The sequence below is a fragment of the Rissa tridactyla genome, chromosome 4, assembly GCF_028500815.1.
Source record: "Rissa tridactyla isolate bRisTri1 chromosome 4, bRisTri1.patW.cur.20221130, whole genome shotgun sequence".
NCBI lineage: Eukaryota > Metazoa > Chordata > Aves > Charadriiformes > Laridae > Rissa > Rissa tridactyla.
In genome coordinates, this window is record NC_071469.1 from 52,791,499 (window position 1) to 52,933,063 (window position 141,565).

The following is a 141,565-nucleotide window of genomic DNA, read 5'->3' on the forward strand; positions in this document are numbered from 1 at the left end:
CGCCTTATGCTGGGATTTTGCGGCAAATTTTGAAGGACTGGAAATTTCTGAGCTGTTCGTTCTCAGCGATATGTTCTCGGCTGAGACCCCTTCTGAGCATGCGGGGAAATTGCCTCCGAGTCCTGGGAAGTGGAGGAAAAGAAAAATCTTCTGGATTTCCACGCTCTGCTCTTCCATTCGTGCTTAGCTCCTGGCAGGAGGGGCAGCCCTGTCCCTCCTTCCCTGGCTCTTGGCCCCAGGTTTTCTCTCCCCATTGGCAGGAGCCCCCCATCCCCTATCTGTGGGGTGGCAAATCTGCTCCTGCTCCTGGGAAACAGCAATTTGGTTCTGATGCCAGCTGGAAAACTCTGCTGTGGACAAAAAGCAATTAAATGTGGGCAAAATGTGCTGCTGCTGAGCCCTGCCACAACCACTGCAGCTACCTCAGTGATTAATGTAAGTAAGATTTGGCCTTAAATTTGCACTTTGCAAGCGCAGGATGCGGATGCTGCCTTTGGCCGGCTCACGTGCTGCTCTCGGCAGCGCTCCTGAAAGAGCGGAGTCACTGGCCGGGAGATGCTGAGCAAGGGAAGCTCCGGAATGAAGCAGCAAAACACCACCTCGCCAGCTGATGGCCGGTCCCCGCGTCCAAAGTGGCCACCTCCTACACATCTCCGTGGCCTTGCCTGCGGGCTTGCTCAGCCTGGCGTGCAAGGCACAGCTCCCACCAGCACCCACCTTGCTCCGCTGCCTTTGTTTGCTCCAGAGAGTTTGGAAAGGTGGTGGTGGCCTGGAGCAGGGTGACACACGTGGCTGGCGAAGAGGGTGATGATGAGCCCTTAGCGCAGCTCGATGCAAATCCATCTTTGATACCAAACGCTGCGGAGCGGTTGATCTCTCAAAGGTGCTTTGGGACAAATAAATGGTTGGCTCTGAGCTCTGGTGCTTGGAGACACTCGGAGGCTGTAGAAATGCCGGGAGGGTGCGTGAAAAGCCCTGGGGTGATGCCAACCTCCCCACTTTGCTGGGATAACTCCCTTTTTCCAGCTGTTTCCCCGTTGCAGAGTCCTGGGGATGCTGGTCCTGATGGGCGCTGGCACTGACGCGCAGCTGCCGCTGGCTCAGCTGTCCTTGTCACTGCTCCTGCTGCCAAAAAAAAGGTTGCATTTTCTTGCGCACAGGAGTTTGCTTTTTCCCATCAATGTTTGGGACTCTGGGAAGCTGAGAGTTAATGTCAGTCCCCCAGTGATGGAGCCGGACGGGTGCCCTTGGTGGCTTCTTGTGCTGTTTGGCTGTCCCCGAGGAACTGTGTGACAGAGCATCACTTTCCACCCCCGTGGGCACCCGCAGATCCATGGCTGCCCGCTGATCTCATGCGCAAACTGTTTGAGGTGAAAGAAATTTGCCCCGCCAGCACTTCGGGAAGGGTCCATGTCAGAGGGAAGAAAGAGTCAGAGCTTTAAGAAGTTAGAGCTGAAAAATCCAGTTAAGCTCCCCCCGTTGCAGACTGGGGACGTTCCATGCTGCAGATCCGGGCAGTTTTAAGGCAATTAAGGGAAATTTAGTGGCAACAACCCCTGTTTCTTGTCGTGCAGGGTATCCTTCATGTCCTGGGGGAGGCAGTGGGATCCCCACAGCTGCCCGCCAGCTTCTGGAAGGGAGATGGAGAAGGATGAGGTGGGAGTTGGATGGCACTGGGGGGTTAATTAGGGAGTGGGGGGGGGTCCCCATGTGTGGGTGGGGGGATCCCTATGCATGGAAGTCTGGGTAGCGGGATCGATTCCTGGGGGAGGTGGTACCCATGCAGGGATGGGGAGATCCCTGGGGATTCCTGCATGGGGAGGTCCTTGGTAGGGGGTTGGGGGGGAATTCCCATGCATGCATGGGATCTGGGTGGGTGATCCATGGGTGGGGAGATCCCTGGGGATACCTGGGTGGGTTCGTGAGACTCCCAAATAGGTGAGGGGGCCCTGCGCGGGGGGTGGGTGTCTGGGATCCCTGCGGGGGGTGTGGGGGTCTGGGGGGTGGGATCCCTGCTTGTGGGGGGGTCTGAGTGGGTGATCCCTGTCCATGGGTGGGGAGATCCCAGGGGATACCCGTGTGGGTGGGTGAGCCTCATGAATAGGTGAGGGGTCCCTGTGTATGTGTGTGTGTGGGTGTTGGGGATCTCTGCGTGGGGGCGGTCAGCGGGGTGGGATCCCCAAAGGGAGGGATATCGGGGAGGTGGGATCCTGGCGTGGAGGGGATCTGGGGGGTGAGATACCCCAGTGGGGGGAGTCTGGGAGGTCGAATCCCTGCGTGAGAAGGGGTCTGGGAGGTGCGATTCCCGCGTGGGGGGTGTGTGTGTCTGTGGGGCGATCCCCCGTGCACAAGGGAAGGCTCCGGACGGATGTCCTCACACGCGTGGGACACCCGGGTGGGAGGAGGCGCGGGTGGGCCATACCCCGCCTCCAGGGCTGGGCTCCCCCGGCCCGGGTGGGCTCGGGACCGCCGCGGAAGGGGGGGATCCTCACGGGGAAGGGCGTCGGCATCGGCGGCGTCGCGCCTTTAACGGGGCGGGGGGGCCGGCAGACGCGGCGGACGTGCGGTGCCGCCTCCTCCCGCCCTCCCTTCTCTTCCTGCCCGCCAGCGCCGCGCAGGCACCGGCTCGCTGCCGCCGCTCCTCCGTCCCCTTCGTCCCGCTCCGCCCGGCCCGGCCCGGCCCGCCTCGGCCCGCCGCGCCTGACGGTGAGTGAGTCCCGCCCGGGGAAGCCCCCGGTCCGGCGGCGCGGAGAGAGGAGGCCGGGGCCTCCCCGCGGCCTGCCCGGCGAGGGCCGGCGGGACTAGGCCTCGGCGTGGTCGGGGCGCAGGTGGGCGGCGGGGCGGGCCCCGGGGCTGCGGCCCGGCTGGCGGGTTGTGGCTGGGCGGCCCCCGCCGGCTCTCCCGGGGCCAGCCTGAGGGGGGAAGGCCTAGGGAGTCTGAGGGGGAGGAAGCCGGTCCCACCCGCGGCCGTGGGGCGGGGGGCGGCCGCTGCTGTGGGGCCGTCGGTGCCTCCCCAGCGCATCTCCCGGTCACCTTCCCGAAGCCAGGTTAACCGTTAAAAACGGGGAAAAAACCCAAGACAGCCCGATGTATCGGTCGTTTTCTGCGGGGCTGTGTCGCAACCTGCCCCCTGCCAGAGGAACCCACCTGTGCGGGGCGCCTTAGTCAAAATTTACCCCCAAAATCTGATTTTTATAAGAATTCCCTGTGGGTGTCAGCGTGGACTGAATGCTGCAGTGCCCGGGCGGCCTTGCCAACTTCAGTGAAACGTTGCTTTTTGCCAGGTATAAAATAGCCGGGCCCGTTTTGTGTTCCTCCGGTGGTGGTATCTGCGCATAGGAGGGTATACTGCTTTTTTCCCCGTGTTCATAGGCTGCATTTGGCAGGGGGATTTTATTTTTGAAAGTCGCCTGTGCCCTCCGATACAGGGGAAAAAACAAGAAAGGGGGGGAAGAATAGTGGGGGAGGAAAAGTTAAGGTGGCAAAACTACATCTTTTGTACCCGACCAATTCCAATTGATGAAGCATTTTAATTAAGTAGGTGGTTATTAAGAGTAATGTAGCATAGCATCTTTTCTGCATTAGGCAGTGCTAAATGCTGATTTCTAGTAAATGTGTGTGCTTAAGGCTTATCAGTTCATAACCTTTTTTTCCCAAAGGCTCTTCTGTGTGTTTTGATAGCTGTTAGAAAAACTCGAAGGTGGTGATTTCTTGCTGTGTGGAAGTGAGTTGTGGAAGAAGAGCTGGGCTGATGCTCTGCTGTAGTCCTGTTTAAAATTCTTTCTCTCTTCTTTAGTGTTTCTATTGCCGCCTCTGTCCAACAACACACATGCCGTATTTAGCAGATGTAACTGACAAGTTCTATTTAACATCTCTTTACATATGACAAGGCAGAAATCCCTCGCAGGAAAGTTGGAATTGATGGCTGTGAAAGTTAAAAGGGGATTCAGTTCCCACGTTCCACTTTCTTTCACGTATTTTTCTTGACCGTTCTCTTGGTGGATCATTCATGTCCTCCTCTTTGGTTTGGGCTGGAAGCGTTTCTCTGCCTCGTGGACCTCTTCCCTATAACTGCACTGTAATTTCTGTCTGCGAACAGGCTATGCAACTCGCTTTACCACATATTTTTTCTCTTGCCTCATATGCTGATGCTGCTTTCTGCATACTGTGATTAAAATAACTTTTGTGTGTAACTGCAGCAGGGAAAGGTTGGGGTTTGGATGGAAACACTAATTCTCTGTTAGAGTTATTACCAAATGGCTTTTTTGTTAGATTTGTGTTTTTTTTTTCACCCCCTTTATCTAGGTAGTCTCAAGAAGGTGCTTTCTGCTCTCAGGAACAGCAGCAGTAGAATAGGAGGAACACAACTGGTTTTTAATTTGATCCTTTATCCCTCGCTGCCATAAAACCCCTATTACAGATAACTTAGTTGGCCGACTACTGTGTTTTTGAAACCCCTTGAAGAAAAGGGAGAGGCTTGCTCGAGGCTGTATAAAACTGTGGTGTTTGTTATTGAAGTAAGCCATGTACCAGCTTTCCTTTGCATCATCCGCTCTTACTGCTGGGGATTAGATGGTTATGGCTCAAAAGTGTCTAATCATTGCTTGGTCGTTGGCACTGTGAACCCAGGGTTAACAAAATCCTTCAGAAACTGAAATTCCCCTGTGAATTTCAGGGGGTGATGGGTATAGATTAAATATGTTTTTGGCCAAGACCCTTAAGCATAAGGACACGGGTGGAGAGGACATGTGTTTTATTTTAAGCATCGAACTTCGTTGCTCCTAATCCCTTCCCTCGCGGCTGCCAAGACACCCACCTCTCACCATTGACTTCTCGAGAGCTTCAGCTCCCAAGTTTAGTTCCCTGATCATACCCCAGTGACGTGTCTGAGTAAATAGCGTGAATACCGCCCGTGCCGTCGCGGAGGGGTGGGAAGAAGCAGAAGACAGGAGGGTAATTCTTCATTCCCATTCCCACTGTCTGCTCCAAAAGCTGTGGCAGCAAGCGGGCCCATAAGAACCCGAGAGCAGAAGAGGGCCCCCAATCAAGTTTAGTTTTCCCCGTTTATAGCACCCATCCGTGCCATGGGTGCCTTTCTTAACATAACTGCTTTTAAGGTAAAACTTGATTGGTTTATTCTTCATCCCCATCCCTGTGGGAAAGCTGTTGGAGACCCTCCTCTAAGTCTCTGAGCATTTGCTGAATTTCCATCCTCACGGTGTTTATGGCTGGTTCGTATAATTTGTTTTTCTTCTAGTGTTGCTGTTTGGTTTAAATAGTTCTTTTCCCTCCCTGATGTAATTAGAGGGAGCAATCAGATCCCCTCTTGACCACTTGTTTTGATAGGTTAAACAAGTCAGAGTGTTTAAGTCTCCTCCTGTTGGTCTCTTGTCAATATTCTCCGGGTTTCCTTGTCAGTAAAAACCTCTTGCCGTTACCCATCAAAACCTTTTTAATATAAAGGGAATTTTATGCATCTGTGTTTAGCTCTTAAACTTCCTGCTCTGTGTTGGCAAAACAGTAGGATTGGACTGTTAAAGAAAAAAAAAAAAAAGAATATTTTTGGGGGGGCCTACCCACTGCACTGAGCTCTCAAACTTTTTGACGTTCCTTGGGTGATCACTTTAGGCTAATGAGACAGGGAGTTGCTGGGCTAAATCTGTCCCAGACAAATCACTTCTTGTTAATGACTGTGCATAAACTACAGAGATGATAGATTGGAGAACTACCAGCTCATGACTCTTAGGAATCTGTTTCTCCTCTCATCATTATACAAGATGTCCAAGCAAAGAAAACACATAATGCCTTTTAAAAAATAGTATTTATTTATATTTTGAGAAACGTAAAAGCTTCTTCCTGTTCGCATGCCTGAACTACAGCTGGTTGCAGGAGAGGGGGTACTTCTGAGCTTTGAAATCTTCACATTTCCTGCCAGAATGGAGCCTTTAAAGTAATTTCTTGCAATATGGACTTGTTGGCGCTTTTTCCAGGCTGATGCCTGTGGTCCTGTGGTCTGTAGTTTGGGAATGCATCTGTGCCCACTGGTGTGGGCGCTGCCCGAGAGACTCGGGTTCCTGCCTTTTTCGCCCCTGCGGCGTGTAATGGTGGTTGTTAACTTCCAATGAGTTTGGAGCAGGAGCAGCAGCCCTTGCATCGATAAGCACCGTATGTTGATCTGGACTCTGCTGCTTCTTCCCATTGAAGAATTGGTGTGTAACTGGTTGGAGGGAGAAGCAGAGTGGATCCAGGTGCTGCACCGAGCAGTGAGACAGTACGCAGGCATCCGCAATTCCTGCCATTCCTCTGCGAGGGCTTTTTCCCCCCCTGCCTCCATGTGAGAACTAAAGTAGCATCTGGGCCAGGTTCCCTGCGTTTGAACTCGTCCCCTCTTGGTCACTGCCATGCCTGAGTGCAGGACCGCTGCAGTCTAATTAGATTATATTAGAATGAATAAGTGAATCTTAATAAATGAGCTTATGGGGGCACTGTCAGGTCAGCTTGGTCCCTAAATATAGGTCGTGGGCAGAGCGCAGGCTTGGTGCGTTATCTATCAATGCAGCAAAATTAAACGGAGATCTCCTGGGAATGCACAAATTCTGCTGCCTTGCCATCTTGTCGGCCTGGATGCTCCAGTGTCTTGGTATGAGAAATGCCAAAATCCACTCGAATGTGAGTATTCTTTAAGCTTGGTGGGGAGCTGGAAGGGGGAAGTCACGGCTGTGGAAATTGTAGTAATCTGAGGTGCTAAAGAATGCAAATCTCATGATCCTTTTTAATGCTTCCCATTTAGCTAAAGGTGATTTTTATTTATTTTTTTTTTTTAAACGAAGTCTCTTGGAGACTGTGGAAAACAGGGAAAAAGATAAATGGTTTGTGTTGCACATATGCACGTGAAAACTCTGGAAAGCTCTGACTCTTCCAAACACAACTAAAGAATGTTGTCTCCTTGCAACTCTATTATGCAAATAAGTAGTTTAGGACCTTCAAGCCTTGATTTTTGCTGTGCAATGGGTGGGGGATGGGAAGGTGAGGAGAGGGACAGGAACTGGAAGGTTTGTGTGTTAATCAGAATTAAAATAGTTACTCTCATGCAGCTCTCCTTGTTTTCTGCCACGTTCTTTGGTTTTTGTTAGCGCTTTGTGGCTACGCTGCTTATCAAGATTCACAGCTCTAAATTCCTGTTACTGAAGAGAAGAAGTAGATGAAGTTCCTTCCCCTTTTGTTCCCAAGAAGATGTATTTTAAAGGATAGCATTTTTTCTTTTTCAAATGAAACCTCATCTTTTGCTTGTAGATCACTGAGGCTGCATTATAACTTGGAGAAAGTGTTTGTAAATGTGAGCAAGCTACTAATTTTCTCACACTAATAATCCCTATTATAAATAGCATGGTCCTTCGCTGGCATTAACAGCTCCCTGCTGCTGTCGCTGCCGGATGCGCAGGATTTTTAGTGGTAGTAAGTTATAGAAAGCAGCATTTCTTGCAGGTTTTTGCTCTTTTCCGTTGGGCACCCTTCCTCCTGGCTGATCCCGCTACCCGGGCTGGATCTGCTTGCAGCCAGGCAGTCCTGCAAATCCCTGCTCTGCTCGAGAACAGCCAGTACATCACTATGCTCTGCTGCAGGAAACATCTTTAATCCCTTTTATGCTGTAAAGTTGAGGAAATAGAGCAAAACTCCTGTTTTCCTTCAAGTTGTAGTTGAATGACTAATTGAGCATCGGGGAGGGCTTTTTCCGTCTCAGAAGAGGTGTGTTGATGTTGTATTAATTGAATAGCTAACCTTCTCAGCCCGCCTGACTGGTGTCCAGCTCGTCGAGCATGTGTTGAATGACCCAGGGAACATAAAGCTGGAGTTCAGAATTACGTGGGTGTTGAAGGCTTTTAAAGCCTGATATATTTATGCCTGTGATTCATGGCGCTTCCAAAAACAATCCAGCTCTCATCCTGCGGAGGGGAAGTACCTCGGTCCGGTGTTATCATCTTTCGTTTAGCTGTGTCACCTGCCAGAGTAATATAAACTCAACCTGTGTTATTTCGGGCTCCTTATTCTTTTGCTTCCAAATCCCACCCTGCAAAGGTTTCTTGTAGAGGAAACGGTGGCTTAATTCTGCTTTACGCTCTTCTGTATAGGCTGAAAATGGTAAGCAGGGTATTTTATTTCAGGGATATGACAAGTTTCAGTACATCTCGTTCCTGTCTGTGATGTGAAAAGGTGTCTTTTGTCTGTCTGCAACCACGCAGGAAGGAAGTTGTTGAGTCCAGGAGATAAAAAGTGCTATCTCCTCCTCTGTGCGGGGGCAAGTTGCCTGCTCAAGCTGCCTGCTCCTCGGCTCCACAGTGCTCCGCTCCCGTCCTGCTTGTAGTAGGGTGGAGGGGAGAATTTTCATGGGAAAATGTGAGTGGACTCATAATCTATTTGCAAGTGTGTAGCTGTCAAGGAAGATGACTAAGCTATTGCACAAGGTGCAGCTCTTTGGGGAGCGCACCAGGATTGGACCGGATTGTGACTGACTGATAAGAGAGCTTATAATATCAGTCAGCTGATAAATTTATTATTACTTGTTTGATCTGACCACTGGCTACAACTACTTTTTCTTTTTTTTTTTTTTTTCCTCTTTTTCTTCTGCCTGTTTGCTGTTAGGTTTTAAGTTGAAAAGTCTGTACTCAGTGAGTACAAAGGAAAAAAGCCCAATTTATTGGAGGAAGTGGATGGTTCCCAAGCTTCTGGTGGGGAGTGCTGTCTGGCAGGAGTGCTTAAAGCCAGTGACTTGCATTTCACTTGCATGGATGTCTCTCTGCCCTGCACTGCTGCCAGGCTCTGGCACAGTGTTCTCCACCTGCCCTGGCGCACAGGCAGCATGGAGGCTGCTTACTCTCCCATTTATCAGAAGGGAAAACTGAGGCCAGGTACTTGTGGTTGAAGATGCCAAGAGCGCCTGCTGATGCTGTTCTCTTGGTCCCATTTGTGACCCGGCCACTGGGGCATGCTGCCCTGGCTCTCCTGGGCTGGCAGTTAGCTGTTGAGTGAGTGGGAAACCACTCTTCTGAGGCTGTTCCCATATGTCTTCCTTTCAGGGTCTCCACTGCAGTGTGGCTGGGAAGCCAAGTCTGGTCTCAGAAAGCGCTGTTTCTTCCTGCCTCCTGAACCAGTTTGAAAGGCTGCTGTGATAATTAGCACTGCTTTGTCCTCTAAGTCATTATGTTGCGTGGGGACATCCCAGCTTGGCTTTTCATGTAGGCATTACCTTTTTCTTAATGCTATATGCTGTGCATGGACCTAAAAACAGGTACATGAAACCACTTGCAGCATCTTGTCTGCCCTTGTCTGTTTCAGCTCCAGGTATACCCGAGAGCAGCAGCAGGGCAGATCATACCCAACTGGTCTTTCAGAGGGCATTTCCAAATCTGAGCAATGATTGGAGTGTAGCAGTGCTGTGCCAGGAAGGGCTCTTTCCCCTGGGGCTGGGTGGGGATTTTTCTGCCTCCTTTATCTTGCTGGTCGCTGGGGAGACTTGGCCTGGACCAGGCAGTGTCTGTGGCTCTCAGTGGGGTGCGGTGCTAGGAAACTGGCAGAAAATGGAGTTTATGAGTGAATGCTGTATCCCATGTCACACCTGCTAACCTTTGCTTGTGTAAATACCTGTTGGCAGTGTGTGCGGCTTCAGCTGTGGTGGGCTGATAAAGGACTGTGCTGCTTTTTCTCTTTACACTGCCTCGGTTTGTATTTACAGCAGTGGTGGTGGAGGTCCATCAAAGCCTCACTTCTCCAGGTTCAAACTCTGACCAAGGACGAATTGTTTGCCCCACTGTTTGCCGAGAAGGTGTCCTCACCAAGCCTGTCCTAGCGTGGACAACGAAAAGCATTGTCCAGAAGAGAGGCGGAGGTAGCATCTCAAAACTTTGGAAACCACCAAGCTGCAGGGAGGATTTATGGAGGTTGTCTTCGGATTTTACTGGGTGCCCTGGGCTTTCCCATGGCAGCTCAGTGGGGAGTACCACCAGCCCTCTCTCATTACCTTCACCTAAAGTCACTTCCATATCTACAGCCCGTGCTACCCTACCACTAGGATTGGGTTGCGTGCTAAATTTAGTAAACCTCTTTACAGCTTAGCCTGCGCATGTGTTTGTAAAAACAGATATTTTTTTTTAAGTAGCTTTTAATGGGTTAGAGCCTAGCTCAAGATGCATGACAAAGGTAGGCTTTCTCTCCAGAGGTGGTGGTACACCAGGCCAGTTGTGGAACAGGTAGGCTGTTTCTCCACCTCGATGTACCTCAACGCATGGATTCAGCGAGGTGCAGAGTGCCGTGGGTGGGAGGGAAGGTTGCTGAGGCACAATTACGACTTGCGTAACGTGGTCTGCAGTCTGAGGCATGTGAAAAGTGCTAGCGAAGGGGTTGGGTTTCAGAAGTTTTAAAGGCTTGTGAAAATTCTTCCTCAGATGTTTCCATTACAAGCCTGCCTTTTCACCTCTCCTGCCCCTCAGTCTCCCAGTTTCTACCTTTTTTCCACGCCGCTTGTGTGCCAAAAGAAGAATTTCTTGGCTTCAAATCCAGTGTGCCTATTTCTAAGTAGATTTCTTAATCCCTGTTCCCCATTAGAGGCTACTGGAGTAATCGTTTGAGGTGTAACCAAAGTTGGAGGCAAGTAAGTTGATGCGGAGAAGTGTTAGTTCACTCCTTGCATGCGGAAGGAGGAGCAGATTGTGGGACAGCAAAGCAAGGGGAGTGAGAACCCAGAGAAGCGTGAGAGAAATGACCTCAATTACTCTGCTTTTCTGTTGCTGAGTGTTTTTAGGCCTTTTTAACAACCTGGCCTGTTCTTGAGTTCAGATCAGAACTGTGCTGATCAGTAAAGCTGAGTGCATTGAAGGTGTGTGTGCGCGTGGGTTATGAGGCTGTTTTTAGGGGAGAACTCTGAGATGTTGGGGTGTTGACTTGAACTCAATGTTCTGAAAACAGTGAAATGCATATTTGAAGTCTCTTTAGGAAACTTTTAACAAGCTTGGTCTTTATGGTCACAAGGGAAGACAACCAGGAAACCCTTAGAGATGCACTTTGAACACATCTTTTGGGGAGTTTCTTCTGTGTTGTCATCCAGCTCCCAACATTGTGCTGTATCTGGACTTAAACAGTGAACTGGATTGCGTAACTGGGACCAGTATGGTGAAGGAGTTTTGCAGGGGCTGCTGCTGCTCAGAGAAACATCAGCGAGCCTCAACATCGCTCACCTGCGGAATCAACAGCCACACAAGGAAGGTGGGAAAAGAAGGTTCCTTCACTGCGTGGCCCAGCTGTAATTCAGGTGTGTTAAGCAAGTCTGTGGAGGAGCTGGAGCCTTTTCCCTGATGCTGGAGGGGAGCTTAGTCTCCTACTCAGGGTGTTTAAGACAAGATGCAAATATTGCCTTGGAGTCTGTTGAAATACTGCAACGGTTCCTGGGTGTGTGTGACCTTCTTAAGCTGCCTGCCAGATCCCAAAGGGTCTGGGCACTGAGGTGACATTGACTGTGTATCATTTCTTAATGCTTAATTTGCGGGTACCTTCAGCAGACTGTTAAATGAAGCACAGAGAGGTTAACAAGGTGAAAAGAAATGTTATGGAGAGGAATGTGTGGTGCTACTTTTTAGGCGCACGTATCCTTGGTGTGGGAGTTGAAAGGATGGTATCTTGGTGGAGTTACAGCCAGCAAGGTCCCTGTCGTAGTGCAGGAGGTGTTTTGGGTAGATGAGGAGCTCTTAGTTCTGCCCTTGATAAATGGGCTACAGGCAGTGTCTCAAAGGAGAGTGGAGAGGGACCTTAACACTTCATCTGTCCCAGTAGGGAAATGACGACAGCTGTATCTTAAGCTTCATGTTGTGCTTTTAAATCGAGTTAGAAGTTCCAGCTCATAATGCAATTTATACTTTGAAATACACTGGGGTAACTTGTACGGTGCCAATGCTCTAGGGATCACTTCTAAAACCTCTCCAGTTCCTTAACCATTTTGAAACTTGACTTCTAGGAGTATCAACAGCACCGTGTTCTGCAGCATAAGGGATCTAGTTTGGATATAGAAGTGCTATCTTTGTGCCTGTGTGATAACATACTTCAGGGTAAATGTTGAAGGACAGCTTTGCTATGGAGCAGTCAGACTATCTCATATCTGCTGGGGAGGTCTTGGCGATGGGAGTCTGCTCAGCCTGCGTGCTGGAGCAGAAAGTCAAAATATCAGTGTTGTAGGAAGCCCGCTATCTGCAGAAGCTTCTGTGGCTCAAATCCAGCCCTGAACGTACCTCTACGCATTCTCTGTGTTCAAAGGGTTTTATAAATACAGCATGAACAATGTTTTAATCTGGCAAATGATTTTAAACTTGATGCACAGCTGTAATAACATCCAACCCGCTTTTGCAGGTGTTGTTCCTAAGGTGACTATGGATTAAAACGCCCTGATTGCTACTAGCAAAAGAGTGGTAGGTGCCTCTTGTATCAGTTGAAGCATGTTCCCTGTAGTCCTAGGGCTCTGGTTCGCCTCTGTAGTGAAGTGGCAGGAGCGGTGAGAAGGAGTCTTCTGCTGCTTTATGGCCAGGTGAAATAAAACACGGCACCCACGCTCTATCCGGAAGCTGCGGCTTCACCATTGCAGCACTGAGCACCTCCTTGGATTGATGACTGAGAGCGTTTTTCCGACTTGCGGTCAAAATGCATTCATGGCCCGTTACTACCCATTTGTTCCCATGCCAGCATTGTCCTCTGGCTTGAACCCTGCCCTGCAAGGTGGGAGCTGGAGGAAGCAGCTCTGCTGGGCACGGCCCCCTTCGCTTGGGTGTAGTTCCGAGCAGTGTAGCTCTATGTGCATGGGGGGAAGCAAGGGGAGCAAGAAATGTCTGCTCAAGCCTGGCTGTTTGGATTTTCCGATGTTTTCGTGTCTTTCTGAATCACAACTGTGGTATACGGTATTAAAAGCAAAAACAGGCATGCTGATGCAGTGCCTGCACAGCTGGGCAGGCTGAAGAGGAGGCAATTCCAGCCTGGGGAGGCTTGTAGTATTCCCCCAGTCCTAGTTTGGAAGTTCTGCTGCTCATGTTGATGATAACTCTATTTATGATGCCTCTTGTCAACTTCTAGGAACTTTGACTTCTATATGTTGAGTCTGCGTTCCTCCTATCATGTAGCCTAAAATGAAGTCGCCCTTTTAAAATCTCAGGGTTGAGAACTAGCTGCATACCCCTGAGTTTTAAACTCTTGGCATATTTGAAAATTTATTACCACTCTGAACTTTGGTTGTTTAACTGATGGATACTTTTTTTTTCCCCTCTGTATTGTATGTGGTGAGAAGAGAGAAAAGTCTTGCCTGTTGATTTCATCTCCCTTTCCAGCTGAAGAATTATCAAGATTTAGCCTAATAATGGAGTACAGCAATCTAGTTTCAAATGCTGCTTTCTGATGCTCTCATTTAGCTAGGTCTGTGCCACATTTCCAGTAATTTACCACACTTTCTTTCCCTTTAGAGAAAACTGAAATCACTCAACCGCTTAGACATAATGTGTGCAGTAAATAGTATCTTAAAACTTCAGGTAGTTAGAAGAAACCACATGAAAGCATCTAGATCTGATACGATTCACAATCACTTACGAGTTTTGATTTCCCTCTATGAGTTAACAACTCTCCTTTAACTTACAGCCTTTCCAACGCAGGTCAATCTCGTTTTCCTCTAGGCATTCATATAGAGGAGAGCATCTGTCTGCTGTCGGCTTCTCCTGTTGTCCATTGCTGTTTAACAATAGGATCGTTGAGTCACCGAGAGGTTAATGAAGCGCCTTTTTTTTTTTTTTGTCAGTGGTCCAATCTCTTTGTATAGTTGTGTGGAACAGCACACTGAACAGAAATAATGGGAAAATCTTGTTGGTGGAATGACCGGGATTGTTATTTTGCAATACCAGGGTAAAGACCTGCTTAAGCTTCAGGCTTCTAACTGTGTACGGGGTGGCTGATTACAAATCCCTCTGCAAGAACATTAAATGTGAGTTTCTCTGCATCTTTTGCGCTTAATGGTGTTGGAGCTCGGGGGATCTGAACAATTACAGTTGGTTCAGCGGTAGCTTCCCATATAGTGTTTAAAACAGTTTTGTTATGATGAGTCTTTAGGGGTTTGGCATTAGAAGAAGGGTGAATTGTAGCCCTTAATTATGAAGTGCAGGAACAATTGCAGCCGGACAGGCAGGCAGTGGTCCAGCTCCTCTCTTACTGGGCGAGCGATGCTTTTGTGCTGTGCCATCCCACTGCACAAATGACTGGAGCAGGCTGTCACTAGATTGATTTGGTTTGATCCCTTTTAGGAAAGGCTCTAATTTTGGATTTCTGACAGTAGTCCTTCAGGCTTCTGCCCTGTTGCTCTGAGCAAATGTGTTACTGTGGCTTCCCGTGTGGGATTAAAAACCAGCTATTAAATCCAGTTGTACTGGGACACCACTGGGAAAGTAATTGCGAGGAAAGACTTGAAGGCGCAGTGTTTTGCTGGCAGCCTGGTTCCTTTGCGTGTACAGGTGATGGAGAGCTTTGAGGAGTCTGCGGGAATTAAGCTTGGGAAGGTGCGGGATGGGGTTGTGCTCTGTGGCACGTGGGTGAGCTGTGACTTGCCAGATGGCACCCGGGGCAGGGAGAGACTTCTTTCCCCCCTATCTCTTATCCTGTGGGTGAGGGCATCACGTGCTCAGTAGAGCTGGGTGATGGTGGGACTTGCAGGAGTTCTTGCCAGCGGCACGGCTCCAAGAAATTCACCTTTTCCCTCCGACACACCTCTCCAGGCTGGGTTTCACCTATGGTTTGAGTCAAAGTACGCCCGATATCGCTGAGACATCACTCAGCCCCAGCCCTGCCTCCTTTCCAAGTGTGTTGTTTGGCGAAGACATCGTCAGGCGACTCACCAACCAGACTTGCACTGCGGTGTGCTTCCAGCAGAGCTTGTGCTGGGAAATGGAAAACACAGGACTCCTCCCCGGGACACAGCTCCACTTTTTTTTTTTTTTCCCCCCTCCCGGGAGCTGCTGAGCCTCCGTGGCAGCTGGTGTACGTATGGTAGTGCCTTCTCCTGTGGGGAATGTTAAAAATACACGCTACATTTTCCCTTTCCACATACCAAAATATATTAATGTGCTGCTGCTCTGATTAGTCATTTCCTCTTCCTTTGTTCCTTTCGCAACAGGGTGAAGGACTGTGGGCACATGCTTCAGTAAAATCTTGTATGGTTAAGAAGTCTGGTGCTAGATAGATCCTCCTGGTTTAATACCTGTCTTTGTTGGCAGAAGATGACTTCTGTTCTCAATCCATTAAATACACGCTTAAAAATAAGTCTGGATTAAGTCACTTTTATGGTATTCATACTAAGAATATCTTTGCCGGATTTATTTTTGTAGGGGAAAGAAATTCTAATATGAACGAAGTTAATACTCCTACCATGAATTTAATATATTCTTGCAGGAAAACTTCAGTGATACATTGCTGTAGGAAAATTTCCAAATTCTCTTGTTTATTTCAAGGCATCTTATCTTCCCCCTGTGCCATTACCTCTGTGCACCCCGAGTTCCTGCAAGACCTTGTTCAGCGTGGGTGGAAAACTTGGTGAAAGCCCCAGTGTGACACTGTTGGGCTGTATGTGGCTCAATTATGGGATAGCTTTGGCAGCCTCCACGCCGTCAGGGTGTGGAGGTACGAAGGTTAGTAAATTCAGCTATACGGACCTGCTTAAACATTGCTCCAAATGACTTGCCAGCCCTTCAAGGTTGGATTTTTTTTTTTTTTCTTCTCCATTGCTGCTGCTGCTTTGGTGAGAAATTTGGAGAAAAGCTTTAGTATTGGGTGGTCTGGAGACCTGCAGGACAAGTGGCAGGTTTAAAACTTTCTTGTGTGTCTGAAGAAATTCAAGTGAGTAGGCCAAAATGTGGTCTGACCAATATGGTTAAGGGAAAAATTGAATAGGAATTTGGAGAATCGAGCAATAAATTAAGACAGACCTTTTTGTAGGTATGTGCAAACTTCAGAAATATGTCCCCTAAACAAAATGCCATCCTCGTTAGCAATCTGTCATGGTTTTCCCATCGTTCTGGCACTGAGGACATCTGCTTTGCCCTGGATTCGAAGCGGAGGACAGCTTGTGCCTGCCCGGGGAGGTGAGACCCAGGCAACAGCACTGCTCCTGCCTGGCAGCCTGGGAAGAAACGGCGTTGGTGGGGTCGTGCGAGGCTCGCGGGGAGGTAAAATTACCTCTTCTGGGATACACAGGCAGATAATACACTTGGGTCTTTTCCTTGGCTATTTGCAGCTCTTTTATATAAAAACCTGGACTGTTTTTTTTAAAAATGAGCATTAGCCTCCCAGTACTCAGATGCCATTCATACTTTCACAGCAATCTGCTAAGGCAAAAAAAAAAAAAAAAAGCTGGACTGAAGGCATTTTCTTCCTTTGTTTCTGTCTCCTCTTATTCTACATTTATTTTTTTTAAATATAAACAAGAATACATAATACAGGAATGTATATTTAGGTAGTTATATTTACTATATACACTAGGAAAGGAAAAAGGTTTCTTTCCAGCTGTTTTTTATTTGCAGACTGCTGTGAAAGTATGAGAGGAATTTGAGTATTGAGAAGCTACTGCTTGTACCTGCTTTCCTCTGTCCTTCCATGCTTGCAGCGACTGAATTGGGTGTAAATAGATGAAAAGGCTGTAGCAGCCTCAAATTTCTCAAGAGATGATCTTCAAATCTTTTTACTTGGAATTTGAGGCTCTGCCTCATTTGTGGCCAGAGGGGGATCAATTGTGTAATTGCTGTGGGTGCTGTAGAGCTTGTTTTAATCAAGTTAGAGTATGGCAAAGGTAGGTGCAGAAGTCTCAGAATAAATATACTTATGCTGGTGCAACTTATTCCTGTGTCAGAAAAGGATTAAGCCGTGTTGGAGGAAGAAATCCTGGTACCCCCACAGCTGAGACTCTTCACCTGCCTTGTTTTGGCAGAGCCAACTTTGGGAATGACACTGCCTGCAGTTATGTCAGCAGATGGTGCAGGGGATGAGATGGGTGACCCAGCTTTGTCACCCAGCTGAAGGACAGTTGTGCTGGTAATGCAAAAACCCTGTGCCCTCGGAAAGGGTGTTGTGACGGCTGAAAGAGCCCTGGCAAAACCCTGAGAGAGCCTATCCGGGCTGTGCCGTGCTCTGCACCAGAGCTGCCGTGTCCTGTCTGCCCCCGGCTTTGGGAGATGATAGCTGTGCTCTGATGGATCCAAGGTGAAGATTATACTGTGAATGTATATTTATACAGTAGACTACAACAGATGTGAAAAGGCCTTTGTGGAAGCGCATAGTGGCTTTAAAGTTGTGTAAGTGGCTTGTGTGTGGTAAACCCGAGCTGCTGTGGACTGGCACGTCAGCTTGGCATCTGCAAACCTCTGTGAACTTTCCGGGCAGCTCATCAGGATAACAAAATAGGCATGGCTGATCCCTTCCTCCTGTCCAGGCGCTGGGCACAAACACATTTCAGGTGCGGCTGTGCGTGTTTAATGCGTCTGCCTGGCTGACCCAAGAGTCCTGGCTTAAATTCTCACCCTGTTCCTGCTGCTGGATGGGTTTGTGTTGCAGGAGACCCCTTGATGCTCAAAAACTACAGGACTTGCAGAACTGCTTCTCAGACTAGTGATCTAAACTCAGCCTTGGCTATTAATCTGCTAGCTTTGTCTCTTATTTTTAGTATGTAATCCTGCATTAATATGGCCTGGGCAAAACCCCAAGTTCTAGCATTGCCTGCAAAGCCAGAATGAAGGAGTTAATCAATGTTGGGTTTACGGCAAGGTGTTGTCACACCTTGAGCAAACCTGCCAAAGCCATGCATAGCAATGCAGCTGGGCAGTGTCGTGGTGAGAACAGCGGAGGTTGGTTTTAATCAAGTGGATATGTTGAGACTACTAGAAATGTAAACTTAATTCTTTTCTAAGTTGTGGCTAAAAGGTGCAGCTGGCTGGGTTTGTTGGCTTTGGAGAAGTGAGCCTTGACTGCTGCCCGGCTTCTACTGACGTCTTTCCTTGCCTTAGCATCAGCAGAATTGTTCATGCTGTTGGATTCCTATGGCTGCTTGTGCAGCCTCTTTTGCTGTTGAACTGTGCCCTTTGATAAAATGCCCACCATGGGGAAACAACAGATGTAGCTGGGGATCTTCTGGCTGGAGCCACTGCGGGAGCGAGCAAGTGACCTTGGCTGCCATCACCACCCGCTTGGGATGCGAGAAAAGCCACAAGCTGAGAAAATCAGTGTCTGTGTTGAACCTTTAGTTTAGAATTTACTGCTCTTTGGTCCTTTGTGAGAAAATGTAGTTAGCGTGTTTTTTTTTTCCTTCGTATTTTGAGAAGTGTAATTTCCCAGTTCTCCACGCACAGAAGTGAGCGGTGATTTGAAGAACAAATGTCAGATCTGCTCTCCGGGTGTTTAAATGCCTCTCAAATAGTTCATGGTGTTGTGGGCAGAGCACGTCTGTACACGAGTGTGTGATGGAAGGATCTGGGGAAGCCTCAGGAGCTCCCTGGAAATAGCGATGGGAAGATGCACGCTTGCAGCCTAACGCTGGGAGCCCTCTCTGGGCGTGGTCCTCCCCCAGCACCCTCCTGTTGGAAGAAAGAAGCCTTTGATCCTTTACAGGCACTTTGGAAGAAGGTAGTGTAAAGATAACTTGTTATCTTTTGACTTTGGAGATAATAGACGTGTGTTAGAAGTTAGTGATTTTAATGGAAAACTTGAAGTTTCTGGTGTCTGGTAGAGCCGAGGGTGCTTGCTTCTAGCCTTGATGGGTGCCAGTTTTTATTCGAAATAACTTGCTCTCGCGAATGTGAGAAATGTTTTGGTCTCCTGAACAATATCAGTGTCTTCATGCACATGTTTTGGTGAACCCCGCGGGTTGCTGGAGGGAAGGATCTGTGCAGTTTTGGGGTATTGGGGCAAGCTGCTGGGCAGCAGAGCAGAGCGTGGTTTTCCAGCCCGTTTCTCGCTCCGTGCCAACTGCATATACATGCATGCTTTTATCCCCGGATAAATTTGAGGTTGCTCATTCTGCTTTCACTGACGCTAATTCCAACTCTGGGCTTTATCCCGCAGCCCAGGTGGTTTCAGGGTGTCAGCTGCCTCCCGGAGAATCCCTGCCCTGCCTTAGCTTGTCTGAGCTCGCCTGGAGGGCTGGGCTGTGCTGGAAACCTCCTGCCTTCTCCCGGCAAACCCTTGTGGGAGGCACTGGGGTGCTCACTGCTTGGACAAGAGCAAGGTCATCTGCCAGACAGTGGTGGCAACCTCCTGTAGCCATATTGCGCTCTCGGCTTGCTCTTGGCATCGCTGCTGCAATTTGTCAGGTGTTGGCTCTAAAGATGTATTAAAAAAAACCAAACAAACCAAAACCTAAAAGTAAAGGCTTTTGTTGAAGCGAAGCTGCTCTTCTCTGGAATTTAATAAATAGTGAGTCTGTGTTAACTAACATCAAGCAACTGAGAGCAGACAGAGCCCAACAGATGGTACAAACAGTGGCATGTTTGGAATGGAAAATATTTACCTAGAGGGTATTTGAGAAGCACTGAGATTGTGCACTGCAAATGGCTTAATTGTATCAGTGTAATCAAGTGAAGGAGAGCAAGATTTATTGACAAGTCTCATTCTCCTCTTGCTGTTAGCAGTTTGTAGGGGGTGTCAAGCACTGCTGAGCTTCACTTGAACAGGACTCCCTCCCAGAGAGGAGAACTTTAATACGTGAATGGCTCAGTCTGTAATTTCGAGTGTCTACAGCTTTCTGCTGCTGCTGCATAAATCATGCTGTCAGGGCAAGTATTTAAATGAAAGAGACTCTGAGCTTGAACTGCTGTTTGTTATGCTTCCCCCCGGTCTTAGTTTTGAAAGGACTTCTGTAAACAGAGCATGGAAATAGAGCTATACAAGTAGAGTTTAGAAAGAATACAAAAAAAAAAAGCAGGTTAAATCTTGCCATCCAGGTCAAAACTGGCAGGGCCACTTAGCCCTTTAGCTGTTCTAGGTGGTGGGTGCTTCACATGCACCTCTTAGTTGTGCAAATTTAATGACTTGTGAGAAGACTGTGTGTGATTTTTTTTTTTTTTTTTTTTTTTTTTTTTTTTACTGGAAGCTGTGCCTTTTTCCTTACATAGGTGGCAGATGAGATTTATATGTGATATCTTATTTTCCTGTCTTAAAAATGGTGTTCAGGGGTAGCCGGCTCCTCACTGGTGTTCACTGGGCAGTGTGGTTTTTGGGAATGGGTAACCCTTGAATGGGAAGGTTGAGGAGGATGCTGAGTCATTGCCAGGGCTCCCTTTGTTCCCAGCGTTGCTCACCTGCTGAAATTAGCCAGGTGTTAATGAACTTGAAGCAAGTTTGATGGCCTGAAATCCCTGCCTGCTCTGACAGCTCGGCTTTCACTCGCTGCCTCCTGATGTCACCGTGCAGAAGCTCTGCTGTCCTCTGTCTTGTCTTGGGGCGTGAAGAACATGTCTTGTTTCTTCAGTGACATACAGGACGGCTTAAAAAAACCAAACCAACCAAAGCTCTCAACCTGCAGATTTTTCTCGTACTGTAGCAATGCTGATGTTAAGTGAACTGCCTTTAAGTTTTTCTGGCAGCCCTCCTTCCTAGGGAGCCCAAGAGTGCTTTAATTAGTTAATGCTCATGAACCAGCTCACAGAGAGCTGGTTGCTCCCACCGTGGCTAAACATCTTATTTAATTTTATATTTTACGTGTGGCAGATCTGGGTTTAGTTGCCTTGTCCAGCTCAAGCTGCTGGGCTTCCTCTCCCAAAGAGCTCTGGGGGAAGATGAGTTTGGGAGTGAAGCTGTTCCCAAGAGGATCCTCTTTGCAGCTGGCTGATACGGAGTGTGTTGCTTCCTGTGTGCAGGTTAAGGAAAAAATATTGTTATCTATTTGAGGAATTTATTGAATACAGATACTCCTTTGGGACTTCTTGCTGTATTCCTCGCGACTGTTGAAAGTGAGGGCTTTCTTTTAGTCAGCTAGCCAGCTTAAGAAAATCTCAGGGAAATACCCCAAATAAGGAAACTGTTGCCTTAGCTAAATCATATGTGGTATCTCTTAAACTGCTTAGTATTTTTTTTTTTTTTTTTAAATTACCTTGGTACCTATATTTTCCCCCCTTAATGTCAGTTTTTCAGAGAGACATAAATCCCTGGAGATTATGTGCATCTCAGGACCCAAGTGTTTCTAGAAGCTGTGCCTCTGATGTGCTGGGGCTGGGCTACGAGTGACTCATTAGCCAGATGCAGCTATAATTTATTTCTGTCTCCTCAAGTAAGCTAATCCCCTGGACCCGAACTGGATGAATATCCCATGAAATGTGGTATCTGTGCAGGGTGAAACTTGAGATTTAAATGCAAAAAGCGAAGGGTGTGTTACGAAATGCAGGGCAGTGTTAACTAGCAGAGGAAGTCAGGTGCAAGCAATAATACTGGAGCTCAGAAATAGTTATTTTCTGTGGCACGGGCTCTGTTTCGGGGAACAAAAGTGCGATTCTTTTGTTAAACGCAGGATGGGAACAGTGACCGAGTCTGCGCGCAGACTGGGACAGATGCGGTTTGTTCCCCTTTCTCAGAATGACTGAAGGGATGTTGTGAGTTCCTGACTTAACGAAGGAGACAGGAGCGTGTCTGCAAGTGGGGAGCCTGGCACGGGCCCTGGGCAGCCCGGCTCTGAGAAACGTGCCCAATAAATATCAGGTTAAATATCAATAAATATCATATATGGATGAAAGGTGAGTATTTAACCAAATACCTTGAACTTTAAACGTAGCTGAAGTCGCTGGGCCTGTTGTTGGCAGCAATGAGGAGGTGTGTACGTGCAGTTTCTCCCGGGTGTGCCTTGCTGGGGAGAGCTGTTGCAGCCGCCACCAGAAGTTGTCCAAGAGAGGGCTGTGAGTGAGAGAAGTCCCCTTGCAGCACTTCCAGGGGGGAGAATTAATATTTTTGTGAGGGTATCTCACGTTTCAATAGCTAAAAAGAATGGAAGGAATGGCAAAACTAAATCCTGAGCAGCAGTTAAGCTGGTATGCGTAATGTAGCATTCACTTTTTTCTGGTTTAATAAAAGGAACTTCTCTGTCCTGTTTCTTTTTGTATGGTGTAGGATTTTCCCCCCCCCGCCCAGATTGCTTCTGTTTTTTTTCTAGATGGCTTGTCAGTGTAATACAGAGGTATAAATGGGAACAGAGAAACTTTTTAAATAATTGTAGGTTGTCGGAGGGCAACTGGGAACCGTGTGTGAGCCAAAACACTGTCTCTTTACCCCCATGGCAAGGATGCCACTTCATAAAGATGTCTTGACAAGGGCCAGATGGTGAAGGATGTCATCTTGTCATTCTGCATGAAGGATACCAGCAGCAATGTATCCTTCTAGAAGTGATTTTTAAATGCCCTTGCTCATGCTGGGCTGAGATAGAAAACTAGTGTATAACTGTCAGAGTAGAGCGCTTGTTCGCCATTCCCAGGTGTTCTTAATCAATTCTAGTTACATTCTCAGGCTTTTACTTCATTTTTTTGAACTCTGCTTCCCTGGATTTGTGCGTTTGTAATTCCCCATTGGACTTTGGAGATCAAATCTGCATGCCTCTGATGAGTGTTTGGGGTGGAAGCCTTCATCTGCCTCACGCTCTGCTTCACCCTGATGAGCGAGAGGAGGACGGGAGCAGTGACTGAGTCTGATGCTCTGAAACTCAACATTGCCAGGCTGCAGGGTGCAAGCGATGCCATTCCACAAGTGGAGTTGAGTCGGGAGGGGAGAGCAGGGCGGTGGACGGAGGTTCGGCAGGGCTTTGGTACTCGGCCAGCTCTGAGATAAGACCTCATCTTGTCCAGTCCCTCTTCCCCACTCAGCCTAGCAGTTACAACTTTGTAGTTACAGCTCCTCTTGAAAGCAGATGAAGCTTTTACACACGTCTAGCCTCTGTGGTCTCAAAGCAACAGTCATTTTCTGCTTGTAACTTCGTCCTGCCTTGTCCATCACACCTCCTGACACTTGATGTCTCAAACTTCTACAACATGTGTTTTGCTAAGCGCATGATTCGAGCTGAGCATCTGGCCTCGGGCACTAGGAAAAGCATAGGGACGGCTGCAGGGTGGGATCCTCCCAGCGTGGCTGAAGCAATGGGATGAATTCCCAGCCAGCTGCGTGCTTCTGTATCGGCAAGGCAGAGGTGGACTTCTCCGGGATCTTTGTGGTTAGGTATTGTAAATTGTTGTGGTGATATATTGTAATGATCAACTTAATTACACTTCTGAAAATTCTGCTTTAATTACATATTTACTTTGGGGATTATCTTCTCCCGTAAGCATTCAATATTGACTTTGGCTGAGACAACTTTTCAAGATCTGCTTCCTTCAAGAGGTGACTAATATTAGATCACTTAGTGCAGGAAGCTGGTTTTATCAGGTAGCTGCAACTAATCATTTTGAAAGCTCCAGCTTAGTTGTGAGCATCTGTGCTTTTTCTTCCTAAAAGACAAGCTTTTCCTCCCATCCCTCTCAGCCCTTCTGAAACTTTCTGTGCTGGACGTAACTCTAGACCCAAGCCTTTTCAGTGAGCTGCACGTACGCAGAAAATAATTACAAACTGGGAGGAGACTTACGGTTAAGACAACTGATGAATAATTAGTGTATTGAAATGTTAATCTTCTGTTTGGATAACTTAATAGCCAAATTAGAGTTCCCACTCCCTGCTTTCTGTGCTGCTCAATGCACTGTACAAATATATTATCACAGTAACTCCTCTCTGTTACAACATACTATACTAAGAAATTATTACATATAACAACTCTTCCCTCTTGAGCTAGAGCCAGGCTCCAAACCAAGCTCTCACCAACGTGGCAGGATGGCAAGCCAGTTTGAGAGCAGCTTCCAGCACAGCCAGGAGTTGAGGTAAAGCAACCTTAAATGTAAGACTATCAGGTATTTAAAGAGCAATCCTCTGCCCAGAAGAAAGGAAAGCCTGTCCTCTCCCTGTACCATGCAACTTCATGCAACTACATGAATTTTATTCCCTGTTCTACATGAATTTTATTCCCTGTGCCATCAGTAGCCACATCTATTTTCTTTTTCTAAGCAGCAGTGGAAATACTCCAAGCAGTATTGTTTAAGATGTAGAGCAGTTCCCCCTCCAACTCTGTTGGGGTCATCTTGCTTGTGTCTAAGCCTATGTGAAGCTCTCGTCCTCAGCTTGGTTGAGGAGAAGCAGAAGGACATACTGATGTATAACTGTGCCTAGGGTCACTAGCGGTACAAGCTTCTCCGAGTGTTTTTTGGGGACCATCGCACGTCTTGGCTGTGTTGGGAGATGCTGCAGTTGGGCAGTGGCTGCAGAGAAGGTGATGAAGACAAGAATGGGTCTCCCCAGGGACAGTTGAGTTGAAGAGTCGTCTTTTCTTGTGTAGAGGGAAATGTAGTTGAAGCACGTGCTTTCCATGGTGGTTTTTTAAACTGAGTTGTTGAATTGGGAGTTGCACTTGCTTAATTACAGTTTTGATTGTTGTTTTTCAATAGTTGGTGCTTTTTTTTTGTTTTTGTGGTGTGTGGTTTTTTTTTTTTTCCCCCTGGAACAAACAGTCTGGAGAAGACTTGAATTCTGTTGTTGAGTTGTTGTTGAGACCCCATCCCTGGAGGTGTTCAAGGCCAGGCTGGATGTAGCTTTGAGCAGCCTGGACTGGTGGGAGGCGTCCCTGCCCAGGGCAGGGGGTGGGACTGGGTGATCTTTAAGGTCCCTTCAATCGAAACCATTCTGTGATTCTGTCTGCAAAAATCCAGCTCTGTTTGTAGTGATCAGTTGTTAAATAGGAAAATCTGGCTTGTCTTGTCCCCAAAGATAGGTTTTTAGCTTCATTCTGACTTCTTTAACTCTGTGGTTCCTGCTTTTTTTTTTTTAAAAAAAAAGAAAAAAAAAAAGAATGCTTGGGGCATAAGTTGTGTTTTCAGCAAATTATCATGGAGTCATTTGATTTATTAGTGCCCTGGAAGTTGTATGCTGTTACATGCACCAAATAAGTAACAGATCCCCCTGCTTTCCTATAAATGTGTGTAATTTTCATGAGTTTAAAACTGGGTTTTAGACTTCAAAAAGCAGTTTCGAAAATAGCTGATTCTTTATGGTTGACTTTATGGGCTCTCTCTCCCTCCTTCCCTCATTCCACTTCTGAAGCTGTCATAAATCTGGGAACAAAAGGAAGTTGAAATGTAACTCCCACTTGCCAAGATAAAAATCTTAATTCGTTATATTTGATTTACGACAAAAAAAAAAGTGTTGCTCTGCATATACTGGTCCTTATTTCACGGCCTCTGAAAGTGCTGTCTCATGTATTTCTGAAATCAAAAACTTTAATGTTATGGAATTCACTTAGAAAGGAAGAGTGAGGAAGCTGAAGAAAAGTAAGGAAAGAGGAGAACTACTCTCTTCCAAGATCAGCAGTCTTGGAAACTGCACTTCCTTCTTATCCTAGTTAACAATTTTGAAGCAAATGCTAAATGACTCCAGAAGTTGTTCCATCACTGATGCAGTTCGGTAACTTTATCAAAAGCTATTTTAAGGCTTCTTTAAAACATGGAGGAAGCTTTTTTTATTATTAAAATTGGTGGGGTAAATAATATCGAAGAAAACACGTTCAAAACCTAATTTTTCTTCTTTTTCTTTTTTCCCCTATAGGTTTTTTAAATATAGCTAAGAAAAAGCACAATGGAGTTTTATGAGTCTACCTACTTTATCATCCTCATTCCTTCTGTGGTTATTACAGTCATCTTCCTCTTCTTCTGGCTTTTCATGAAAGAAACTTTATATGATGAAGTCCTTGCAAAACAGAGAAGGGACCTAAAATTTCCACCTACCAAGACTGATAAAAAGAAAATGGAGAAGAAGAAGAACAAGAAGAAAGAAGCTCAGAATGGGAACATCCACGAGTCTGACTCTGAAAGTGCACCTCGGGACTTTAAGCTCGCTGATGCCCTGGGAACGGATGAAGAGCATGTTGCTCCTGTTCCCTTGAGCGTGACCGAAGCATCTACTGGCATTAGAGAACGGAAGAAGAAGGAGAAGAAGCATAAGGCTGTTCAAGATGATCATGTAACTAAGGAGTCGGAAGGATCCAAGTCTTCAGGCAAGAAAGTAGAACCAGTCCCTGTTACAAAACAGCCCACTCCACCATCTGAATCAGCAGCATCTAAGAAGAAGCCTGGGCAGAAGAAGCAGAAAAATGGAATGGGTATCTGATGTTGCATACGCTTCTTGCACAGAACGCCAAAATCGTGTTCTGCTTTTTGCAAGGCCACAGAGTGTCTCTCTCACAACTGTTCTGGCTGATCTCTATGGGGCAAAGCTCACTTCTAACCTTTTCCTTTTAATGAGCTGTTCACTTTTTCTCCCTGTTTTCATCTGGCAGCAATGCTCTGGTTTTCCTCCTCCCATCCTTGCTTTCCTTCCACTAAGGAGTGTTGAGTGAACAGAGTAGCTCGTATCTCTGCTTTGCTCTATGGTTTGGCTGCATTGCTCTCAAGCTGTCAACGTTTTGATTACCTGAAAGAAGATTTAGGTGTTTGCTGTGTGCATTCTGATGTCAAGCTATGAAAAAGTGGAGTCCTAAGAGCAGTTGGTCTGATAAGGAAGGGCATCCAGGGAAACTTTGTAGCAGCCTGTGCAAAACAAATCACTGTTTAAGTGCGGACTTCATGTACAAAGAGGTGTTTGGTGGCTGATTCATGGAAAGTAGCACTTAGAGCTGCTTCCCACCTCCTACACCTCTATAATTGAATTGAATTGATGCTAAAAGAATGGTCTAGTCATTGTAATGGAAACATCCAACCTAGAACGGACCAAAAACTGTAGTCAGAATCACCTGTCACTGTCTTGACTGTATCCTCAGCAGAAGTAGACATGTCTCAGTGTATTGACTCCGTGTTCTGACTATGAATAGAAGTTAAAAAAGAATAGGAATAAGTGAAAACCAAAGCATTTGCAGATCACCCTTTTGAGATGCGGGCATAACAGGTTTGCTACAGGGAGCGAGGAAAAAGAATGACATTGCTGCTTGATGTGGTGGATTTTTTTCTTTTTCTGAAAAAAGGGAGAAAAAAGACTCACCCACTATTAAAAAAAAAAAAAAAAATCTTGTTTGTGGGTGTTCTCCAAAAATCTCTGTGGCATGGTTAAAATGTGGTCTGCAAGCACTGTTCTGAGGGCAGCCACAACTAACTCTTATCCTTGATTACAGGAGCTAACACCATAACCCCGTATTGTGTGTGTTGGCTCTGACAAGAATATTATATAGCAGGGGCTGTCCAAAAAGATAAAAAATTTCTCACTAGAAACAACTTTTTAAAAGAACAGTTCCCTAATGTGAAAGACTTATTTTCTGCTTCTCACAGTCCCAGTAGCTATTGGGGGTGTGTGTGTAAAATACCCAGGTGGGTTCATGGAGGGGAATAAAATACTTCCTGCAAATGAGAAACTGATATGGGTAATGTGTGCTGTCTGCTCTGTCGCAGTAAAACCTGGATTGGGTTTATTAAACTGTTCCTTGCGTTGCTGTACGTTCTGCTTGCAGATAAGATTCCTGTCTGTCAAAACACTAGGTGCTGTGGCTCTTGACTCCTAAACCTTTCTGTTGCTTTGGGGTCTCGTCTGATATGGGAAGCATATGTGTTTGTGAGCGTGTGTGTACATATATATGGATGACTTTGTTCTGATTTAAAATACGTGGGTTTCTCTCTTCTGGGGGTGGACTTCGGTAGTTATTACAGATTGACTCACTTAAAAGTGATGATGAGAGTGTACAGAAGAGCATATTGTCTTAATTGTCTGTTACAGATGATCAAGATAGTAAGATTGATTCTGTTGTATCTCCTGCCAAAAAGCAAGACCCGGTCCTGCTCCACCAAGAGATAAAGCAAGAAAATGTATCAGGAAAGAAGAAAGTCTCTGCAAAGAAGCAGAAAGTTGATAACGGTGAGAATACAGTCTGTGACATAGGTCAGATAATCCTGATAAAACCTTTTTTCTATCCGTACTTTAATTTCCAGGTAGGAAAGATTGTTTAGCCTGAGATGCTGTGATTTTATGAACATCCGGTACCACTGCACACGGGATGATGTGCACCTTTCCGTGAGCTCTTTTGGATCCAAACATCCACCCTTGAATTGAGGAGTAATATGTTAGCTTAGAGTATAAGCTGAGCAGGCTCTAAGTTGCTCTGAGCGAGGCATGTCTAGAACTGCTGCAGTTGTCTGCCCCAAACAAGACTGCAATTTTTTTAGCCAGTTGCTTTGACCACGTTCCTCTCTTATTGTCCTTTTGTTAGCTAGCCATTGCTCCAACACAAACTGCTCATCTTTGCTGTCAAGGCTCTTACTGTTTGTCATCCCTCATTCTCTGCCAAGATGCTGTTTCTTGTCTTCTGTTGGCGCAGTCTGCCTCTGTGATTGTTTTTTCACAATGAGTGCCGTTGTGTCTGGGCCTTTGGGAAGAGCGTGACCATGAAGTTCTGTGAGGCCACCTTGTTAGCTTCTCAAAACTCTTCTTTACTGGGACAGCTATGGAGAAGTTGGCAGCTGGTGGACTGCTCCTGGAGTAGACAGTGTTGGTCACTGTTTCCATTATGCTTTCATCAGGTCATTAGGGTCCAGATCAGTTGTTGGCCCTGGTCAGACCAGGTTCTTGGAACCCTGGTGGGGTTCCAAGTAGCGTATGGTTCCTGTGTCTTATAAAAACTGAAAAACTTTCAGATTATTCCTGAAAGAAAACTACTGATGAGGAACCTGCTGTGTGATTTGTCTTTTACGGATGTTTTTGTGCTCTTCCTGATGCATCCAGTGCCCTTTCTGAGGGACCACTTCATGGACCACAAGCTTGTCTGTATGTGGCTAATACTCAAATAAGCGTCGATACCAGCTCAGCCAGCATTAAAGCTAAGCTGTCAGTGCTACACAGAAATAGCTCAGGCATTATTTGAATGCAAGCTCTTTTCTTTTAAAGCCACCTCTTCAAAATGACAGAGCAAACATTAGCTGTAGTGGGCATCCGGATTAGCCAAGACAGTACTATGGGGATTTCGGATGTTACTGACGCTGCAAGATGTCTCATTGATATTAAATAGACTTTTGAAAGGTGGGTAATAAAATGAGGAGGGAAAGTTAATAAGGAGAAGAAGGGGAAAGGTGAAGATGGTAAGCGGATTAGATGGTGGATAGTTCTGCTAGAGGAGAGCTCTCCTCACTTCTGAGTTTGCAGTGTACCTGCAGGTGTTTGCAGGCTGCTTAAGTGGAAAGACTCCCAACAGGTGACACAAATGGTCCATAAGCCTATTTTGCTTCTTAACAGCAGCCAGAATATAAAGTGTTTTCTAACCAGCTCTCTGGCAGCCAGGAGTGCGTGTTCGTCTGGCCTGAAACCTTGCATCCCACCCAGTTCCTCTTCTCTCTGGTCTGCTGTGTGGCATCTGTTGTCCATCAGCCTTGGGTCAATGAGCTTTCCTGCTGTGGCACAGCTCCACGGGTAGTGTCTCGTCCTGCAGGCAAAGTGGACCAGCAGCTCAGGCGCTGGACAAGCAGCAGATCCAGCTTTGTTGCTGGCTGTACGTTGTCCCTGGTCTGTCGCTCTTCCTCTCCCCTCCCCTGCTTTTGTCTCAGCAGCGCAGGCTGAAAAGCTCTTTGGGCAGAGGCTGATCATCAACCGCATTTATGCAGTGCTGTGTGAATGGAGGCCCGAGGTCGGTCAGTACCTCTGGGTACCTCTCTGAATATTAATGATGCCTAAAGCCTGCTTTGACAGATGAGATATCTTCATTAAGTGCAGTTGAGTCTGCATGTGAAATAAGCTTGATTGCTATCCCTACTGCGCAATCTGCCTAAACGGTTTAGTTCACTGGTGATGTAATCTGGGTGAGAATGCTGGTGGTAAGGTACCGGTTTTTAACAGAATAGGGGCAAAAGGCTTTACTATACTTGTGCTTCAGAGATGCTGAATGACTTCATATGCAGCCACAAGTAAACCGATCTCATTTGATGCCATGTTTGCAACTTTCTCATTAAAGTGAAATGAAAGTCAAAATCTAAAGGTTCTTCTCTGCTACTTGTTAAAATGCTAAAAGGCAGCTTTGGAAATAGAAATTTAATTGAAGCTATTAAATTACTATGCATTAGAGACCTTTATTTAATGAACTTACCTGAAGAGCTTTAATGAGTTAAGCTCTGAAGGATAATAGAAACAGAGAGTGTAACTAACTAGCTCTAGAGATGCTTTAATCCAACTCTCTTGTATGTTATGTACCTTTTCTAAAAACGTTGATGTTAATTATTACAAAGCTTTAACACATCCTGTGGACTTCTGATTACAGTTTTGGTGGATGAACCTCTTATTCAAGCAACTACATATATTCCTTTGATGGATAATTCTGACACTGGCACTTTGGAAAAGCGAGAAGTGGTTGAAGTAGCAAAACAAAACGTGAATGAGGGGATCCAGAAGAGCAGTGGCAAGAAACTGAAGAATGAAACAGATAAAGGTAAGGAACCAATAATGCGGTCTGTCTTAGGTCTGTCTTTCCTTTCCTTCAGCCTGGAAACCTGAACAGGGGAGGCATGCTGTGTATGTGGGGAGGGGTATGCTCTCTTATTTGCTTGGAAAAAGTGATTTGAGGAAAAGATTTGTGGTTGCAGGACACTGGTTCTTGTCTGTGCCTGTTTCTCCCCTGTCTTTGGCACTGTTGAAAGGGCGCTGCGCCATCTGAATCCTTTTAACGCTGACTGTAGGCTTTTGTATCCTCATAGCGAGCAAACGGGTGATCACAGACCACACAGATGCATGTGAGCTAGTTTTACAGTAGATAGTTCAGGCATCACTAACAGTGATGGACTCTGGAGCTTTCAACATGAGCTGTTGGAGTCTGTGTGAGACTGGGAGCGCAGCTCTAGGGCCGTTCGCGGAGCTAGTTTGGGCTGATGAGCCAGTGTGTATTTCTGAGTGCAGAACAGAGTTACCCAAAGCAAATCACTGGTGGAGATTGAGTCTGGCACTTCCCAGCAAGACTTCGGATTTTCCTTTTAATGCAGTTGGACTTGATTGGGACAGAGGAGCTTCCTTCATCCTCTCCTGTGGAGGCCTGGAGTGATTCATGAGCGGTGTGTCCCACCCTGTAATGCTAAATAGGCCACTGACCTGCTCAAAGCATGCCAAACTTAGTGAGCCATGAGGTGAGACCCTCAAATTTGTGCGCAGCCAGAGAGGAGAAACTAAGTGACTGACCGAGCAGTGGCTTCCTGCTCAGGTTTGTACAGAAGGTTGGCTTGCCAACACTGCCTGGTCACTGACTGCACTCTTTGAAACCTCTTTTTGGACTTGTCTTCTAAAATGCTCACTTGAAAGCTTCCTGGCGACTCTTTGTGGTATCTAGATTGGATTCCCACTTGCCTGAGGCTCCCCTTGTGCTTCTAGTTCAATGGCTGCATATTACTGCCCTGCAGCGTCAAAGCCTCTCATGTGCACCCGTCCCTTCTCATTTCCTTTGCAAGCTGTAACCTTCTATACAAGCTCCTAATTCTCCTGTGTCAGCTGGGATTTGCCCTCCCAATATAGAAATCTTCCCCCATTCTAACTGTAAGCTTCTTGGGTGCAAGGGCAAGATCTTCCTGCCTCGAGGGAGCACAGGGCTCAGGCTGGTCCAGGCCAAGCTGCGGTAGACTCCTGGCTAACCAGCCTCTGCTCCCAGGATTTTGACACATTCCTGGTAACAGCATCACATCATTCATGATGTCAGTGCAGCAGTGATGTGATCTGAAGCCTGTGGCCAAGACTCAGTTGGATTTAGGATGAGGAGAAAGCATGCTGGAAGTTCTCAGTGCTTCCCCCACACCTCCCTGGACGCTGTTATTCAGTGATTTGTTTCAATGCTCGGTAGTTTCTCTTAAGGGCTTAGTATCACCAGCACTTTATCGTTCTTCATTCATTTTTCAAACTTTGGAGAGGTTTGGGTTTGTGTGGCACATTTTTAGTACCTGTGATGGGAAACCTGGACGCTTCTCCATGAGCTTTGGGATGCTTTTTCTGAACCAAACACCACTTTTAAGATTTCTTTTTTTTTCCCCCTTCAATCCCTTCACGAACTTTTGCGCACTGGTGAATATTTGGCAGAGATACTGGATGCCTCGGTTTTGTGCTTCCACTTACTTAAGTTAGGGGGCCACCTAATGACCTGTGTGTGTGCAGCCTGTTTTTTTTATGCACAAGTTTTCCTGCAAGAGCATAGTTAGGTTGAATCCTGTTTCCTTGTTTATGTCTTTTTAAACACTTACTGATTTATTTTCCTACTGCTGAACTCCTCCTGCAGCAGTTCATTTCCAAACTTAAAATGATGGAATATTTTTCTGATTCCCGTATATTCTAATCAGAAATGTGCCAGTTCTTAAATTTGTTACCTTGTCTTTTGCATATTACTTGTGGAGCCAGGCTGTCCTTTAAACTGAGAGCTCACTTTGAATTACTATCACAATACACTAGAAAGGACTCTTCAAGTTTTCACGTTCATGCTATTTTTTCCCCACAAAATCTGTGTTATGCTTTTGTCGTCTTGCTAGCAACACTATAAATGTTACCAACTGCACAAACAAAGTGGTGGGATTTTTTTTTTCCTAAAACTGTCAGCTGGCAGATTGTTATCAGATTTAAATTGGAGATAAGTTGTTTTTATTGAATGTTCGTGACCTCTTGCTTCTTGGCATTTCAGACTGAAATTAAACGTAATGCATAATGATACCCTATCGCATGCTGTTTCGAGGCAAAATAAATAATTCTGTACGGAGTCCAAAGTAAATATATCCCCCCTTCTGTGTTGCAGAGAATGCTGAAGTAAAATTTAAAGACTTTGTAATGGCCATGAAGAACATGATCTTCAGTGAAGATGAGGCCCGTTGCATAGTGGAGGTGTTAAAGGAAAAATCCAGTGCAATTCATGATGTCTTGCAGAAGGTGAATGACTCTGGGCTGGGGGGAGAGAAGGCTGTTAAATAAGCAGAAGTTGCAAGAGATGCTGTCAAATTAGTGATATCAATGTTCTGTTGTGATTTCTGCATTCTGTTTTTGGGAGACTTTTTCCAGCTGGTCGGTGCTTGCTTTGCATGCAGAAAGCGATTGTCAGATGTCTTGTGTGCTGCCATCTGCCATCCCATGGGCTGGCTAGACAGGCTTTTGACCGCTCGTAAAGAGCAGACATAACCACGGAGAGTTGGGTATATAAGGCAGGGCTGCAGCTGCCACCTGTGTGTTGGCACAGGGGAAGGCTATCTGGTGACTTTCAGGAGTGATGTGTAAATGGGATAAGCTATAGTAGAAATTAAGAAAAACCTACTGTAGCTGTGCACTCGATCAACTATTTCTGTGTTTAAGTCTATAAATTCTAGCCTGCTGACTACTATGGATATTTTTCATAGGATTGTACGGCAGTTTGGATATGGAAAGGACCTCGGGGGGTTTGTAGTCCACCCTCTTACTTACAGGGCCAGCTCTGAGGTCAGCCCAGGCTGCTCAAGGCTTTAGCCAGTCTGGGTTGAAACCTTCAGGGACTGACTGCACCTGTGCCAGTGCTCAGCAGTCTTTATTTTCTTATTTTTAAATGTTTGTATTAAGACAGAAGAGAGTGGGTGACCACCAATGTCTTACAAATACCTGCTCCTCCCTCCCATGGCTCATTGCGATTGTCACTTTGTGCTTGTAACATCCTGTTTGTCACATTTGAAGTCTTGCAATTCTGTATTCTTCTGCAGATATGGTACCAGAACAGAAATGGGGAACTGGATGTGTGTCAATTCAAGTAACGCAATAGAGTAGCACGTCATATAATGTGGGCTGGAAGGGACTTCAGGAGGTCATGCGGTCCAACTGCCCAAAATGGGGTCAATGTTGAATTTGGAGCAAGTTGCTCAGGGATTTTTCCATCTGTGTCTTGAAAACCTCCAAGGACAGGGACTTCATGTTCTTTCTGGGCCCCTGTTTCAGTGCTTGACTGACAACCCAACAGTGGTACCCTTGCAATGGTATTACGTGTTTTATTTGGAATAGCAGCCAGCTTGCTTGCTGTACTTTTTTTCTTCTAAAGGAAGGTTTGGAGTTAAAGCTAAACCTGTAGGATCAAAGTGGATTCCTGGGTTTGTATACAACCAAGAAATGTAATTTTCTGTAGAGGGAAATGTATTTTCCCGGCTGTAGCTCATGCAAGACACTGATAGTGTGTTGCACTGCGTACGTACACAATACCACTAAACTTCCAAACCAAATTCAGAGTGCTTTTGTGGGGCTGATGCTTCTTTGCTTCTTCAGTTATCAGGCGTCACGGAGTGAAGTCTGAGCACAAGGCTTTAGAAGGTTTGCCCCTTCCCACAGTTACTTCGTTCTAGGGCCAGTATACAAGTGGCAGGGTTGTGGGGATCGTTCCTGTCCAGTTCTGTTCCCTGTAGGATCTCTGAAACTTTGTGTGTCAGTGTGCCAGCAAAAACGTAATTATGACAACTGGAGGCTCTCCTGTTGTCCATGAGTGTGGGTTGGACCAGGTGATCTTGGAAGTCCCTTCCAACTTCAATTATTGAATGATTCAGCATCTCTGTGTCTTTTTCCTTTATTTCTCTTAATGGCTGTTCTTTGTTTTCCCCAGTGCCACCACAGCAGCTCTCTTCCAACGCGGAAGCACCTTAAGAGCCCATTTATTCTCTTAATTGGTTTCAGTATGTTTGAAAATGCATTTCCTTCTCTAATGAAATCGGCGCTGCAGGGTCCATTAGAGCAGAATTGGGTACTGGTGGTGCCATGTACACCGTGCAGACGTGCAATTCGGGGGCAGGCGGGGCTGTTTCTTCCTCTCAAGTTTGCTCTGCCGCCTGCTAGCATGTTCTGCAAGTACCTCTGGTGTGTATCATCATTTTTGTGTACTTTTGCTGCAGGCTAGCAAGGCTGAGTCCGCTGCAGCTGTACATCAGCTACAAGACAAAGAGAAAATGCTCGCTGCGATGAAGGAGGAGGCAGCCGTTGCAAAGGAGCAGTGCAAGCAGCTAACCCAGGTAAATCTAAAGAGGTTTGTGGCTATAGAGGGCTGTGGGAGAGGAGCAGGGGTGTGTAGGACTTGCAGGCAGCAAACGCTGGTTTGCTGAGCTTAGTATAAATTGAAAGGTGGAGGTTTTTACATTGGGAAAGCTTACCAAGACACTATGTTTCATTTTATGATGCTATTAATGCATTTATGCAGAGCTATTTCCCAGTAGTTTTTCCAGAGAGTTCATTTACTGAAATTTTCAAGCTGAGACTCTCTTTCTTTTCAGAAGGCTACTGTAAGAACATTTCCTTCATGAGTGTTGTACGGTTTTGTGGATGCAAATATTAAACAACTTTTCTGCATCGCATTTTTAATTTGGTATGTCTTCCAGCCTTAACATGCTTGTGTGCTGTTTGGCACAACAATTATCAGTTCTCTTCAAGAAGGTAGCCGCAGAAAGTGCAGGCTGCCTGCCTAGCCCCTTGAGTTGCTGCTCTGATTGCTTTAGACTTACAGGGTTGCTGATGCACCACTGTCAAGGCTAGTTTTTGAAACTTGACTTCTTTTCATTTAGTGAAGATTTCAGAGGAAAGTAGTTACGGTAGAGCAAATAATTAGGCAGATATGGAGTAAATTGGAGCCTTTTGGGGGGAGGATTCTTGTGTTTTGGCTAGTTTGGAAGCACACGGGCATTAGGCACGGGAAGGTCATGTTGTGGGACAAAAGTTAGGCACAGAAAGCCCTAAAGATGGTAGCAGAGTGGCCAGAGGACACGGGAGATGGGAGCCTTGGCAGATGAGAAGAAGAGAGTGGATATTGTGTGAGCTCCTGGCAGGGCACAGGTAGGTGTTTATGTGATTGAGAGGTTTGTGATAGTCAATATATAGAGAAAGGACTTGTGATGTTCTGAGGGGCAAGAAGCAGCTCTGTTTCAGGATTGCAGGATGAAGGGGGGGAGGTTTCTGCTGGTGGAGAAGCAGAGGGAATGTAGGAAGGAGCCTGGTGTGGGGGAAGCTGATGCAGCTGGGGAGAAGAACATTTGCAAAGTGGTGCCTGTGAAGGCAAGGCAGGTTCTGCAGAGGAATAGGGGTCACTGGGGGTTTTGCCATCTTGACTTGGGGAGGGAAGGGAGAAAGAGAAATTAATGGGCATTCCTGAAAGCTGGGAGAAGATGGGCAAAAACAAAGTTGCTGCCGTGCTAGAATATCAGGGGGAAAAGCTCAGCTTGACAGAAAGCTCTTACCTTCTAATTAATATGTTTCTCTGAAAAGACTGCCAAAAGCCATAGAGGGACTTCAAGGTGCAGAAATGTCTCTGCAGGGGTGTTGATAAAAATGATAACTGGAGAGGATAAATGAGAGCACGAGGTGCGTGACTTCAGAGGTATTTGGCAAAGCATGAGTGAGGTGAAAGTTAATCTTCCCAGGATCTCCGCACAGCTCTGACAGGGTCACTGGGGGCTGCAGGTGGATGGTGGAACTGATGGAGGGGTAGGAGGAAGCTGCAATACGTCCTGGTGCCCTTATATTTGTTGCATCTCATCAGATGCAAATATAACACGGAGAAGGCTTTGTGCCGAGCTGTTTGCACTGTATTTGCAAAAGTGACTTAAAACTTGGGCTGTGACTTGGGTTCCTAAATGCCTCTGTGAACATGGGCTTGGGAACTCGGGTCCCTTATTTCATTCGGGGGGAGCAGCCTCCTGAAGCTAGTAAGTTGGACCTAAAAGAGAGAATAGCTTTTATTTAAATTAAAATGGGGAAGAAGCTATCATGACTCTGAAGAGATGGAGGGTATTCAGGCTAATAATTTAGAGCACTTAAATTATGTGTCAAGGCTCTCTGGCACGGTGAGGAGCTGCGTGCTGTGTTGTGTAGATGGAGACACCTGAAACTTGGATGCTACAAATACTTCGTTCTGCCACAGGAGCTTGCTGAAAGCTGCACTTAATGTTTTTGCTTACTACACCAAGTGCATTTATATTGCAGAGGAGCAGCTCTATGGATTTCCCAGGTGTCTGGGTTGAATTACAGGCTAACAAATGATTAATCTAAATAGCAATGTGTATTTTCATTTGAAAGCTATAATACGGCATCATGCTGGTGGGATTCAGGGTGTCTCTGGCTGTTGCTGGGTACTAATAGCCCATCTCCTCTGGCAAAACTGTTGGCTTTGCAACGTGCTACAAAGCAATTACTTGCTTTCAAATGCCCTCTTCTTTTGCTACAGTTCTTTACCTACGTTATTGTGTTTTGCAAAACTTGGGGTTGTCGCAGTTCTTTAGCAAAACAGAAGAATGCAGGTAAATTTGGGATGAAAATCTAAGCTCTGCCCTGTGTGATATCCATGGTTTTAATTGTTAGCACTGTGTAATTTGGCCAAACTCGATAGAAATAAGTCTCCAGCTCTTCTAAGACAACAGAAGATCAGTGTTGAAATTGGAAAACCTCTTTTTAATAAATGTGAAATCATGCTAAATCCTCATAAAGATGCTGGAATTTTGGTCAGGTCTAATGCTGTAATTTCTCTGAGCGAAGACTGATGCTGAATTTGGTTTGGTGCACTCTTGCTATATTTTTAGTTATCCTAAAAGGCTGGCTATTAGACTTTAGAAAGGAGCAGTAGATGACTTCTTTTCCCTTTTTCCTTTCCCTTCCCACCCAAGGAGCTGGTTGCAGAAAAGGAGAGAAACAGCTTGCTTACAGCGAAAATGCGAGAGCGCATCAACACGCTAGAAAAGGAGCACGGCACTTTTCAGAGTAAAATACACGTTAGCTACCAAGAATCTCAGCAGATGAAGATAAAGGTAAAACCTTTACCAAAACTGTTGGAGTTGATGTTCATGCACAAGCAGATCAGCCTCTGCTTTAGCCAGGGTACAGCATTTGGTGTTTGCTTCCACAGAAATTGGCTTCACTAATTACCATGAGCGTTGAATACGATGTGCTGGTAGCTGGTGTAACGCATCTGCATGAGGATGGGAAACTGCGTGTTAAAGTCAGTTTCCTGACTTAAAGGAGAGACAAAATGTTCTCATAAGTGACTTTTGTAGCCTGTAAAAGATCAGTGCTAGCTGGGCAGCCGGTCTTTGATCTAGTTACTCTTGCTTTGTGGTATGCTGTTGAAATGTTATTCAATTAAAGTGTAAAATCTAATTGAAATACTCAACTTCAGAGAGCCACAAGTTCTGTTGACCCTTACCAGCTGATAAATCTAATTTTTTTAAATTTATAGTACAGAGTGACAACAGCGTAATATATAAGAAATATCATTGCCTGGGGGAGTGTTTTGCTGAGACTATTTGAAGGGCAAGCACTTGCACTTTTTTAAGACCCTTGTTACTGTCTCCTGATGTTGCGCTGAAATGGAGTGACTTCAGACGAGTTTGTTTCATCAGATTAAAAGGTTTGACTTAAAGTTTTCTAAGACAAATGGACCCTCTTATACCAACTTGACTGCTGTCGCAGGCGAAGCTGGAGAAAGGATGCGCAGAGGAGCCAAGGCTCTGGGTCTGCTCCCCCTGCCGGTGTGCTGCAGCATTGCAGGGAAGCTGAAATTTTATTGTCAAAGCTGCTAGTTGTATGGGGCTTGTGGCCCTGCTTCTGTTGTATATCTGTTAGCATTAAAAATAAATAATAAAAAACCAAAACCACAAAGGAGAAGGGTAATCAAGAGAAGCCAAGCTAGAGGTGGTTGCCCTGCAAGGCATGGCTGTCTCCTCCTGTGGTTGTTATGCAAACCTTTGTTTGGATTTTTTTTATATAAAAAAATCCTCACTGGTGAGTCAGCCATTTGATGAAACTGGGTGTTGGAAATGGTGTCAACCATATCTACAAACTGGCACCAGTAGGAGGAAGAAGATATTACAGGTGTAGGGCTGGAGGGTTTCCAAAGTAGGCTGTTGGGCTGTAAGACCAGCTATAACATTGTCTGCGTATGCAGAGTCCATTTTTTTTTTTTCCTTTGAATCCTGTCTTTTGTTTTTGTTCGCACTATTCTGAAGCAGCCTTGGGTTATCAGGGCTTCTTTCTGCCTCAGTTTGGAACCATGTTGCAAATGCGATCAAAGCATATTATTGCCTAAATAAAGGATATATTTCATAATCTTGACTTCAGGGTGTTAGATGAGGACTAGCCTTTTGCAGTTTACATGCTATAATCAGTGTATTGTTAGTTATCTTATACTTTTTCTGCTTTATTTAAAGGCTTTGTAAACTTGTAATATTAATTTGTGGTGCATTTAATTTATTACCTTTTGGAAACGTTATTTATTGATAACCAGTTATTGACAAGTATCTAAAGTTATACAGCTGAGCATTTGGTATTCAAAGAACTACTTGTATTTAAAAATTAAAAGTTGCCTTGATGCACAGTTGGTACACTGGTATAAAAAGAAATCAGTGCTTTTATTTGAGCAAGAGGGTCTGAGTTGCCTAATTTAACTGAAGAGTGGGGGTGTGAGGAAGGAAGTGCCCCCTTCCAAAAAATCCACTTAGTTTTGTTTAATTAAACTATGGTGATATCTTACCTACTATTACTGGTCTTTTACTTCTCCTTAGTTTAATCTGTTTTAGAATTGATCTTTTTTCCCCCCCATCAGTTCCAGCAACTCCGTGAGCAGATGGAGGCAGAAATAAGCCACCTGAAGCAGGAAAACGGTATCCTGAGAGATGCTGTCAGTACTTCTACCAATCAAATGGAGAGCAAGTATGTTAGCAGCTACTCGAAGCTCTGTGTGTTTTTAAGCTTTCCCTGAGGAGTTGTTTTGGCTTCTGCTTCTTTTGTTTCCATCTCCTTGGCTGTCTCTGAATTTGTGGTTACAGTAGGAACACGGTTATTTTGGGCTGGGGAGGCAGCTATTTGTATTTGCATCGAGTCAAGGCTTTCAAAACAGATTACTGTCTTCTATCAGTTTGAAGCCTGAGCTTTTAAGAGTGTGGGTGCTGAGGCTCGAATGGAAAAGTGCAGAAGTGCTCAGCCACAGTTGGTGTTTTTGGCAGGGTATGTATCCATTCCCCTGGGGCTTTAGGAGAGGCGCTGATACTGGCCTCTTGGGAGAACAACAGCTCTGAACTTATAAATCAGTCTTGCAATAAGAAAAAAAAAATCTCAGCACCCTGCAGTTAATGGTACTGCTAGGGTGGCACTTGGATTTATCTGCTGGTGTCGCAAATATTTGGAGAAACAAAAAGGCATCTCAAGGTTTTTGTCTTTTGTGAGTTATGACTTGAGCTGCCCCTGAGCTGGCAGAGAGGGTTGTATTTATTGTGGTGAAAGCTGAGTGCCCCAGAAAGGTGCGGAGTCAGATGAGTAAATTGCTGACAGCGAGCTTCAGCCTATAGAAAGCAAAACTGGCACTTTATATGCCCTCAGATATTTGATTTGTTACTGCTGGGGACTAGAACATTAAAACCATTGTCAGGAGTTAAAAAGGGTTCCATATCTTGCTTTTCTGGCTATGCTGTTCTTGCAGAGATGCTGCTTCTGTGTGGGGTGGTCTGTTAACAGCTTCTGCGCGGCCAAGCACAGCTCAGCGGAGGTGCCTTCTGCTCACATACGTATATTGCACATATATAGGCAGGTCACTATATCGAGCACTAGAAGAAGGGAACGGGTACTCTGATTTTAGGGGTGCCCTCTTTGTAGCAATAACTCATCGTTATCTCTCAGTTACCTTGAAAAATCCTTCATTCAGGCAAACTTAAAGATAAAAATAAAATGCTTTTTGTTCAGTTAGAGACAAAAGGGAGCCTTTTAGAATTCTTCCCTTGAGCTCTACAAATGCATCTTCTCTCCCTAAGTGAGAGAGCGCATCAGATACCTTCATAAATTAATAGATAAGGCCAGGAGGCAATGTATAGTCCAAAGAGATGTGTGCAGTTAGTAGTCCAGGAGGAATAAGCTTGAGTAAGTTTGAGATCAATAATCCTTTATGGGAAGAGGAAAGGAATGCGAATTTCCATGTGAGACCTTTCCTTATGCTCAGCCTCTTTTGTTTATATAAGCCTGTCCAAATTACGCCCATCGGCTTGCAAACGTTTTAAAGGAACTGATGCTTGTGGCTTATTGCTGACCTTTTGTTTCTGACTCAGGGGGTTGTATTGCTGTGCTGATGGCCAAGAGTACCTGACCCTCATCCCTTTCCTAGGATGAAGCAGTGGAGGGGGGGGGAAAAACCCTGCCCAAATATAGGACTTGGTGTTGATATTTGAGTAGCTGTTGTTATGGCCTGTGCTTCTTGTAAGAAAAGCTGTGAAAATGTTTTATTTTTAGGCAGTCGGCTGAGCTGAACAAGCTGCGCCAGGATTACGCCAGGCTGATGAATGAGCTGGGAGAGAAGAGCAATAAGCTGCAGCAAGAGGAGCTCCAGAAGAAGAACGCAGAGCAGGCGGTTGCACAGCTAAAGGTGACTTGGGTTTTTTGTGCCTCTCGAGTTGCGCTCGAGGCTTTGTCTGAGCCAAGTTCTGAATCAGGCGGGATGTGAGGGGTGCGAGAATTGCTGTAGCTGTTTCCCTGGCCACTAAATCTCTCTGTCATCTTTGTATGTGCAAGTATCTATTTTCAGATAGGCTGAGCCAGCCTATGGGATTATTTAATGTTTTTATGCAATACTCTGGGTTTTGAGTGATTACAAACCTCCCTGTGAAGTGAAACTTACCTTTCCAGGTAAATATCTTTAAAAAGCCTAACTGGGGGTGTTGAACTCTGCTTTCTATGGGTGTAAAATTCCAGCAAGATTTGGTACTTTGGAGTAGTTCATCCAGATGGCATTGTCCTTGCATGGTTTTTATTTATTTGAAACTACATGCTTTTGCTTAAATGTATATTTAAATTTTTAAATATACTTTTTTAAGTGTTAAGATGTAAATGGACTGGCGTCTGGATGCATTTCTCTCCTCTTCTTTGGAAGAAAAGGACTTTTGTATTAATTATTTTTTTTCAGAAGGCAAACCTAGTTGTTTTGAGTGAGTAAGCCAATCCAGAGCTCATTACTTTTTTCATATTTGCAATTAAGTCTTAGTTACCAGAAGTTGTCCCTGCCTCTAGCCCTTGCAGGTGGAGAGTTGGTATCTAGAGTTGAGACGTGTTTTAATTACTAGATGCAGATTCATGTGATGCATGGCTAGTCTGGCTTCTGGTGTTAATTCTGAGCTTACAGGGCAAAGATGCTACACTTCCATATTACAGAAACCATCCTGTTAAGAGCCTATAATAAAATCCTGTTCACAATTTGCCTTTCAAATTAATAGGCTAAACTACTCTGGGAGAAGGATTACAGGGCACTCTGTCTCTCTGATGTGCCCTAATGGAAACAAGAAACAATTCTACTTCATTGCCATATGTTTTGGGAATAGCACCAAAGAGAGAGGCACTCTGCATGTTTCAAAAAATAAATTAAAGGTTAGACTTCTTTTCATCAACTCTTTCTTCAATGTGAAGGTCCAGCAGCAGGATGCAGAGAGAAGATGGGAAGAAATCCAGGCTTATCTCAGGAAAAGAACAGCAGAACATGAAGCAGCACAGCAAGGCACGTATCACAGAATTCCCTAATAACACTTACTGCAGTGATTTGGCTGTTGCCATTTGTAAAAAAGGGGCATTTTGGAGTAAATGGCTTAAATAAAGCTCAGGTGAAGTCAGTATTGCTTTGGCACCCTGGGGAAATAGTGTGTTGCGATACCAGTGAGTTTGAATGCTGATGAGGGAGCTGAACCTTGGCTTGATGGAATGAGGCTTCTAATCAGCCTCCCTGTTTACACTGAAAGTTATTTCCCCCCAAAGTTAAATATTTTACTTCTGAATTAAAATCCTGATGTTTCTGCTACAGATGTGCAGAATAAGCTTGTGGCCAAAGACAATGAAATCCAGAGCTTGCACAGTAAACTTACTGATACGATGGTGTCAAAACAGCAGCTGGAGCAGAGGATGCTGCAGTTAATGGAGGCTGAGCAAAAGAGAGCTACTGCGGAGGACTCCATGCAAATGCAGGTGCAGGTAATATTGCTCAAGTATCTTAAGGGTTTGTATTTTTCCTCCCACTTTGTGCCTATGGAAATGCAGGAGTAGCCTTGAAATCTGGCTTTAGTAAAGCTTTCCCACTGAATAAAGAATGAGTAAACTGCGTGCCAGTCTATATCATCACTTATGGATTGAGACCGTGCGTGTGGTGCTGTGAGGAGGTCTGGGGCTATCTCGGACCTGAGAAACGCTCTGGGAAAGTCAGGAAAATGTGCTGACCCAGGCAATTTCCCAAACTGTGAAGTGATGCTATGGTCTGGGGAACACCCTGGAAGAGCAGCCATGTACTTTTGATGTTTGAGCTCTTCTGGAGTGATCTCTCTTCTCCTGGCATCAGGTGGTGACAGGCAGCGTGGACAGTGCTCTTGAGGGCTTCAGGGAAACCAAATGATGTGTGGTGGGGCAGGGAGTATTTTTCTCTTGATACAGAACAGGTTCTTATGCTTCCACTCAAATGGGTTGATCTTAGTGGGGAGAAAAATAGCATTTTTGGCAAGTGTCTGACATATAAATACTGAACTGTTCTTACTAACGTAATCATGGCTAAGAGCTAATCCTAGGAAAAGTTGTCTAGCTGCAGATCTCAGCCTGCTTTTCTTTCTGTGCTCTCTTACAAGGAGCTGATAGAGCAGAATGATGCTTTGAATGCTCAGCTTCAGAAGTTTCATTCACAAATGGCAGCCCAGGTACAGCATGTTCTCAGACTTTCTTTCGTAGCCTTGGATTGTGAAGTTTCATTAAAAATCAGATTTTTTTTTTTTTTTGTAGCTGGGTATGATATATGTAATGCTGAAAGCAAAGACTTGTTAGCATTCTCTTGTCTAATGTTTCTCAAACTGGTTTAAAACTTAAGCTTCTGCTGTTCTTTTGGGGGGAAAAAAGTCCAATTATTTCCTCCTGTAGCAGCTGTTGTTTATAACCAAAGGATAGAATACCTTTTTGAATGTTTGTTTTCTGTAGCTTTGCATGTGTACAATTCTGTCTTGTGGTTCTTGGGTCTTTGCAGTCCTCCTGTGAACCTCCTGATCGTACTTTTCCCTTGTGCATTGAGTTGAGAAACACTGTCTTATGGTAGCTCCCATATAAAGCTGCTTGTTCATTCCAGTGGTGATTTCTGTGCAGAAAAAAGAAAAACCCAAAACCCAACCAAACAATATGCCAAACCTGCACAGTGCCTTTCCCAATTCTTTTAATATCTGAAATTTTGACTAGTTTCTTTGAGAAATGATTTCTGTTGTCAACACTACATAAAACCTCAAAGTTGCTGAAGTTGCCTCCCTGTAGAGCTAGGTCACAGAAATGGGCTCAGCAAGGCCCTAACTTCCATGGGCACAAGTGGAGATTGTTCCTCTGCTGTGTTTTTTAGTCATGGATGTGCTTGATGTGGTTTGATTAAGTTCAACGTCAGACTGAAAATGTGTCATTGGGCTTTGCTTGAAGAGCTTGGTGTTTTAACCCTTTGTGTGGGGAGAGCAGCGAAGAGGGAGACACTCTGGATTTACAGCATCTTCATGACCTGCTCCTTCCATCCCAGTCCTTTAAAAGGGCTTTGAAAATAAATCCCTAGGGAGACTTTACTTTTTTGGTCTGAGTTACACAAGGAGGCTGTTTAAAGGAGGGTTGGGCTTTCTGCATGTAGCCCCACCAGCCATGAAAATGCAGGACCCTTTTTCCACCATGGAAATTGTGTGTGAAAACAACACTTTGGGGAGGTGAGCTTGGACTGGATACTGCTCAGGACATCAGGGTTGATGAAACTGTTTTGGTTATTAAGGAGACCCTCTGGGACTAGAACTGTTTGTTCCCTTTGATTATTTTTTTTTCTCTCTGATGCTGTTCTCTATGGTATGACCTGGATAAGGCAGTACAGGAATTGCTGTAGGGTCCTATGGGCACAAGCTCTGTGAGATCCAGGATTTTGGGGGAGGTTAAGGCCGGATAAGGAGAACCATGTATCTGAAGCACAAGTGAACATGGAAGTTCTGCCACAGCTGCTACCAAACTGGATGTGGAAGAGTCTGCAGAGGTCCCTTAATAACCGGTGTGATGGGTGTCTCCTGCCCCGTTGTGGGTGGCCACATAGGAACAGGCTTTTTCCAGGAGGAGGGGAACCCGCTTGCTGGTTTTATGCAGCTGTTTCTGTTCCTAACCCAAGTCCTGATGCACTGTGCAAGGTTTTCTTTTCTAAATTCTTTGAGTGGTTTGTCAGCAGAATGTCCCGTAAAGCACTTAATCCTTGGGAAACAAGTGCTGGTGATCCCCATGGCTTGTTTGAATCTGGTAAAGGGCAAATAAGATGGTTCATTTTTTGCCTTCGTATCGCTTTAGGACAAAGCAGAAGGGACATTAGTATGTGCTGGTATTCCTTCAACATTCCTTAGCCAGGAAATAGTTGGAATTGTCCTGTGCCAGTTTAAAATAACTAGACAAATCTTACAAATGCTGTTCCTGGCTCACTGTAGATAATGATTCTTTGACTTGCTTTACTTTCAGCTATTTATATATATTTTTTTTTTTTCCTTTTGCAGACCTCAGCTTCAGTGCTGGCAGAAGAACTACACAAAGTGTGAGTGTTCATTTTCCTTTGGTATTTCAGAGGTGTTACTGGCTTTTAATGCTTGCTGTCTTTCCTCCACGCACGTGCAGCGCGTATGGGAGGGACTGGTGAAAGATGTTGCTGTCTGTGCTTTTAACTTCTCACGAGACTGACTTAAGAGCTCGGAAACTGCTTCCTGCGGATTTCCCTTCCGTGTCTGGCCTCAGGTTTGGAGTCCATTGTACGTGGCTCTCTGCTACACAGAAAGCAACATCTCCTCTCTTATTTACCGCTGCCTGTGTGCAGGGTTCAGTGCAGCGTGCAGGAATGTGCGTGACCATGAGAACTGTTAGTATTTGGGCTGTATGGCTGTGCCAGGAGATTTCTCCCTTTGGGAGATGGCGTAGTTGTTGTGTTGAGTCAGAGCTAGAGAATGTCCTATATGTTTTTGGCAAGCAAACAGCATGTAAAATGGATGGAAAAGCTTTTCCACCCAAAGCGTGTTGTCAGCAGGATTCAGAATAGGAGCTGTATTAAGGGCCAGCATGTATCTTGTATTTAGCCTGATGCTTAGTGTACCGCTTGCATCCAAGACCTTTTAGTACTGATATCTCATCATTTCTCATCTGTGCAGGATTGCGGAAAAGGACAAACAGATAAAGCAGATGGAGGACTCATTAGGCAATGAACATGCCAACTTAACCAGCAAGGAGGAAGAGCTCAAGGTATAATAAAAGCATGTGTAAATGCCAGCTTGTACAGGGAGAGGCTCATTGGCTGCACGTACGAAATGAAGCCCACAAGGTGGCTGCCTTTAGATCTAGAACCACCTCCTTTGGCTACAAGTCTCCTGATTTTGTTCTTCCTGGGCAAAGCCAGTGCTTGATGCTGGGCAGCCGTTGATAAGAAACTTTTAGTTTTTTTCCTTGCTGTAACCTCTAGACTCCTTCAAAAAGTGACCTGAAATGCTTTGCACTGAAGAGTGAACTTACCAATGCAAAGTGCAAATGTATTTCTCTTTCCCCTTCCTTCAGGTCTTACAGAATATGAACCTATCACTGAAATCAGAAGTACAGAAGTTACAGGCTCTGACAAATGAACAGGTAAAATAAATGTCCATTTAATATTTAAATATACTCTCTTCCTTCTACCTATTTTGGCATAAATGCAAATGCAGATCTGTTGGTTTGAGCTGTGCTTAAGCATGTTAAAGGTGTGAGATTAGAGAATCAGGCTAATACGTGATTCCCTAGCGTTCTTGTAGCTGGTGGTGGACTTACTGATTACCCCCCCTTCTCCACCAGTGAAATCTGTTTCCTACTTAGATATCCAAGCAATTTGCTTGCTAGCTTTAGATTTGCAGGTGTGCCGAGTGCAGGACACTTCACAGGAGTGAACACAACTGTGCCTGAATATGCAGTCATGGCACTTGCGTACAAGGGTCATAGGAATCCCTCTAAAAAATCCAAAAGCACACAAAAACCCCCACCTCACCACAATCATCTTTTTAGAACCAAACAAAGTGCTGCCCTTCTGTTACTGCGATGTGGTTTGTTCATTATAGAGGTGGAAATGAAGTGTTTAACTAAAGATAAGCCTGCTTGTCAAAGGAATCTCTTGGAGAGCTTCTTCCCTTTGCGTAATTGCATGCTTGCCTGGTATATATTGGTGTTTTAGAAGTGCACGAAGACAAGCTTACCCCTTTCACTCTTGCTGGTGAGTCATGTGCTGAGAGGCCAAATGACTTGTTCTAGCTTTTTAATATCGTGGAATGAAAGGTTGATTGAATCATGTGATGTATCCTAAGTCTGTGTTAATCCTCTTTATATCTAGGCTGCTGCTGCACATGAGCTGGAAAGGATGCAGAAAAGGTAAATAGCTCTGGGATGTGATAAACAATATTTGTCAGTCTCTTATGTTCTTTTGAATAGATGCTTTTTGTAAGACTTGGGTGAGGAAACATGTTTAACTGTTCTTCTGTATCTCAGCATTCACATCAAAGATGACAAGATAAGAGCTCTTGAAGATCAGCTTCGAGAAGAGCTTGCTCAGATTTCAAACACAAAAGAAGAATTCAAGGTAAGATACAGAATAGCTATCCTTGTGCTTATTTACAGGAAGTTTTCCAGGCTTTGGAGGTTGTGGAGCAGTTTATGCAATTGAATGTTGATTTGTAAAATAGAACTGATTTTTGGGTGTTAAGGTAAATTGCAGTATTCTGTTTGCAAGGCAAAAGCAACGTGGGATGTCACAGTAGTAGCAACAGACTTGCAGCAAAGTAAGAGATGGGGTAACACAAGTTACGTGTGGTGTCTGCAGTTTTGAAGAGTGAGGTCTTTCAAATCTGGAAGAGGAGGTGTTTCAGTAAAAGCAATTGAGGTTTCCCTGCATTCTGCCTTCTGATATGACTTCCAAGGCGTTGGTGTGAGTCTTTGTTGCTTGGGTTATTGTGCTGTCAGGTCTTTTTTTTTTTTTTTTTTTTTTCCCCTCCCTGTCAAGGTAGATGTAAAAATGCTTATTTTTCTCCTGCTGTCTTCCAAATTGTTTCTCGTAAGGCTGCAGCTAAATTGCTGGAGCTTTTTGTTCTGACATCTGGGGCCTGCACAGCAAAGCTGGTACTTGTTTCTAGATGGAGTATGCAGAGAGCAGCTTAACTCCTCCTTGCCCTCTGCCACCTTGGGCTTTTTTTTTTTTCTGAACTTTACCTGTTAGAAATAGACCTGTTGCTCCAGAAAGGTGGTGACTCCATCTTTTTAACCCCTTTAAAGCCCCTGTTGGGTATTGTGGTTCTTCTGATGCTTTTGGTGGAAGGTCACTCACTCTGAATCTCATCATGTCAAGGTGGTAGGTTTGCTAGCGAGGAACTGAGAGGGTGGGTATGGGGGAGGCAGTGTGCTTTTGTAGGGGAAGCCATGCCTCATGAGTCTTCTGGAGCTCTTTGAAGGTGTTAGCAAGCAGGTGGTAAACTTAGATCAGATATTAAAGTGGCACTTTCAAAGAGACTTTGATGAGAGTCCCTTGCAAGGCTCTGTAGTTTCTCTTAAGCTGTCAGAGAACAAGAGGGAAGAAGTTTGCTCAATTAATAGAATAGGAAACAGAGTACAGCTTTAGTGGATTTTCATAATAAAGCTATCAACTGACTTTTCAGTGAAGCATGCGCTGGGTAATGGGTGCATAAGCAGTCTGGAGAGCAGAGTGGGAAGAAGTGGTAGGCTTGAGTAAGTTGGCAGCTTTTAGTGATGCTCTCAGGGCTTTCTGGGTGGTGAAACACTTTAAAATGGGAGATGAAGTGGTGAAAATGAGTACAAGGAAGAATAATCTGAACTTCCTTTAGAGTGATGGTTTCTGTAGCAACTGTTACGCAGGAAAAAGGCCTTGGAGGTGTTGTGGATGGTTATGTGCTGAAATCAACTCAGTGGCAAAAATCATCTGGAGGCAATCCTGGCAGTTCTTGGAAGGTGAACAGGGAACTGAACACAGACTGTCATCATCATGGTACTGTGGAAATCCATAGCCTGCTCTCAGCATGAATATTGTGTGCCCTTCTAGTCTCTTTTTCCTCCTGTCTTTGATCCCAAATGTAAGCCAGACCAGCTCTGTACTAAATGCTTCCACCTGAGGAAGTGCTCCTTTTTTTCCCATGCACATGAAAAAGAGAACAGGCAGGTTCAGAACAGAGTAATTCTTTTAATTCTTACCGTTGCTGTCCCTTCCTGCTTGTGTCGTCCCTGTAAAGCTTTGGCTCTGAAGCATAGATCACGTGTCGTGCTCTTTACTTTTGTAAAGCACCTAGCAAGTCTTTAAAAAGACTTTGTAAAACAAAAAAGCAGTAATAGAGGAGGATTTAAAAATATATATGAGAAATACAGACAGGTGGCCTGTCTGTTAAGGGCTGCTGTGGACTGCTGGAGGGAAGGCAAGGTCTGCAGTATGGCTGTTTGTCTTCCTGATTCGCCTCTTTCCAGCCTGCAGTTGGACCAAAGTGTGGGAGCTGTGCCAGCCCATCTCCCGCTTCCTTGCTGCGCATCCTCAGCATTAAGGCAGCTGAAGAGAACGGGAGAGGTGATCCTAGACCATTTGCTTCGCCAGATGAGTGTTTTGTAAGAGGCAGCTATCAAACCTTGACATGATGCCGATACTGTTTTAGGAGGAAAATGTAGTTTCTCTTGCCTCTCACACTTGGTCTGATCCTCTGCCAGGGAATAAAGATGGTAACAGCTGAATTTCTCATGGGAACATAAGGACTAAAGTATTAATCTAGAAAAGCAAGGAAGAAGGGGAAAGGATTCTTTGTAGTCTTGTAGCTTCCAAAGAACTCTCTGTAATGACTTCTGTGCTGTTTAATTACTCACTGCCAAAATGAAAATGCTGTAGTTCGGGTTTGCCATTCTGAACTGATAACAGCATTTAAATTTCCTTACAGGTTCTCAAGGATCAAAACGCAACTCTGCAAGCTGAAGTTCAGAAGCTGCAGACTCTCCTGTCTGAGCAGGTATAGCCAGTGTTCACTGAGGTTGTATCAAACATCTTCTGTTCTTTTTAACTTAAGTATTTTTTTTTTTTTTTAAGCTGGCCCTAGGCTGAGCTGGTTGGTGCCAAAACCTGTTGCTTTTTGGGTATTTACTGTTCCACGGAGGGTTGAAGGCTGTCTTCTAGACCTAGTCAAGAGTGTCCAAACAAAATGTTGGGTTTCCCCACCCACCAAAGAATGCCAGCTTAACACAAGCAAAGACTTATTTCTGTGACTCCTTCCAGTTTTAATGGCAATTTTGGGGAATAAAAAAATCGAATGAGCAACTGGCCCTTGCAGGGGAGAGGGCTCTTACTGGGCTTTCGGGAGACCAGAGTAAGATCTTTACCTTGCCTGTTTTATTCCATCCTGGAATGAATCCTCAAACCAGTAGTAACCAAAAAACAGACCCATGGAATGGGAAAACTATTTACATCATGATGTTTTTTTGTCCCTCGTCTTTGGTGTTTTTGCCCATGGCACCCCTGCTGCCACCAGTCTGACTGGTACTCGTGCAGGATGCTGCAGGTTCAAAGCTCTTCTGTCGCTCGGCCCCATCTCCTTTGTGAGTGTTGCCTGGGAGAGCTCTTGTGAACACCCCTGACTTTGTACTATTGTGGAATGAGAAAACTTCCTGAAACACTGGAAAAAGACTTGCAGTACAGGAAACTTATTTCCTTTTCTGCACTGGTGTCTGCTAGCCAGCAGCTCCCTGTCTGGAGCAGCTCCCTTTCTTCTGGCGGAGAACCAGATTTGCAGCCTTATTCCCCTGGGTCTGGCTGATTTGCTGTCCTCTTGGAAATAGTGGGGCTGATTTTTTTTTTTTTTTTTTTTTTTTTTTTCTTGGTAGCTGGCTTATGTTCCTCGTGTGGTCTCTCGCAGTGTGGTGTTGTGGAGAAATAATAAATGTTCTACTGAGTGAGCCTCAGGTGGAGCTTGTGGTTTCAATAAATGCTCGAAAGAGGCAGATTTTTCAGGTACTGAGCTGGCTGCTAGGGATTAGATGCCGCATAGGGCTCGGCATGCTTGACACTCCTTAGGTTCACTGGGATTCTGTGTCCCGCAGCATCTTGTCGACAGAACTCCTGTAGTCCATCAGTGTAAAATCATCAAGGCGTTTGGGCTGGATCTGTACCTCCCCTGAAAGGGTGACATCTTTTCAGCATTGGTATTAATCATGCACCATGAGAACATTCTGCCCCTATTTTCTTTTCCCTTCCGGATTAGTGTGGTAACTAAGGTTCTGCTTAAGTTGATGCACTCCAGTTATTTATGTTTTTAAAATCCCAAATCATTATTGATTGAATTAATGATTACCCTATTGTGTTTTTCATAGGCAAACAAAGACTTGTTAGAACAGATGGAGAGAAGGTGAGAAACTTTTTTCTTTTGAATCAGAGGCTAAAAAAAAATAATCCGGTTTTGTTGGCAGCATGGTTATTGTTGGTAGCTACTAAACTGCCTTCAAAAGTTAACTCTGTTTTTCCTAATACTTTTGATTTCTCAGCATGAGAGAGAGGGATGATAAAATCAAGACCGTTGAAGAGCTGCTTGAGGCAGGACTCATACAGGTGGCTAATAAAGAGGAGGAACTGAAGGTAAAACCTCTCATACGATCTTTTTATGGGGAAGTAGGGATTAAGTGCTCTTGAGCAAAGTGTATGTTTGAGTGCTTATAGTGCAGTCTGAGATCATTCCCATTGAATAGGAAAAGCATCTCGTGGAGACAAGGTTAAAATCTTCTTGGTGAGATGGGCTAAGCATGAGCATTGATGGTGTGCAGTAAGTGCTTCTCTCTGCTTAGTCTAGAGCAGATTTTGCTAGGATGTTTGTCTGGTGTCTTGGAATAAAGTGAATACGTCTCCAGAGCTGTATGTTTCGCCCAATCTGCAACAAATCTGTCTTTAGGAACGGGTGTTTTTACAAAACTTGGCAGTATGGGGCTCTTGCATCTTTTCGCTTAGTTGGTAATCCGAAGGGTTAAATGGATTATAAACCAGTGACACTTCTGGGGCGATGCTAAAGGCGTTTTCTTCCTGTCCTGTTTGTTAAGGAGCTAATGATGAGAAATCTGGAAAGCCAGTAAAAAAATCCCTGTCTGTTTTCAACTGGATTTTGCTGGAAAGCTGTGTCCTGTCTACCTGAGCATAGCCAAGATACTGCTCACTTTCTTAGTGTCCCTAAATTCCAGGTGTATCACCGTGACCCCTGTACCGGGGAGGGCTGGCACGCTAGCAAACTGTCAGGTTACTAAACAGCCAAAGATGTGAGCACATCTTTGTTTCCCTGGATTCTAGCTTCCTATAGATTGCAGTCCACTTTGAGTTGTCCGCAATGAATAATTAGTCCATTGAATACTTTGGCTCCAGCTGCTGCAGAGGGGGGGGTCTCTTTCAGGCTTTCAAAGTCTTTCATTTGTTCTAAAAAAAAAAAAAAAAAAAAAGACTTTGCCGTCAAGCTTAACACTTTTTCCCCAGCAAATGAGTCTTTCATTATCTGTGTGTCTGCTTTCAAAGGCACTGCGAACGGAAAACTCATCCTTGAGAAAAGAACTTCAAAGTCTGCAAATTCAGCAATCGGAGCAGGTAGTACTTTTCATCTAAAACTTCTATTACACCTAAACTAAATCTAAAATAATCTTGCTGTGGTTGCAAAAGTCAAGGGAAAAAGGTGAAGATGTCTTTGAAGCCCATTGGCAAAGCATCCTGTTTTCTTCCAGCGTTGGTCTGGAAGCTGATACGTCTGTGAAAGACCTCCTTTGCATAAGTGTCAGAAACGTGGCAGATATAAAGGTTCCAATTCAGTGGCGGTTCTGGGTTGGTTTAAGTTTGCCACGTACTGAAATGGCTGTGGGTTGCTTTTTTGCCAGAAGCCAAGTGCAGCAAGCATGGTTGGTAGGCAGCTTACAAAGCATCAGCTTCGTTATGCATATTTGAGCTTTCTAATGTTAATCCACGCTTACCCAAGTGTGATTTAGCCCCCTTCTGTTTATGTCTGTGTTCAGTGGCACTGTCACAGTATTATCATTTTTGATGTGCACTCAGTGCCATTGGGAAGTGCCTCTCCTTGACACCCAGCTCTGCTCAGACAGCTCAGGAGAGCACTTAATTTCTAGAAAATCCTTTATGGGAGAGGAGAAGCGGAATAACTGTGGCGGGGGGTGCGGTAGTGACAGTACAAAAGGTTAACTGATCGGACACTGGTCCTGAACCTCGGCCTCTCCCGGTAAGGATGGAGTGGGCCTGCTTTTGTTTTCCTGGAACTTGCAGCAGACTTGGTATTATTGGTTTGCCAGGAATTGGAGAGCAACGGCTAATTTTATCAGGAGCAGCCAGATAGATAAAATCATTAGGCTGCTTCATAGTTTATCCAGTGCCAGAGGGGTGAAGCTCCCTATTCCTTACCCCTCAACTCTTCCGATTGTTTTGCTCTCTTCTGTTTTTCTAAGCTGCAACTCTGTTTCCGAACAGGTTTCCTTCCAATCCCTGGTGGAAGAACTCCAGAAAGTGTAAGTTACTGCACAGTTTTCATTTCTGATTGTTACTTCTGTCTGTCCTTATTCCATGACTACAAGTGTTTTGCTTCCTTGAAGTGATTTGCTTTTAACTGGGTGAAGTGTGTGTGGCAGGAAGCATTAGCACTTTGGAAACACGTCACGTCAGATCAATACCTTCTGAAAATCCAGTTGCTTCTCTGCTAAGCAATTAAATTCATAAGCCTAACTTTGACTAGACGAGGAATTGCACTGAATTGTCAGGTAATTATTCTTTAGTAGGAGCTCTAAAAGGAGTGCGCTTGTTTGCTCTGTGTGTGGTGTCTGTTTGAAGTTGATAAATACTTTGCTGGAACGTCCAGGGAAGGCTGAAGTTGTGTCGTGTCATTTTGGGGACTATTGATACCTTAATTTGCATTTTTAGACAGTAATTGTATCTATTTGGCATAACCAGCGAACTACTGGTTATATAAAGCCAGCTTGTTCTGCGCTATTCCCAGTCTTTTTCCTCCTGTTTCTTTCTCCTGCTTGTTGTATCTGGATTTGGGATTGCAGTGAGAGATGGCACCTGCAGTAGTGGGAGGTCCCATTGGGGATTCCAGAGGCTGGAATGTGATGTGATAGCAGAACCAAAGCTTGTGTATTTGCTCAACTGGCGCATTTGTTCAGCCAGCTAATGTTGTTCCTCTCCTCTTTTTAAGGATCCATGAGAAGGATGGAAAAATAAAATCAGTGGAAGAACTCCTACAAGCTGAAATCCTTAAAGTAGCGAGCAAGGAGAAGACTGTCCAGGTATGTGTCTCTGCAATACCTACCTTCTTCTCTGTGTCGATGCCACTGACTACCATTTATTCGTTACTGCATGGCGTTCTATAGTGATGAACTTGTAGCATCCATTTTTGTGGCGTTTTTGTGTTTCCATTGTCCAATCCTGTCTGTTTTGTCATTGAAAAGGCTTTGACACAGGAAATAGAGGCTCTGAAAGAAGAAGTAGGAAATTCCCAGCTTGAGATGGAAAAACAGGTAAAATACCTTAGTCCCAGAAGTGTGAAACAGCCTTGCCTTGGATGCGCTGCTCACTCATTTCTGTTGTAGTGTGTGTTCCTTTCACTGGTGAATGTCATTGGGTAAGGGAACTTTTTAATGGTGGAGCTTACACTATTCTTGGCTATAAAGCCGTAAATACGTAGTATAACTACTGCTGTCCTTCAGAAACCACATTCCTCTGGATGCCCCAGCTTTTTGGACTTTTAGTATGAAATTTGGTGAGAATTGCTGTAACTTAAAGCATTGTAGCATTAGCTCTGGCTGGGCACATTGTATGCTGTCCCTGTAGTAAGCACGAAACCCTAGGACGTTTGGAGGCTGGCACCTCAGAAATTTCAAGTGCTGAAGGTGCTTCTCCTTTTGGCCTTTCTGCGTTGCTAGAACAATACTACTGGCCCAAATAGGATTTGGTTTCCAGGTAAACCTAAGACTATTTTCTTTCCAGTGTCCAAAGAAAGCCTGTCTTTTGGCAGGTTAAGTTTTACTCTAGCTGTCAGGAATGCAGAAATGGAGGAGTATTGGCTTTTCTGGCATGCTCGCTGTTTAGCATCCAAAACAACGGGAACCCACGTTTCCTTAGGGAGCCCGTTCTGCAGGCAGCTTAATCCATTGTGCTGGCAGGAAGTTTGCTTGCTTGTTTGTGTGGAGTGTGGGGGTTGGTTTTTTTGGTCTGCACTTTTTTTTTCAGTCTTTCTAGCTACATTCCGACATGTCACCCCCTTTTCTTCTTTCCTTAGCGTTAAAGTTTTGTCCTTTTTAGGCAGAGCTTCATAGAATGTGTTTCCGTCTTGGGCTTTTCCTCCAAAGCAAATTCCCAGGAACTGGAGGAATTATCTGTGTGAGTTTCCTTCCCTGGAGCTGACACAGAGCCCAGAACAAAATGCAGTTTAGAGTTGCTGTCTCTGGAAAGCTGCCTATGAGGGATGCTTGCTCCAAAGGTGGTGTATATGCAGCTTTTGGTATCCTGCAAGCAAAAAGAGGTTTTTGGGAATGTGGAAACTCCTGCCGTGTTGTGGTAGAGGACTAACTAATCTGTTTGGACAGCCAGTATCTACACAGATAGCCACTGTCAGGCTTTTATACAAAATTCAAAGGGAATATTCCCACTAAATCTTGTTTCTTCAATCCACGTTCAACCTTAAAATGGGAATTTAAGGGAGTGCTGACGTTGCAGAGAGCATCTAAAAAGCACTTGCTTGTGCAAAGACCAGGGATGATCTCTCTGATTTGCGCCATGTTTGCTAGTGAGATGGTTGTCATCGTCGGTGTCTGCTCCTTCCTTTGTGTCTCATGGTGCTCCGGTGGGCCTGCTTGTGTTCCCGTTTGCACTGTTTTCTTTTCTGCTCTGAAAGTCACATTTTAAATGTGGAGAAAGTAAATAGTAGAGACACTTGTCTTCTCATAATATATTTTCCCACCAAAAAAACATGTTTATGCTTACATAACTGTGACAAATAGTGCCTATTTTAATAACGTCTAATGGCTTTTTCCCCTGTTTCTCCCTAGAGCAGTTTATAGCATTTATGTCTCTTCCGTGTGCATTGAACTGAAGTACTGATTGTTTTCTCTAGGTGTCGATTACATCACAAGTCAAAGAACTTCAGACTCTGTAAGTACGGTTGTGAACGCGTCTGATCTGCCCTGTGCACCCCTCACTTCCCTGCTCCAGTCTAATTTAAGTTAAAATGTTCTTGCCTGGTGTCTGCACTCCGTGTGAAGTGATCCAGGCCATTAGCGCTGGTCTTAGTAGACATGTGGCCTTACTAGAAATACCTGGTCCTGTCTGACAACAGCAAACAAGGTGAAGAGCTGCATGGCTTCATGAGCCCCAATTAAAGTACAAGGGATTAAACTCAAGTCAGGATGGAAGGACGTAGGCAGGGCACTATGGCAAACTTAATTTGGTGTAATATCTGTGCTGTAGCTGGGTGGATACATGAGAATTGAGCCACCACAGTCGTCGGTCCCTCGTGTCCCCAACTGGGGAGGGAGAAGGAAATATTTTTAGATGAGGAGAGCACATGTGTGCGAAACCCCTGCAATATATGTCAGCGCAGAATTTGTCTGCTTTCACTTAATGAGCAGTACCATTGATCAAGGACATCTCCTGCTAACCCAGACTGAAGTGGAAGTGTTCACACATTGATTTTTAGCAGATGAATTGTGTTTATGCCTTTGATCACATATGCTGCTTTTGTTACGTGCTGCAAAGCACAGGATGTCTTTTATCCATCCAAAAAAAAAAAAAGAGCAAGGGTTTATGCTGTGTGTCTGTATGTTTAATGGTACAGGTTGAAGGGGAAGGAAAAGCAGGTGAAAACCATGGAGGCCTTATTGGAAGAGAAGGAGAAAGAGATTGTTAAGAAAGGAGAATGGCTGCAGGTAAGCTTCCTTTGTATTCTAAAGGGAAATAAGTTCTATTGTGGTGTTTCTGGCTGTGGAATAGTTACACTTACACTTGCAAACTTACTTTTTTTTTTTTTGTCTGAAGGGTCAGAAGGATACAATTGCACAATTAACCAGTAAAGTTCAGGAGTTAGAACAACAGAACCTGCAACAGCTCCAACAGGTATGGCCTGCAGAGTGGATGCTCAGTTGAACTGGAAGGTGTTTTTTGTCCTCTGCCTCTCTCAAAGGGTTTGCATTGGCTTCAACCTACAGAGCTATTTTAAATCCTGCTTGACTGAACTGGCAGTCTACAGTGCAGAGAGCCCACTAGTCCAACTGTGTTCATCCGAAATGGGCTTTACATGGATGACAAGTTCTGAGAGCTTTTCTTTAACCTGGATGATACTACGCATAATGAGTAGCTTTGTCGGTCTGAAAACTTCAAAGCTGATGGACAGAATTGCAGCTGTGTCGTAGGTCCCTCCTTGTCAGACTGAAGTAGCATCTCTGTAGGCCTGTGGTCATGGAGGAACTCTTGCTGTAACTAAGCATAGCAGCTCCTTGAAGTGGTCAGGCTTTGCTGTGATTCCTTTCTGCGTTTACCTTTTGAAGAAGTTGCAACTGACTGGAATATTTTGGCTTTTGGTTTCCTGCACTAGACTTGAGAACCGGGAACTGGACATCCTTGAAGCCAGGTGTTACTTAATGGGAGAATTTTTCCAATCAGATGGTATTCTAGCTCAGTTTGGATTTTTGCCAACGATAAAGGGGAGAAACTGAGTTGCACTCTTATTTTGGGTGGGTGTCTAGACAGGCATTTGTCCCAGGGGAATGGTGGAATGGAGAGAAATTGGCTGGTGTGAAGTTCGGGATGCTTAGTATAAGCTGTGCTTCTAAAATCCAGTATGTGTTTAGATATTCTTGGAGCGATGTCTGATGCAAAATTCCTGGTATTTCTTTGGCAAGTATCTTGCAAGCTGTGTGGTGGCTCTGCTCATGCAAAGAGTTGCTGTTAATTTGAAAGCTTTACTGTGCTATAAAAATGAGCTTGGGAATTGCTTTGTTTTTCAGGTACCTGCTGCATCCCAAGTCCAGAACCTGGAGAGCCTGTGAGTACGCTTAGTAGCAGTTTCTCAAGCGCCTGCTGATAATAAGCATTCAGTGCTGGCATTTGTCTTAAATTGGAATGTATGAATTGGTTCAAGAATTTTATGGGCTTTGCTAAAATAAGCTGTTAGTGCCGATGGACGTACACCAGCCAGCGCGTCTGCTGCTGTGTATAATAGCAAGCGTCTGGCGTCCCTGCCTGGCGTGCCGAAGTACTGGTGCTCATACACTCTGCAAAAGTGAATGATCACCCAGGGCTCTACTAACTGGTGAAATCGCTGCCGCTTCTTGTCTCTAGTGATAATTTCTCCTTCTGTTTAGTGTGTTTAAAAGAGTGTGGATTTAAGTGCCTGTGGCTGAGTCGGTAAATGCAATGAACAAATACAGTTTGCCATTTTCAGTCTGAGACGCAGTAGCCAATTCTCCAGCTCCTGTTTTATGGAGAAAAGCTGCCAGACTTCCTTCTGTTTTGACTCTGCTTTGTCTGGCTGCTCTAAGTTAGAGGAAGGTTGTACGAGACCGTGCCAAAAAAGGCTCTGTCTTTAATGCAGCTCTTGTTATGTGCTGCCCTCCCAGCACAGCTCCTGTATAGCCAGTACGTGGTACCTAAAGCAGCTGCACCTTTAGTGGACTGCCCCTGGCACCTTCAGAGCCAGCTGGCTGGCAGGATTTGCTCAGGTGATCAATGGATTCTCTCCCACTTTGGCTCTCAACGCTGTTGAGATGAGCTGTGACTGGTGTTTGTGGATTGGCACGTGGAATGACTAGCTAGCTTCAGGCCAGTTCTTAGCAGGTAAAGTGGTTGCAATGCATGTTGTTGCAGCTGGCATGTATTTTTGTTAGTTTCCTTGGTTTAAAGCCATAGTGCAATAGTTTCTTCTCCATATGTGTGTGTGCTCTCCTTTTGGCTTCTTATTATATACAGCATACAAAATTTATTTATCTTCTGCTGCTGCAAACTGTCCCAGCTAGAGTTTCTCTCCCTTTTTAGCATAAATTCTTACTTTAACCCTTTTTTCTTACTTTCTGAACCATCTCTGCAGGTTGAAAGGGGAAGAAGAACAAATGAAGAAGTTGAAAGCTGCAGTGGAAGAAAAAGAGAGAGAAATTGCAAGCCAAGTAAAACAGTTGCAGGTAAAGTTTTGATACAAGCGTCTTGTGTTTTAAGGAGCGTATGTATTTTTGAGTGTACATCTATATGTATATATATTGCTTCTTTTCTTTCAACAGGACATGCAAAAGGAGAACGAATCTTTCAAAGCTCAAATTCAAGAATTAAAGCAGGAGAACTGCAAACAGGTACAGCTTCCAATTGCAGTGTTACTGGGTGAAGTCAAAGTGGGTGGTGGTAGCTTGTATGGATGGTGTGGAAAACCAGCTGTTGCACTGACCGTGCAAATCCAGGGACAGCTTCAGGGTTGGGTTGCACTAAACCAGCTTTTCTGGCTGTTGCCTCTCTGTTCCTGCTTCCCTTTTTTGTGTAAGTTTGCAGCCTTGTGCTCTTTCTTACGCCTCCTGTGTTCCTGCCTAGCTTTCCACCCCTGTCTTTACACGCTGTGTCACAGCCAGGGATCTTCTGGCCAAAGGAGGCTGGATGGGACTCCCTTGAAGGCCAAGAGAGCCGCTTAGTGTCACAGTGGTGCCTGCTTAACGAGGCACATCACACCCTTTGCCTCACTCTTTGCTGATCTGCTCCTAATGAGTTTCTCATCTGTTTGTAGGCATCTCTGGCTGTCCAAAGCGAGGAGCTTCTGCAAGCGTGAGTACTGCCAGAAGTTGAATGCGAGAGATAAGCGCTTCATTTCACTTACTGCTTGGGAAACTTAAAAGATGAAATAAATGCCAAATGTACAATATCAGCATGTGAGAAGTGGCGAGTAAAAAAAAAAATCTTTACTGTCTAATAAAGCTTAAACATAGAGATTCTACTCGCATTAATAATCCTCAGCTGCAGTCTTCTGCAGACAGTGCTTGCAGTATGTTGTGCCCATAATGCAAGCAAGCCATGAGTGATTTAATTTTAAACGCATGCCAGCCCAGCTGTATGTCTGAAGAGTTAAATGCTGGTGTTTCAAGCAAAAGTGACAGGCTTTTTTCTTGGAACTTCAGCTTAGTAGAGGGTTGTTCATATTATAAAATCGTTTGGTGGAAATCTCGTCCCAGGGAAAAATCTCAGGGGTAAAAAGTGTGTTACAATGTAGAGCTAAAGCGCACTAAAGAACTATGTAGAAGCTAATGCCATGCCAGCTTATACTGCGCTACACAAATTGCCACTGTCATGCACTTTTGGCTGGCTGAATTATTTTTCTTTTAAGTTAAATGACTTATAAATTGTGGACTGGGTGCTTGAAAAAGAATGCTCTTATCCAGCAGGCAGTGCCCATTTTGCCGTGTTGTACTAGCGTGGGCTGGCTGATTTATCCTCGTCTAATGCCTTGCCTTTCCGTGGCCTCGATAAATGTGTGCAGATGCCTGTCGTAGGCAAACAACAGCTTTACAATGGGCTTTGCTCTGGCAGCCTGCAGTTCACAGAGCAGTAGGAAGCAAGCGATACTGCCAAGTCAGTGAGAGCAGCTTTTTCAAAGAGAATGTGTTGCTGGAAGGGAAGGAAAGTTAGTGTGTATATGAGAGGGTGTCAGGGCTTCATTTGAAATTTCGTAAATGTCTTCTGACTTGTCTGTGATTCTTTTTGCTAACTCAGGGTTGCAGGGAAAGAGAAGGAAATCGCCAGTCTCCAAAATGAGCTCGCCTCTCAGAGAAATGCTTTTGAGCAACAGAGGAAAAAGAACAACGTAAGGAAATTCTTCCCCCGCTGCCCCCCCACAAAAAAAACAACCCCAAAGAACAGCCAAACCTGTGTGCACAGCACTCCCCAATGCCTAGGGCGTTCTGCTTAGAAAATGTTTCTGGCGGTTTTCTGCCGTATTGCCTCCCCTGGACACTCCTCTCTTTTCTTGGGAGTGACTAAACATACCTTGCTTTACTGCTCCAAGTTTTCGTCAGCTTTTTGACAAGCTGCTGATTTGATGAGAGGGAGGAGACTTGCTGGGGGACACATCCCGCAGCAGGTTCTCCAACTTGGATGCAAGCCTGGTTAGTCCTGTTCAGAAACACGTCCTCTGCCAAGAGAAGAAGAGGGGGTTTGGGGGGAGAGGGTGGGAGGATGAAGAGAGCTGTGCTCGGACTGAGTTGTGGTCCTTGTGCGGGGATGTGGGAGGAGACATTACCTTCAGGGGTCTCAGTTCTGGCTCTTCCTGTTCCTGAGAGTATCTAATCCCGATCTTCTGAAGGAGGTGAGGGACAATGAGCCTTCCTTTACAGCAGCCTCTGATGATGCAGTATGGGCTGTTTGTGGTGGAAGTAAAGATTGTATTTTCCATCACAGAGCTGTGAAGTTACCTCCTCGTAATACATTATCTGTGCAGGGCAAGAGAATGGCATCTTTTGAGTTACGTAGAAGAAAGTTGTTAATGTACAGGGGTTTCAGCTCACCTGTCTCTTCTTGATGGCGTATAAAATCCAATGAATACCATGCAATAAGCTTTATTTTTAACTGAAGTAGTGTTGCTTAAGAGCTGAAATAAAGCATAGAGGGGAAAATGGCTGGGTATTTTCAGAAGATGGATGAGCTGGAAGGGTAGAACATATGTGTGCCTGTTTCCTGGGGAATTGCAAGGTCTAAGTACCCTTCGTGGTGCAGGCAGAAATCTGGCTACTGCTAAGGGCAGACCATGCCTTTCCACATCGCAGTTTTATCCAGTCTTGACTTTATGTCCTGTGAAACAGCCCTTTGGATAGTGGGCAAATGGAAGTGGTAAAGCAAAACTAGGTACACGCTAGGATTTGGATGCCACTTTGTGTGGTGAATTAAAAACACACAGCCTTTCAAAAATAGCCCTTTTCTAAAGCAGGTTGCTCTAAGGGCCTGGGAAAAAAAATCTAAATCCCAAGCACCGTAATCTCTTCCCCGCAAGTCCCATCATCCTTCCTAGATAAGAGCTGTGAGGCTCCTCTTATAAGAGCTCTCAGCCTTCTGACTGAGCTTGCATGTTGACGTCTTGTGGAGTACACGTTTGATGACCTCGCCAAGAAAGATGCAGGAGCGCAGCACGGCACGGTGGTATTTCCTCACGGTGCTGGGGTGCTGGGCTGTGCCCACCACTGGTGAAATCTGAAAAACCTCCGAGGAGGGCACTGGTGAGCAAACTAGTTTTCTTTGGGCACAGTGGAGAGAGCTGCATGGGGTCAGTGCTGCCAACCGAGGCCCTGAGCTTTGTGTTTCTAAAAAAAAAAAAAAAATATCCGTGCTGGCGTAGTAGGTTTGGGCTGAGGCATAAGGATCGATGCCGCTAGATCTGGTTGCAAGATCAGGGGCATAAATGTGTCCACCTCCATGTATACTGGGGGCCATGCTGGGTTCTGCAACGCGACATGCCTAACACTCTGTTGTGTAATCTGTGATTTGGTGTCTGTGTTCCTCACTACTTTTGAAAACTTCCCTCTTTTCTTCTTACAAGTGCAGTCAAAGTGTGGGGTTGCTGGAGCGATACGCTCGGCAGTAACACTTGGATCAGTTTTGGATATTGGGGGCAGGTTGGGCAGAAATTGGCATTTTTCCCCCCCCGTTTTTCATTCAAACACTTTGAACATCACACTTGTTTTTGCTAGTGTATGTCATCTTCCCCGGCAAAATCATCTTGCAGTGACCAGCATTTAAATGCAAATGGTGGAATGTAATGCAAAATATATCTCTGAAGTAAAAGCGGAAACAGTTTTGAATATTGGCTGAACTGAAATCATTCTTTCTAAAAATGATTAGGACCTTCGGGAGAAAAACTGGAAAGCAATGGAAGCATTGGCATCAACTGAAAAATTGCTGCAGGACAAAGTGAACAAGACTGCCAAGGTTGTAATGTTAACTGCTAGAAACGATGCATTAAGCTAGAAGCAGATCTGCAGCTGGTTTTTTAATTGAAATGGAGGCGTTTAACTTTTACTGCAATTTAAATATAGTCTGTTCTGGGTGATCATTCATATACTCTCACCTCTGCTTCTTCCTGTTGTCTTTAGGTTTCTTTTATTATTATTATTATTTTTTTTAATCCTTAATTTGTGGGCATGCTGATTTTTGATTTCTGTTTGCATAATTGTTAGAGCTGTCGTGAATCGTTTTTTCTTTGTGGGGAGCTCTAGAACAAAAACTGTGCTGGTGAGCGACCTGCTTTCATCTACTGGGCTTTTCACTGGGCTCAAATAAATTTATTGGGCCCGTGAAGAACTAGAACTAGATTATTATTTAAAAACTCGGGAACTTCTTAGGAAAACGGTGTCACCGCAGCTGTGAATTTCCTCCTTGAAAGCATGGGAAGCTCGACAGGTCCCCGTCAGAGCCAATGTTTAAAACCATACAGGGCGTGAATGGCTCTGAAAGGAGCTTGCATTTGCTATGAGCCTGATCTGGTGTTAATTGTCACTATTCAGAAGTCAAAAAAATTAAAAAAAAAAAAAAAAAAAGCATCAAAATGACTTTAAAAACACAAGTCAGGTAGCTAGAAGCAGAGAAGCTCTGGTTTGGGATTGTGCGTCTGTGTTTTGGAGGTGTCTCCACTCTCTGCTGGGCCCCAAAAAGTTGTGTACCTGCTTTTGCTGTGTGCTAACGCTTGCCTGCTTTCTCTTGCAGTCAGAAGACTTCATCAAACAGCCATTTGCCACTTCTGGGTGGTTCCTAAATTGCTGCAAACTAACGCACTTAGCACAACTTCACAACCTAATGTCTCCTGTCCGTTTCTGTCTCTGAATCTCAGCCTACTAATGCCACCGATCTCTTGCAGCAGAGGAACTCAGAGCAGCAAGGCGCAGTAACACTGATGGCAAAGAAAAAAACAAACCACAAACCCAAATATTAGGGAAGGATTTCTTGCTGAAAGCTGCCTTCTGTGATTTCAGGCTTTCTGCGTTTAAATTTATATGGGAGCCTGAGCATCATATGGCTAAATCAAACCAATCTGCCACTGGCAGAGCAAGCAAACAGACAGTGGCTGGTCTGATTTTAATGTTAAATAAGTGGAACGATGGATCTGTGGTGCCCTTGGCTCTGTGTATTTATATTTGCAGAGCGATGACAAAGAAAACCCGGAGATTGTCACACAGCTCTAATAATTATTTCCCGTTGCATCCAAGCTTGGGGAAGGAGGATGTAAGGGTCTCCCTTTTGAGTTCTTCAAAGTAATATTTAGAAGATACAGTCTTGCTTTCTTGGCCTGGTTCAAATGTGCATTAACACAAAGTTTCCTTTTGACTTTAATGATCTGGTTTTGATGTGGTGATGTTAATTTATGGTGACTCTTTTTCCCCACCTAAAATCACTTAAAATAAGTATGGATTTTTTAAAAAAAATCGTTGATTGACCAAATTTCTTGGGTTTGAGATCGCTCACCTTGAGTGGCAGGGTAGGTGTGATCTGTGGACGCGGTTACTCAGCACAGCGTAGTTTGTCTTGTGTTGTGAACAAGTGAACGATGGTGTAATTTCTGTACAAACAGGCTAGATTGGACGAGAACTTAATGAAAATAAAAGCTTACAAGCACGAACAAATGCGAAGGCCAAATTCTGAAGCAATTCAGTGTCAATTTTTGAAGCAATTTACTGGCAATTTTAGAGACTATAGAGCCTTTCTCACTATAAAAAAAAAAAAGACTTTCTGGGTTAAGTAAGTTACTCGAGGCCTAGAAGAGACTATTGACAGGTCTGTGGAGCGTGTTGCCCAACTTCATGTGAGCCCTTCTCTTGGTTTAGGAGAAGCAGCAGCATTTGGAAGCAGTCGAGGTGGAGACGCGCCAACTACTCCAGAAGCTCTTTCCTAAAGTCTCTCTTCCTTCTAATGTGGTAAGAGAAGTGGCTCTTCCTGCTCTATGTCTGGGGGATGGGGAGCTCTGGTCCTGCTGCACTGGGCAGTCTGGAGCTATTTCCCACAGTCCCATCTGCCCCAAGGATTTTGCAGTGGGACATGAGTGTCTTCTGCTGGTTTTGCCTGTACTTGCCAGGAGCAAAGGGGCAAAACTGCAGACTTCCTTCAAGAAAAGTGTTAAACAAAAGAAAAGCTATTATCTTGTTGGGGCAGTAAAAAAACCCAAAACCAACCACCATCAGTTTGATCTGCCTGTGTTATCTTATGTCTAACCAAGATAGTAAATTTTCAGGGGTGGGTAAGGTCTGCTGCATGTTTGCTCGCCGTCTGGCATGGCGGAGATCCATCCTCCCTGCCTGCGGTGCAGATAAGGGCTGGCTGCCCCTTCCAAAGGGGCTGCGCTGCCTCCCTGCCAGTTAACACCATTCCGGAGGGTTTGTTTTGTTCCCAAAGTTTCCTTTTGAAAACCACCAATTTCCAATTTTATATTCTTGGTGGCTTTCACTTGTTTGCGAGGGAAATGCAATGGGTTCGTGTGGTTTAGATTATGTGAATGATGTGAAGCGAGGCCGGAAAAACGGGGTCTGCGTTTGATTTGTAACGTCTGGAGGTTTTGCATATTCATATTGAAAAGTATTCTCAAATGTACTAAAGTTAGTCTCCTGATGACCTAGAAATAGTCTGTAAAAAGACTGTTTCTGCAAGGTTTCAGTCTTCCTAGCGAGGTCCCTAGAATTATATGGCAAGTATCTGCTTTAACGGCTCCAGGATTTTGGAAAAGATTCCCTTAAGTCTTCAAACGCTTCTTGTAGAGCCCCACCGCTTGCAGGGAGACCTCTGTCACCCAGTTGTATTTCGGCACTTTCAAGTCCCTGTGACCTGTGTCTTGCTCATAACCTCGTCCTCCTGGATTGCTCCCTGCCGACTGCCGGCTCAACTGGGCTGCGTGTTAGCTCCGGGGAATTTGGGGACTGAAACACTGCCCCATAAGCTTGCAGTTGGGAAACAAATATCCTGAACGTCGATCTATTGAGGTTATTCTGAGCTTTAACCCAATGCATTTCCAACAGAGTCATAGCGAATGGATCTGTGGGTTTGAAAAGATGGCTAAAGAGTACTTGAGAGAGGCTTCAGGATCTGAAGACGTCAAGGTAGGCACAAGCAGCGGGCAGCTTCCTTGGGTGTGCCATAGTGTATTTTTCCGGTATAAATCTTGCAAATTGTGCTCTGGATTGTGAAGTTCAGATTGGCAAACAGGCGACAAGAAAATTGTTTTCTAGATATTTGCACCTTGTAAATTAGAAACGTATTTGCCTTTTCGAAAAGCACCTTGTGGAGTTATGAAAACATTCATGAAATTCAAAATCCCTGTTCCCTTTTTTCAAGTAATTGTTTTTTGGTTTTTTTTTTTTCTGGGGACTCAGAATTACTGCGATAACTCACAAAAAGTTTGTGATTGAGTATAGAGAGTTGTAGGTGAATGTTGCACTTGCTGTTGTCTTTCCATGGGTTGGAAAGACAGACTTGTCAACGGGAATGATACCGGCTGGTTTGTTGAAATAAAATAAATAATAGAACACAAATCCGTCAGCTGAGATGTGACTCTTCTGGTCCCTCTTCTCCTTTGCCAGGCTATGGAGCAGAAGTTGAAGGAGGCCGAGGAGATGCACGTACTGCTGCAACTGGAGTGTGAGAAATACAAATCGGTTCTGGCGGAGACGGTAAGCGGGATGCCCAGTTGCCTGCGCCTTGTGATGTTGCAAGCTGCCTTTCTTCTGCTCTAAGCTTTCAAACCCTTCTCTCTTCTTAGGAGGGGATTTTACAAAGGCTACAGAGGAGTGTGGAAGAAGAAGAAAGCAAATGGAAGATAAAAGTTGAAGAATCACAGAAGGAACTTAAACAGGTATTTCTGAAGATCTGCTTTTTGTGGCAGCCGGGTGGTTTCTGCTTGAAGTCACAGAGGGTGTTTGAGGGCTGTGAAGGCAGGTGGAGAACAGCCCTGGCTGCCTGGTTTGATGTGTGTGTGACCAGTGGGTGGAAAAGGTGAAGTCTGCAACCAGTATAACAGGACTAATCCCTCCTTATAACAATAGGATTTTTGGTGCTCTGATACTCAGTTTTATGCATAGGGTGACTTTTATACTTTTTGAGGAACGTATTCCCATTTAAAAACCTAAAAAGTGGAGGAATTGTTGGTGCCTTTGGATTTGTCTGGCTATTTCTGTTGCCATCTTTACAGTAGCAAGAACAAATGAGCAGCACAGATACAAGGTCTTTGATCATTCTGACAAGGCTGTGTCCAAGTCCTTTGCAGGTGATGCAGGAGGCAGCCCAGGAGCATGTAGTAATACTAATGCTGACAGGAGAGGAAGCCAAAGATTCAGGAACGTACATGTGTCCCATTAATATGCCCAGGAATATATATTTTTCTGATCCTGGCAACTCAGACCATGTTTCTATTAAAAACCTGTTTTTTTCAAAGTACATTTATGAACAGATACAGACTCTTTGTGCTAAAATTTAAGTATCATATAATCATAACAATTTTTTGGAAGCTGTTAAAATAGTGCTTAATCCATTACAGTCAACTAATTATATTTGAAATTGCCCGCAAAGCTTTCCTTTTTAGGAAGGCTGTGTTGCTAGCAGAAGTGGTAAGAAAAAAGCCTTTTATGTTTCTTTCCTAATCTCGAATTAAAAGTAGGTCAAACTGCTTTTTTGAAAGAAATTTTTTTTTCTAAAGTACTTCTGCTTAGTAAGTTTGGTTGCTGGAGTATGAGCCTGGAGCACACAGACAGATGATTTATAAACATCTTGTTTGAGGGGCTTATAAAAGGCTGTCAGATCTTGAACTGTAGGTGTGCTACCATCTGCTGCACTTACGCAGCCTCTAATAAGGCTAAACATGCTGGGTTTGGCTACATATACTACCTGGATGGAGACAGTCTTCCCTGTGTAGGAACAATATTTTTCTTACCATGGCTAATGGACAACTGTCTTAGTCCTTGTGTTCCAAATCTTTCGGGCATCTAGGCTCTAAATACGTCAAAGAACTTCTTACCTTGGGAGAAGGTAGGAAAGGTGTTCTAATGGAGACTCAGTACATTGAATTATTTGAGTGAGCATCTTTTATTCAGTCACTCTGCTTTCATCCTTAATACTTATAAATCGTAGAAGCAAGCTTGTGTGTATGTGGAGAGTTTGTCTTAGACCAGCCCAACTAAATGATATATTTATCTCTCTTGAAAACTGCAGATGCATTCTTCAGTTGTTTCTTTGGAGCACGAGGTAGAGAGGTTAAAGGAAGGAATCAAAGAAGTTGAAACTGTACGTGCAGGTGTTTTTTTTCCTCTTTAAAGCTTTCTGTTACTTAAAACATGATTTAGGCTTAAGCTGTAAAACTAAACTTCCTAGAACTTCTCTCCTCCAAGCAGTGCAGCCTGTGCTGCAGTTTAAACTGAATCTTTTGGACAGTGTTTTTATGGAGCAGAGAAGCTGGGTACTGGAAATTGTCCTTTTTTTTTTTTTTTTTTTTTTTACTTCTGTACTCACCCGCTGGGGCTCTTTCCTTGTGAGACTGAGCAGTTTACTGCTTGTTGACAATCTTGGGCTTGATTCTTTATCTTTTTGAAGTGTAACACTTTAAATGTGTGTTGTGCAATCACTGGATTTGAAATGCTCTCTAAATGTCGTGGGGTATTTGATAGAAATTTATTGCTAATAATAAATCAAGAAAACGATACTGTAAGATGACACTGAAAACATCTGTTTTAACTCTGTTTTTCTGTTTCTAGCTTAAAAAAGAGAGAGAACATTTGGAAAGTGAACTAGAAAAGGCAGAAATAGAACGATCTACTTATGTTTCAGAAGTCAGAGAGGTAAACATAATTGACCAAACTTTTTTTTTTTACTTTTTTTCTTTTGTTTGGCTACCAGTTGGCTGGCAAACTAATCTAATGCTTAGCCCCTGTGGCTGAGGAGTTTATATACTGTGACCTTAGGGTAGAGTGACACACTAATAACTGAGCAGAAGAAAAGTGGGCATCCTACGGAGACAAATCCTAAAACTCTAAATAAACTTCATTTCAGCTCAAAGATCTGTTGACTGAATTGCAGAAAAAACTTGATGATTCATATTCTGAAGCAGTAAGACAGAATGAAGAGTTAAATTTGGTAAGAAGCTTGTTCTCCGCTGGGTACAAACTAGGTTCCCAGCATACTTATGAAGCGGAGACTTATTTCAAATCCTGTCTGTTCTGCTAACCTCTTCAGCTTGATATTTTTGTCCATTGCAATCATTTATGTAGTCTGACTTTTACAATTTGTCTCTTTCTCTGCTCCTAACAATAGCATGTCTGGTTCTTAAGACTTTTTCCAAAGTCTGTAAGACTTTCATTCCTGAAACTTCTTGAGAATCAATGTTTTACAGCGTAGACATACGCAACAGCAAATACAATGTCCTTGAAGCAACAAAAGTTGTACTCTAACAGGTTTTACTTGAGGATTATTTTTTTTTTCCAAAGCTTTTGAGGATGCAACTGTGGTATCTGTGCTCTGACTGTGCAGAGCCTTTTCCATCCTCCTCTTTGTGTACAGAAATTGGCCCAAACCAATGTTAGATGAATTCAGAGTGTCCAGCTGTTCAGCAGCTGGCATCCTGATGTGGCTGAATAGCTGTGCTGGCTTTGTGCATGCTCTGTGTTACAGCATCTTTGGCTAGAAATGCTCTCCAGCCAATAATGCTCGTGTCCCAGCTTTTCTCAAGAAGGAGTTGGATTAACCCAGGCCAGACCTGTAGACCCAAAGATGCATGGTTTTCCAGTTTGAGCCCTTTCACTTCTTGCTTGTCTCAGTGATGTGTGTTTTAAGGCTGCAGGAGCAGTCAGATCCTTCTTCTGATTGTTTTTTAACAGTGCTTTTTTGCTTTTGAGCTGGAATTGGGGAAGGTTGTCTCTGTCACTATGCCTTTGTGCTGTAGAGTGGTTGATGGTACAACCTGTCACTGCAGGCTGATCTCACCAGGGTACTGCCACTAATGTAACTGGGTTAAAATAGTTGATTTCTTAAAAAAACCCACGACAATAACAATCCGCTTAAGTTAATAGTATGCTTGGCAAGTCTAGTATAGCATTGATTAGCATCCCACCTCAGCAACCAAAGCCTCCCATTTTGAAGGCAAGGGAAATGGGAATTGAATGCATATCTGGGAGTTAATCAGTAAACGCCAACCTCTTGAATATAAGAGACAACAATCTATTATGTCTGTAACAACAAAAGCTTAAGAAGCTGAGCTCCCTGCTAGGGCAGCTTGGCTGCAATGTGACGGTGGTGGAAGCGTGAGGAGGCGGTAAACAACTAACTTTGTGCAAATGGCTCGGGAATGCTGTCCAGTGTACGTGAGTGATTTTTACAGGAGGTTGAGGCATGGAAACGATGGGATTTCAAAAAGCATTTCCCACTAATTTATAAGGCGAGTAAGGAGAGAAGCTGAAGCTCCACAGTGCTTCCCCAAAATGTAGAAAACCAGCGTCCACCAGTCCAGGTGCTCCAAAGGGGGGAACCTTGCAAGGGTGAGACAAACATAATGCGTAGGTTTGGAAATCTGTGAGAACTCAGGGCTCTGAGTAGCCTATTGTTCACTTCTTTAATCCCCTGCTGGCTCCCAAGAAGATTGACAGGAGGAATAGTGAACATCAGCACAGTGCACTTCAGAGGCACAAATCCAACAAAACTGGCACTCGAGCTTCTTGTTAGCGCTCCTCTTTGAGGCTCAAGCCTCAAGTGTTGTGGCTGGTTCTGCATGCCGTGTTGAAGAGCAATCAAAATATTCTTTAAAAAAAATGTTTATATCCTTTGGAAGGCTGTAGTTTAAGGGTAGCCGGTACAAAAGCATTCAGCCCTCTTGACTGAAATAGTTTCACTTTTTTGGATTGATTCTAAACACAATCGACAACTTAATATAGCCCTGTCAGTGATTCATGCCTTGATGTGACATTAACAGACTGGTTAAGTCAACATAGTTGTAGTGAGCGGTGCTTTATGAAGATGACAAGCAGAGCTTTTTAGTTTATTCAGCAGGAAAGTGACTGCGTAGCCTGAATTAGGAAGATGACAATCTACGTTTTTGCATATTTGCCGTGAATTAAGTTGAAGTCTGGGCTGACTGGTAACAAGAGTGCTGGAGAGGCTTACGTACTTTCAGTATTGCTAATATTCCTACTGGCAATATAGTTTAAAAGTCAAAACCACTTGTGATCAAGCTGATGCCAACCATGTCTTTTCTTCTGTAGTTTCCATTCTTTACATTTATCTTTACAGATGGAGTCTCTCTTCCTTGACTGTCCTTGTAAACCTCGTCATACGTGTTGACTAATCCAACGTGTGCGATAATTGTTCGTAGTCTTACTCCCTTTGCAGTCAGTGTGCACTGGGTTAATCCGTGGGACAGACAGATGAAAGCTCTGTGTATGCGAGGGGAAACTGATTTTCTTTGTTAACTATTTTGCAGCTGAAAACACAGCTAAACGAAACACTATCAAAACTCAAAGTTGATCAAAACGAGAGACAGAAGGTAGCTGGTGACTTGCCCAAGGTAAGAAGAGGCCCTTAACCGTTGCAGATCTAAATGTCATCGAAACCCTTGAGTTCTGTAATCTTGCACTGCTGGAAAATGTGGTGATTTGAGCAGCTTGAGCAGACTGCCTGCCTGGTGGGGTGTCTTACTCCACTCGTTGCTTCCCCAGGGGACTGGGACTGTGGGTCTAAGAGCTCACGCAAGATACCCGCATGTCTGCTAAATGATAAAAATGCAGCAAACAGCTCTGTTTAGTAAGCTTTTTTGAAAGAATCTCTTGTCTGTGATAATTTTATGACAATGGGAACAAGATTTGGGGCTGACAAATAATTCTTTATTTAAAGAAACCCAACCTGCAAGAAAGTTGGGGAGGGGCTGTTTGCAAGGGCATGTAGCAAGAGGACCAGGGGCAATGGTTTTTAGCTAGAGCAAGGCAGGTTTAGATTAGACATTAGGAAGAAGTTCTTTACAATGAGGGTGGTGAGACACTGGAACAGGTTGCCCAGAGAGGTGGTGGAGGCCCCATCCCTGGAGACATTCAAGGCCAGGCTGGATGAGGCTCTGAGCAACCTGATCTAGTTGAAGATGCCCCTGCTTACTGCAGGGGGGTTGCTCTAGATGACCTTTAAAGGTCCCTTCCAACCCAACACATTCTAATCACATTCATGATTCTAATAACAAGCCCATCCCACAGTCCTACACCCTCACCACAGCCTGAAGCTTTTAAATCCAGTCTCAAAGGGTAGCGGTTACAAGTTGGTTTACAAGCTGGCTGCCTGTTTGCACATAGTTACAAATTGGCTAGAACCCAGGAGACCGCAAATCTTTATAAAGTTAGCTCTACGCGAGCTTGATGAGACAAGCAGGTGGGTTACCTCTGCTCCTCCTCAGTGGTCGCTCTTGCAAGATGGAAGATGGATTGGAGTGGGAAATCTTTAAGCGTGAGAGGTCTCAGTGCTGTCTGTCACCCCAGAAATGAACCTCTCGGGGGAGAATTGATAAATGGAGGCAAGAATAGCCTGCGGAGTGGCTGAGCTCGGCCTCCAGACTGTGTAACATCGTGTTCCTTCTGCGGGAGGTGCACAGCAGGGAAATTAGACTGTGTTCCTGCAGGGCTGGAGTGGGGAGAGCCTTGTCCTGGGATAAGGGACAGATGATGACAAAAGCAGTTCTAGGAGGTGAGAAGACAAAGGAGACCTCCTGCAATAAGGTGTTTAAAACATTTTGCTCAGGATGATTATATGGGATGTTGACATATGAAGTGAGTGATGCTGATGTCCCTAGTTCATGGTATGTTCTACATAAATGCAGATCTATGATTAGGCTTTGCCTGTGCTGTTAACGCTTGCACAAAAAAAATCGCTGCACAATTTTACCTAATAACTTGACATGAGACTATTAAAGCTTCCCAGTAGAATTGCTTTCAAATGCAGGCAGGCTGACATGCAACATCCTGATTGTAAAGGAGACATGTCAATCTTGGCAAACGTGTTAGTCCCCTGGGCAAATCTGCCATAAAACAGATTTCCTCCTGAACAAGGATTTCCTGTGTCTCTAGTGCTCTTGGGGAGATGGGGTTTTGCATCTCAGCCTTTGCTAATTGTGCCTCCTCTGTGGGTTTGATTTTTTTTTTTTTTTTTTTTCCTCCCCTCTCCTACAGGCCCAGGAGTCTTTGGCATCTCTTGAGAGAGAAATTGGAAAAGTTGTTGGGGATGCCAACGTTATTGAAAACAGCGATGTTTGCACAGAGTCGGTGAGTGTTTCTTTTGAGCCCCTGCTCAGGGGCAACTCAAATCTCATGCAAAGTATGAACTTTGGGAAGTGAGGTCCAGTGAAGGAATAGAATATGTGCTGCTGATGGTAGATTAAGGTCGGTGAAAATTCCTGTCCTACAACTTGTCAGGGTGGTGTCCTGGAGCTGAATCCCGAGGATGCATTGGGAGTGCTGCTGTCATCTGGATCGTGATCTCTTTCCCATGGCTTCAATTTGCAAGGAGGAAGGGGAGAAATTATGGACAGGAGATCTGGGCTTCCAGTGGGTTGTTGGTTTGGTTTGGACAAAAGCGGGAATATCCCCAGACTTGTCCCTTCAAGAAGGGAAGCTAAAAATAAATCTGCTGATAACTAAATGAGCTTAGAATGCTAACTGTTGGGTCGGCACTTGCTGACATCTGTAACACCAAAGAAAGAAGGCGGTCTTCCGTGCCCTCTGACACCAGGGCAGAGAATGTCTCTTGCCAGAGCATTGACCCTCCTGGTCCTCTGTAGCTGTGGGCAAGAGCGTGTTCTTAGCCACTGGTAGGTGCTAGAATTCATCTTCAGCTGGTCCTGGCTCCTGGGAATCTCTGCTTTGTGCTGTGAGTCGGGACTCTCTAGACCGATGGTGTTTTTATTCTCCAGCAATGGCATTGCAGTTGCAGGGGCTGGAATTGGGTGGACTCTGGGGTGGCCTGTTTTCACGCTTGCAGGCGACTCGCCTGGGCCCGTGGGCTACTCTGCACAGATGATTGCTGAACTGCTTGTGTAACTGGTGCTCCCAGTGCTGGCCCTAAAAAGACACCACCTGTACAAGTGGCTGAGTCGTGGCTTCGGAACTGGGCTTCCCCATCTCTGGAAAAGAGAGCTTTCACACCAAATTCAAAATACCTTCAGAACAGCTTTCCAGAAGGCAATTGGGAAGGGGAAGGCTAAAGCAGATGCCTTCCCAGCACGTTTTACACAGCTAAGTGGTGTCAATGGAACTCATTACCCATTTTCTTCTGATGGATGGAGTGGAAGGAAACACTGGCGTTTGAGGGGGAGAGGAGCACTTGCTGGTAGGACAAATAATTTATATCGACTCCTTTTAGCTGCTGAAAATAAGTAGCTTCATCAGCTGCGGGAGGAAGCTCGGAGTCCTCTAAGGAGTACTGTAGAAAAGCCTTTGCCTCTGTAGTCATTAGCAGAAATGAAATGGCTTTTCCAGAGCAATCAGTTGTGGACGCTGATCGACCCTTGCGTTGTGGGCTCACTGTGTCTGAGCCAGAGTTGTAGCTGGGCCTGTGAGACCATGGATGTCCCACCCTGAGAGCTGGAGAGATGGTAGGTCTGCCGAGCCCTCTCCTGTGTTGCCAGCAGAGACCAGGCAGTGACAGTGACAATCGGGTGCTCAGTGTCCCTGCCTGCAGCAGGTTGGAGAAGAAAAGCCCTTCTCAAACCAATGCCCAACTGCTCGCTCTCTGCTGTGCCTCTATGGCTTATCCAAGAGTGGTACAGCAGAACAGCGATGCCAGTAGCCATGGCATTTTATGTCTGGTGACGCTGGTGAGCCCTTGAGAGCCGGGTGTCATTAGATGTGCCCTGTGGTGGCTCAAGTATGCTAGTTTGATTTAATTGCTCTAGCCTTAACTGGCATAACCCCTCTGGCTTGTGCCTTGCTCTGCTGTTGCTGCGTGGGCGCGTTGCAGAACCCAAACCAGGTTTCCTTGAGAATATCCATCACTTTATTCTGAAGAGGAGTGTGGAAAAACAGTCCTAAGAAACCTGTAATTAAGCCTTCGTTAGGAAAAATACGTTAATTGTCTAAACGGCACTCTTGACAGGTAGCCATTTGCAGAGGCTGGAATTAGAACATTTTCTTTATCTTCTTCCCCAAGCCCTTTTTGCTGCTTTTTCTTTTTTTGAGGGGAAAAAAGAAGCTGTCTCCCCAGAAGCCTAAAAATCCATCTTAAAATAGCTCTCGGATTAAAAAAAGAAAGTCTTCTAGCCACTTCCACCTAGCAACAGTGTCTCTTTTTTTTTAAGAAGGACCTGAAAACACATGCTCGAAAATGGGCATATTTGTTCCTTCTGGGTACTGAAACCAACCCACAAAATTGAGAAATGATGCTTGCGTAAACCCTCAAACACATTCTGTGTGTTTTCTTTAGACTCCTTTTCTTTCTATTTAAAAATAGACCATTTGGTTTTTCTAATCAGCTTCCTTGTCACTTGTGGGACTAGATGATGACTAAAGGGTGCCTTTTAGTATTCTTTAAGGACGTCATTTATATTCATCAGCTTGCTTAGGCAGTAAACTTCTGAGGCTTACGTGAAATGTAATGTGCTTTTCCCCCCAGATCTCAGTGTAAAACTGTGTGTGCATCATTGAAAACTGGAAATGCCGTACGATTAAAGCATGGCAGAGGGGAATCTGTCGGTTCAGCGCCTGTCTTAGCCACTGGGTCTGTGATGGCAGGGGGTTCCCCACTACCATCCTCTTACTTTTCATCCCCAAGACACGCTTTCCCTTGAGTCACAGAGAGCATGGGGCTGGGGCACAGCAATGACTGCATAAGGCGGATTTTGCGCTCCTAGGTCAGCAGAAGCCACTGTGTGGCTGTGTTGAGCCCAAATCCATCAGTAGCTGGTCAGGATTGGCCGTGAGAGGGCTGGGGATGTCTGTAATTGATGAGTAAACACTGCCTGATAGAAGTGAAGCCACAAACCAGAAGGGGGGGAGGAAGGACAGAAGGGAGAGAAGAGCTCCTCCCAGAGACGAGGGCTGAGAGTGAATTGAAAGGCTCCTTCATTGCTTCTGCTCGTGATGGTTTCTACGCTAATGCACACACACTTTCATACCCAGCATTATTGGCAGTGCCACCATTCATTCATTTGCTGGGATGCTAATTGCATTTGCCTTTCCACTTTCATCAGTCTGGATGAGATTGCTAAGCGAAGTCTTAGTCTTGACCGACCTGATTTTCTACTTTAATAAGGGTAAAAGAGGTTAAGGCTACTCTAATACAGATTCCCAATGATTTTTTTACAGTAGAAAAATTGTTTACCGGTTGCACTTAAGTAAGAGCTTTGCAATATATTGCTTTGTTCTCTTGCCTGAGCCCAAAGTAGTTTCCGTAATGGTGCAGGTGGTTGAGTTTGATTTACTGCCTGCTCTGCGTTAGTAGCGAGGCTTGCGGCATTTCCATCCAAATGGGAGCTGGGAAAGTGGCCCTCTCTGAACTCGCTCTAATTTCCCTGAAACTCCAGGGAGAGATTTGCAACAGCATTAGGCATCAGTCTCATTCTTTTAGTAAAACCACTTTTAGGTGGAGCGGAGTTGGCCAACGCTGAGCGCTTGCAAACACCTCTGTGCTCATATTGAGAATCAGGTACTTCGGTATTGCTGACTCCAAGGTGGATTTTGCGTATTTTTAGCTGCTAAATTGCAAAGGAAAACTCTCCGACGGGTTATCTGCACGGCTGTATTACGAGCTGAATAAAGAGTAGTAATGTGTTTTAGATGTGGAGTTCTTTGTATGTCTCTGGAGGAGCTAATCAATAAAGGTAATAAAACAGGGATTATATCCCTGTTAGCTCAGCGAGACTGGCTTTGGGGAGGGGGAAAGAGTCCGTTTCGAGTTGTGATGCTTCCCTATCAATAAACTGTTGAATTCCTTTAAAAAAAAAAAGCATTTATTTTTGTTTTAAAAAGCAAGCTCAGCATTTTCACCTCAGCACAGGAAAACAGTTTTTTAGCTCTCAGTAGCTTTATTTTTGCCTTTTCTCTGTGATGACTGGTCCTTAGACTGCTTCGTGAAGTCCTCATCCAAGTCTGGGTGTCTCTGGCAAGCAGGGATTTCACAAGGGCTTGCAGCGGAGGGTGGAGCCGTGGGGACAGCTGGTGGGCAAGCAGCCCATGTCCCGAGCCTGAACAGGAGCCACTGGTGCTGCGGTGTGGGTGGGGAAAGGTGTGTGTCTCCAGCCAGCTGTTTCAAATGGTTTCACAGCTGGAGCTGCCTTGTGTTGGGTATCGCATGCTGCTGAGGACACCATCCCACAGATCCACCTACAGACCAAGTCCTTGGTGGTCCCGCAGCCTTGTTGTTACAGCTGTGGGGGTCAGGAGTCATCCCTTCCGCTGTGCTTGGTCTGCGGAGTGAAGCACGTGCTCTTGTCTGCGTGGGGTTTTCAGATGGGCTCCTGGCGACCCGGGCCAATAACTTTTTCTGGGGATATGAGCACAATTCCTGGAAGCAGCGAGTAAGCGGAGGCCTGGGCAGGGAGGATGGGAGCTGGAGGTCAGGGATGCTCTCACTGCCATTCAGCCTGTACAGGTAATTCCCTGGAATGGGAAACAGCTTCTTGACTTTGAACTGTGTTCTCTTTAAATGTGGCCATAACCTTCTGACTTACAAGAATTGTTCCCATCTGCGCAGCGAGTTGTAATTTTATACGGAGGATCTAATTCTAGGCTTTCTTGGTAATTAGATTGTAAATGAGTTTTTAATGATTTTTTTTTTCTTCTTCCAGGAATTGACTGATAAAAGACTAAATGTGGCGGTGAATCTTAACCAGGATGTAGGTCATCTCAAGAAGCTGCTCGTGTCAGTAAGCCAAATGCTGTCAAAGGGACGAGAACACTACCAGCTAGTAGGTAGGTGCGACTGGTGGCCGCCTGGTTGAACAGGGTGGATGTCAGGAAGGACACTGGTCTGTGACGGCAGGACCCCGTTCAGATTTAACAAGTCAGGTGTCAAAATCTGAGACTTTCAGTGTGCAGATCATCAAAAGCTTCTAGTAGGCAGTGGATTTGTTCCTTTCCGGATACATACTTCAGTTACCTGGGACTAATTTCACATTCCCATGTCCCTCTCTAGGCACGTAACTCTCTATCCCTCCCTTCCACTGCCTCTGCTTCATGCAGCAGGTTTCCCAAAGTTTTGTTCTCCCAGTGCCTTGTTTCCTTCATCCCGGTTCCACGAGCAAAATGTCTACACTTCTATGCTCTGACTGTGTTGGGATGGAGGATATAAAGTGTCCCACTGGGCTTTCGCTGAGTTACGGGCAATGGCTTGCTGTGGTCACGGGGATATGAGTATCTGTAGCATCAGTCTGGCATGAACTCTTCATCCAATTATAGACAACACAAACAAGGCTTTTATTTTAATATACAGCCAACTTGGAAACCTGGGCCTTTGTGGTTGACTGCATCATTCTGATAAACTTCTTAAATGACCCAAAGTTAGCTAACGGTTGGATAAACTGGAGATGCTAAACCTTCTCAGGAAGCAGATGCAGCTTGTGAGCGGGGTCTGAAGACAGGTTGGGAGCTGTGCCATTTGGGGGGCAGCAAAGCCTTGGCACTGAACGAGCTGCTACAAGAAGTGTCAGAACTTCCCCTCGTCTACTGAGGATGGGGACTTGGGGTTTTTTCCCTAATTTAGGTATTTTTTTTTTTTTTCTGTTCCTGCCTCTGCATGGGTGGCACAAGCTGGTCTTAAGGCCGGTAATATGGTGTTGGTGGTGGGGTGAGGCCAGTCTGGTGGGACGGGCTCGGTGCAGATGGGAGGAAGGTGTTGGCTCTGCCTTGGCCTCTGCTCTTGGAGGCTGCTCTTGCTCAGCTGCCACCACCCTGTCTTGTTCCCCCGGGCTTCGTTGCAGGCCGGTACTAACGAAGCGGCTGGCAAGGCACAGATTTGCTTGAACAACTGCCCTTTGGAAATGGCTCGGCTGACCCGGCGTTTTGTGTTTCTCTTGCAGAATGAAGTCACGGGGGAATCGTTAATTTGAGGATAGCAGAAGGCATTGTATTATATTTTGCCAAATTAAAGCCTTATTTATGTTTTCACCCTTTCTACTTCGTCAGAAACACTGAACAGAGTTTTGTCTTTTCTAATCCTTGTTAGACTACTGATTTAAAGAAAAAACCCCAACTCTGTAGACACCTCCAGAGTTTAGTTTTATAATAAAAACGAACCTGTTTGGATAATTAGACCTTTACATTCCTGGAGAGACAGTAAACACATAATCTTTTATCTTATTTTGCTCAATAAAACTTGTTCAGAAAACTCCAACGTGGTAAAGTCACCAATGGGATATAACATTTTAATACTGATGTTGTACACTGTTTTACTTAATTACATTTTTGGGATTAGCTGCCTCTGACTTCAACCTCAAGTAAACACTCCTTTTTTTTTTCCTTTTTTTTTTTTTTTTTTTGGTTGCTAATGTAATCAGTTTTTGTAATGGTGTCAGCAAATAAAGGGATGCTATTATTCAAGGTGTTCCTGCTCTCTTCTTTGAACTGAATGGGGATGACTCGGGTGAGATTTCCACCTCTCCCTTCCCTGAAACGAACATCAGGCTGTACTTGGTTTTGGGCAGAGGAGGAGGCACAAGCTTGAGAAGCAGCAAATTGGGGTGCTTGCAAGCTTCAGAGCAAGTCTTTCTTTTGAAGAAAAGGCGCTAAGGTTTTAAAAAGCCCACAAGAATTCCCCAGAAAACCATCAGGCGAACTGTGGTTCCATGTCATGTAATGTCTTTGGGGAAAAATTGGGGAGCAGACGGGAGAGGAACAGTTAGAAACGTGGGTTTGGATGGCAAAGCCAGCTTTTGTGGGGGTGTTGGCCACCACCGGCATGCCAAGTATCTCCGTTTGCCCTGGACCTGCCTCCTGGATGGGAATCTGTGGTGGAAGGAGGTTTGGGGTGGGTTGGATGCTCTGTTACTGGGGTCTTCATTGGGAACAAACCTGGGGAGGGACATTGGGATGGGGCTTTTTCGGGGGATGTGGGGTGATGAGGTGGCCCTCCTCTGCTTTGGGTTTTTAAGTGTCTCTTAGGGGAACCCTTCAGTTCTGTGGAAGATTCTCCAGTAAGGAAGGTGAGATGTTCCTGGGCTCTTGATAATACTTGAGGACATGATTTGTCTGAGGGAAGGCAACAAAACAGGGGCCAAAGTGGTAAAATGGTTCCGACTGCTCACTCTGAGTTTTTCATGCTCACCTTTGTGGGATTTTTTGGTTAATATTCTTTTGTCATCCACCCCTCTTGAGCAGCCAGCCAGGAGGTGAAGAATGGACCCAGTGGTTTCCTGGGTGATGCAAGCCCTGCTGAGGGCTGTGAAATAGCTCAGAAGAGGGAGAGAAAAGTGAAAAACCCATGTTTCATCACAAAAGCTACCCTTGGGTTTCAACAGTCGCCATTAAAGCTGTCATGTTCCTTGGAGATGTTATTTCATGGAGTAAAAACTCAAATGCTGTTAGTATAACTGTTTTATAGGTGAAGTAGAAAGCATTTCTAGTGCCAGGGACATCTCCTGCAACTAGATCTAAGGAAAATCTGAACCCTGGAGGATCTCCACACTTGCCCAGGTTATGGTTGGAGGCTGATCCTTTGGCAGATGTCAAGAGACCTATTTTTTTGGGTAAGTAGCAGCTTAATGGATCTGTGAAGATTTGACTGGAAACTATTTATGAACATAACCCACGAGCTTCAGTGGTGGGAGTTTGGGCTGGGAGTGTTGTGGTGTTGCTCTGATGGCAACATCCTGCCCATCTGGAGAGTCTTCATGGCCACCCTGGCTGGGAAGCTCCTCTTCTTTGAAGCTCTGTCACTCAGTAAAATGCCTGGTGGTGGAGGCAGGTGCTGCCTATGGTGGTCGTGTGGGAGAGCAGACTGAGTTTCTGCTGTTGTATCCGTGTTCTGGTGTGTGGTTGGGTGGAAGCTCAACCTTCTCCTAGATCAGATACTCTCCTTTGGCTCCCCCATGCATGTGGGTCTGGGCTGTGTGATTTGCTCCTCTCCTTTCCCCTTATGGATAAGAGCAATGGACAGCAGGGAATCTTCACAAGGAACTGTTTCCCATCCTCCCTGGGCTCACCAGGTCACAATGCTTCCAGGATCTGTGGATAACTGGTCTAGGGGTGCTTGGGGCCTTCCTGCATGTTGTCTTGCTGTGTGCGTTGCTGGTTGGAGATCACACAGAGATGGGCTCCAGTGGATTCCCTCCATTGTGGACCTCCTTCCCTGTGTTCAGGTGGGGCAGTTCCTTTGGCAGACCCTGAGAAAGCTGGTGGTGAGACACAGGTTGCACAGGTACCAAGTGGGGCAGGGTCGGTTTGCCTGTGTCTGTCCCCAGTGTGGTGCCACGAAGGCAGAGCAGGTTGGGGAGCTGCTGTGTTCATCCCGCCTCCCTTCCAACTGCTCAGCTGGAACTTGGCGCTGGCAATGTCCCAATGAAAACTGGGGTCTCCCGGTAAAGGGGTGTCTCTTTTTCCTAAAAAACCCATGGGTTTTCAAATGCTGATGGTGCCTCATTTAAGGAAGAAATGCTCCTGGAAGGGAAGGCAGTGCCTGGAGCGTGTCTGGGTGCAACCTTTGGAGAAACAAAGGTGGGGTGAGCATGGAGATAGAAATCTGTGTCTCCGGGCTCTTGATTTTCTGTGGGGTTAAGCTGCAGAGCAAGGGCTGACGGTGCTGCTGCAGTGCTTAGTTTGAAAGGGGAGAGGTTTGCAGCATCATTCCCTTTCTCAGCAGAAATCCTCACAGGAGAGGATGTGAGACCTTTCATTTTGAAATTTAAGTGCAGGTTTTTTATTTTGCTTTAGGAGACGTACGGAGGAGTTGCAGGCAGCTGTAAAAAGATCCCCTGAACAGCCCAGCTGAGCAAACCCTAATCCCCTCTCTGAAGGGTGAAGAGAGGTTAGGATGGTTCCCCCGAGCCGGTGGGAAGGGGAATGGATGCTGTTCCATCTTGGTGTCCTCTCTAGCCCTTGGTAAAATGCGGCTGCTGGGAGTCGTCTCTGAAATTTGGAAGGCTTTAGCTTGCTGATTGGGTCACTAAGAAATCCCTCCTGCCCTGAGCATCTGCTGCGATGAAGCGTAAAGACCGGAAAAAAACAACCGTGTGTGTGTGGGGAGCTGATCCATCAAAACAAAGGTAGAGCTGGTACGTGCGCGTTGTCCCAGCCCCACCGCGAGCCTCCGCTTCTCCGCAGACCTTCAGCCCTTGGTTTCCAGCCTGGTTGGGAGCCGCGGCAGGAGGCAGCTTGGGCTCTGCCCGCGCTAGAGGGAGACAATAGCTAATGGATACAGGGATGCTTTCCTTGGAAAAAGCCCAAACGGAGATGTTCGGATGCTGGCGATGGGTTTTATTTATTTATTTATTTATTTAATTGCGAGGCCGGCGTGATTGGCGCTGGGCGAAGCTGTGCGCTGTAAGCTGCCTGCGGTGCGGTGCTGGCTGTCGGGCGTTGCTGGGCCCGATTTCTCCTGCAAAATGGGGTTCTTGCTTTCTGCTCTTTACCAGCCCCTTCCAAAGGGAAACGAGAAACGCGGGGGGAGGCTCTGAGCCGTCTGTTTACTCCCGCTGAAGTTGTGCTGCCTCTTCGTCCTCCCTAAGCAGGAACCTCCCACCCTTCCCCAGCTGTTCCCAGCAGACGCCAGCAGCACGTTGTTCATGTCATAGCTGCCGGTGGGTTTTCTCGGGCAATGACTCACCCGGCTATTTATTATCGTGATTAAAAAAGAAATCTCATGCAACTTTAATTCAACCCCGAATAATTCAAATGATTTTGCCGCAAAACCCCTTTGCGGCGGCGCAGCTGTGTTTTCTCCCCAGGGCTCCTGGTGCCATGGGGCTGTTGGGGGTCCCTGCCACCATGGTCCCAGTGTCCCCCTTGCCTGGTGTGTGACCTTGGCCCTTTTCTGCAGCACTTGCAGTGCCCTTCGCAGTCAGATGGGAATTTCTTTGGATCATATGCTGGTCACCGAGGCTCTTGCCTGGCTGGTTTTGGCAGGGCTCTGCCTTTCACCTTGGACAGGGGGGTTGTACTGGGGGGTTCTTCTGCAGATCTTGGTGGAAGCTGTGAGCAGGGAGAGCTGCTGCTGGCCAGGTAGGAGTTTAAGGAAGCACCCAGGAGGGGAGAAACACCATTTCTGCCTGCTTCGTCGGCTAAACTTAGCCAGGATGCAAAGTCAGGAGGCAGTCCAACTCCAAGGTGAGGACGGCACAGTGCAGGAGCTTCCCTTCATCGCCTGGGCCCTTTGATATACTCAGATTTGTTTGGTTAAATGTCGTCTTCCAGCAAATTCTTCTCCATGGGTTCAGAACACTCATGTGTCCTGGCTGGAGAGGAAAGGTCTTATGGAGAAAGAGCCTCTGACAACGCTATGGGATGCTCAGTCTCCAAAAACTTTAAAAATGAAATGGAGATAGCTTGAATGCTGGAAAAGTAGTAATTTTCTTCCACCTGTTTCTGGAGATCTAGCTTGCTCTGACAAATCCCTGTGGCTCTCCTGCAGCAGTGTCCTGGGGTGGCGAGAGAGGAGTGATGGGTGCTCGATGGAGGGAGGTTTAGCCAAGTGTCTTCATGGAGGGCATCTTCTTTCCCGGACTTGCTTAAAATAAGCCTGGACTAGCTTCCTGAAGGTATGAATGATGCTGGTTTTGCTGAGAGCTCTGCCTGTCGCAGGGGCAGGACTAGAGACCTGAGAAGTAGCCTCAGCCTGTCGGAGCTTCATCTGGATCTTGTCCTCTGTGAGACTCCACCAAAGCAAACGGGTCAGTAAAGGCCTTGAGGAGTTTTCAAAGCCTACATGTAAGACCAGGAGTACAGGGACAACCCATGGGAATGCCAGGACTTGCTCTGGTGATCACTGGAGAAGGTCGCCTGTGGTGTGTCCCCTTCCAAAACCACCTCTCCTTGTTCTCAGCCACCAGCCGTTCCCCCAAACCATGTGCACGTTGCCAAACCAGTGACAAAACCCTTGCGAGGGCCAGGTGTCACCTTCATCCCTGGGCTCAGCAGCTGGGAGAGAAATCATGCCAGCCTGATGGAATGGGGTTTTTTCCCCCCAAATTGTTTCCCCAAAACCAATTTCTCTCTTTTTTTTTTTTTTTTTTCTTCCTGGAAGAAACAAAAACCAGAGTCAGGACCAAAGAACTCCCCTTTGTGTTTTTTACTCAGGGTGGGGCTCTTTTAAAGAAAAGTCAATTGGAAACCATTGTAAATGAAAAATTACTCTGCCAAAACACCTAAACCATCCCCAAGCCTTCAAAAAATTGAATTGCCCTTTTTCAGTTGGTAGAGGAGGAAAAAAGTTACATATTTCTTTTTTTTTTTTTTTTTTCCCTCATTCCAGTCTGGTGTTCTTCCTAGGAAAGAAAACAAAATACCTTCCTTCCGAAATACCCGCAATGATGATTTGTAACAGCTTGGGAAGAGTTTTGCCATACAACCCGAGCCCGGCAGATATGATGAGCGTTTTCCTCTTTCTGCCTGTCTCCATCTTTCACGGAGATGAGGGAATGTCCTGCTCCCCACAGCCTTTGCCGGGCACCTCCCGCCTGTTGGGTGTCAGCGCTGGCGTGTGGCGTTGGGACACTTCAGCAGACGTCCAGGAGAAACCGTGGTCCTTCTGGGGTGGATCAGGTGGGATGCAACCCAGATCTGTACAAAAGACTGATTATTTTTACACTTTTATTTTTGCCAAGTATATGTTTGGGAAGGTCCCGAGGCCCTTGCCCGAAGGGAGTCTGTTTTGATCTCCCCTGTGCTCGGGGATGGACACGGGTTGTGCTTTCGGCTGGAGCCTCCTCAGTGCCACCTGCACGTGGCTCCTCGATGGCTGATCTCAGCTTCCTGCGGGGAGGCTTCTATTTTTGGAGCGCTTGCACCTAAAAATACATCTCCAGGCGCCTGGGGAAGCTGGCTCTGCATGGCTGAGGAGCTAATTAAACTGGGGGGAAACTTGGGCCTTTGAGCAGGGCCTGTTCCGTGTTGCAGAAGATGGTGGGGTTTTTCCCCCCCCTCCCTGTTTTTGCAAAGATTCTTCTTGCACCGCAGGGGCAAAGGCCAGAGGTTTACCCTTCCTCTGCAGGACAGGGAGGCTCACACCCCGGGTGCTTGGGCATTAACGCTTGCTTTTGTGCAGCTTTGCCCCCCCTCAAACCCCAAAACTTCATTCTCAGCCCCACTGCAACCTCCTTCTGTGCTCAGCTGGACAAGGGATGGGGACCAGGCAGACAGCTCACACTGTAACAAAGATCATCCTGTTAATTTTTAGAGATCTAAGGTTAGTATCCAGCTCAAATGTGCTGGGAGGTCCCGGTGGGCTTTTGCTTTCCGGCTGGCCATCAGCAATTCTTTCTATTGACAAAGTCACCATCAAATACATCGTTGGATGCTTAAGATTCAGCTGGACAGGGTGCCGGGCCATCTTGTCTAGACAGTGCTTTTGCCAAGAAAGGTTGGACCAGGTCATCCTTGAGGTCCCTTCCAACCTGGTATTCTGTGATTCCGTGAAATACAGCTGTGGGTCCTGTTGATATCTCTGTGAGACCAAAAGCCATGAGATGGATGGGGACCTGGGGAGGCCCATGGGCTTTACTCTCATGATGTTCTTGCAGAAGAACATCTTAAAGCACGGAGAAGGAATAGCCTGAGCCCATTTTGAAGCTTATATTCAGACCCAGACATGTTTCTACTGTACGTTAATGTTGCCTGGGGCCATTCTTGAAGGCCTGATCTCTTGCTTAAGCAAATAGGCTTGTCCTAATCCAGCCCTATTGAAAACAACCTGAGCTGCATCAGGCATTGGGATATAATTCTTTAAAATCAATAAATATTTCAGGAGCAGTGGGAGCGGGTTCGTATCAGCAACGCCGGTCCTGGCTGGTCATTATTAATGCAATGGATGCAGTTGTAAATTGGGTGAGGAAACACAACAGCCGAAATCTCACGTGCTGCTTCCCCCGCAGCCTCACTGGGTGTTCATCAAGTCTGACTGGGGGACCAGCAGCCTTCAACCAGTTGTTACATGTGGCAAAAAAATAGTTGTTTTGCAAGTTCCCCAGTTTATATCCTTTGTCCGTGGTTTTATACAGCAGGACTTTGACTCCTCAACAGTAAGTTGTCTCCTATAGGATGGTTTTCCTAAATCTCCAGCTTGCTCCTGCGGTGGAGTGATAATCTTGGATTAAGGAGACTGTGCTGGTGGCTGTACTGACAGTAGCAGGATCTGTCCCTGTTCCCAACCCAGCACAGCATTTCGTAACCGTGAGCTTCACGTTTCCCCAGATGAGATAAGGAGAAACTGATACCTCCCTCCTCTCAAAGCGCTTTTGCTACCTGCTGAGGAAAACCAGCAAGAGCAACCTGGCATTGGCGCGGGGGGAGCACGCAGCTCCTCCCTTTAATAAGTGTTTGTAGGGAGAATGCCTGAAAACATGACTTCTGGGGAAGGCAAACATCTCTCTATGTGTGTGTGTATATGTGTATAATACATATATTTGATTTATTCTATATATTTCATATATTATGTCTATTTTTTATATATATATACATGTCCATCCTTCACCTCCTCTTTCCCCCTGCTTTGCTGGGGAGGGCGGCTGGGTTCCGTGCTGATTTTGGGTGGAAACGGGGCCAGTGCGTGGTTTTGCTGCCGTGTCCCTGAGCGACGTGCAGCAGAGTGCTCTTGCTCTGGCTCTCTGCCCGCCTGATGAGAGGTGTCTTGCGAAGAGCTTCGCAGCGCACAGGTGTATTTCAAACACACGTATTCGTGTTGCTGCCAGGCGCCTGGGGGCCGGAGGGGCTGAACAGGCAGAAAGACAAACCCTCCCCGAGTTTTCTTTGCTCTCGGATTCCTGTTGTTGCCAGTTGGGGCGAGTTGATCGTAAATCTTGCGGTATTTGATGGGTTTTTGGCAGGTCTGTGTTTGCAGGGTTGTGTAACCGGTGTCTCGTCTCCTTTTGGAAGCTGAAGGGATTTCATCCCTTATAGCTGGGTAAAGGGGAAAATGCTACGGACTAAGATGAGGAGAGGGGTCCCGCCGTGACTATGTTTTAAGCACATCTTGTGCCAACTGGGGCTTTGATCTGATATATATACACACACATATATATATACACACACATATATATACATCATATATACAAATGCATCATCTGTGAGCCCCCACCTGCAGTGCTGCCTCCAGCTCTGGAGCCCTCAGCACAGGAAGGACACGGAGCTGTTGGAGCGGGGCCAGAGGAGGCCCCGGAGATGCTGGGAGGGCTGGAGCCCCTCTGCTGTGAGGACAGGCTGAGAGAGTTGGGGGTGTTCAGCCTGGAGAAGAGAAGGCTCCGGGGAGACTTTAGAGCCCCTTCCAGTCCCTAAAGGGGCTCCAGGAAAGCTGAGGAGGGACTCTGGATCAGGGAGGGGAGCCACAGGACAAGGGGGAATGGCTTTAAATTATCAGACTAGATCTAAGGATGAGATTTTTTTATGCTGAGGGTGGTGAGACACTGGCCCAGGTTGCCCAGAGAGGTGGGAGATGCCCCATGCTTTGAGCAACGTGATCTAGTTGAAGGTGTCCCTGCCCATGGCAGGGGGTTGGACTAACCAGATGGACTTTAACCTTCCAACCTTTGCATCCAACCTTAACCACCAAGCCCTTCCCACCCAAACCATTCTGTGATTCTCTGATATATGTATGTATTTAACCCGTAAGGCAAGGAGCGCTATTTCCTAATTGGCAGTTAACGCTGCCCAAGGATGGCTAAATTCAAACACAGGGGTGTTTTTTTTCTTACTTTTTCCTGAACATCTGTGTTACAGGCTCACCTTTTACAACCTAAATACACATTTCAGGATCAGCCTTTGCTGTTGTCTCGGCTCTCCTGGCCCCGTGGCCAGCAATAGGCTGCTGTAACAGGACCCAGCGTTAATGCGAGGGCTACTCTTAATTACGGGAGCCGCTGTTTATCTCTGTGTCTCTGTTTCCGAGCTGGCTTTTGTCGGCAGCAGAGGGGGGGGTCTCTTCTTAATAAGCTGCGTGTGTGCCACAGCAGTGATATATTGATGTATTTTTAATAAATATTCTCTTTTAAAGGGCCACATATGTATTCTCTGCTAATCTGCTCATTACAAGATGGCAGGGCGGCTCCGAGGTCCATAAGCGTGTGCCTGGCAAAGCCCGTTTTCGTATTCATCGCTGGTGCGTTAGATCTTGTACTTCCTGAAGGGGAGAAATGATGAGAGTAATAAAGGCTAGCTGTGCTAATTATTGTCATCCTTGAAGTTTAGAGGATGGAGGTGCACCGCCTCAATTAAGGAAAAAATGGGGAGCGATAACCCAGTAATAGAAAAACCTTTCACTAATAACTCCCTCTGGAAAGGGGAGGTTCCTCCTCCACTTCCCCCTGTCCCCCGTCGCCAGACACCTTCGTTAGGAGGGAATAATAGTGAGTGAAAGGGGGATTACGTGTTGGGGGCACTCTGCAGTGGTGGGAGGTGATGGTGGGGGGGATCCTTCTTAGGAGAAACCCTTCCATCGCTGGGCATCGTGCCGGGACGGGTGCAGTGGCGAGGAGGTAGGACTGCATCATTTTGCTGTCCAAGCCGGAGCGGAGTGGGCGCCACTTGTTCACGGAGCCAACCTGAAGTCAGCGGGCTGGGAAGGCGGGTCAAACCTTCCTTTCAAGGTGTTTACCTTGCTCTCCCACTCGGGTCGCACGGGCTTTAATTTTGTTAAAATCTGATTAAAATATTCCGTTACCATTTGCTCACCGGCTGTGTAATAAACGCACTGTGTACATTGGGAGCAGGGTGATGGGTGTCTTATGAAACGGAGAAGACTGCTCGGATTAAAGCAGCTAAGCTTACGTAGACCAGCAACCGCCCAGGCTTTGAGCTGCTGCATCCTGACTTTATTCAGTCTTCTCCTCTCATCTATTTTTTACCATTTTCATAATTTTTCTCCCACCAAACCCCCCCCCCTTTTACGTGACCGGCCCGAATCTCTTCTTGTTGCTGTTGACTGGGGTGAATGAGGTATCCTGGAGGTAGGAAGACCTTCAAAATGGGCTGGTACTTGGCAGCAGAAAAGGTTCCCAACTATTTACGTGTGGTTCTTCTGTCCGTCATGGCTCACAATGGATCCTGTGTACTGGTCAATTAAAAATGCTGCACCTCAATTGCGCCATTTCCTACCTCCGTCTCCCAGAGCTGCAGCGTAGACGCTTGAGCGAAGAGCATCTTAATTAATATCATGCATCTGAAGTATTTACGTGTTGCACAGAGCAACGGTAGGGCCGGCGGTGTGTGTCCTGCCAGTTTTAAGCGGGGTTTGGATGATTCGCGTCTCTTCCTACCTGGCTTTAAGTTGCTTGGTTACCAGGAACGGGAGCGAGCGGTGAAGGCGGCCTTGGTTTTGCAGGAGCCTTCTGGTCAGGTCTGGCTTGGAGATGAGGCAAGCCTGACCCTCCCTTGTGCCTTTTCCAGTCGTTTCCGCAATGAGGATAGAGATTTTCCTGGCCAGCAGCCCACCCTGGGGGCTGCTACAGCACATGCCTCCACAGAGCTCGTTTTGGGGGGGGCTGGGGCATGCCGCTGCTCGGGAGCCGGGTTGTCCCCCCCCTCCCCAATCCTCTCGGTTTGGGATGCTGCTGTGGGGGAAACCCAGGGCTGGGAAATCAAGTTCGCGGGGGTTACTAATGGCTGCTGATGTGGTCCAAGCCTGCACCCGAGGGTGATGCTCTGAGAGCCTTTGCCCCATCACTGCTCAATCTGGGCAGCAGCACGCGTCCTTTGTGGCTGCAGGGATGAAGTTTTGGCTGTATTTCTGTGGTTTTTGTGTGTTTGTTTTGTGGTTGTTTTTTTTTTTCCCTCCTCTTGCAGGCAAAGTGGGAGCCTGAAAGGGGAAGGATTTTGCCTCCTGTTCTCCTTTTCCGAGGGCGCTTAGCACTGGAGGAGGAGGTGGCGATGGAAATGAGTCATCCGTCTGGCAGGTCGCTTCTCCCCCTTCAGCGCTGCTCCCACGCAAGAAGGTGGTGGTTTTCCTCCTTCCTCATCAGGGGAAACAATAAAGCTGTCGCAGCCCATGGTCTCCTGCAGCGTGAAGCCCCGGTTGCTTTCGGAGATGCCTTCACCGAGAGCAGGTGAGGACACTTTGGTGGGGGCCCTCCAGTGCCATTGCGTTGCTCCCGGCCCCAGGGAGATTGCTGGGTGGTTTGTGCTTCACCTAAGGGGGGAGAAAAAAAAAAAAAGGCTTTTCAGGCAGGGTGGGAACCAAAGCCCTCCAAGGCCTTTGCCCTGTCTCCAAAGCCACCGCCGCAGGGCAGAGCCCAGGGGCTGGGTAGGGATGTCGCAGCGTTCTCCCAGCTGCAGTGACCTGCAGCATGGGAAGCCCTGAGCCACGTCTGGTTGCCACCTATTTAATAACCATCCATCAGCTTAACCAGTCCCTCCCTGAGCCCACTTTGGTGTCCCGAGGCAAGGAGATGCACTGATTAAACACATGCGCTTGTAGGGATCCGTCGTTAAATCCCGTACAGCCGTTGGTCCTGTGTTTGCAACCCCAAATGTGAACAAAGCTCTCTAAAGCCGGCACGATTTGTTCCAGAAATTCCTAGCGTGTTTTAGCAGCTCCTGGGAAACTGATTTCATATTTAGTACAAATGTTTCCCCGGCCCCTGTGAGCAGAAGGTGAGCGAACGGCTCACGCAGCAGCTGCTGATGCCACAGCTGATTTTTAGCCCTAAATTCGGCATCTCTGAGCAAAGGAGCAGAACCTGCCTGAAGGCTTCAGCTCCGCGACTTCCCTGTGGGAGGGTTTGATTTGGGCGAGCGAGTGCTGCTCTTTTCCCTGGGGGGAGCTGGGTTCAGACACCGCTCTGGGTCCTAAGGAGTTTGAAGCAGGTTGTTGTTAGCAGATGCCGAGAAATCAGATTTACCATCTCCTTGGGGATCATGTGTGCCACTTAATCAGTTGTCCCAGTGATTATAGGTGTTGGGTGAAGCAGCAAAGCCTGGTGGCTTTTCGTAAGCTATTGGAGAGCCCTCCAAAGGGCTACGCATGGGGGAAGAGATGCGATGGGATGGGTGGTGCTGCAGCTGGTCTGAGGATACCTGTCTTTGGAAGAAGCCGAGGCAGTTCCTTCGTGGTCCTTTGTGTCTTCAGGACAAGTGGTTGTCACTCAAGGGTTTTGGGAAGTGAAGTCTTTCAGAAGTTGGGGGAGCGTGGAAGAGGGGAGGCTGGCGGTAGGTTCAGGTGGTGCAATAGTTCCGTTTGGACTCAGGGAAGGGAAATAAGGTGGGTCTCCGTCCTCCCATGTGTGGGAGCAATGAGGAGGAACATTGGCTTTCCTTCAGCTGTTGACTGGTGGTGGTTTTCCTTGGCCCCATCCTGGAATTTGGTAGCACTTTGTGGTTGGTGCCTGGCTGTGACCGATGGCAGAGATGTCACCCACACGAGAAAGAAGGGGCAGGCAGAGGGGTATGGTGGGCTCTGCGGAGGGGACTAGGGCTGCAAGGTGACTTGATAGAAACATGAGTCACACACAACTCCAGCAAGCCCAGGATACTGCTCAGGCTGCTGTAAGAGATGTTCTTGGCTGTTGTTTTTCTTTGATTTCCCCAGGATCTTCTTTGGTGTAACCCCAGCCCTGTGTGAAGACAATATTTCTACTGTCAGTGATGGCTTCTCTCGTTCAATTTAGACCTAAGCTTCCCCAAGATGTGAGCTGGTGTCTCCCACCTTTATCCCCATGGCCCTTGTTTGGGGCAGCGGTAGGTGCCTCTTCCTGCCCTGGATGCTGCTGGGCCTCCTGGGGCTCTGCATGTGGTGGGCGGTAGCAGGAACCGATAAATCTCCTGCTGTTTTTTGGAGCCAGTCAGGTGAGATTAAGGGTAATCAGCAGAGGGTGGGTGTAGGGGGTCTTGGTCCTGCACAGAGGTTCAAGACAAATGATGGCCTGCGGAGAGGCTGGAGCAATGTCTGGGGTGGGTGTCTGCTTTGGTGCATCAAGGTGGGTGATGCTGGGGACATCCAGTCCACCTCCTCCTCCTCCTCGTGCACCATGGAGCTGCCTTTTTCCATCGTCAGGCCTCTGCTCCCATCCCATTGGTGAGAGCAGAGGTTTTATCAGCAGGACCTACACCATTTCAATGCATTAAACAGACCGTGCTGGTATGAACACCCTCATGGGATTTTGCTCCAGATCCAGGGTCCTTGATGCCAACAGGGTTTCCCAGCTGGTGCTGGGCTCCTGCCCTTACGGAGGTCTGCAGGAGCTGGCGTCTCCTGGTGCCTGGCAGCATCCAGGCTGCTTTTTGGCTCCAGTGCAAGGAGGAGGCGACCTTGCCGGTGACAAACTCCCCGCCCACACGCGCGTGGCTGAGCTCCATCAACACCGTGAGAGCACGGGCCACAGCGATCCGCTTCCCGCCTCTGTCCATCCATCTGTCCATGCTCTCACAGCTCTTCTCCAGCCCTGGTACCCACTGGCCCTTCGGCTCTGTTGTGCTACGGAAGGTCAGCGCTGATATTAATCTCCCGATTTTTTTTTTTTTTTTTGGCTATTTATAAAGTGTAGCTTGGACTAAAAAGCCTATTGTAGCAAATAGTAGGCTTCTTGTGTGGCATCCTTGAATAGGAGGGGTGTTATTCTGTCCCCATGACAACGAGCATTTGAATTAAGAGCCGTCTACCCCGAACAATTTGCCGTCACATGGTTCCGAGGAAACACTTTGAAACCCTTGTAGTCTTTTCAATAGGCTTGATTGTTAGCGTCTCCCAAACTTAATCATTAACAGGGCTCTGCAACAGATAATTACTGTGCTTTGCATTTTTCTGCCCCGCACGTGACCGGCGCGCTCCCGGGGACGCAGGTCGCCCTTAGGTCTTTCTCCTCTTTGAGGAGGTGGATGAGAGAAGTCGGTGGTGGACTTTGGCCGGCCTTAAAAATTTGGGCAGCTGCCCCAGGCTCTAAGGGATGGGTGGTTTGCAGGAGGGGAGGCTGAGCCCTGCACAGTGGCAATGTCTGCTGGAGCCCCCATGTAATGCGGGGGGGAATTTCTTTCCTTCCCTGGAAATAGCCAACCCCCCTGCCATGTTTCCTTGACCGCACAGCAGTCATAAAAGAGGGGTTTAAAATACATCCTAATGCTTTGACTAATTGCAGGGCTTGGTGAGGACAGTTGGCTGCTGACCGTGTTACTCAATGCCTGGAAGAGCATCCCTGTGATGGCAACGCCGGCTGCTCTGACACCAACAGGAGCAATTTCATTGACATATAAATATTATGGTTGTACTTGATGATATGAAAAGTCCCTTCCAACCTAGACAATTCTATGATTCTATAGACATCTTGGTTTGAGTTTTTTTGGGTTTTTTTTTTTTTTTTTTGCTAATTGAGTTTGTACAGCCCTGGCAAGGAGACAGGCGAATGCATCCCATGGAAGGGATCCGTGCATCCCCATCACCTGCGAGATGATCCCAGTAGGTCCTGATCATGCCCGGGTGCGGTGCTGTTCCCCCAGTCCCTGTGGCCTGGTGGGAGCACTGGTGCCGCGCTGGTTCAGCCGCTGGCCTCCTGGCAGCAGCCGGCTGCGGTGAAGTTACGCCTTTGTCCTGCATTAATATAATTTGCATTTTGCGGGAGCAGGTGGCAACAACCTCATTTGCAATTTCTGTGCCTGCCACATGTCCTTTCAGAAATGGTGCATTTTAACGGGGCGTTAAAATCGATGGGACCCAGCTGATAGGACTGCTGCTGTGAAAAGAAACCTTCCTCCACCAGAAATAGGTTTGAAAAAGCCTCGCGCACCTCCAAAATGCACTTGCGTGGATATGACGTTCCGGTCTCTCCTTGGCCAAGGCAAGTAATGCTCGGGAGCAGCCCGGACTCAGCGGGTCAATAATGCAATTGGCATCCTCGTACGCTGCCATCCATCAAGTGACACGATTACATCTCCACCAGTCGCAGGGTATAATGGAAATTATGTCCTTGTGATAGAAGTGTTTGGAGGATTCATTCCTTCTGCCTTTGGAAATAAATACCTTGCACCTCCCTGCATTTGTGGGGAGTCAGGGATAGCGTTATCCCATGACAATGGTCTTTTTGGTTAACGCTATTGCTTGATTAAGGAATATTTGTGTTTTATTTTGCCTTTAGAAGGGAAACCCTGGTGAATTTTCAGCTGGGTGAGGGATGGGAGGGGGGCAGCGCTAGGGTGGCTGTGGCTGGGGGTGGGCATCCCGCAGGACCCACCGGTAAGATTTCCTGGGGAAATCTTCTCCCAGTCTTTCACCTGGGGTGGGGGGGGGAGATTTCCTTGCATTTGGAAAACCCCAGAAAATAGACGGTAAATAAATACAGGACAGGGAAATAAATCCCAATGTGGAGAGCGAGGCTGGGGCTTGCTCTGTTACTGCCGGATGCTTAGAGCAGCGGAGCTGAATTCAGCCCGGGAGATGGTGGAAAGCAGAGGAATGGTTTCCCCAGGACCTGCCTTTTGGTCTTTAATCTCTCCAAGCCCTGTTCCTGCGATGGGCCGAGCAGTCTCACTTCGTGCCAAGGCCCCACGGAGCTCATCCCGCCAGACGGGGAGCAGCGAGGGCTGGACGGCGGGTTTGCCGGAGCCCATGTCTGGGAGCCGCAGAACACCTTGGTACATGAAAAGCGAGGGGACGCGGGGAGAGGGAGGCTGTGAAGTGCTTTAAAGGCAGTAAAACATTAGTGGCAAAGTGCTGGCATGGAAGCGAAGATATTATTCCTTCAAACAGGGGCCCGACTGCAGTTGTTTTGTGTGTTTGAGTAAGGAATAATGGGGTTTTACAAGAACACTTCAAAAGGGAAGCAGGGGCACTGCCGAACGCCCAGACAACACAGACAGCGGCTTTTCAGACGCAGTCGCCTTATTTTACAGCTCTTTTGTTCTCTGCTCCTGAAAAGATCTGCCATTGCTTTTATTTTTGAATGGAAAGCATAGAAGGAAATAAGGGAAAAAAGAAAAAATAAAAAACACCCCTAAACCAAAAAAAGCCAAAACAACCTCCTTGCAAGAGGTGTTTTAGACGGGAGCAAAGCCTTCGAGTCCTCCGCCACGAGCGGTGGGGCAGTGGGACTGCGGCTGGTCTCCATCACTGAGGATGCTGCCTGCTGGACCTGAGGTGGCTTATTTATTTAGTGCTGGGCCTGGGGTGGCTTATTGATGTAGAGCAGCAGGTTTCTGTTGGGTTGGGATGGTGCTGCTGGGCTGCTGCCCCCCAGGGCAGAGGTGCTGATGGGAGCTTGAGCCCTGCAGCAGCAACCAGCCGCACGTTCGGTGCTTGCAGGGCTCAGCGTTGCTCTTCTCACTGCGTTTCTCGTGGGTTTTGTTTTTCATGTGCAGAGGGGCACTGAGCTGCCTTAGCTTTACGCTGTGATGGAGCTTCAACGGAGCTTCGGGTCCAGCCGCTGCCACTGGAAGGGAACGATGCTGGAGAAAGCATTGGCACTCCGCGCTTGGTGTGTTCCTGCCTGCCACGTAAGCACCGAGGCTTTAATTTATTTTTTTTCTAAAATAGAGGTATTTTGCCCCTGTAGATGCAAAGTCCTCATTTCTGAATGTGCTGGGGCTGGAGGTGGGTGGCTGGGAAGGGTGGCGGGAGGGGAGGATCTTTGGGGATGAGGAAGACGAGGGATGACGGTGCTGCCTGCCTTAGGGATGCTCAAAGCTATCCTCTGCAAAGGGACCTGGGCAGCATCTGCCCTTGGGCTGGGCGGATGGGCCAGGGCGATTTCCCAGCCCCTGGCTGCCTGGCCCTATTTTCCATTGGATTTGCTATTGGATTTGCCATTGGATCTACCATTGGATCTTACCTACAACCAAATCCCCAAAAGCTGGAAAAGGCAGGTTGTCATGCGGTGATGGGTTTCTTAGCAGGCAGGGTCAGCCCATGGGCAAAACCACGCTCCTCTTCAGTGTGGTGTTGCCCATAAATGATGATATCTCTGCTTATTTACAGAAACTAGAGCAGAAAGAGCTTTGCTCCCACCATATCCCTGTTTTGCCAACGCACTAGTTGACGGTGACCCCGGGAAGGCTTCGATACTGCAGACTGATGCCAAACTTGCATTGCCCCTTTTTGGCCCATGCGTGATGTAGCCAGGGTGCCGCAGAGAGGTGGTGACAGCCCCAGGGGAGCAGCACCATCCCCACTGGCCACAGCACCAGCTGTTAGGTGGAGGAGGGTGCACAGGCATAGGATGCAATTGCATTTGTTTTGGGGGACGGAGGCTGCTATCGTTATCCCAGAGGAGCCGGGTGGCAGAGAGGCTGCTGTGCACTGGAGCTGCCCCCCAGCGTGACGCTCTCGTGCCGTTTGGAAATATTGCTGGAGCTCGGAGTCAGGCACGGGTGGAATTTCATCCTGGAGTAGCAGGGCGGGGGGAAGGGACCCAAAACCTTGTAGCAAAAGGAAATGTGGGGATGGGACGCTGGTGGCTCACATTGGATGAGCAGGTTGGGATCTCCATGCGCATCTACTGGCTGGGAAGTGGGGTCCTGGGCTGACCCTACTGGTACCCAGAGAGGTGTTCCTGGGTGTAGCTGGTGCTCCCAGTCTCCTGGAGATGCATCCCCATGTCTCCATCTCCCCCGTCCCTCCTCGTGGGGAGGAGAGCATCCAGATGAACCAACTCTTCCTCTGCATGGGCCCTGCAAAGCAGAGTTTGCTCTTTTGTCCATGTTTCAGGAGCTGCGGGGTCTGGGTGACAGCAGTGGAGGTGTAGCTTGGGAGTTGTTAGCCAAGGGACAGGGCTTTCAGCACAAGGTCAGTCGGTACCAGAGCCGATGACCGCTGGCTCTCAGAACCCGGGGTTTTCTGCTGGTGCAGCAACACCTTGCTTCTACCTCAACTCCACCACTGGAGCATCTCCCTTTCCCTGTTCCCAGCCGATGAGTCCCAGCATCTCATTTCTTAATAACCCTTATTATGCTGCCTCCAGGCTGTGTTTGCCCGGCTGCAGCTCCAGGAGCTGCTCCACTTTCCTCTCCCTGGGTAGGGAGCAGCCTGGCAGCTAGGCAGGGATTTGAAAGAGCCACAGATAATCACAGCCACGATCCACTGTGAGGGCTGGGCTGAACAAGTCCAGGCACCGGGAGGCAATTAGGAAGGTGGGAATGAGCCAGGGAGGTCAGGGCAGGCAGCCCTGGCTGGGGGTTAATGTGACTTAATTTTCAAGCTGGAACTTGAAAATGAGAGGGCAAAGGGACGGGGACTGTGTGTTTCCTTTTAGTGTAAGAGTGTGAGGATTCAGTGCCTCTTGCTTGTGCAAACCCGCAGATGGGGCATCCTGCCTGGGAAGTGGAGTGAGAGCAGGTCCCGGCTCTGGGATGTGGGCAGAGGGGGAATTTAGGCACAGCAGAGTGTGGGGCAGTGATTTCTGGCACTGGCAGGGATACTGCTATCATGCTCTCCCTTTGGGGCTGAGTTTTTGGGCACCGGCAGAGATTGGCTTTGCACCTACATGGACCTTTGGTCTCAACCAGCGCTTCCATCCTGGATAGACTTAAACTCTTCTGTGGGTCCAGCCCTAAATATCCAAGGAATGAAGAGCATGGGCTTGATGCCAGCCATGCAGGAGTGGTCTCCAGAGCAGTATTTTGGGGTGAGAAGGGGCAGAGGAGGTCTCTTACCCCTCCTGGGAGCAATGTGTGGGGCCGGAGGGAAGTTGCTCAGGACCCGTGGGAGAAGTCAGGGTTGGAAACTCTTCCAGGGTTTCACCTGAACTGGAGGGGCTGGAGATGAGGGTTTGGCTGGGGAGCAGGACCAGATCCCTGGTGCTGGGTCTACCTCCACGTGGTAACTGTCTCCTCTGCTGCTTTGGGCTCTCCGTTGCGGAGGACGGGCTCGTGTCCCACGGCAGTGTGAGCACGGGAAGTCTCCCTGTACAAACCTCCCAGCCTCCAGCCAGGCTGCTGCAATGCAATTAAAAGCTTTTTGCCATTGAGAGGCTTAATTAACTCTGGCTTTCCAGGGTTATAGCCACACGTGTATGTTTTGCAGCCGTGTCTTTCTGTTAGATTAGCTGGAGTTTGGCCCTGTCTGCAAGAAATTCCTTGTGGGACTTGCTTGGGTCATGGCAGCATTTCGCTTGGCTGGTGGTTCTGGACTGGTGGAAGAGATACAAACCCTGTAACTGGAGCATTTCCATGGCAGGGGGGAGGTGAATGCAATGGGGATGGAGTATTTTAGGGTCTTGAAAACCATAACCCACCAATGATGGTGATCCCACCACCCCCTGGACAGCCTGGAGCAATGCTGTAGTGAAGGAAGGTCTCGGTTTGAACCCTGGCTGTCCTGCCCATCTTCTGTCCAGCCCCTGCTAAATCACCTTCACCCTTAGTCCTTCTTGTCTTTAGATATTTAGTGCCCCAGCCCTGCAGTTTCTGGGGTGTTTGAAGGTGTCTAGTGGAATGTGGATGGGCTGTATCAGGCCCACAGAGCTGCTCCTGGAAATACGTGGCTCTTACTTGCTTTCACGGGCACCCAGTGGTTTTAACAGGCTCAGTTAAAAACAAGCCCCCCTTTCCCCTTCAGCTGTTGATTTGTGGCAGCAGGGGAGTTTTTTGGGTCTGAAATAGATACCCTTGGGAAGAGCCGCAGCCCACTGACCTCAAGGGGATGTGGCTAACGTGCACGGAGCACCCTGCTGCTGGCGGCTGCGGGAAGGAGTTAACCGGGGTCAGCAGCCTGTTGGTTTTTTTTCCCCTCAGCTGATAAGGAAAAGGAAGTTGATATTTGTGTCCCTGCAACAGCCTCGTTAAATAGGAAAATAACAAACGGAAAAATAACACGTTTCCAAAGGTACCCCTCTTTCCTGAAGCTACAAAATATGAGCTGCCTCTTCTGCCATGCAAGAGCAAGCGTTGCTCATGCGTTTTGTAGGAATGTGGCTTTTCCCCCATGAACGGGCTCACCATCTGCCCTGGGAACACCCCAGCACCACTTGGAGACTGGTGCTATCTGCTCTTAAAAATTGGGGGTGGGATGTGCCTAATTGGGGAGCAAATGGTCTGTGCTGAACATTGCCCTTTGTGCTGTGCCCCACGGTTTTTCCTTTGCCCTGTCTCTTCCTGTTCTTCAAACCCCGGCCTTGAGCTAAATGCACGTAATCTCCTTTTTTTTGTTGGCTTTAAACTTTACATCTGGTACAAAAAAATGAGATTCTTGGGGTTCCCAGCCCAATGTTGTTCAATTTTCCCTCCATCCCCCGAGTCCTGGGCAGCTCCTTCAGCTGCTCCTTCCTATGGGGCTTCATCAGCAAGGCCAAACACAGCCATCGCTTGCAAGACAGCAGCTGCACACAAGTGATGGTGTGTGCTTGTGTTACATTGGATTTACCCATGGTGACTGAAAACTGACACTAAACTGTGGCTCTTGCACCTGGAGTAACTCCCTTTGCTCTTGCAGGTGTCTTTGGACTAATGGCCACAAGAGGAGGAGCCCCCCTGGGTGTCTGCATGTAAATCTCCATGTTCGGCTCATCCCATTGATGAAAGATGAACCCTGGATGGGTTCACTTGACCCATTTTTCACTTCTATCTCAGGACCAGGTGAGCTGTGTCTTGCCAGCACCCATTTCCTCCAGGGCAGGCATGGCCTTGGTGGCCAATGTCGGGGCAGAAGTCCACCTTGGATGAGGTTGGTCCCGCCTGGATGACTGCAGAGAGGCCTCTGGACTCACTGATAGTGAGATTTTGGAGATTCACGCAGGTTTCCTCCCAAAGGCAGAGCTGAAGGTGAAGCTGGGTGAGGGTCATTGGCGTCGAGTGCCCAAATTTCTCCAGAGCAAACCCTGGGAGCCTGTCCGGTTTGTGCAAAACGTAGGCCTGCCCCAGTGTGCTCTGGCAAGCAGTGGCTTGTGGATGCATCCGTGAGACACCAAAAGCCGAGGAGGTTTTGTATCTAAAATTTGCAACTGTGCAGGAATGAGAAATGAGAATTCCCGCTGATGCCGGCATCACAGGGGTTGTTAGCATCCTCCCAGGAGGAAGCATTTATTTCAGCTGGCCGCCTCGACAATCTCATTATTATCTGCACACGACAGATAAATGGGCGCTTCCACGTAGTCAAAGCAAGTATTGATTAAGGCCCGGGAAGCGGCTGATCAATGCGATGCTGTTTTTCCCTGGTTGGACGTGTAGGGCTGCTGGGCTGGAGGTTGTCCCAAGTGCTCGGGGACTTTCCCCATCATTAACAGTCATATGCACTCAGACAATAAGGGCCTATTATACTGCCTTAATGCGGGGCCAATCTGGGAATTAATCAGGATATTTGGAAGCACCTTAGCTGCTCGCACCGATACGAGGTCCTGAGTTTCCTCTCCTAATCTCCCCCAGGCAACTAGGATCTCCCACAGGTCCCTGCGCTGGATAATGTGCGTAAGCTGGTTACAGTGAATTTGCATGAATAAGCAGGCAATTCTGCTCAGGCTGAATGCAACTTCATTAAGGCCCAGCGATAATTTGAGCTTGCTTATTGCCTGTCCTTTGAACCCTGCAAAGGAAGATTTTGACCGACAATTGACTTTGTGTTTGGGGTCGTGGGGATGGCTCCAGCTCCCAGGCAGAATTCTCCCTCCCAGAAATCTCTTTTCCTCTGTTTCCTCCCGCAATCCGTCTGTTAAGGTGAATAATCATTGTGGAAAGTTTTATTTGTGGGGAAAAAAAGGTTAACCTTGCTCTCAGGTGAGATAACAAACTGCTGGCTGGCTGCAGAGTGGCATGCGATGAATTAATGGTAGCTCCCTGCCCGGGAGCTCAGCACAGTGGTCTGCCCAACAAAATCCATGCCTGGAAATCAAATTGAGCTGGGACGAATCCTTGCTTGTTGGGGGTATTGCTGTGGGGGAGCCGGTGGGATTGGGGGGGTGGGGGGGATGGGGCTGTGGGGGTCTGAGATAGGAAATGGGACAGGGAGAATTGGGAGGGCAGGGGATGAGCATCCGTGCTCGGGTGGGAGCTGGCAGGACAGGGGAAGCGCCTGGAGAAGCTTTCCCGCCTTGCAATGGTGAAAATGAGCTGTGCAACCACAAAAAAATGAGAGGCTTTTTTGGAAGGGAGAGAGCGGAGAGGCCGGGAGGGTGTTCCCCCGGGGACGGAGTGCTCAGCGGGCAGGGTGATGCTGGGGACAAATGCAGCTCCCTGTAGAGGGTGGACACCTCTTGGTTACAGCATCGGCTGAGCACCACTTTCCTCTCCTGGCTCTTCCCATGCGGCGAAGTGTTGCATTTTTCCCTGGCAGCCAGGCATTAATCCCTTCCCTGGATTAATTAGCTGTCACGGACGTGTGGGCTTTGCTCAACCGCTGTGTTTCCCAACCACACCAGAGCTGCTGGCTTGGGACGGGTGCCGGCTCAGAGCCACGTGTTGCATTTATGTTGCTGACCCACCTTGTGCTCAAACATGAGCATCTGCTTCAGGTGAGCAAAGCGAATATCAGGGTCAGGGCAAACCTTGGGGTCAGGAGAGACATCGGTGATTTACCTGGATCCAAGCAGCACTGTGTAAACAAAGCAATAAATACTGCCTGCTTCGGAAATGTAAGGAAGGACTCGTTCCTTCAGAAGAAAATTCATTACATGGTGCTCAAATTGGCCTGGCGCGTGATGGGATGATGGCTTTCAGCCTTGCACCTGGCCTTCAAGCCAAGGAGGTGCCTCCACACAACATCTGGGCAGTGTCCTGTCACAAACAAGGGCAGAAAAACCTATTTAATTTTCAGATGAAGCTCAGACACTTTAGGAAAAGGCTCTATTTTTCCCCTCTCAGGCTCTTGGGTAGACATTCTTGGACACACCATATATATCAGTGGCTCTTTTGGGCAAATTACTGTGTTTTGCATTAAGAGCAGGCACTGCCCCTTGTTTTTAGGGGTTTGGGGATGACTCTTAGACCCAACCACATCCTGTCTTGACCAGGCTCTGGCAAAATGTCTGTGAGGCCACTCCCAGGAGGGAATTGCCTGGGCTTTCCCTGCTTCTGAACCAGCTCTGGCCAAATAGGTGTCAAAAGCCACGGGGCCCATAGAAAAATCCTGATCTATGAGGCAAAGCTCAGGTTTCTGGCTAAAATAACCACGTACAGTGTGTGTACAGTGCTGTACACACTGCTGTGTGTACAGTGATGCTGTACAGTGTGTGTGTGTGGGCAGAATAAGTGTCCTTCTTCCCCTTAGCCCAGCTGAGCAGCCCCTGAGCCCGTCTACAACACCTTACATTCGTGTTCACACCAAAATCTGTGGCTGGTGGCCGATGTAGTGGTGAAAGCAGCAGGTTTCCTCCAGTCCGGTCCTGGCATCAGCAGAATCAGGATTTTGGCCCAAATCAGGGAAAAGCTAGAGGGATTTTTATCAGTACTTCCTGTCCTTGCAGTAGAAGCCGCTTATCCGGCTGTTTTGCACATCTGCAGGGCTCACCTGAGCTGGGAAGAGTCACAGGATCATTTAGAATCATAGGATCGTTTAGGTTGGAAAAGACCTTTAAGATCACGGACTCCAACCGTAAAGAAAGGCCGGAGTTTGTCCTCATTTACCCCAGCGTCACTCTGTGCTGGTGCCGGTGGCTTCGGTGCCACCTCAATGACAGGAGATGGGATGTCCCACAGCGGTACGAGCATCAAGATACAGCGGGGGGAGGGAACCAGGTTTGGGTTGGGCTCTTTGTTTTGGGGGTGCCCAGCGAAGACGGGGAGGCGGGAGGAGGCGGCGGGCGATGGCACGGCTGTGCCGGGAGCCCAGCTCCCATCTGGCTGCCTTATCAAGCCCTGCACAGCCTCCCGTGTCACATTGGGATGTAAATCGCATTAATTGAATTCACTTTGGCTGTGCTTTTGGGAGCAGACAACGACCGAGTCAAAATCTCATTTGCATACTGATAAGACACAGTTGAAAAATGATGCCTTCTAATGAATAAAATGTGTGTAACTGGTCCAGCTTGATATTAGCATTAAAGTGTTAATCACTTTGGCATACAAGTTTATAGCGCTGAGTAAATTTGTCTTCAAAGGGTCCTGAAACAGAAATCTATGTTTCTGGACTGCCATAGCAACCTATAGACGTCTTCATTGTATTTCTTGGTCAGAAAGCAGGTGCCAGCTTCTAATTAAAGCCTAATTTGCAATTTGTGTCCTACTCACTGTTTTCAGGGGAACTTTGATGGCTGATATAGCGGTAAGCAATAACCGGCAGCAAGGCTTGAAAGCTGGAATGGAAATTCATCCTCCCCTGGGGCTGCTGGGCCGAGCAAGCACGGGAGAGGGAAGGGGCCAGGGACAACGTTGTGACGTCGTCCCTCGTCCAGGAGACTGCTCGCAGCAAGGGAAGATGGAAATCATTGCAAAAGAGCTGGTGCCAGCATCGTGGGGGACGGTCGTCCTGCTCCAGCCTCCTTGGGGCAGCTCCGGCCCCCCCTCTTTGAAGACAGATGGAAAGGGCTTCTTCCAAACTCCCAATTAAAGGATCCAGATTAACGATGCCCGTGGAGGTCTCTTGTTGCACATGTTCTCCAGCCTGCCCGCTGACCTGCAGCGTCTCATGCTTCCCAGTCTTCCCCATGCCGCCTATCCATCTCCTCTTTCTGCTTCTAATCACAGGCTTAGGAGCTCTTGACAGCACTAATATCAAGGGTAATTAGCAGCAGCAGGTCGGTTGATACATGGACCTGTGGCAGAGAGGTGTCCTGATGGAGCTGGCTGCCTTGGGAGCAAAGTATTTCGAGGTGCGTGGAGCTGGGGGGCCAGCACCGCTCTCTAAGAGGTGTTGCTCGTGATAAAGCGATGCTGCTCGCCTGGGGCTGTGTTCGCTTCTGCCGGATGCGGATTTGGAAAGGGGCCTGGGGGGACCGGTGCTCATATCCCAGTGAAATTCAATCCTGCTTCGGATTCCTTGCTCAAATCCCAGTGAAATTCAATCCTGCTTCAGATTCCTTTAGACATTGCAGCCTCGGGCGCTGGCTGGGGGAGCTGCGCCTTCCCAAAACACTCAGCCCAGATGGTGGGAGTGCTGCTTGCACAGCGGCCAGCACAGCCGGAGTGGGTCCCCTGGGCCACCAGCTTTTCTGAAGCTCTTTGCACCACCCATCAGCTTGTTGTCATGTTTATTGTTGCTAATAATTTCTGTCGCAGGAGATTCAAGGGTCAGTGGTCACAGCAGGGCCTGCTGAAGGACCCACTCGGGTCCCTGCTTTGACAAGGGGACAGCTGACATGGTTGGACCTGGCGAAAAGGAGACCCAGGATGGGTTGCTGGCCTGGATGCGTGGACAGACCATTCTCAGTAAGGAATTCTGCATGTGCAACAGGTATGTGTCACCACTTTGGGTTGGTGCTGTGGGATGGCAGGGGACAAGCTGACAGGGAAGAAGCCACACTGTGTTGCATCCTTCAAGAGTGAACCACACGCACTCAGTGAGGGATCACACCAATGCTGGTGGGGAGGGACATCTGGGGGATCCCTAATCCAACCTGCTCATTCAAATGGGATTTTTGCTGCTTCCTCTTGTCTAGCCAAGCCCTGAAAGCCCCCAGGGAGGGAGGTGCCACCATGGGCCCTTGCTTCGAAGCTGCACTACCCCCTAGCAGAGAAGTTTTTCCATGCGTCTCTGCTGGCTGCTCCTTCCCACCTCAGCTCAGGTTTTCAGCTGCAATAAATCAGCCAAAAATAAATAAATGAAGCCAATTTTACACCAGCTGAGGCTCTAACTCCTGGTACTCGACCTCCTGTCCCTCCCCTTCCCACGGAATTCGTTCCCTCTGTAGACACAGTAAGGGTAGGTGTTTGTTAAAGTCCTATAATCCATCATGGAATGTTTCTGCTTTTATAGCAAAAAAAGAAAAAGGCAGTGGCTTAACCCAGGCTTCACTGTGTGTTGCTCCAGGAGATGTTGTTTCAAGTGCATCACACACGTGGCTAAATGTGACAGGAAATATTGCATCCTCCTGCCGCCAGCCCCAAATTCCCCTCTCCATCCCCTCCTGCCTCCGTTACCATGCAAAAAGGTAAGTCACAGCCAGACTGTTTATCAGCTGCTAATCTCCTTCCCAAGGGATTTGGGTCCCCCTGGGCCAGCCAGCAACCACTGACATCCTGGGAGTGCGATCATCTCCTAATAAGCATGTCCTCCTGATTCCCTTACAGCTTAATTATACCATGCATGGTCTCCTGAGTAGTGCAATATGGTTAGGATTCTGCAGCACCTTGCAGGAGACCTGATCGTGGACCTGTCCTCTCCCCTTGGCTTATCTCCTGCAGCCCCACGAGGACCAGGGGTGGTACCACCAGCCTTGATTGCCCCCGAGAGCTGGTGATGGGGTGGGTGGGATGGTTCCAGCAGGAGAAGCCTGGGTGATGCTCTGGGCTTGTATCAAGCTTTCCGTTTTAGGTGCAGGACCCTGGCAGCAGTTAGAAATTACAAATTAGAAATAGAAGCGAAGGCGGCATGTGAATGGCTTTGCACAGAGTTACCTGATGCTGCTTCTGGCCTGTGAGTGAATCCCTAACTAACGGTGTAGAAAACAAGGAGGATGTATACACTGATGTTTACGGGACCTGGGATTTCAGCTTACAGTTTTCTATTTGGTGATGTATTTCCTCCACCACATGAAGCTATGGTGAGGTCTTTGCTGGGAGCCCTTTCTAACCAGTAAGCGCTTTTCAAGCAGCGTAAAAATCATCCTGGGCTGATGCATGTGCACAAGCAGACATATACACCTCGCACATCCTGAAGCCGGGGTGAAAATTGCAGTAAATAGGTGTGGCGTGCTCAGATGTTGGACTAAATCAACCAAATAAATCCGGAATGTCCAAGGGAAATGGGGAAAAAAAAAAAAAAAAAGAAAAAAAAGAAACCCACCTAAAACTTTGCTCACATAACAGGAAAAGAGTGGCCTGGGGCTCTGTCCACCTCTTTCTATCCATGAGTGGAAAATGCTCTGCTCCAGGAATCCACCTCTTTCCTGCCTGCTGGGGGATGCAGATGCAAGTGCTCCCTGCGGGGAATATCCTGTTTACCCAAACCCCCGCTTCCCACCGGCGAGCCGCACGTTCCAACAAGCACCGCTACCCTTGGAGCGATGTCTCCTAGGGCGTAGGAATAGTTGTCTTAATAAAGAATTGATTAACGTAAGGCTTTTGGGGCAAAAGTACTGGTGGGATAAGAGGTCTAGGGAATCGCTGCAGTCCCTGGAGCAGGAGCACCCGCTCTCGGCCAGCAGGGTGGTGGCATCCAGTGGCCGCGGTGGCTTCTCTGAACCCAGCACCTCCTCTCCATCCCGCTCACTGCCTTCTCCGGGCGATGCCCTGGGAGCTGTCGCACCTTTTCCTAATGGATAATTCCCCATGGCTCTGTGGAAACCCATATGGGAACTCCGTTTGCTTCGTTATGCGCTGGAAATGCTTTAAAACATCTGGCTTTATACCTCCCTGGCTTTGTGTGGCATTATGCGCCTAAGTCATTTCGGCCATTATAAAGGCTTTTCCCAAAGGGCTTAGTGCTGCTTCCCATCACCGGGGATGGCCCGGGGAGTGTGCGAGCGAGGGACAGCAGCCCGCAATTGAGAGAGAGGAGTTATTTGGCTCCTAGGGTTTCTACCAGCTGGAGTTACGGCGTGTTCTAGCCCAAACATCCCTAACCACATGATAAATATTATCAATGTTATTAAAATATGATACCGGAGCCAGAAATGTTTGAAAAACCTGTTACAACACTAAGCTAAGCATTTTAATGCAGCGCTAGGAACTGGCGCTCTCTGTTCCTAGCACAAACTGGGTGGTGTTTTTTTTTTTTATTCCTTAAAGAAATTTGCCGTGGACGGGGGACGTGCCGGTGCACAGGGGACCTGGGCCAGCCCTGCCAGAGGGTCCGTGATGGCAGCAGCGGGGGCTTGTGCGGGTCCTTCCCCAGCTCCATGTGGTTCATATTTTGGATCGAGGCACTTTGCAGGTCTGAGTGTAACTGGGAAGGAAAGGGGAGCTGCTATTTTTTGGGCATGGAGGCGTAAGGCAGCGTGTGAAGGGAGAATAATGGTATCATGGGATGAAGGTGCGGCATCCAAGACGCAGCCTTTCCCATGAAGCCAAGAGCCGATCAAGCCACATATCACAGCTTCATCTCATCCTCCCGAAAGCTCAGAGTCGAGACTGGACTCGGAGCAGTTACTTCCCCAAACATTTTGGTGGCTAAACCGCTGTCTGACGTCTTGGGACCTGTGTCTAGAGTAGGTTACGGGCTCACATCAATCGACAATTAGATCCAGCTCAGGTGGACTCAGCCTCTCCTCCTTCTCCGCTGCCAAAGCAGAGGCGGATGGCAACGATGGCTGTGGAGGCAACAGCATTTAACCCACCTAATTAAAAGCTTGAGCTGGAAGAAGCCTCTGGAGGGAGAGCGGCGGCTCTCGGAAGTTTCACTCCTTGTTGTTTCGTGCTGGGATGTGGTGCGTGATGTGCAAGTGCAGAGCAGATGGCACAGCACGGCCCTGACCACTCTCTGTACGCATGGTCCCGCTTCTCGAGGTCTTTTGTGTCTCAGTTTAGCAGATATCTCCTTGCGGTGAGACGCCTTCCACAAAGGAGCTGGTCTGCAGGCGCGACAATAGCAACGGGATTGCTCAAGAGCAAATATTTGCAAAATAGAGCAAAACTGACTCTACAACGGAGCCGTGACTCACTCGGTTCCTCTTTAGGCTCATGAGGAATAATTGTTGTGCAATGCTGAGTGTGCAGTTCAAAGGCAGATGTCTCATTTTTTGCTGAAGGAGAATAGTTGGGAGTGGATGTACGTGTACCCCGTTAGTTCATATGGGAAATATTTATTGCCAGTTTTCCCTACGATGTGACTATAGAAATAAATCAGAGTATCTCCTTTCTGTTTGCAAAAGCAATAGTGGGGCATTTCCCACTGCCTGTCTTAGTCCCGTTGTGGAGCAAGGACCCTTAAACACCAGTTGTCACAGGCAGCGTCTTTTGAATACAGGTGGGTGGCCATCTCTGATAGCTTTATCTGGGTCAGATCAAGGATGATGTTTGACTCAGCGTCTGCAGAACCAGCCATGGACTAGCCTAGACAGGACTAGCCATGACCCAGCTGTACGTTTCTGCTCCCCTTGGCTGGAGATCGCTCCCGTTTGCTGCATTCACAGTGTCATGCCAGGGTGTCCCCAAATGAGACACACCCCCCACCCCCCCCAAGGGTTCAGTGCCAGCTTGGTTAATCCCTGCCACACCTTGTGATGCTCCCAGCAAATGTGGATCCCAAATGAAAACAACCGGCGCTTTCAGAAGCGCATTGATTCCAGATACTCATCCAGCTGCCTCTTCATTAGGCAAATTCAGTTCATAAATCACGCTTAACACCTCTCCAACCTCTGCTCTGCAGTTCCCCTTGCAGAAGATGGAGGAAGATCAACCAGGAGTGAGGACAACATCTGCAGCCTCTCCAAGGTAGGTGCAGCCCAGGACCGGTGGCTCTAGTCCTGGCCAGGGAACTCATATAGAGCTGAATAAAAGTTATTTCTATTACAAGCTCATCTGCTTTTTAATTAAAGGGAAACTCATGGCCTCATCCACTTGGTGGAGAGTTTTGGATGGTGGTTAAGTAGAAATGCAGGTTTCCAGCTTTTCTGTTTACGAAGAATAGAGAAGATACGAACCTTAAAAAGTGATGGGGCAAATACACCTTCCTGTGGGTTTCACCACCCACTTGCAAAGGGATCTTCGAATGAGTGAGATGGAGAACACCAAATATCTCCTGTTCAGAAGAGATCCATGGGTGGCTGGGGAGGGCTTAGCCCGCGGCTTGTTAGCCCCCCATTAGCTGTGCCAATAAAGGGGGCACATTGCTCATCCTGTCCATGCTGATCCCCCCACCCCACCTCAGCCCGGGGTGCAGAAAATTGAGGAAACGTGTCCTTTGCAGGTGGGTCTCCATTTCTTTCTGGAGTAAGGCAAAGAAAAGAGGCAGCCAGGATCCATGTGAAGTCCTCATGGTGAAGTCAGACATCTGAGTGGCGGAATCTCCTGGCTTATGTGCTGGCAGGGGGATGTGTGCTGGAAGAGCAAAATAGACCTAGCATGCAAATATTTACCCTACCCTGAGTAGGTTAGCAGGCACTGTTAGCCTTTGTTTAATCCTGCAGTCTGGCTCGGTTCAGGTTTGCTAATTTGGGATGTCTTTTTTAAATTTAGAGCTATTTCTTCTCAGTCTGTCCAGCTGGAAACACGGTTTCAAAAGCTAAAGGATGGGGTTGTCCCCGTCTCACCCTGTGGTCTCCTGCTTGAAAGGTCCTGTGTGTCTCCTTGGCCACCCCAAGGTGCAGTCCTGCATCGTGGCAGAAAGGTCTCCTGACCATGCTGGTGGTCTGTGGTGGTGTCCTGGATGGAGGAGGATGGGCTGGGACCCTGGGGGCTGCACCCATGGACGTCCCACAGGCTTGCTCTTCTGGAAGCTTTGGCTCATCTCTCTGTGTCCTCCAGTCCTCTGCAGCTTCCTAACCCAGCTCCACTCAAGGAGATATGCAATTTTTTCCTGCGTCCCTTCATTAGTGTCCCACCCATTTTAAGTGATGTAGGGTCAGATACCTCGTGTGCGATGATATGCTTCTTCCACCAGTGCTAAACAGTGGTCAGGGCTGACCTCCTGCTTTGGTGGAGTGATGAGGAACACCTTTGTCCTATCCAAACTTTGCTGTCCCAAATCAAAATCCTCTTTTAATGAGAACCCCCAAATTTGGAAGCCCATCTTTAAACTTACTTATTTTTAGGTTAGGCAGTAGAGCCTACTAACTCACCTGGAGAGCACAAAGCATGGTCATACAAGTAAAGAAACACTGGGGATGCAGAGATTTTTAGCTGGAGTAAGTGAAGGTGGAAGGCTGAGTCTGAATATCTGGACTTCGTCAAACACCACTGGCCAAGGATGTGCTGGTTTCTCCCCTAGGTCTGCGGGGAAGCAAATTTCAGTTTTGTTTTGGTTTCAGTCTGTAGTACTTGGTCTGTTTGGAGAGGGATGGCTAAGGCAGGGATGTGGGGAAAAGGAAGTCACCAGCCCTCTGTAAAAGTACACGTAGGGATGGTTTTACTTTTGGTCCTGTTTTTGTCTAGCAGGGAGGCCACATGGTGGGTTTAGCTCTTGTGCCAAGCTGTCCCTAAAACCCAGGTGGGTTAGATCTGGAGTTTATACTCAGATCAATCCCTGCTTTAGTTTGAACTCTAGGTTTTAGGAACTTAGTTCAGATTATTCTGAAATTTGGGCAAGTATTTCTGGTTCTGGCTTATTTCCAGTTCTAATGTTGGCTTTAGTTGGAGAAGAACTGAGGTTTTAACCCAATGCCCGCTGAAGTCTGATGGAGCTTTGAATTTGCTTGATATACCAAGCTGGTCTGCGGACGGACAGTCTTCCAGCAGATCCAAGCCTAATTCTGCTCTCATTTGCCCCTCTGTAAAGCCAAAATTGAGCCAAGGGAAGAACAGACCTGCGTGCATAAAGCCTTCTCCAGGGGCTGGATTCGTCAGGCTGTAAATAGACATCACACCCAAACCCCTCCAGAGGGAGTGAGCGATGTTACAGACACACTCGATAGACTCCAACTGCAGCCACAATTACTTTATGCACCTTTTTAGGCACTTATATTGTCATCTTGGTGTCTTATTCAATGCTGGCAAACAAAATTCCTTCTTTCCAAATCCCGAGGGAAGCTTAAACTGAAGGGCTAGTTGACTCCACTGGAGAAAGACACTTTTACGGCACATTTTTGTTGCTATAAACCCAGTCTAAAATAATGAGACTCATGAAAGGATATGACCTAAACTATAAAATGCACTTATTAAAGTTGTATGATAAATCAGAGAAGGACATGCTTGCCTCTTCCCAAGGAACTGCAGGCAGCCAGACAAGCAGTCGAGGCAAGGCAGATTGATTTCTGGTGTGTAGCGCTCTCCCAGCTAGGGGTGAAGAATTAGCGCAGGTCAAATTGCTCACAAACCTCTGTCAAGGAATATATATGTCTAGCCTAAATGTCAGGCTAGAGGAAAGAAAACCCGAGCTCCGTGGTTCTGCTGCATCCCAGCATGGGCGATTTCATTACTTATATCCCTCTCTGATCTTGCGGCTGGATGCTGCGTTTTTGCCCCCTTTTTTTCCTCCCTTAATGAACAAAAGTGATGGGTCTCCAGCATGTCCCACTGCCATGTTAGGTGCCCCAGCCCGAAATTGTCAAGGTCTGCTACTTAATTCCCACTAGTGTTTCCAACACTGATGTCAGTTCTGCCTCGAGGGGTGCCCAGAAACACCTGGACCAGATTTGGAGAGATTCGGGTAAGTGAAGTGGGATGATCTGCTCCAGGTGGGACGGGGGCAGTCTGTTCGGGTTTAATTTGATTTTTCACTGGTCTCACGTTAACATTACGCTCGGTGGACAGGGAACAGCCGCCTGTTTGGTGGGCTGGAGGGGGCTGGGTGTTGGTGGTGTTAACAGCCCTCTCACGAGTGATTAACTGCACCAGGAGAAGGAAGTGGGGGGGGGGGAGAACTTCTTTTTTTTTTTTTTTTTGTCTCCTCTAAAAAAATGTTCTCACTCTTCAAATGCTTGGGAATCTTTTTTAACCCATTCAAATGATTTATTCTTCTGCAAAAGGTCTGGCTGGAGGGTAGGTATAATTGGGAGCAAAGCAAAGAAATGCCGTTAGGGAGCTGTGGGATGCTACAGCGGGGGCTAAGCGATGTTGGAGCGGTTTGTTCACAAAGCTGTTGGGTATGGATGGATCTGGCAAGTTTTTTCCTCGAATCTCAGTTCCCAGAACACCAAAACAGCGCTGAAATGACCTCACGTCCCTGCGAGGGCTGAGGCTGAGCCTCCCCATCCATGCAGGGCTTATGTCAGGGCCAGTTAAGGTGCAGGAGCTGCATCTCCTCCCTTCGATTCCTCGTGGCACTAAGACGCCTCGGTTCTTAGCTGCCAAGTAATTTTCCTTTGGGTAATGCAATAGTGCATGGAAGAGCCTATTATTTGCCAGTAGCAAGAGACTCAGCAAGCACTAATTGGACAAATGAGGCTCCGGGGATTTACAAACTAATCAGATGAATATGCAAGTGGGGAAAAAAGACAAACAAGGCTCTGAGCCACCCTGAGGAGCACCTGGGATGGTGCTTTGCTCCTGAAAGCAGAGGGGCACATGCTGTTTTTCCCCAGCTGCAGCGGTGTTAGGGACCGTTCTGTCCAGAGAGGTCCTTCCTCCCCCACCAAACCATCTCCCACCGCTGCTTTCACAGGAGCGTGTCTGATGAGCAGATTTGTTTTACTTCGGGGATGCACAGATTGCACCGTGCGGCAGGTATTTGGAAATATTTCCCAGGCTTTTGGTGTCCTTCCCAGCTCACGTTTCCCACGGGGACAGGTTGCCATCAGTTCTCCGTGTTGGGTACTGTGCCAGGGGGAAGACTTTCTAGCTCTTCAACTGTTCTCAGCCTGAAAGCTTCCCTGTAGGAAAGGATTAGGAAAGGAGGGAAAGAGCAGGAAAGCAAAAGGGAGAAAATTAAGAATTTTTTTTTCCCTTTCCTTTTTGCCCTCAAATATTCCCTTTGAAAGAATATCCTGAGCTGCGCTGGGCTCCAGCGGGTCTTTTGGAAGTTCTTCCTTGCAGCTATAGGACATCAGCCCAGCCATGCTCCTCCCGGCCTCTACTGAGTTCAGCCACAGCTCGCCAGCACGCACAAAGGCAGGGACAAATCCCCAGTGTGTGCTGCCATTGCACCCTGGGGACCAGGGCAGGGGTTGTTTTATGTCTCAGGGGAGGCTGACAGCAGCATCTCTTTCTCTGTGTGATAGCTGCTGCCTGTCCTGACCACGCATGGGCACAGGCTTGGGCTCAGCAGGGAGGCAAGGGGCTGCGATAACATCGGAGAGCAGAGTGGCAGTCCTTTGCTAAGCCATGGGGCCAGCACGGGGTTTGGGGCTTAGGGAGGAAGAGGAGGAGAGCAGGAGGAAGAGGAGAAGATGGCAGTGATGGATGCTGCTTCCCTTCTTGTGTCGCCATGGGCAGCTCATTCTCTGGGGACACAGCTTCATCTCTTTGGCCCCAGGGATCATTTGATGCTGCTTCCCCTCTTGGTCTGTGCAGGAAAACAGATTAGACTGGGATTTCCAATACACAAGGCACAAGGCATTGGAATGGCTTAAAAATGTTGCTTTTTGACTGTTTCCAGACATAATTCATTACCAGTTCACTTCTCCTTCCTTTACCGCTGCCCTTTCCAGCAACCCCTCTGTAGGGAGGGGCGTTTATGGCCCCACCATCAAAACACAGCACATCCTCAAACGGCAATGTCTCCGGGCACGAGGTCTGCTGTTCTGCATGTCTGGGTCCTGCTCCATGACCTGGCCACCAAGCTACTACCATACAATGAATAATAAGGTGCAGCATTCAATCAGTGTCTGGGGCTGGATACTCCTGGTCCTGCAGCACTTGGACATAACTCCATAAATGCCCCTGAGAGGACGGCCAAGAAATGACTGATGGTGTCGAGTAAGTTATTGCAAGCCCTTCTCGTAGGAAAAAGTGGTCCTGGCTGGAGCTTGGATGATAGATCACTGCATTTTTCTGTAGTGCATTAGCACTTGATCTCAGAGGTCGGGCCAGAAAATAACCTTCTCCCTCTAATTGACATGCAAAGCGACCGCTGTGTATTAATTTGGATTGGGGCTGATCTCGGAGCAGCAGTGCTGAGATCAGAAAAATGAAGAGTGGTAAATCTGCAGCAAATTGCTCGGATATTTATAGGCTCTCATATGTGAAACATTTATTTAAAATAAATAAATAAATAAATGCTGTAGTCCCTAGGATGTCCTGGCTTTCTGCCAATGGCCAGGGTCAAAATGTCCACAGCCTAGTCTGGTAGAAGCAGAAAATATGGCATGGCTTTAACCTCCCGGAGAGCTTACCAAGGTGGGAGAGGCGTCTGCCATCCGCGTTTTCATGGCTTTAAAAATGAATGGGCCTGTTTCACTGTGAGAACGGTCAGCAAGGAGTGGAAACGCTGAGGCCGGAGTTACGTCAGGTGGTGAATGGGGGACCCCAATACTCTCCACCTTCTTGTAGTTAAAGGGCAGAAATCAGCCAGGTGAGATACCGCTTTTAAAATCCTAGAAAAATAGCGACGAAGGGACTCTTTTTCCATGGTTTGAGACTTTGTTTGCACCCCATTAATGTTTTCATGCTCCCCTCTGTAGTGTTGACGGTCAGAAATGCGTTAGAAAAGAAGATGTCTTCTTCCCACAGCCCCGAATGGTGTGGTGCCCACAAAGAAACCACAGGTGCTTGTGTGGCAGTGGGGGGCACAGATGAATGTCCCTTTGGTTTTGGGGAGCATTTCCTTATTTTTGTGGTACAGCAGGGCTGTAGGTGCAGGGGACCAAAGAAAAGCACCCAAACCTGGGAGTTCTGCTATCACCGATACCTTCTGCACTGGGATTTTCACTTGAGCTAGGACCGGTCAGTTAACCCAAAGTGCAAGACTTCTTGCTAAAAGCGAGGTGAGTACACACAGCATACAGAAATTATGTGATCACCCCTTTCCTTTAGTCTGCCTTCAAAATTACCCAGTCTGGTAAAGAAAAAGCTTCCCAGATTCTCCCTACAAGCCTTAAGCCTCAGGAACTGTCTGGCTTCAATTTCGCGTGACTTGAAGGAGCTCTTCATTACGTCTTCCAAAATAATGGGAGAAGTCAAAATGAGGAAAAACATAACGAAAAAGGCTTGTGTAAACACAGCTGTATATTCCTACAGGTCTCTATAGTTAGCTGCTCTCATTAATCACTGCTGTATCCAAGGGCTTATGAATTTCAACAATTATTTTCTCTGTGTATTTTTCTTGGGAGGAGGACAACGACTAATTGGTCCCGGGCTTTGTTACCGCTGCTGGGTACCACAGGAGCTAACAACGTGCCTCTGGCCAGGCTGTGTGCGGGCACAGGCTTGCAGAGGGTGAGTCCATATGAGTGGTTGTTGCATGAGAAGGGAGAGAAGCTTCACCTCTGTGGGGTTGGGGACATGCTTGAACCAGGAATCTGGAGATTTGCACCTTTTTTGGGGGTGGGATTTTGCTGGAACTGATCTAGAGAGAGAGGTATCATGGACCCCCTTTTAGCCTGCAGAAATGCCCTTTCCACCCAAGACATCTGTGGATGTCCACGATCGGAAGTGTGGCTGTTTGCTTGACCTATTTTTCTATTTATGACCTGTTTTGCTATTTTTCTCACCCGAGTCACGTGCCACTCTGATCACACTGGGTGTGAGACGCATCATGAGCTACTGCACAGAGTCGGGGCAACGACCACCATCACCCCCGGTGCTTCCCTCTCCCTGTACCCCGATATAATTAAAGCAGAAAGCCTGATTGCAGCGTGCCCATCGTGGTAACACACAGCATGCTGCAGCCTGCTACTGTTGGTAAACAAGACTGCTACAAGTAGTTCTCCCCAAAGAGGCATTTGCTGGAGAAAAAGCAGTCTGGTTGCTTCTCCCTGGCCACACTCAATCTGTGGGGTGCATTTCAGGTATCTCCAGCTAAGCTTATAGCATGCACATCACCAGGCTGCTGCTAATTATTATTATTATTATTATTATTATTAAATATTTATTGTTGTTGCTATTATAATTGCCATTATTATCATTATTACTGTTACTATTACCATCACCATTATTATTATTATTATTCTGCTACCACCCCTCCTGACCTCGGGATGAGCTGCAGCTGATTTAAGCCGGAGCAGGGAGGAGAAACGGGCTGCAGCAGCAACGAGCAGATGCCGGGGCTGGGGGAGGGCACATCGGGCTGTGCCTTCATCTTTGAAACCCGGGATGATGCCATGTCCCGGCACGTGTGATCAATGAGCCCTGACTCCACGACGGCCGAGTACTGTGGGGTGGGCACTCCCCAGCCTCCCGCTCTGGTCCCATGGGATGCCTGGTCTTCCATGAAGCCCCAGAGTTTGACTTTTCAGGGTGACGGTGGCTCCCAGATGGTGGCTCGGCAGGCGCAGCAGGTAACGTTGCCCTCCAGAGCCCCCGTTCATCACGGGAGAGGTGCAGGGGGTGCAGCTGGGCTGGATGCGATGTTACGGGACCTGGTGTGCATTGATTATCTCCCATGTGGGCAATTCAGATGATGAATTGGCTCAGGTTGAAGGGAGTCTGCTCTCGACCCCAGTAAGCCGAGACTTTGCCCAGTAACCATTCGACAGCTCGGTTTGACCGATTGAAGCTATATTTAGACAAATGCACTTGTATAAGTGACCGGCGGGAAGGCAACCCTCTCCACTTCCATACCGCAGCCTTGGTCTGGCCCACATTTCATTTTTTAAGGTGGTGCCGCAGCCAGAGCACTTCTGTAGATATTCCCCAATCTGTGCCAACATCTACTGCTTCCACCCCCAGCCTGGGTATTTTTTAATCTGAACTACCAGGTTGAGGTGAATTTTTTACAGTAGGTTTCTGTTGTTGTTAGACTTGCACAAAGAACAAGGACTCTATCGTTTTCACTCCGTGAATCCTGCCGGGACATGACAGAGCGTTTTAGAAGACGCTATTTAATTAAAACACCAACAACTGGAATTTCTGGAAAAACATCAGAGGTTCTCATAAATTATCCTGGTCTCCCGTGTTTCACACTCCCAGTCTTCTACCTTTTGTTTAGTCCATATTATTTTGGAGCGTGTTTCAGGGGAATATTTACGGGCAAGGCATGTTCCTAGCTATGATTGGCTTACTTACAAATTACCCTTTAATCAACAGATTTGATATTAATTAATAATTCATAGACTGCTCTTAGGATAAAATTGCATAATAATGTCTTTGATGCAGCCCAAAGTGTCCATTGTAGATGGCATAAAATGTTAATTAGCAGGAAAATGCAGTTAGGAGAAAACTCTTTTAATTATGTAATAGGCCTCATTACAATGGGTAATCAACAATGCTTCCAAATTAGCCCACTGACAGCATTTGTCTATACATAGCAAATAAACTTTTGTTTGCAGAAAATACATCTGAATAGTCAGCTTCTTAATTGCTTTCAGGCGGTTTTTAAGTCATTGCTGTCCCTACCAATATTTTCAAAAGGACCACGCTTCTCCACTGAACGGGCCATATGTAAAGCTCAGACAATAATGGGGAAAATTGTTCACAAATATTTGTTCAGATATGCAAGCAGATTTCAATTTGACCTTTTATAGGACCCTCATCTGAATACTGGAGCATTTTGCTGACGGTGGTGCCCGGAGAAAAATGTAAAGCATCGGTGCATGAATATCCCTTGAGTTTCACATTGTGCATTAGGTCGTCCGACTCACACTGGCTGCTTTGTTCATGAGTTGCATAAATCACCCAGTTGGGCAACTGCAACCCAGGTCGTGTGCCCAATATGGCCAATACGACCCAAGAGTGTGCACAAAGACCTGGTTGGGAGCTACTTAGAAATCCAGCTTTCCTTGTGAAGGAAAATGGGAAGGAGGTCAAAAAGCAGATGCCTCATTTGTAATCTCTGTCCCCAGCTGACTTGTCTAAGCCAGAGTCTAGTGAAATGAAGGGGTTAGTGCCAGGACGGCTGAAACGAGTCAAATCACCCAAAGTCAGTGTCACATCTAGATTTGCACCTTGAAGTATTTTGCTGTTTCTGCCTTGATTTTTGAGAGTTATCCGAGCTTCTTCAGGGAAACCTGCAATCCTTGTTTCTCTCCAAACTCAGCCAAATCTAGGACTTTCCTAGGTTCCATACACAGGTGTGGTCCAGCTGGGTCCAGCTCAGACCTTTTGGGCAGGGATGATGGATTTATCATGTCACATCTTCTGTCCAACCCAGCAAACCTTCATCTCTCACTACAATTAATTAACAGTGGTAATAATATCCTGCAGTCAGTTGCTAAGCAGTACTAATGGCCACTGATCTTCCTCAAAGGGATGGCATGAATCCTTGGGACACGATGACCTTTACTTGTTCTCTGTCATCCTGCTTGTAATTCTCCTTTTAATATTGTATAATACCGATAGCCCAAGTTTATCCATATTGTCGAACAGACGGATACTCTATTATTAGATTTGTTCTTGCAGACACCTAGCTATATTGGCCGAATGTAATTTATAGTGTCTAAAATCTGCGGACACACAGATTTCTGCCTCCTTCAGCGTTTGGTCATTTCTATTCATTTCATCTCTGGAATCTAATGTAATAAAATTATAAAAGGCTCTAACTCCTCAGCATTTAATCAGCTTAGTATGAGAGAATTACATCAGCAGCCCTTAGGTGTACTTTATCCTGCAAAGGAAATCTCACATTAGGAGACAATCTCCTTATTTTGACTACTAAGGATTGTATGAATTTCTTAAGACCCACCAAGAATACAGAAGACTTGAGGTAGGCTACATCTTTCTTGATGGTAGACAAGGAGCAGGAGGGTTTTGCTTTGCCAGCAAGGCCAGCTGGAGGTGTAGGTTGGACCCAGAGCCAGCATCTTGGACCCTTTACTAAGATCTCCAAATGATCCAGCGTCCTAGACAAGATAGTATTTAGGGGTAGGTAGAAACTTGCTTGGAACAGCCATCCTCATCCCTGTTCAAGGTACTTTCCATACTCGCAAGTACAGCTCTAGATCAAACCTGTGTTCAGCAGAGGATTTAGTGGGACTTTAGTATCTACTGACTTTGAGACCCTTTTTTTTCTTGCTAAAGGGGTGCTGGTGCCTCTTCTTTCCTCTGTTTCTTGATCTCAATTTCTAGAAAATCTCCTCCTGGGTTATATCCCACCCACATGCCTGGGTTTCTCACCCTGAAAGGATCAGGCTATTTCTGGAAAGCTCCCTATGCCCTGCCCAGGTCTGTGGGTCTCTCCTTCCCTGAGCCCAAGCTCTGGCCGTGGACCACTTAATTCAGTGTATTGGCTTGTAGGGCATTGGTGGGGCAATTCTTTGCCTCCGTTGGTTCTGGAGAGATCACAAGTTTTACTTTATTGTTTTTTTTCATATCCATCTTATTTATTTCAACCTGCAAAATTTCAGCAATTAGGGCAATAAAGTGGACAAAAGAGATGGTGCTCCATCTCCATGTGAGGGAAGAGGAGCTCCAAAGAGTGAGGTGTCAGGCCCACCTGCCCGAGGTTGCACAGAAACTCTGTAGTGAAGCAGCAAGCTAAACCCAGGTCTTCTCTGGCTTATATTACTGCAAAGCCACCGTGCCCCACATCTGCTCCCCAGCCCTGCCCGTGGGTGGCTGAAGTTGGGTGAAAACAGGATTTCTGAGACTATTTTTGGTGCATCCAGATGTAGGCTTGGCTGAGAAATGGAGGGAAAAGAAGAGGCAGAAAGGGAAAGAAAGAAACTGTTTAATGTAACACCAGGATTACGGAAGTTTCAGTCTCTGGGCATGTTGAGGCTGGGGTTGTCCAGACCTGTCCTTCTCTCCCTCCTCGTGGATCCGTGCCACCCCAATCCAACGGGATGGTGTTTCTGCCTCTCTGGACACTGGAGTTATTTTAAAAGAAAACAGCTTGCTTGTTTTCCAGCCCAAGTTGGCTCGGCCAAGCTCAGCCCCTCTAACCACAGTCTGGGCATTTATTTTTGTCCTCCAGACTTTCTGAGGCATTTCTTGAGGTTGTTTGTCTGGTTCTTGGTGGGAGCGATGGAACACGATAAAAATAGAGAGGAGTCCCAGGCTCAGGTTCATTCTTTTGCAAAATTCACAGTGAAAGCTAACACAAGGCTTGGCACACCCAGGCAGAGTCTCATTGCCAGAGTGGGATACCTGTTATGTCTTGGAGGCATCCATGGGGCCTGGGTGATTGAATACAGCTCGTTAGGGTGGCTTCCAGCTCGCCCTTGGGCCTGACTTCAAAATATGAATTTTTAAAAATATTTAAGAAGCCATGTCTCCAGCTTCAGCCCAGGCTTCAGGGGCTAAATTTGGTTGAAACATAAAGAGTGGAGCCCCCTCCATCATCATGTTGACTCCAGAACCTGGGGCTTTAATTAAAATATTAACCAGGATGAGATTTGCACCTCAGTTTGAGGGTGGGCAACACTGCGTCCCATTCCCCCAACACCTTTGTTAATGCCAATGCAAAGGGAAAGCGTTGGACTGTCAGAGCCCAGGTTTTGTTCCGCAGGCCAGAGTACCACGTTGGAGCATCTCTGAGTCGGTCCTGGAGCCAGGCAGACAGCATCTGCTGGGTGTTTGTCGTGTTATCCTCTCCTCTGGGAGCGAGATGAGCAGCCACTCGTGTTGTTTTGTCTCTGTTAATTTGAGAATGTGTTGTTTTGCCTTCCTGAGGTAAGCAAGCTGCCCTTTGCACGCGATGCGGAGGTCTGTGATGGTTCCTGGAGGAGTTCAATCCCACCGCCAACGACCCCCCTGAGAAAGCACTGCTAATGCACAGCTGAGCTCTGCCCCTCTTCCAGCAACACCATTGGTAACCAATTTAGCTTGTTACTGGTGTGTTCAGCTGGTCTGGAGCCTGACCACAGGGTGCTTCAAAGATTAAGACTGTGACTTTGAATCCCTAGGGGAAGAAAACACTGAGAGGGGAGGACAGGACAGGATTGAGGACACGAGCTGCAACATTCCCAGCTCCCTGGGGTTTCCAAATTGATGATGACTCGGGCTTGGCTCTGTGCTGCAGCTGTAATTCAGCCCTGAGCTGGCAAGAAGTCAATGACCTGAGGGCAGGTCATTGTCTGCCTGCCTGGGCAGGGGGGCCGTTCATCGTTCATCAGGATGATGGGTGCTGCCGTGGTGGCCGAGTTCATCATCGAAGGGAAATCAGGAGCCTGTGATGTCCTGACTGGGCAAACAGCTACAGGGTCTTTGTCCCCAGGAATTGCTCCGTCTGGGGCTACATGGTGCAAATGTCTTCCATTTCCACCAGGAAATATCTTCTGGGTGGATTTTGAGCATTTCTAAATATTCAGCCATAATCGTTAGTCTTCGTGGACTTCTGTATTAGTAGCGAGAACCCACAGTTGCACTGCAGTTTTGTTGAGCGTTGCTGTATGTCCGGAAATCCTGGACATCTGGGTATGCTTGGGCTACAAAGCACCTAGAAAAGAAGACTGTTGCTGTGGCCAGCTGAGACTTTTGGGGAGCCCTGGGCAGGACAGCTGTGGATATAGCTCACATGCACTATGCATCCACGCTGTTTGAGCCCTTCCAACTGGCTACACAGCACACATGCTTTGTGGGGTTGGACTAGATGATCTCCAGAGGTCCCTTCCAACCCTACCATTCTGTGATTCTGTGAAACTATCTCTGCTCCTCAGTTTTACCTTCAGATAGCTGTTCTTCACACAGGAGCTGATCTTGTCCAACACTGGCTGGCTACCTTGGTGGTAGTGACATGGACATCAATGGTGAGCAGGTCAAGCACTGGAGTAGGTTGAGCATTTCACCTGGAAGCATGGAAATCCCTTCAGTGAATGCTTGGAAAAAAAATGCACTGGGATACGTAAGGATACTTTGGATGTGCAGGGGAAGAAGATTTCTCTCCCTGCTTGACAGGAGGCGGCCAGGAAGCAACCAGTTGAGCTGCTTTGGAAGAAGCCCTTGGGAGGCAGGTTTGGGGCATGTCTTTGGGGTCTGAACTCTCTGGGACCTCATCCTTGCTTCAGGGCTGATCGTAATCCATCTCCTCTTGCTGCTGCATAGCTCATCTTTGCAGACCCATAATTCAAACCAGCATTATTATGGTCTACTGACTGTTGCCTCCAGCATGTTTCCTCCTGGAAGTTGCAGCACAGCCCCAGTGCCATTATTTTTGAATGTCCTGTAAGGAAAACTGTTCTCACCTCTCGATTCAATTTGCTGAGAGCATCTTAGCGTTCCCATCGCTTATCTAAACATATCATATTTCTAAGGTTTATTTTGTGGTCATAAAAAATTTGCTGTTGGCATTCAAAATAAAACTCTCTGCTGGATCTTAGCCTAGTAACAAATGTGCTGGATTGGGTTAGGCTGGAAGAAAAGAGGCTTTAGGAGTTTATGAGAAATGGGCCTCCAAATTGGAACACTTTAAGCTGATCTCCTCGCTCCCAGACTGATCGGTTCAGATAAAACAAATTGAGCCTGCAGCGCTCTTCCTGGCAAATGTCTCCTATGGAGCTGGTGAAGCTCCCCCAGCCCGGGACCTTCAAGTAGCCACTAATGAAGACACTTGAGGCACTGATTGAAAGTTGACCTCTGTTGAACTCTGCAAAAAAGGGGGATGCCAAATGCAAGGTATTGCGGCCCGTGCTGGCCCTGAACCCACACTCACTGCAGCACCCTGTGTGCAAGGGGATCCTCCTGGAATTTGATTTAAAACCCTCCCTCACTACTCCCGGCAGCTGGTGGATGGAGAGTAGAGATATCCTTGCAGAGGGACTGAGTGGTCCTGGGGCCAGGGAAGCTGCAAGCTGTTCCGAGCTAAGCTGTCCCCATCCTGCCTTCTTGTTGGCCACAGAAAGTCACCCCAGGCTGGTCTGGAAAGCCCCCAGACTTTGCACAGAAAGGCGGTTGATGACGGGCAAAATTGGAGAAGTTGGGAACGAGTTTGATAGACAAGCAGTGTTTCAGGCATGGATGTAGCTCATGGGTGGTGGAAATGGTCTGAGCAGGCACTTGCGTAGAGCGGCTGGAAAGGAGGACAACATCCATGAAAATCAAATGCAGAAGTGTGGTGGGTGCAGGACAGTCCCAGTGAGCATGGGACATGCTTCTGGGAGGGCTACACAAGGACCCATCTGGGGCAGACAGCAGTGGCAACACAGAACAGCAGAGGTTGCTCCTGCAGGGTTTTGTGGACAAGGACAGAGAGCTTTTAACCATTACATTGGCTCCAGAAATCATTTTACTCTGTAGGGCACATCTGGCAGATGTTTCAGTGAGGCTGATGACCCCTGACACGAGGGTTATGGTGATGCACACCTGCGAGGATGGACACCATGCATACCCATCTGTAAGCACAGAGGTGAGTAGAGGACCAAACCAAGGCGGTCTCAGCACCAGGATCCTAGCAGGGAAATTGGGGTTTCTTCTCCCTAACCACTTGGATTATCTTTATTCCTGCACTTCCTCATTGCTACTGTTGAGCGGGGAAGACACCAGGGATCTGCAATAGCCCCAGGTGCTGCTCCGTAGGAAAGCTTTGCACAGGAGTCTTCTCCACTGCTACCTCTTTGCGTGTTTTGTTGGGGTGGTGAGGAGGTAAGACATGCAGGTGATGTTCAGACTGGAACCCGGCCAGGCTAGGCAGGCAGGTGGCTGGGCACTGTGTTGGTGTTATACGGAGTGTAGGTGCACATTGATGACCTTGCAGAAATATTCCCCCTTTGCTTATAACTTTGTCAGCTCCTTCATTTTTGAGCTCCAATTTGGTTAATGTGTTTTCTGAGCCTGGAGTTGACATGCTATGAGAGGTCAGATCGATAGTGATTTGCCTGTTTTGTGGCAGTGAAACGAGAAAGGCAAGGAAACGTTTGCAAAGTGGGCTGACCACTCTATTCTGCCTCCAGGATGGGTGGAAGAAGCTCCAGGTGTGGCAAGGTGGTTGTTCTTATCCTGCAAATGTCTCTTTGAATGGGCTGCAAAAGATGAAGTCTAATCGCTTCCAGTTGCATGGGAGAAAGTGGGCACGATGGATCTGGGAGATCGCTAAGACTCCGCATAGATTTACATCTCTGGGAAAAATGGCAGGGTGGAAAGCACAGCATCAAGGTAAAGGGGCTGGACAAAATGGGGAAAAAAGCCTCCAAAAAAGGTGTTCTCAGAGCAACAGAAGACATCAAATGTGGCAGAGGGATCTCCTCCCTCTGTTATCAAAGCACTCGCAGAGCTGGATACGTGCTTGGCCGCTTGGCAAGCAGGATATTGCAAATTCCAGCCTGAATCCCAGGGAATTCAGACCGTGCTTTTGGCAGGCAAATGCTGTCTTTGCTGCAGGTAGGCAGCAGACGCACCCTTTGCCAAGCTGTAGATCAAGTTTTCTACAGTTTTGCAAAGCGAAATGTGGCCATTGCTCAAATAATTACTGAGTGGTAGCGAGGAAAGAAACCTACCAGGATGGGTCAGGGCCCTGTTTTACAATTACAGCTCTTGGTTCTTCTTACAAATGCTTGCAAAAGCCTTTCCTATCTATCTGCTCAAAGATTGCCCCGTAGCCCTAAGGACTTTGCAATCCCATAAGGATTGCTGGAGTCTGCTCTGAGGCAATAGAAAGTGCCTCTGGATTCAGATTTGGATCAAGCCCACCCCAGTGTCTGTGCTCACACAAACAAATGCCCTTTTATCCCTCGCTCATTCCCAAAGGAATCAGTGGTGAAGTGGATGTAGACGATAACCCTCTACCAGCTGAGTCTAAGGCAAGTCTCTCTCAGCAGGGATGTTTTCCACCGGGGAAACATCTCACCAGGGATGTTTCTTTTCCACAGGTGTAATTGTTGACTTCGAACCTGCTGGCAGAGCAGTCTGACATCCAGCCTGCTCAACATTTAATGCAGGCTTGCTTTGTAAATCTCTCACTTTCCTTGCCACCCTTGCTCGCCTCTTTGACTCAGCCAGAATGTGGGCGGCACTTGTGAATGCCTATCTGCACTCTGTGCTAGGTTCCAGCTTTGTGCACCTTTAAAAACAAGGTCTAGCATGTCTAAATCTCTTATTTAGTTGCCAAAATGATGCTAGTAGTGCATAATCTAAGATGTTAGCTCCTGTTTGTCACATCAGCTCTGGGACCATTTCTGGAGCATCCTGGCTGCTCAGGAAGGATCATTGCTTCCTGACAGCGCAGCAGCCAAGGAGGAATGGGGCCGGGCCAGAGGGATGGGAAGGGATTTGGCATCCACAACCTGCTTCAGAGGTTGAATTTTATTAATATTTGCAAGTTTCTGCCCATCCATGTGAGGCTGCCCAGTTTCTGCCCCTAGCGCCCGCATGTAAGGATGTGAGGTTTACTCGGAGCAACAAAGCCAGGGAAAGGGCAGGAGGAGAGAGGAGATGTACAGTCTTTGGGGTCTGTGCATCTCGCAAAGACAACGATTCACAGTTGCCCTTGTTACCTGGAAATCTGTAAGACAGGTGATTAATTTTAGATTTGCTCACATGAGCCTTTTTCTCATCCGGGCTGTGAAAAGCAAAGCAAAGAAGTGAGAACACCTTTCGGAAATGCATTAACGATCAGGTACGTAGTGCTCTGCTTTTACAGCCTGGCTTTTAAACTACGCAATGACAAGAGTTTCAGCCTGCTGCTGCACAAACAAAATGTCCAATAAAAGACTGTTTCATTTTAAGGCAACAACATGAAGCTTTACCAAACGCAACACTGGACCACGCAACAGAGGGCTCTGCTATAAAGTGACTGAGGTCACATATTTTTTGCATCCCACTGTGGTTTCCCTCTGGGAAATGGAGGTTATAGTCCTTCTTTCCTCCTTGCCTGCAGCAAGGTCTTCAGTGCAGGGGCCAGTCTTGTCCATCGTGGCTGGGCACCATGTTCTGGGTCTCTAGAGACTTGTGTGGTGCAAAAACCTGCACCAAACAGCTCAGTATCTGGTTTAGCACGTAGTGTGGATGTTGCAGACATTGTGCTGCAGATGTTTTTGCAATAGATGCAGTGAAGGGTTTGGGTTTCAAGCACCACCACCTCCCATGTATGGGAGGGAGGGGAGCAAAGAGGGTGGACAGCCCTGGGGCTTCTGCCTTGAAAAATAGAGTGGACCAGGGATCGAAGGCTCCCGAACCTTAGTAACGCATGGAGTGGTTTCTTTTCCAGCCAACTGTCTGCGAGTACAGTTTGGAGATCACTGTGGGACTCTCCTTGGATAAATCCTTGTCCTTAAATACTTTTGCCTGGAGCTGAAGGAAACGATGCTTGTTCTTCCCAGGCTTTCACGTGCTGAACCGAGTCAGCCCAGTTCAGGCATCCTTCATGTTCAGCCCTGAGCAGGTTATTTAAATCCCAGTGGCAAATAAATGGTAAATCAGAAGCAGCGTGCCAGGCTGCTTAACCCACGCCCCATTCATTCCACACTGGTTTTTTTTCAGTTGGACAGAAAATCCTCTTTTCTTCAGACAGATAGAGCCCAGCTCATGGGGCAAGCAGCTCTTGCATCCCTGCAGCCACTCTCTGATCCGACGGTTCTTCTCCTGGATCAGCTGTTCGTGTTTCCCCAGCTGCCACCTCTCCCTCTGCCCACCATCACTGCCGTCGCTTCCTGTTTTTGGCTGCTGACTCACGTTGGTTTTGCTGAATCTCCCTCCCTTGCCGAGCAGCTTCCTTCACTCGGTGGGTCGTTTCCCATCAGCAGCATAAACATCTTTTAGTTGTCAGCTGAGATGTTTCAGGCTGGCAGTCTCTGGCCCTGGTGACATCTGGTTTCTGAGAGAGGCTGAGCAGGGAGTTTCAAAGGGCTGAACGTGCTTTTCTCTGCAATATCTCCAGGAAATTGGCTCGGGGTGAAAGAGAAGTCCAGAGGTAGAGGAGGGCAGGCAGCATCCAGAGGTCCCCTCCAGCTGGCGCATCCTCCCAAGCAGGATGCAAGTCAGGCTGATGAGGGCAGAAGGAGATGGGCTCTTTTTCCAGAGACAAGGTTATTTTTGCAAGGCCAGCTTTGAAGGGGATTAGTCCAAATGATATAAGAAGGCAACCAAAATTAGGTTAGCTAGAAAGAGCAGTGAGATGTTGCAGGGCTGGTTTAATGGCTGAACGACGCCAGGTGTCGATGCACAGAGCAGGGTTTCCTTCTGCTCTGCCCCTATGTCACTCGTGGCGGTGGAGATGTGATTCCTACATGGGTGTCTTTGATGACAGAAGCAAAATTGTAGAGGGAATAGAGAAGTGGGCTGAAGTTGCTGCTGAGGACAGATAACTTCGAGCTCTTATCGTGTAGTAGATGTGTAGTTTTGGTGGTGTGAGGTAGTAGTTTTAGCCAAGTCTCTACATCCAGACCATTGCAGGGGAGGAGAGGAACCCATTCCCCGTGTCTTTTTGGAGCTGGGAGAAGGAAGGAACAGCAAACCCAGACGCAGGGTTTCACAGAAACCAGCTGCCCCATTTTCTGCCATGGCGGTGACCAAAGGAGAGCACCTTCCAGCTGAGAACAAGCGTCGTGAGCAAACATCTCCTTGCTGCCTGGATGCCTGGAGGTGCCCACTGCTGAGGAAGGACTTGCACCAAAATCTCAGCAGACTCTTTATGTGCCACGCTCTCCTGACAGAGTGAAATGTGCTTTTGCTGGCATTCCCTGGCACGAGCAAAAAGGGCTGGTTATCCACAGGAGGATCTGGGGTACGTGGCTTGCCTGCGCCCCAGGAGTTTCCAGTGGAGAATGGTGCAGGTGGGTCCTCTTGGTCTTCTTTGAGATACTGAACCAAGCCACATGGGCTTCACCGTTGACAGCTGTTGGAGGTTCATCAGAGAGTCTCTGAGAGATATCAAGCTTGCTATCACTATATTTGGTTCTAAAATTGATGCAAAATGTGAAAAGCTAATCAGCCAGCCCTGTCTGCAACTGATGGAGGATGTAATTTCAGCATTCTCTGCTCTTGATAACATTTAAACATTTCATTTAGTCTGGGGAGAGGTGGTCTGAGGTGGAAAAAAGCCCATCCAAGCAAAAAAAAATACTGGCTCCTCCACTGCCAGAAGGCCAAAGCAGATTGTTGCCTTTCCTCTGAGGCAAACCCAGCCCTCCCAGACCTCCTCCTGGCTCCTGGGGGATAAGGAGCACTGAGTCCTCTCACTGCGGTGGAGATCATCTCCTAGCAAACGACGTGTTGGCACATGAATGCTCTTTTGTGGTGGGGAAAAAATAGACGGCTGCAGCCAGCAGCTGTCCCTGAGGAGGGGCTCTGAGCAGGCATGGGCTGCGCTAATTACAGCCACGTATTCATAACGAGAAGCGCTGCGGGAGAGGAGAGCAAGGCGGATGGGGGCCGATTTCTCAAGCCTCGTAGCATGGGGTATGGCCGAGCAGAACTCTCTTGTGGGTCTGGCCGGGCAGGTAGAGGAAGCAAATGGGGCCCCATCACCTCTGCATTTCTCGTTAGCCTCTGAAGCTGCCGCATCTCAATGAGCTCCCCACGGCTCATCCCATTAGCTCTATTTAAGGGTTGGGAAGTGATATGTTTATCCAGACACTGGAAGTGTCCGGGGCATCTTATTTTAGGTTAAGGAAAACAACAAGGAAAGGAAAAGCAAATATAACTCCCCAGGAGACAGCAAGCCCGCTGTGTCTGCCTCGGCAAGGGCCTGCTGAGGACGTCTGTAAAACTCAAACCACTGACGTCCTGCGGAGGGGAGAAGTCAACAACTACCCACAGCCATGCAGCCTGCAAAGAGGGAAAGTTCAAAAGAAGCATTAACCAGGAACAAGTCTCTGGGCTGGGAACCAGGAGATCTGAGATGACTTCACCAGCCCTGGCCGAGCAGGGCTATGGGGTGACTGGGAACAAGCCCAGTTCCCTTCCAGCAGGCCTGCTCCCTGTCCTGCCCTTTGGCTGTTTGAACCAAAAGCTCTCCTGGACAGGCACTGGCTCTCTGAACGTACCTCCACGCACTTACAGTACAAAAACAAGACCCAGACATTTCTGCCTGCTTTAACGTGACGCACCTCTAGGAAAGTTTCAGCTCAGCTCCGGAGTTTCGAAGGCTGTTCCTGCAGTTGCAGCCACTTGGCTTTTGCAGCAAAGTGGAGAAAATCTGACTTCCCTTTGGAATTAAGTCATTACTTTTTTCATCTCTAGTAAGGCTGATGGAAAGCTTTGGTTATGGAAGAGAGTGCACGAAGATCCCTTCACCTACCTGAAATGAAGAAAATGGGAGCTTGCTCTGAAGATACAGGAAAATAAGAGCTCACAGAGGGTAAGAGAGAGGCAGAGAGACCCAGGAATGAGGAGAGTGGAAGAAACACTTGGACATTTTCTAGGATGTGTTACATTGGAGGATGTTTGTTTATCATAGAATCATAGAATGGTTTAGGTTGGAAGGCACCTTAAAGATCATCTCATTCCACCCCCCTGCCCTGGACAGGGACACCTTCCACCAGACCAGGTTGCTCCAAGCCCCATCCAGCCTGGCCTTGAACACCTCCAGGGATGGGCCAGCCACAGCTTCTCTGGGGAACCTGGGCCAAGAGCTCACCACCCTCAGAGTGAAAAATTTCTTCCCGATAACTCGTCTAAATCTGCTCTTTTCCCATTTGAAGTCATTATCCCTTGTCCTATGGCTCCACTCCCTGAACAAGAGTCCCTGCCAAGCTTTCCTGAAGCCTCTTTAGGTGCTGGAAAGCTGCTATAAGGTCTCCTTGGAGCCTTTTCTTCTCCAGGCTGAATCCCCCCAACTCTCTCAGCCTGTCCTCACAGCAGGGGGGCTCCAGTCCTTGGATCAAACTACAAACCCTGGAATACATCAGTTTTGAGGACATTTGCTCTGGCAACATATCAGGATGCCCATCTGCCTTCTTGATGCCCCACTGCCAGCAGGCAATGGGTTCAGTCACTGCATGCAACCCTTGTTGAACAACAGGAGCAGAGCATTGTTGCAGTACTCAGAAAACCTGCAGTCCTGGGGAATGTGGTGCCACGTCTGCTGAAACGGCTGCAGTGCAATGGGACCTGTCACCCGCTTGCTGTGGTCGAATGGGAGCAGCAGGATTTGTCCCCTGGCACCAAGGATTGCAGTGCAATGTTCCCAGCATGACCGGTTCAGAGGAAGAAGTCTGAAAAGCACAGCTCCTCTCTGCCCTGCCTCTGCTCCCTGTTTTTTGCTGCTGTACGTGGCTAGGACTCGCCTGAGGGCAGGCTTGCTGTAGTTTCCCATGTTCATACAATGTCTAAAGTAATCAACAATATTTTCAGGGCACTGCAGGGCTGGATTTTCAAGTGCTTGGTACTCACTGACATTTCAGGAGAGTCCAGTTCTGATGTAAGCACCTAATAAGGCTCAGAGGGAAGAGGTCAATAACACTAATAGCAGCAGCGATCCCTAATATGATGCTGGCCTCCTTTGTAATTGCCTTTTCCCCATTTTGTTTCTCCAGCACGTTGACAAATCAATTGTTTTAAAAACATGAGCAGTGAAAGCCATGTAACTGCACTAGCTTGTAGTGCTGGATTTACTTTGCCTTGTCCATCAGGTCTTATTCATCCATGTCTGATAGCCCAGGGCCACTGCGAGTCTCTCCCCTCAGTGGGGCATCTGTAATATCTTTCTCTCTGGCTCCAGGTTGGGTTCCCAGAGGGGACATAGACCTGGTGATGGTGGTGGCCAAACGCCTGGCACCTCATTGCAAGCCCACCAGCGTGGGACTTCATTATGCTTGCTGCAGCCCCAACCTTTGGCTGGGCTCCCACCTGGGGCTCAGCCCAGCCCTGCAGGTGCCCTGTACTATACCCATGAAAACCAGGACAAAAATCTGGTGGGTGCTGGGAAAAGAGCATCTTTTGCTGCTTTAAGGTACGGTTCAGAAGGGACAATCTTCTTAACAGCCAAGCCCAGCTCTGCCACAAAATCTAGCTACAAGCCGCTGTGGCCCCAGTGCGTTAATTTTGGTGAAGAAAAGGCAGGATCAGCCAACGATGAGCTGAATTATTTTTTAAATAGGAGGTTTCTGTGTCCACGGCTTCCCTGGTTTACCACTCCACCCCCAGGCTTTGCAAAAATCAGGCGTTTCTTCTCCCCCCGGCTCTGCGGGGGCTTTGGCCCCGATGCCTCGTGGTGCACATCTGCCCCGGGGGCTGTGTGCAGTGGCAGGGGGTTCAGATGGGCAGGGTGGCACGGCCGTGTGTCCCCCCCAGGCCAGTGGTGGTGGTACAATAGGGAGCCTGGGGCGTCTCGCATAGCAGTGCCAGTGTGAGCTGCAACAGAGGTTGCATTCAGGCTGCGGACGGGCTCTCCCAGGGTGGCACTTGGGTCCCCGTTGACCCCAGGGAGGGTTTTCTTGGTTAAATAAAATGCTGAGGAAAAAAAAAAAACAACCACAAAACCCCCCATGTTTGATCCAGGCCCAGGCAGCCTGATGCTCTCTGGCTGGGGTCAGAGGAGGTGTGTGGTCACCCAATATTCGCCGATAACGTCCAATTTGTGGATTTACGGCAGCAATCTGAAAAATGCGATGTCTTGCAAGCAAGCCCGCTGGAGCTGGGAGGAATGTGCTGAAGGCAAAACATGATGGGAAAGTAAATAGAGAGGAGGTCCCCGAGAGCAGGGAGGAACCCAGCCCAAGGACCAAAACTCAGCTCTGGGACTTAGGAAAGAAAGAAAAGAGGCACGGGGAGAGGGAAGGATGTGTTGGGTTGGAGAAAATGGTTTGGAGGTGGGCTGGGGGAATGGGATGTCAGGCCATCAGTGCATCCCCACTGATCCCTGCCCTGCTGCCTTCATTGGTGTATGGCATCGTGTCATGGGAGATGAATTTTGCCTTAAAAAATTGCGCTGGAGAGTAAAGAGGGGCAAGGGATGTCTCAGCCCACAGCCTGAGGAGGCCCAGCAGCAGTGCTCCTGGGCTGAACTGTCTTGAGTCTAGCCAGAAAGAGGGAAACACAAGTGCTTGCCTTTTTTTTTGTTCCTAGAAATATGCAGTGGTTTTTTTTTAGAGAGGAGACACAAAACAAAGAAACCTTGCTAGGCAAAAAAAAAAAAAAGTTTTGTTTTGATTTTGTCTCCATCTTGTTCAATCAGGGTTTGCTTGGGTCCATGTGCAGCCAGTTTGCTCACCATCGTATGCTCTTAAAACTCTTCATACAGCGTCAGGCATCTCAGGTACGGCGTATTTGCTGTTACTGTGAAAAACAGAGAATATATGGACAGGAAAGAGACACATCACAGACCACCGCCCCCCTTTCCCAGAAACAGCCTGTTTTCCAGCAGAAAGATGTTTATGTGGAGCCATCAAAGTCCACTGCCTGTGGGAAAGCTTGGCGGGGGAGGCAGCTCCCGTTTCCAGTATCTCTGTCTGTCCTGGTGACAACGTGGGGCTGTGCAAGGTGTGAGAGTGTCACCACCGGTGGCTCGTCCCTGGCATGGTGAAGGGCTGCTGGTGTCTGGTCAGGCTGGGGCTGAAGAAGTGCTGGCCGACCTGCACCTCCGAGTGTGCTCCTCTGCTCCGCCAAAGACATTATTTCAACACTGCAGTTTCCCTCATGACCTTTACAGCTGCTGGTTTGAAATGATTTTTTGACTTCTTGTCCTGGAAGGGATTTGATGTCAGAGATGAAGTGTCTGAACATTTAACCCCTGCTCTGCCCCATCTTCTGCTCCTTTCCATCAGCGCTCGAGGGCCTCTCAGCTGCTCTCGCCTTGAGGCAAATGGCTCCGGAGAGTGGTTCAAGGCAAGAGAACCAGGCCCCGGTTAAAACTTCACCCAGAAGATGCAGATGTTGATCCTGGAGTGAGGTAAAGTCTTTTGGGCTCCCCGTGGTCTGTGGAAAGGAAGGAAGCCCAGAGGCTCCAGACCAGGGTGGACAACAGCCCATAAGGATGGTCCCTGCCTCCTACAGGAAAGCTTTTTTCTTTGCACTGGGTTAAGTAGAGCATTTTGGAAACTGTGAAGACCTGAGACCTTTGCAGCGGTAGATGACATAAATCAAGGTCCCATTTAACTGGTGTATCTGTGGTGGGTTGGTCTACATGGGTAATATTACTTATTCCTGAGCTCCCTAAAATGCTGAATTTGCCTTGAAATTGTCTCTCAAATGCGTAACTTGAGCTCACCTTTGGGCTCTAGCCCTCTAGGGCACTGCATACCTTGACCTCCATCTCCCCCATTTGGCTTGTTGGCCTGTGATGGGACCAGTCCCGTTTCCTGAGTAGAAGAATCCTGCAGTTCCACGATGGGCATGGAGAAGGCAATGGAGAAGGCAAAAATAGGGGAAAACAACTTTCCCCTCAGCACCCCCTCCCTTGCAAGTCCTCCCCGCTCCCAGCTCCACTTCCAGAAGCTTTCCAGGCTTGCACGAACTTCTGAAGCTCTTTGACGTCCTTTTTTCTACTTGGTAGCACCGTACACTTTATTCTCTTCCTTCAGAACTCATCGTAAACATGCAGGGGATGTTTTTGAAGCAGCAATTTCTCCCCAGGAAGCAGAGAGCTGCTGCCTGGCCACAGCAAACACAGAAAATATATACAAACACATGGAAAGACACAATTTCGAGCCATGAATTCAACCCAAGTGCGAGGAACTTTATGTCTTTATGAAGGAACCGTTGTGCGATTGGAAGTCCCAGATGTAAACAACAGCAGTAGGCTGTGCTCAGGAAAGGTTACAAAACCCGAGACGTGGTTATTGAAGTCTTCGAATGATCCATCAAAGAATGCAAGACGCTCGAAACTGGCGGAGCTGGGAAAGGCTGCACAGCATAGAAAGTTGGTCACAGAGGACTTGGAGGAGTTACGTGAATTGGGCAGGAAGGCAGACAAGTGTGGAGACGGTTTCATGATTGCGATGCTGCTGCTTTTGCTGAGCGTAATTAATACCACGAGTGCACAGGTCAAAAACTGGTGACACACAGGGAAATTGCCTGCTGCATGGACAGGCGAGATGCTTGATGAAGTGTAGGTGTGAATGCAGATTTAGCATGTTCGAGGATGGAAAGGGAGCTGGAAAGCTCGCAGGCATGTCTGGGCATCCCGATCTGCTAGGGCTCACTTCAGCGTCTGTCCCTCTCCTGTGGTTTGGCCACCGTAGGGTCAGCAACAGACGTGGCTCCTTCTGCTCCTGGGGCCAAACCCTGGCTTTGCTGAGGTCAGGGAGAATTTGTTTCTCTTGGATTCAGTGAACATGAGCCGTGGCATGACCAGCGATAGGGATTAATGTCTCATTGATTCAGTGAACACAAACAGGGTTGCAGAGTTTTAGGCATCCACCATCGCCAGTATTTGTGCTGAATGCCTTGGAGACGGACCCCAGCTCTGGTCTGCTCCCAGAAGCTCTTCCTCACCCGTGCTGATGTAGGGAAAAGGAAGAATTTGAACTGGCCGCTTGGGGAGGAAGGTCCAATGTAAAATTTGCAGTATTGCCAATACTTGTGGCCATTTTTCACTGCTGAGCTCCACTGTACAGTGTTAATTTCATTCCTGTGATATCCTGGGGGCAATGGATAACACCAGCAACCCTACAGACAAACTGACAAAAGGCTGTTGAGGAGTGGGTTAGTGTTGGAGGAAGAAAAACAATCTGGGAGTTCTGACCCATGTCCTACTGGGTACCATCAAGGATCAGGTGCTGCAATTCAGGAAAACCGATTTGTGGAGTGCTCCTCGGTTCCGCTCCAGCCCATGCAGGAGACTCCCCACCCCACCAGACAAAGGGCCACTCTGATGGGGAGAAATGACCTGCCCTACTAGAGGTGCTCATTCGAGGGTGAACCAAGTCATGAGCGTTTCCCTGAATATCCACCATCTCAGCATCTCGGAGGAGATGACTCAATCGCCTCTTTCCAGACTCTACTTCTGGTCTGGTCTGCTGTGGGCTGTGGTTGTGCAGTCCATGAGCCCCTTAGAGATGAGCATAGAGGTTTTTTCAAGTAGGACATCACATAGCAGAGACCTTAAATTTACTCAGTTTGCACTGGAGGGTAACTGGGGAAAGTGTGGGATATCTCCTACAGTGTTCAGGCAACATGAATCATAAAATCATAGAATCATAGAGTAGTTTGGGTTGGAAGAGACCTTTAAAAGTCATCTAGTCCAACCCCCTGCCATGAGCAGGGACATCTTCAACCAGATCAGGTTGCTCAGAGCCCCGTCCAACCTGGCCTGGAATGTTTCCAGGGATGGGGCATCTCCCACCTCTCTGGGCAACCTGGGCCAGTGTTTCACCACCCTCATCGTAAAAAATCTCATCCTTGTACCTAGTCTAAATCTTTCCTCTTTTAGTCTAAAACCACTACCCCTTGTCCTATCACAACAGGCCCTATTAAAGCATGAAGGGCTCCAGGACCATGATTAGTACTCCAAGCTGCTTCTATGATGTTAATACTAAGAAACGATGATGGCGATACTAATAAAACCAGCAGCAATGACAGCAGTGCATGAAGCAGGACACGTCTCCTGGGGGAAGGTAGAAAGGCAGCAGACGGCTGGAGGAAAGGGGAATGTACAAAGGCCGTCTTGGGAGGGCTGTCTCCGAAAGCGCTTTTCCTACGCCGTTTCTCAGCTGACGAGCATAGAAGGATTTAACAATATGAACTCATTAAGGCTGACAATGTCCTGGGGGTGTAAAAGCAATGGGGCATCCTTTCATTTCCATCTCCACAGCTGTTTTTCTGAGCATTGCAGGTGATGGAGACAGGGAGAGGTGTTTCGGAGCAGCCGCTTCTCCTCCTCCACATTTTTCCCTTTTGCCAGGCAGACTGCGTTCGCCACAGAAGTTTTCTGTTGGTGCTGCATATTGTACGGCTGGAGCCTTTTGTGCATGGGAGATAAAATGCCCACTGTCTAGCAATTCATTAGCTCTCCTTCGGCAGCATTAGTGGTTAACAGCGTAATTAGTTTCAGGGGTAAAAGGAGATTTTTTGCAGACCTGGGAGAGAGATTGTTAATCTTCTGGCATTTCAGACAACAGCAAAAAGTAGCAAATTGCTTGCTAGAAACATCAGCAGAAATATAGGGTGCTGTTTTGTTTGTGGGTTATGTTAAAGTATAGTGATTTTAATGTCATGGAACATCTTGTAATATCAATGAGCAGGCAGCAAAACGTCCACCAGGATCCCGGTGTTCATTACTTCTGGGTAGTTTGTTACCCTGCGAATATCTGCAAAATACTGTGTTCGGGCTCAGCATCTGAGTCATCTCCCTGCTGTGGGAAGATTTTATAATGAAGATAAGAACGTGCAACCGTCCTTTGCTAGATGTGTGCCCAGCATTTAGCAGATCGGGCGTTAAATCAGGGCAGGACATCACAGGAGTTGCAGAATAACAGTGTTACAGGTAATGGTGTGCATTTGTGATCTTCAAGCCTTCCTCCAGCATCCGGGTGATGGTCATCCCTGCCTTAGAGCTGGCAAATTGGAGCTCAGGGTAGGCAGCTTTTGCTTGATAAGGAAAGCTCTTTGACCAATTTCTGGGTCTTGGGTCTCAAGGATTGGATCAAAGGCAGGTGGAGGAACACCTGAAGGCCACGTCCACATTGTTGGAGGCCATCTGGAAGCTGTCCAAAGCATCGTCTGGCATTTGACCATGACCTGGATCCTGGACCTCCTGGCCCTGGTCGTCAGCTGAAGCCAAGGACTGAATGCTCCGGGGCAAGCGTTCTCTGCTAGTGATGCTGCAGACTTTGCTAGATTCATGATGTGTTGGTAATCTCATGAGGAACACCCATTGCCTCACATTTCCAGACTGAAGAAGGTCATGTAAAGTTCAGACAAGCTTTGGGAAAATATTTGGACTTCAGGATGTTTGTAAGAACCCAACCTCTGACCTCCTGAGCCTCCCATTTTACTAATTCATAAGTACTGAGGGACCAACCCATCTACGTCCATTTGTGCGTGCATTGTGGAAAGCTGACCAAATTGTTACAAGAACATAAACTATCAGGGACGTGAGTGCATCACTCTGGACTGTTGTGTCCCAACACTTGGCAGAAGGAGAAGAAACAACTTGGATGTAGACAATGCCTCCAGAAACACATCCATCCCTGAATAAAATGAGGTCTGTTACTGCTAGGACTCAAATAGCTCAACCCCTTTGAGGAAATGGTTCTTACACCCTAATTATCGTCTTGTGTCTGAGTACCCCTCTGTCGCCCCAGAGCAATTCAGGCACCGTGTATAACAGCATGCCCATCACTCCTGACAGCGTATGGAAGACCGGCTCATTGTTTGAGGAGGGAGGGCAGATTTTATCATCGTGGCAGTGAGCTGGGGATGCAAGCGCCAGAATGCAAAGGTGACCTGGGGGGTTCGGCGTGGGCTTGGAGGGGTGCTTCTGGTTTTGAGAGGTTGTGATTCTCCTCTGGCCCTTTTCCTCCTGGTCTGAGAGCTCGAGGCCCTCAAAATCAGAGAGCAGAATTACAAGTTATTTAAAAGTTGTCTGTTGTGTGCTGTGTGCGTTTATATATGTGTATGTAAATGCCACGGGATTGATGGAAACAGGGAAAAGGAAGAAAAATGGAGTGGGGTTTGCTTTTCTGCAGGATCCTTGCAGGGCGGTGAAGGGGGATGCCCAGCAGCATGTGCCATCAGTGCCCAGGACCAGGATACCTGAGGGCTGGGGACTGTCTCCTCTGGTAGCAGCCCCCGCGCAGCCTGGCACACTGCTTCCCAGCTGATTTTGGGGTCCTTGGCCACCATCGTTCGCAGCTCTGTGGGAAAACTGTGCTGCATCTGGCCCCGCAATCTGATCGCCAAGCTCAGTGAAGCATCGCGAGCACGTGGCCAAATGTGCTCGTTCCACACAGAAAAAGGGTATGGAGATGAGAGGAGGAGAGGTGCTTAAATATGGGAAGTTAAAAACCCTTTCCGATGGGCCCCATTTCCTGCTTTTCCTCTCAAAAGCAGCGTGCGGGGAAGGGCGCAGCAGTATTTCCCGACAGCTCACTTCTGGTAGCTATAGAAACTTAAAACACAGCCACAGTAACAAAAATACATCTCTTTGCTGGAGCTTCCTTCCCTTGCGGGCCGGGGCTTTTCTCCGACATGAGCCGCCCCAACCCTGCAAGGCCCCAGGGTGGCTCAGCCTGGGGTCTGAAATTTTTTTTTGGCCAGTTATAAATGAGCAGTGTAATTTTTTTAGTTGGAAATGGAGAGGTGTGGAGGCAAAGCAGGGAATATGGGGGACCAACGGGCATTGACTCAGGGCAGAGTTCCAATCCTAAACATAGCGTTTGTGATAGCAACGATAGGAGCACGGCTAGGAGTTTGCTACCCAACGGATGGATATATTGAAGCAGAAAGGCTGCCGGGAGGGCAGGGATGCTGGAGAGTGGCGGATGCCAGGAGCAGCTTGTTGGCAGAGTCCTGGTGGCACCCTCCCGCCTGCAGGCCTGTGGGTCTGGTCTCTGGCTCGTATCCGTGCAGCTCTGTGCCACATCCGTGGGCATACGAATGGTTTCAGGCTTTGCTGCACGCCACGGGGCTTGGCCACCTGCTGGGACAAGGCGGGGATCCCTCCATCATGCCTGATGGGCTGAGATGTCTGCTGAGATGATTAGCAAGGACACAGGTGGAGGAGAAGGGATTTTTTTTTTTTTTTTTGCTGGTCTCTGGTTTTTTAGGAAATGCGTGCTCATTGCAGGCAGGATGGTGAGTGGCAGAACCTCCGGAGACATCCATCCCAACGCACATTTACACGCTCAGATGTGCCCTACTGCTCAGCAACCAGATTAGGGACAACATGGGACAGAGAGACACCTGAGAAGCGCCAAGCGAACAACATATTTAACTATTTGATCCCCGCCACCCCCCCAACAAACAAATAAATAAGCAAAGTCTACTAGACATGGGATTTGTGAGCCACCTGTGTGACAGCAGATTACTCTGCTTTTGATCTTGCCCACTGCTACGTGCCAAACCATGGTGTCCCTTTTGCAATCCCCTTGGTGGGAATTGCCTTTGGCTGCTCGGTCTGGCTCTGCAGCAGCAGGCATGCTGGCAGGCAGGGGAGTCAGCACAGCACCCCATTTTCTTCCCTTGAATATTGTTCACAGGGAGTAATTTGGTTTAAAGGGAGCTGATGGCTGTTTGCATTGGTTCGTTTCTTGCTTTGCTAGGGCTAGCAGAAGAAAAATGGGGTTTTTTTGCCCTTGTAAGGGAATAACAGGTGGCTTTCCCGTTAGTGTGGACCCCCTGCATGCGGATGATGCTTGGGTGGGTTTCAGATTGGACCCTGCAAGCGCGTTCCTCTGATGCTGCTGGTGAAGAGGCAGTGCCCACGGCGGTGGGCTCGCAGTGGGCACCACCACGCGGCTCCTCCTGCCAAGCGCTGCCCGTGAGGGAAGGCAAAACACCCACCCTCGCCCCCTCATCTACCCCGCTGCCTTGCAAAAGGCTCTGCCCTTCTCCCAGCCCTTTGGAAAGGGGCACCATCTTCTTAAGCTTTAAGCGTAGTGGGTCCCCAGGGTCAGGGAGAGACCCTGGAGTGTGGTGCTGTTGGAGGAGGAGGGATGCAGGGACCCCAGAAGAGGTGATGTGATGGGGCAGGAAAAGAGGGGAACCCTGGAAATCAGCATGGAAGAGGATCAGGTGTGGACCACAGAGGATGAGATGACAACGTTGCAGGAGGAGGTGTACGGGAGAGCGTCTCTCTTAAGGCCATTTCTTAAAAATATGTCTATTTCCACAGCTGCCTGCAGTGTCTGTTCCCATGCATTGCTGCACTATTGCCAGGAAGTTTTTTCCTAATAATTTTCCTAATTGATGTCTTTCTCTGCTTCAGATAAAGCTGATTTCCTCTTCTCGTAGCTGCAGCGGATGCGGAGAACAATAGGTACCATGCCTGCTCTGCCCACCCTGTGTGATGGGGGCTGTTATCCTGCTTCCTTAGTGCTGATGCCCAGACCTCCACTGGGAATGCAACAAATTCAGGGAACCCATCTGAGGGAAAAAAAAAAACTACTCCGAAGAAGTGATTTGGAAAATAACTTTGCAAAAAAATGGTGGGAAGCAGCAACTGAATGAAGAACAATGTCTACAGCTGCTCCAGGAGAGGTACAGCAAAATATACACGGGTAGCACAACTTTTATAAAATTAATAGAAATCAAAGAATCTCATCACTGGCATTTCTGTGAGCTTCAGGAGTTAAGAAGCAGCCGAGAGTGACCAGCACGGCGGAGGAAAATTGTGACGAAGCTTCGTGCGCTGTGTTGCATTGCTGCGAAGGGAAGATGCTGCTCGGGGAAACCGCAGCCCAGGAGCCCTTCACCGGGCAGAGACACGCTGTGGGGATCCAACCACTGACGTGAAGCTGCTTATTGCGAAATATGCAGCCGAATGTATCCAATTATCACTCTGTCTCTGGGTAAAGTAGACAAAACCTGAGCTGTTTTGTTTGTTGTTTTTGTTTTGTTTTTTTTTTTAAATAGCAGATGGTGAAAAAGTCTGCAGCCCCCAATTCTTTAATCCTTTCCGCGTCGGCCGTTGTTTCCAGACTGCGTCTGGTTGCTCTTTCCTGGACTGGCTCCAGCTCATCTGTATTATCCTTAAGCTGTGGTGCATCGCAGGGAGGCGGAGCATCATGCACAAGGAGAGGAGTCACTCCCATGGATGCGCCCAAGGGTGGCCCTTGCCTGCCCTTTCCCTCCCGAGCAGCATCCCAAGCTGGATCCCATCACAACCTCCTGACCTATTTTTTGGGGGCTATAGACCTCTCCAAAAGCCATTCCCCAGCTTGGATTTGGGCGTTAGTTATCCATCCAAAACACAGCTCTCTACATCTCTGTTCTTACTGAATTTTGTCTATCTCACTCAAAATAAATGCCATGAATTTATTAAGATTTTTTTGTTCTAATTATCTGCCTTTCAAAAACCTTGCAGCCCTCATAGCCCAGAGTTACCTGCACACTTTATAACGCACTCTTTTTCATTCGGGTTGCTAATGCAAATGTTGAATATACGGGGACTGGGTTCCGCGTCAGATCCCCTTGCAGCCTGGCAGGGAATGTCTGATAACAGCTTGCCAAGCACAGGTTTTCTCCCCTCCGTTGTGCTCCCCCCCCCCCGCCTTTATAACCTCACCTGGATCAGGTTTCCCTTGTTTGTTTGCAAAGTTGTCAGCCAAGATGGTGCCAGAAGCTTCCCCGGAGTGAGGATCTGTCACAGCTACAGCTTCCCTCCCTCAGCCGGGCTGGTTTTCTTGTCAAAGAATAAAAAGGATTGACAGGAATTCGCTCTTGAAAAATCCCCGTTGGCAATTTCTCTTCCCCTTATTTCCCTCTGATCTAATACTTCTAAATTGCTTTACAATTTGTCCCGGTAGCTTTCCGGATGCTGAGATCCAGGTTGTGGCTGGGATGCTCCAGGCACTGCCCCGATACCAACCATCGCATTAGGGTCTTGTATTGCTGATCCCAAACTGGGATCGTTTTGGCACGTTTGATTCACGAATTCTTAGGTTGGCGGAGGCTGGAGGGGACTAGACGTGTCAGCTCCACAGCTGCAACACCTATAGATTTGTTCTGGCCCTGGAGGGCGACGTCCCCGCCGTGGAGGTGGTGCGTGGTGAGGACATTTGGGAGAAGCTCCCTGCTCTTTGAGGATGTAGCAGAGCCTTTCAATGCAATGTCAGAGGTTAATTGTGTTTAGGTATTTGGCGCTTGGCAACATTTACGAAGGACGGAGAAAACATAAGGGACTGGCGTATGTTCTCAAATGCTCCATAACTATGTCAGCCGAGGAAGATTTACATAGGAGCCGGAGCATATGGCATGCTTT

The 141,565-nt window shown here is 47.3% G+C and overlaps 1 protein-coding gene across 10 annotated transcripts; it reads left to right on the forward strand.

Moving 5' to 3' along the window:
- Nucleotides 1-2,552: 2,552 nt before the first annotated feature.
- KTN1 (kinectin 1) lies at nt 2,553-79,645 on the forward strand. Of its 10 annotated transcripts, XM_054199647.1 has the most exons (44): nt 2,553-2,706; nt 25,708-26,260; nt 27,862-27,999; nt 30,386-30,553; nt 32,882-33,012; nt 34,977-35,093; nt 37,731-37,871; nt 39,665-39,771; nt 41,338-41,470; nt 42,505-42,592; nt 42,893-43,059; nt 43,701-43,769; nt 45,612-45,649; nt 46,254-46,344; nt 46,654-46,722; nt 47,453-47,490; nt 47,608-47,698; nt 50,043-50,111; nt 51,466-51,500; nt 51,637-51,727; nt 52,646-52,714; nt 53,600-53,637; nt 54,324-54,414; nt 54,577-54,645; nt 56,241-56,278; nt 56,961-57,051; nt 57,161-57,238; nt 58,129-58,166; nt 59,208-59,298; nt 59,395-59,463; nt 59,886-59,923; nt 60,866-60,956; nt 62,984-63,070; nt 64,960-65,049; nt 66,142-66,222; nt 66,703-66,792; nt 66,882-66,974; nt 68,327-68,398; nt 68,866-68,949; nt 69,161-69,244; nt 71,580-71,663; nt 73,306-73,398; nt 77,916-78,039; nt 79,146-79,645. In XM_054199647.1, the coding sequence occupies exons 2-44, from the start codon at nt 25,738-25,740 to the stop codon at nt 79,148-79,150; spliced, it is 4,092 nt and encodes a 1,363-aa protein (XP_054055622.1). In that variant the 5' UTR covers nt 2,553-2,706; nt 25,708-25,737; the 3' UTR covers nt 79,151-79,645. The 10 variants fall into 10 exon arrangements, with proteins under 10 accessions (XP_054055622.1, XP_054055625.1, XP_054055626.1 ...); XM_054199650.1 differs by lacking the exon at nt 69,161-69,244; XM_054199651.1 differs by lacking the exon at nt 62,984-63,070.
- Nucleotides 79,646-141,565: the final 61,920 nt, after the last annotated feature.

Coding starts and splice junctions, on each gene's coding strand:
- KTN1 (XM_054199647.1), top strand. CDS start 25,738: ATGGAGTTTTATGAGTCTACCTACTTTATCATCCTCATTCCTTCTGTG. Junction 45,650..46,253: donor GCAGAAGAACTACACAAAGT/GTGAGTGTTCAT, acceptor TCATCTGTGCAG/GATTGCGGAAAAGGACAAAC. Junction 46,345..46,653: donor GCAAGGAGGAAGAGCTCAAG/GTATAATAAAAG, acceptor CCCTTCCTTCAG/GTCTTACAGAATATGAACCT.